The sequence below is a fragment of the Scophthalmus maximus genome, chromosome 20 (genome assembly GCF_022379125.1).
Source record: "Scophthalmus maximus strain ysfricsl-2021 chromosome 20, ASM2237912v1, whole genome shotgun sequence".
NCBI lineage: Eukaryota > Metazoa > Chordata > Actinopteri > Pleuronectiformes > Scophthalmidae > Scophthalmus > Scophthalmus maximus.
The window spans coordinates 16,931,656-17,075,834 of NC_061534.1; the positions used below are offsets into that span (position 1 = coordinate 16,931,656).

Genomic DNA, 144,179 nt, shown 5'->3' on the forward strand with positions numbered 1-144,179 from the left:
AAGGGTCAATTTGGTCACTAATAATGATTACATGTTAAAGGTGCAGTAAGCAATTCTGAAGCATACGGGTTTTCGGCTCAGCCCTGGCTCTCTAAATTGAAAACAAAAAAATGGTGTAGACTGCACCACACTACACTGCAAGTGCAGTTTGTAAACATCACTCGTCGACACCTTAGGACACACGTGCTAGCGGGTTGCGCTGCAACTCCACAATTTTGCGAGTAGTTCTCCCACACCGGCGGTTGGCGGCCTGGCCAGAGCAGTAAAATCACAACAACAACAACAAAGAGAGAGACAAGCGCTCTACAAAATCGCTTACTGCCCCTTTAATTTCAAACAAATCAGGAACAGCCAATGAAATAAAAGGTAGACAGTGTCATTGTGACCTTTCTTTGTTACACTATGCCAGTGATCTGGTGCGGAGATGCTTACCTCCTCCTTGGTGCGAGGACAGAAGAAGTCTTCCTCGTGAACTCCCCGGAGGGCGTAAACTGATGGATGCAGGAGATCTGCGGCCCTCGATGTGTCGCCGTAGTCAGTGGTGTCAGCGACTCTCTTGATGCGCGGCACTGCAAGGTCGGAGCGCACAGACGGGATCCCATAGGTGCGACTATCTGTGTACAAGAGATTGGGGAGGATTTTTATTAGATGGGAGTGAAGGAAATGTAAATAAGTTAAGTTAAGTTATCAGCACTCATAAATATCACATAATTGTTACACATAGTGGGAAAAAACTGATGGTATGTCTGCAACTATGTTTTAGTTTATGAAATTATGACAATATCAGACAGTGATATTAATGAAAGACAGTTGTCATTCTTGTGTCTTTAAGAAGATATTTGCTGTTGCTTGATTTTTCACCTTTGACATTCACCAACTACTGTACGGTGCACATTCTGACTGAAGTCATTCTATGTTGTCAACCACAAATCCTACCACTGGGTTTTAAATGATGAGAAAAATGTCAAATCGTTGACGATACAGATATTTTCATGTCTACAGTCTACATGTTGTATTGTGTGTGGATGTGTATTCTAATGGAATGTACATCATACTTACCACAGCAGATCAGTCATGCTGACTTACTTGAAGTGAGTGGACGATCACTGATTGGCCCGATAAGGGAAGAGGCGATGAAGAAGTGGTCTGGGTCTGCGATGAGTCGCCTCAGGGTCCTGGGAGTCTTCTTGGAGCTGCCTGGCTCTACTGGCTCCAGGTCCTCGGGTTTAATCAAGGCCTGATAGGCAGGACGCTGTTCTGATTGTGACAAATACTTCCTCTCTGCGGTCCGACAAGAGACACAAAATCAGTTCCTGGAAATGAGCCTGCAGGTAGAACCTGCATCACCCTGATGGGCAATAAAATAGAGCTCAGGCTATTGACTCTTTTATTGCCACATAAATCAATTTTGTTGTAGTCCAACTCTAATTCAGTACCTGAGATCTGGGCAGGGGAAGTTAATGAATAGAAGTGTAAATGTAAAGCATAGTGACCCTGAAAAGCATTGAAGGTTAAAATAATCGCACCGTCTTGGAGCAAAATAGCAAATCGATACTTTACAATACATTAAAGGGGCAGTAGGCGATTTTGGAGAAAGCTTGTTTGTCTCTTTGTTGTTGTTATGGTATGCGGGAACAGCGCACTAACCACTAGTTGCAGCGCCACACACATAAAAGTGACAGCTAACGGACGCCGAGGGAATATTAGCAGATTTTTTACAAAACATGTATTGCTTTAGAATCGCTTACAGCCCCTTTAAACTGACCGTTGGTTATGATGCGTTGATCCCTTGGGTCGATGAACATCATGTCCTTCCAGTTGAGGTAGTTGGCAAATTCCAGGAAGTTTATTTGTCCATCCTTGTCTGTGTCACAGCAATCCATCAGGTCGCCCAGCACCGGCCCGCCGACATCCAGCTGGAACTGGCGGCACACCGCCTGCAGGTCCTCTTTGTCAATCCTTCCTTTGCCTTTCTAGTGATTTACGTAAAAAAAATTACATGAAAAGGACTTGTTCTTACTACTATCAGAGATTTATAGACACATTGTTAGTTCATCACATGTGTTGTCACATCATTTGCTTTATCTAAAACGTTGACACTGGCCTTTCTCACAGCAGAGATCCTGACTTAACACCAATAATGGCTGCCAGGGATAAAATAGGAAGCAGGATTTGTTATGATAAGTTACACGAGTCAGGGCTTTGCTCTGCTTTCTTTGATATGAAAAATATACTGTATATGGAAAATCTTGCTACGCTGACTTAACACACACTAAACACTGTATTTTTTCAGGTTACTTTAAATGCAATGAGTTAAATAGTCAGACAAACTGAAAATACACATCCAGAGTATTGCAGTGTCACTCCGCCTGGGGTCATTCCTGTTGTACCTTGTCGTAATGTCGGAATGCCTGCAGCAGGGAGGGGAAGTTTTGGAAATTGACCTTCTTGAGGTGGTGTCGCACGGCGTTGACCAGGCTGCGCTGCGGGTCTGGGCCTCTAGCGTACTGCCCTGGCCCTGTGGAGTGGATTGTTTCTCCAGCCCCTGTGCAAGAAACAGGCAAGATGTGTGTATTTCATTCACATCATATCTTAAATATTCCAGTAAATAACCCAGAAAATACATAATTTCACATAAACTGTACCATATTCATCGAGCGGTGGGAGTAATCCAAAGGTGTGATCTGGCGGCAAATTCAAGGGATTTCTTCTCCTGAAAGAATGAGTTAAATGAGAGGATGAAGTTAAACGTTGGTTAGTAAAATAGAGTCATAGGTCACAAGATTGGTCAGAAGATGTATGACATGCACATACATCCAGTTCGCTTTGTCGCTTTTTGGCTCCAACTTTTCCTTGTTCCCAGATCTTTTCCAAACAGTCTTTGGATTACAAAACCTACAGCATAATAGTATGTGTGCAAGGTCAGGTACAATTGTATTTTCATTTGTATTTAAATGTAGTTTCTTTTGAAATTGGAAAGTGAATGGATAAAATATGTTATGGAAATTTACAGCAAAACACTTTGGTTTGTGCCCGCTTCATATTAACACTCACTTCCTTGACTCCCCGAGCCCGCAGAGACATTTACCAACATTACGTCCATCATTAAAATGAGGTGTGAGCATCCCGAATCTGCTGTCTTTGCTGCAGTGATACCAGTCGTACTTCCTGTCGATCCGCTCACCTGGAGTAGAGCAGACATCACATTTCAAATATGATCAAGGGAACTCAACATACAGAGGGTTGGTAGTAAAAGTGGATGCCTTGTGAATGATGTGGATTTTTAGATTTCCCTTACCAACATAATAGGCATTGTGGCTAAGGACATACGCCTCGTGGCCCACCTGAGCATTCTTCTCCACCTCCACAGCTGTTTTTGGAGGGTTAATAATCTCCCGCGCAGCCCCATCTGGACAACGAGGTAAGTGAAACATAAAAAGAAAAGGAAAGCTCCTCATTTAAGAATAATAAAATAATAGGTACACATATTTAGAACTACCAACACAATTGCAAGGCTGACTGATATTTGCTTGTTGATATTACAGAATTTGTGCCTTACCAGACTTAAATCTATTTTCCACTTTTTTATAACATTGTATCAGCAATTACATAATTTGATGTTTTAATGTTGCACATACCGGTAATTGTTTTAACACCGAATGTCGTTCTGTCATTATACCAGGAAGGGAGTCCCATACGTTGATCATATGACCTGCCCAGAGGTGCTTTGTGACCGGAGGCGTACACGTCGTCACTGAGCTCTTGCAACTTATTTTGCAACGAGGTCTTTAGGGGGGGATTTAACAAGCTTCTGCTCTGTTGGAATTGCACAAAAATAAAGAATTTATACACATATTCTCTTAGCATGACATTCAGTTTTTTTTAAATTTATGTTTGAAATTATGTATGCAAAGTTAGCTTTTGTCACAAAAATACTGTATTTGCATGCACTACATGGTGAAACAAATTCTGACTACACGTCAGTAAAATTGATCCACTAGCTATACCAGCAAGGACACATTCTGGATGAGGAATTAACTAATTAATCAGGACCATCTTAAAATGCCAATAGGTAAAAAAGCTTTTGGTCTTAAAGGGGCAGTTAGTAATCCAATGCACTTTTTGTAAAATTCAGCGAATATTGCCTCACGGTCCGCTAGCTGTCGGTTCAAACTGTGTGTGCAGTTTGTACACCTCACGCCCCCGACACATTAAGAGATGTGTTACAACTCAGAGGTTTTAGCCTCGTGGTTAGCGCGTCCGTCTCCCATACCCAACCTGACCAGTGCAGTAAAAAAATTAGCAAACAATCTTTCTCCAAAATCGCTTACTAACCCTTTAAACTCAGGTAAAGGAATATGTTTAGAGAGCTGGGTTTGTAAAAATTACACTTATTGTAACCTTACCCCTTCTGAGGTGTGTATGTGTGTGTGTGTGTGTGTGTACTGACACTGAAAGCTGATTTGGTTCTAATGCCATGAACAAGAGTGCTGGCGACATCTGGATCATTCCCCTTGCCTGGGTGCACTCTTGTTGCTCCTAGTTCCGGTTGGATGTGATTGCGGAATTTCCTGACAGCCGGTGGGGTGGAGGACTACAAAAAGGAAATGCTGATATGGGTTATGACAGAGAGATATAACAAGCACCTTTGAAATGTACACATCTATCAGATTCTTCAAATCATACTTTCAGTTATGCCAAAGCACCTTGAGATATAACCCAGAGGTAGAATGTAACTAAACACATTTACTCAAGTGCCGCTATCAAAAACAGCACTGAGGTATTTGTACTTCACATCAGTATTTCCATTTTGTATTACTTCATGCTTCTACTCCTTTACATTTCAGAGGGAAATACTTACCCAACAACATGTATTAACTAATAGGAGCTTAAGTAATTTAGCAGATTCTGATTACTCATGCAAAACATAATTGTATCAAAATGATGATGGATTCAATTACGCTGTAGTTATGAGCTGCAGCTGCACACCAACAATAATGTTTAGATATTTTCACATGTGTATATATATATATATTTGCATATATATTTATCTTGTATTAGTATTTCCTTCATATTTTACATTTTAATCTTAAATTTCATCAATGAAAGACTAGCAGAGTCAGAATTCTACTCTACGGTACTCCTGTTTTTACTGTGCATGCGACAATAAAAGACTCCTGCATCAGCAATTATAACCCAATAGTACAATTGAAATTATTCTGAAATGACCCATTTTGCATAAGAACTACTAGCTTTTAGTTTTACTTGAATGCAGGACTTTTAGTTGTACCCTAGCATTTATTTTTTTTATTTATTTATTTATTTGTCAGGGACAATAACAAAAAACATTAACAATAACACAATAACACCATACAGATGTGTTGCATATAAGATTTGTAGCCGAGTCTAATTTGCGACCCCTGCCCCTGGTTAGACTTAGATAATGGTCATAACAAATCATTACCAAATGTACAGTTAAATTAAGCACATAACAAATGGTGCCATTCTCATACATGTGACATGATCATACAAAATGTATAATATTTACATCACGTTACAATAATTATACATGTCTTGTGTGTGTGCATGTGGGTATGTTCCCTTAATCATAACAATATATGTGAATATGCCTAATGTTTTTAGATGTGCCTACACTGTGGGATCAATGATTCCTCATTTCTCCACTATGGTTATTCTTAAACTATTCAAGTGGTCTCACCCTTGCCATTTCTTTTAAGCAGGGATGAGCCATGTCTCCTTCAGGTACAGTCGCGGCTCGCCAGGGGAGGGAAGGGAGGCGGCGCCTCCTCAGAAATTTGAGGGGACCCAAAAAAGATTTTTGTTGTGATGACAATAAAACACCTTTCACTTGGAGATTCTGTGTGTTTTAAGCAAATATAGTGCAAATATAGCGCCTCGACTCCCGTCGTGGCTGACGTTACTGTTTGTCATCAAACCAGCCATCAAAGGGGGCTTGAAACGGCTTTGCCTCCATTGGTGAAAGACAATTACCATATCCAATCAGCATTGCTGTTGACAGGTAGATTTCTGTATCTCTAACATAGGTTGTTGTTGTTGTTTTTTTACGTTGTTGCTGTAGCTGCTAGTGACATGACAGTTCGGATAAATATCCAGGACAAATGAAAAATGAAAAAGATATATATTTCTATACAACTAAAATTGTGTGGAATCTGCCAAGGCGAATGTTTATTCAGATAATTCATTTGAGCATTTCCGCAGAGGGAGTTTGCTAACGCAACGTCAGCTAGCTAGCATTACCTTAAAGTTGACCTACCGTCGGTATGTTTGGTGATGTAGCCATATATCTCAGTTGGTGAGAGTCATTTTCGTCAGTCATGTCCATCTTGAGTTCACATGCAGCAGCAGCAGCAGAGACAATTGTTTGCAGATAAGTGTGTATCTTGTCTCACTGGGAAAATTTTGAACGTTAAAACCAAATGACTTCGGTCAGTCGCCAGCGTTTGCGGACGCTGCTGAGTTGTGCACCTGTTCCAGCTCCGTTGCCAGGCGACGGTCGTCGTCGGTTCAGTTCAGTACACAATAATAGTGTTTGAAAATACTTTTCAGGGTGACTGTAAAAGTATTTGAGCTAAGTGGTGTCTCGGCAAGATATTCATTTCCATATGGGAAAAAAAACCCAAATATGAGCAATAATCCTTGTGGTATTTTTTTATTTGTATTTATTGTTGTTAAATGTATTTTACCGAAATCCCTCTTTTTGGTCTGTATTGCTGACATCAGATTTTTCCTCGTCTTCTTTTGTCTCGAAGTTATTTGGAAAGGCACATACCAGTCGATTGGGAATAAATGCTGGCATGTGATTGGTCCGTCACGCTGATACGTAGGCCGGTTGTCAATGCTGGTCATACGATCTGTCATCATCCTTCGTACAATGCGAAAAGGGAAGTTGAAAGAAGTGGGAGAGGGACATCGCGGAGCCTTAAGAGATCATACGCTACAGCTGCTGGCTGCATACTGGACACACACTGTGAACAGACACTGAAGTGCCGCAAATATTGACCCGGAGACAACATTCACAGGAACTAGCTTCCCCCTTTTTGGCAGGTGAGTTGGTAAAAAAAAAATTCGCGTTAGCTGGCAAGCTAACGACTATCCCGAGGGCTCCTCCCGATGCGGCTACAGCTGAACAACGTTAGCCAGCCCAGTGCCTATTATCTGGCTAGCTAACGTTAGCTAGCCGACACTTGAGGGCCAAGCTAGTTAGCATAGCAACTGAACGTTGTCGGGCTGTCGAATCCGAATGTGTCGTCGCGTTTATATCATGAGCGCAGTGATGTTCAACACAACAAACCCCCGCGAGCCTGTTTCGTCCAGTGTTTGATTAGGTAGGTCGCCGATTTAACGTCACGCAGCTAACGTGAGCTAGCTGTCATTAGCTGTACACACCCAAACCTGCATCATCTCTGTTTTGGCATTCTCGAACGCTGCAAAGACACCAGTTTTACGTATTGCGTGTGAGCATGGCGTCCGAGACGCTAACGCGATTGAAACCAACGTGACACGGGTTCGATTGTGCTTTACCACAGGCAGAGGTTGGTTTTGGGCTAGCCGTTAGCTGCTAACGCTAACAGTCGTTACCCTGCTAATTTCGAGCCAGTCATCAACAACATAAGAGGTTGTTTGTGGTTCTCTGTGTCGTAACGCGATTTGGGCAAAGTTGATGGCGATTCTTTTCGGACTGATACTCTCGAGTCTGCTCTGTGGGTGAAACTGAGACATACGGAGACAATCTGTTGTAAACTGGCGAAGTTGGTAAATGTTGTTACCCACCTTTAGGAAACGCAAATGAACCTCGAAACATGTATTTTCCACGTGTGATGTCCGACCTGCGTCACAGTGTTGCTTCATATAACTTCTAAGTACAAGCAGGAGGTTCGTTGGAGGTGTATTCAGAGACACCACACGCAAAACAACTCTTAGTCATTCGCAGATGAAGAACTTAAAAGTGGCACAGGTTCGAAATCTCGGCAGCTTTGGAATCAGAAGTTCCCATGAACGAAACGTTGTGGTTACTGCGAGGCTGAACATAGCCGCTCGCTTTCTGTCAAACTATTACGTTTTTGGCATACCTGTTCCACTTATTTGCTCAGCGGGTTGTGATGGCAAACACACCACTATTGTTTGGGGAGGAAGGAACGTGTTGCTGGTAATGTGAAACGCGCGATGACTCCATCTAGATTGAGCTATGGTAAATTTCCCTCCATGTTCTATGGTCATGGTTGGATTTTTACTGAGAATTATTCCTAGTACGCAAAGTTTGTCAGTCTGTGCTTGAACGTGTTTGTTTCGCACAGACACATATCATTTCATATCATGAGAAATATATATTATAGTAGGTTTATGCTGTAGATAATGTGCTGGACACCTGGACAACACTTTGCTATGCTGTAATAAATGTATAAAGTTAAGCAGGAGCATTTCCCTATGGAGCTCTGCATATTTTGCATATAACCTGATTATTAAAATAGGATTTGCTTGTACATTTTTTTTCTGTTCTGTGAGCTGTGGTCATGATATTTCCCTTAACCCACACAGAAAATGCTTCTTATCTGAACTCCTCTTATCTTATTTAGCTTTAAGCCATAAGATATGTGTTCCTGTGGCTGTTACCAAATGTTACAGCTAAAAAATGTAAGAAAATCATAATCATCATTGTCAATCATCCTGGGTTCTTGGATCATCATCCAAAAACCCAGCTCAGTTTTGTCTGTTGTACTTATGATTCAATATTTGAAACAATGAGATGTCAAAGTGTATGTTTAAACAGCGGATATGAATTGTTTTTATTCTTGTGACATGACACTTTGCTCTCTGTTCTCTGTCCTGCAAAGGTATTTGCTGAAGTTTTTCACAGTACGTCATTGTCCAGAGGAAGAGAGTGGACAGTGGGACATGGCAAGTAGAGGTGGAGCAACACGACCCAATGGGCCAAATACAGGCAACAAGATTTGTCAGTTCAAACTTGTGCTTTTAGGAGAGTCAGCGGTGGGAAAGTCAAGTCTTGTACTTCGCTTCGTCAAGGGACAGTTTCACGAATTCCAAGAGAGCACAATTGGAGGTATGCATCTTCACAAAATACAATTTTGTGTCTACTTTACTGTGAACACGCCTGCAGTCGGTATAACTGACTGCACTTTACGTTCATGTAATTTTCAGACTTGCAATGAATCACACAAGTGGAAAGCATTGATTATCTCGATCATTATCAGAATGTTATAAAATCTGTCACACGAGTCGTACTTCCTGAACAGTGAAAAGATTAAAAAACATGATAATAAAATCAGCATTTGTGATGTCAGAAACAGGAAATGTTTAGAGCTGCAGCAGTTGATAGATTAGCAATCGATTACTAAATTAATTGCCAGCTATTTTGATAATTGATAAATCGATTCAAGTAGTTTTAATGAAAAAGAAAGTCAAAATTCTCCAATTTCAGCTTCTTTAATATTTTCTGGTTTCTTTGTTCCTCCATGACCGTAAACTAAATATCTTTGGTGTGGACAAAACAAAACATCATCTTGGGGTTTGAGGAAACACGATGGACATTTTTCACCATTTTATGACATTGGACCAAACATCTAATGGATTAATTGAGAAAATAATCAACAGATTAATCGATAATGAAAATAATCATTCATTGCAGCTCTAGAAATGTTACCGAGAGCCGAGTATCATTGGTAGACAATTAGTTCTAACACCCCTAAAGAGCATTGGTGGCAAACTATACTTGATTCAGTGGAGAAAATCCTCACCTAGTGTAAAGGTGAATTCTTTACACCTAGTTCCTGGTTCCTCGCGTCAGGCTTGTGTGATGTTGAACCAGTCAGTTACCATCTGTGTAATCTTACAGTCATTAGCCTGTGGCAATCTTACGCCGACTGGAAATAAAACGATTGGTTCAAATTCCATCTACTCCACTGCAATGTTATTCTCTGAGTCGCCTGAGGCCAAACAATAACACCTGCACACTTGTATAATCTAAAACGGCACTGATCGTGGAAAGTAAATAAGTTCGAACTTGCAAAAACGGGCAAATGTACTTTGAAAAGTTATAACGTAAGTTATTTCTCTAACGTGTTGATATACATAATAAAGTGACACTGAAAAAACATAAATAGAGAATCTGGGTAATTTCATAATTGGAGAGATGCGGTTTGAGGTCAGCGATGGCCTGAAGGTTTACGACCGTTCAATCCACAGACCAGCGGGATAAGTCTGGTTGGGAAAAGTAAATTTATACTTGGCGTTGAGTGAATGTGAATTGGATTCTGTGTATTAAAGGTGACATTATGCTCATATTCATGTTCATACTTTTAATTTGGGTTACCACTTGAAAAGGTTTACATGCTCTAATGTTCAGAGAAGGCACCAGTGTTCTCATACTGCCCATTCCTGCAGCTCTTCTTTTCACCCTCTGTCTAAAACGCCTGGAATTCTTTTAGCTCCCCCCTCCCGATAAATCCCAGTCTGCTCTGATCGAACAACTGGCCAAGTCTTTTGTGATTGGTCAACCGATTTCTAAATGTGTAGGAAATGTCATGCACCTTCACCAGAAAAGTGGAGATTCTCAGATTGCAGGCGGGGTTACCCCAAAAGAGTCCAACTGTGACATCAGAGGGGGAGAGAAATTTGAACCAATGGTTCAGAGCCAGGCTGTAGGGTTTAGCCAGCTCAGAAAAAAAATGAAAGGGGGGTCTTTCTTTCACAGTTTGTGGGCTGGCAGGCTCCACAGATACACACGTTACACACGTGTATGTTCACAAACAGTGAAAAGGTGATTTTTTTTTGCAAAATATGTCACCTTTAACTGAATTTTAAAAAAGAGATATTTGGTATCAGTGAAACAATATTTAAAACAGTGAAAGAGTATTTAAAGAAAAGATGACTTCTACCCCGTCTTATTCTGGATGCCACTCCCAGATTTTGTATGTTCTGTATAAAACATGTTTGCTATTACTAAAACCAAATGTGAAAATGTGGGCCAAGTCAAGCAGATAATCCCCATGCGTGTCTCCAGCATTGGTCTGAAATTATTACCTCGCAGAAACACATCTTTTGCAGCTCACTTTGTTTGCTACAGGCCCATTTGTCACCGGCTCCTCTGCTTTGTGCCCCTGCAGCTGCCTTCCTGACTCAGACGGTATGTTTGGACGACACAACGGTCAAGTTTGAAATCTGGGACACAGCTGGTCAGGAGCGCTACCACAGTCTGGCTCCCATGTACTATAGAGGTGCCCAGGCAGCCATCGTGGTCTATGATATAACAAATGAGGTGAGTCGGATGTCATGGGGTCGACGTTACCGATGCTGCTTTCACCAGCCAACATTGTCAATGAAACGATAGTTCAAGCCAACAACAGAACCTTTTTTAGGTATCATGACAAATTAAGAGATGAGTAATCACTCAACAACACAGTGTTTTGTAGATGACGTGCGTTATAAAGACGTCACTAACCTCACTTGATTCCAAAAAGGTTACACATCCGAACCCTCAAAATTATGTGCTGATAGATTTTTGTTCACCAAGAGGACATATTGGACTTGGAACTGCCACAAAGTCTTTCTACTAAATGGCAAGTGTTCAGTTGTCCTTGTCTTTCAGATTTAAAGATGTTGCATATATCTGTAAATTGCCATGAAGATGGCCACTGATTTAGTTGTACCCAATTTCTAAATTGTAGCTGAAAGTTAGGCGGTCCATCCCAGGAGAACCTAACAGGGAAACGCCTGATTTCTGCGCCATGATTGGTTCATAATAATCATGTCCTAAGAATGATAAAGTCATAGATACTAAAACAACTGCTTCAAAAACAATTTACACAAGTAACTTGGTGCTATTTCTACCTCTTGGACCAGTAACACATTTAGCAGCCAACTGGTTGACAGATGAAAGGCAATGTTTTCAGCTAGTTGATATCTGTGAATTAAATTTCAAAAGACTGTAATTTAATAGCTTGAATATTGGAGGCTACAGATCCTCCTAAAATAAGATTGCCTTTAGTTCACTCCATCGGAACGAACTCCAGTGAGCTGTGAATTTCACGGTTCCCCATTTCACCTCAAAACACGTTTAATGCAACCTAGTACACTCACGCTCATTCAGCTCCACTCAGGTAGTGTTGGACCCGGCCCAACCATTTAGACTAAATAGAATTAGAAATGTCTCATTTATGTCCTGGGTCTGCTCAACATTCTTTATATCCAATAGAAAGGTGTGGGATTTTTTTTTTCCAAGGCAAATAAAATCGTCAGAGCTAAAAAAAACAAGTGTGTTGCCCACATTCTTTCCTCTTCTTTTTTTAATTGTGTGCACTGCATAACTGACAGTGCCTCCATGCTGCTTTTATTGTACCTGAGGACATTTTCATTTGTTTCATATCTCCTCGAACGAGGCTCCTCTTGTCCTCATCTTTTGCATCACATGAAAACTCATTGTTCTCGTTCCCTAACTGAGTCTCTTCATGCTTTGTTTTTTCCAGGAGTCATTTGTACGGGCAAAGAACTGGGTCAAAGAGCTTCAGAGACAAGCCAGTCCAAATATCGTAATAGCCCTGGCCGGTAACAAGGCGGATCTCGCAAACAAGAGAGCACTGGATTTCCAGGTTTGTCTCCTCCGAGCCTTTTTTAAATTAACTGAGGATGTTCACAGAACCAGAAGAATCGTGACACATAAACTGGAAGTTGTCTTGTTGAAGTTGTCAGTGTCCATTGATGGTAACATAAAATATACATTTTATGATTATTATTATTAATGACACGTGATTGACCCACTATACTGTGTTCTTACTTACGATTTCCTTATGTTGGTTTCTCCTTCATAGGACGCCCAGTCGTACGCAGACGATAACAGCTTGCTCTTCATGGAAACGTCAGCAAAGACCTCTATGAACGTGAATGAGATTTTCATGGCCATTGGTAAGTGTTCATGATGTGACTTCCAGGCGATTTCAGTCCTTGTAGCTGCCTTCTGACATGCACTGAAGTCTGGACATTTTCTTTGAACTTTTCCTGCCAGCCCTCTTGTCAAATTTCTGGAAAATGTCCAAGTGAGCCCATGTGAGAATACAGTAGGGAAATCACAGGGAGCAATCGGGCGCTAAACCCAGACGTCACCCCTCTCGCAGGAATGCTCCTGAAATGTTCCTGCGTCTGACCTGGTCAATCTTCTGCTGCGTGGACAGCAAACTCCTCTAAAAGTTAATGTTAGAAAACAGCTTATTTTTCTCGCCTCAAAGTTAATACTCACCTCCCAACACCACAATGTGTGCATGTCATATTAAATATCTTTTCTTCTAATATCTGCCATGACACTTGCTGTATTCCAATTCAGGGAATGCATAATTTTTAAGTCTGCATTTCAATGCCACTCACATAATAATAGGTAAAAAAAAAAAAAAGCTCAGACTGCTTTTGCCTGAATTTGAAAGACTGTGGTTTTTTTTGTCTGTATTATACAGCGTTGGTCTAATTTGGGGAGGATGCTCATGCTCAGTAAAGTCTACAGGAGAGAATGAGTGGGATGAAGCCTTGAAAACGTTGGCTACATTTGCATTATTAAAAGTCTTTACCATAAAGGAATCAACCAAATATTTTGCAAAATATCAACTCAGTGTAAAATGTATAGTTTGAGGAATAACCATTGTGGCCAATACATAGTTTGTCCACTAGAGAGAGCTGCTAGATATATTTTAAACTTTAATTTGTCTTTTCAGTCCATGACTTCGACATGGATTTATCACTTCAGTCTAATCTCAGCCCTAGAGATGAGCATCCACAGGCTGTTCTCCCTCACTGTCCTGTAGAACTGCAACTAATTACGCCACTGGTTGTTTTTAAAGCAATTTTATTTTTGAAATGTAAGGATTTCTTGCTTTTTTTTAAATAAATATTATTTTATTCTTTTAGTATTTTGGACTTAGTAGAAAATAAAACAAAGGGATTTTAAGTGGAGTTATACACAATTTTCTACCATTTTAACGTTATATAGACTAAATGATTTCATCAATGAATCCTGAAAATAATTGGCAGATTGATCGATGATGATAAGCCGTACTCTCTAACTACCATTGTTGCAGCTGTTGTTATGAATACTGGGACCAGGATCAAGTTATGTAGTGTATAAAGTCAGTGTCGTCACTAACCCAATTGTCATGTCATTGCAGCAAAGAAGCTTCCCAAGAACGAGCCTCAAGCCGCTGGGGCCAGCAGCGGGCGGAACAGGGGAGTGGACCTGACAGAGACGGCCCAGCCCACCAGCCGTCCCTGCTGCAGTAACTAACCCAGCTCTTCCTTCTCACCCCCCCTTCCCCGCACACATGTACACACACTCTCTCACACACACCCCTCCACTTTGCTCCCTCTGGACATCGGGCTCCTGGGCTGTCCCGACGTCTGACCTGACCCTCAGCCTCACTCCCCTGGATTAGCTAAAAGACTCTGTATAGCTGCATTTCTAATACCTTTTTTTTTTTTCATTGATGTTCTTTTTTTTCCCCTTTGTTTTTTACTTTTTTTTTTAACGAAGTGTATATCAATATAATGATGCATGTTTCACTACAACGCCTAAAAATCATTTTTGTTTCTTATTAAGTTGGTAGACTAACCCCATGGAGATCCGTGAACATGTCAGTTTCCAAGAGCGATTTGCTGATCAGAAGGTGTCGCCTAATTCGTCATTTCACGGGGTTGACTGGATGCGAATTACGTTGCGTGTAATACTCTTTGTGTGCGGGTTCAGTTTTGCTCACAATCAAAAGAAAGCCAAATTGTTCCCATCGTGAGAAGCCCGACTTCTCAGACTGTTAGTTGTGAGGCAATGATGTGTCGGGACAGTGCCAGGAAAAGAACCCCTCCCCTCCTCACATCCGTTACTCGAGAAGACATCTTCATCCAAAGGCTTCAAATGGAAAAGTGTGGAAAATAAATTTTCGCACTCTGTAGGTATTTGGAAAAGTATACACAAAAAAAGCAATTGGGGAATATTGAAGAAAAGCAGCCGTGATACATCAGGCTTCCAGTTTTGAGCAATCAATCACACATTTTGCCAAAAACACGTGAATCTTCATCTTTAGAGCAGGATGTGCTTGTCACTTTGCCACACATCACACTTGACAACAGTGTCCGTGGTGTGGAAGAGTTTTGGGAAGTGTTGGAACATCAGGAACCAACACCTACAGGTCAAAAATGAAACTGATATGACAAGTTAGTTAAATTCACCTTTGCTATTCATTGAATGCTTTCACGAATCTTTGAGTCCATTCCAGGAAGTCCATGTCAGCCCTGACACTGATCTGGCCTCACATGAAAAAAGATCAACAGGAAACTGTTAAAACATCTGGCGGAGTGACTCAAACACACGACTAAGTTAATCTCCTGTTGTCATTAATCAAACTTGTTTCTGTTGAAGCCAGTAGCCAACCGGGATCAATGTGGACGATCGATGAATTGGGGCGAGGGGTGTTATAGAGTTCAGACGGCACACAAACTGAAAATTGGACTATTATCCACTGTCACAAGTCTTTGAAAAAATATACTCTAATGTTATAGGGTGCAATGTTGCAATATTGTCTTCTTCCTCCTTCCGTACAGCTTGCAGCGCCCATGAGCTCGCCTGGAAATTTATCTAGAGATTCCGAACAATTGTACAGTTCAGTATAAGTCTGCGTTTCTTTTCTTTTTTTTGTTCTTTTTGCTCTATTTCATTCTAGACCTTGTCACAAACTGGTCAAATGTTAAGCAGTGGTGGTATTTTTAGATATATGTAGTGTTATTAACAAAATCCCTATGTGGTGTCTTGTTACTTTTCTCAGAAATGGTCCATGGTTATGTTTGAAAGGAACTTTTATCGCGTTGTTGTTGATCATGTTTTAATTGATGATAACTGCCCTTCGATTTTTTTATGACGGACTGTATTGGACTTGCTAACCTACGACTATAAACAGGTAGCGTAATTAACCTTAACCGGTGGTATCTCTCTTTACAGCTCAATGAATTTTAATAATGTAAAACAGCATTACTAGTGATGGGCTGATCAGTTTTGAGTGTCTGAATTACAACTTAATAAATTCGATGAAGAAGTTTCCTGTGTGCTTTTCTTGCTCTGAATATGTCGGTGGCGTCACGTGTCCGTGAAGCTCTCAAATCAATATTTTCACAAGATTCTGCATTTCATGATGCTGAATATATCACCACCCTCCTCGTTCTCTCTCCAGATGTCACGTGCATCATTTGTCATCAGCATCATGCATCTCTTAAGAGGCTGAACTTAGACACAGCAGTGCTTTGAGCCAAAAGCTAATATTAGCATGTTAATAAGCTCACAGTGACTCGTTACAATGGTTATTGTCCATGATGACATTTATATTTGGTCACATTGGGTGCATGAGTTTAAATTGTATATATATATATATATATACAAATATAACAGAGGGGAACCCTTAGGGACTTCCAGGACTTCAGAGAGGCCCAACATACTGTATCAGCATTTTAAATGTCATATTTAACATTTCAATTAATAATAATTATCTCTTTTAATTCTAACTTTTGGCTGATTTTAAATCAAGGTCTATAGAGTTGTCCAATCAGATTGAGTTGTCTCTACGCAGAAACGATGCTACAGCTCACTCATTGGTTAGGACTTCATGATTGGGACAGAAGTCCGGAGCTGTGTTCAGTAAGTGACGGGTGAATCAGCCAATCATATTTTGCTACCGTAGTATGCGGGACAAAAAACATCGCCCTAAGCCTTCCAGAAGGCCACTGACATGTAGATGGGTCAGTGAGCGCGAAGCGTGAAGGGCACCTTAGTAATGACATTTAAGCCAAAGCATCTGGTGAATAATTTAGAAGTTCTATCTAACGCATATGTACTCACACGAAACCCCATTTTTCAATCTGGGGATTTTAGTAGAGTTTGTGGCAATGCGTTGCTGGCGATGATTGTGTGTGTGTGTGTTTGCTACTAAATATAGGTAAATACACAAACTTATTGTATATACACTAGGGCTGCAAGTAACAATTACTTTCATTGTCGATTATTTTCTCAATTAATCGATTAGCTGTTCTATAAAATGTCATAAAATGGTGAAAAATGTCAATCGTGTTTCCCCAAACCCCAAGATGATGTTTTGTTTTGTCCACACATTTAGTTTACTGTCATAGAGGAGCAAAGAAACCAGAAAATATTCACATCAGAGAATTTTGACTTTCTTCATAAAAACTACTTGAACCGATTAATCAATTATCAAAATAGTTGCCGATTAATTTGGTAGTTGATCACTAATCGATTAACTGTTGCAGCTCTAATATACACACACTACAGCTCTGTTGTCTTCTCCCTTCTCTCTTCCCTCTTGTCTTGGCTGTGCTCCATCCAGACACTTCTCCCACTCACTGGAACTCCTCACAAGAAGAGTTCTCTGAGCTCGAGGCTCGTAGCGTATCTGCAGGAGTGACCTCTCCGTCCCGTCAATTACAATCCTCGTACGACTTGATTAAAAGGCTCGTTCATCCGGCGCCGCCCACACATCACCTGAGGCGAGAGGCAGAAGATGGAGGCGCTTGTGAGAGCAAGGCCACGGCCTGGAAGGAAAAATGAAACCCGAGACGTGCGCAGCTTTTCGATTTTGATCACATCTTCGTCAGCAGAGCGAAAAATGCTCGGGGACAAAAATATGTTCATGTCAGTATGGGTGCTTTGACATTTTGGTTGTTAGTCTGTAAACAAGATGTATTTCAAGTGTTCATGTGCACACTGGGAAAACACTGCACTGAAGTCATGACATGTTAAAGGCTTCCATAACTCAGACTGGGCTCTTCTGTGGCTGAAAGGATTTGTATTCGTTTTCAGCGCTTTCTTTCACTGATGGGCGATTGTTTAGCTTCTGGACCATCACGCTCGCTTGGCAGACTTCCTGAGGTGGAGGGGGAAACTGTGGGTTTCATTCACAAGTGGGATTTCAACTTTTTGAAAAATGTGCCAGAACTGAGAGTGAAATTCATTTTCCCCTCAACAGTTTATTTAAGGATGTCAACACAGTTTTTAAGCGGCCTCGAAGCATTTCGGCACATCGCCTCCTAAATGGAAACCTACTGTGAAGAAGCGAAGACGTATTTCCTGAAGACAGAGCTGCATTTAACACTTTACAGATTAATCAACACTGCTATGAAAAACTGGTTTTAATCGACGGATCAGCTCCAGTTTACACTTGAGATGGAGGAACAACTTGTTGAGGTTAAGAAACTCCTCAGAAGAGGCCAGTTTTCTGCGTCGTCAATCAAAAACACTGAGAAATTTTATTCTGTCATCAACTATGATGGGAATTCCCAGATTTAGTGGCATTCTCCCTTTTTCTTGAGTGTTTTCAAATGTATTTTAAAGATTGCTTCCATGTTCAAAAGGTCCTTGAAATGAGTTCAGTGTCCAAATGTTCATTTTTATTCTATGTATTTCACCTCTTCATAGGCTCTAATATACCTTTTCATGGACGATACTGTACTTTTTACATTCATTCCAAGACACAGACCTGATAAGCTCTATCATAGGATTGTGGTTAACTCGCCTTGGTTTATTAATGAATCAAGACCTTTGAGAAACTTAATTTGGGTTTTATCCAAACCACAAAAGTTCTTTTCTGTTGACGGGCAGATTTTCATTATCAACACACTGTTAGGGTGATGTTCTTGCCTCATGTTCTCACTGGATTTAATTTGGTCTGGTGCGAAAATATCACAAAAATGCGACAGCCTCCACCCATGAGGCCTTTAAAGCTGCGTGAGACAAATACTCCCAAAATATAGGGAAAACATTTTCCACATTGCTCTGTGACCCACATATTGAGCCACGCATACCTGTCTCCATACCAACTTTCGTTTCCAGTTCTTTTATTGGCTGCATTTCACCGTGGCTGCCATGTGAGGGCGGCAGTGCACCGCACTTAATATACCGCAAATAATAGTCCCATCAGCCCGAACATCTCTGACATAAAAGGCTGCGTTTTCATCCACTCTTCATGACACATTGGTTTCATGGCAAATACATGGAAAATTTCAAAAAAGGATAGTGCAGCACTAGAAAGTTCCTACAGGAAAAAAATCTAGTCGCAGTAATACTGTTCACAATTTTAAAGAATTGAGATAGTTTACAAATGAGTGCGAACGCTGCAGAGGACCTGAATGCACAAGTTTTAATCTCTGCATGTAGTGACCGCACACATAAAGCAAAGGCAGGGGGGAAAAAAACTGAAGAAAAGAAGAAAATACACGCGATATTTTGACGTGTTTTCATTAAGCTTTGAAACAAAAGTCTGGTTGTGAACGATTATTGCTGTGGCGTGTTTACACTGCACCTATCACACGGGACTTATAACCACACACAATGCTGTTTGTGCTGTCAGAAAAAAAAAAACCCATTGCAACTTGCAGTGCACCAGAGGCCCTTTCCCTGTATGAAACACAAAGTATTTATGAATGTGGAAGTTTGTGAATTTGTTTTTCACGGAGAACAGCATGACAGTGAACGTGAATGTTTCATGGACATTAATAGCCATCAAGGAAAGACATCGACAATCCACTTCTACCTGTCAATTAATTGGAAATGTCAGCGGCGAGGTGAAAACAACGTGCTGTTTTCTGTAGTGGATGTGTGTCTCAACCAATATGGACATTGGGCGACTGAAACAGTTCAAATTCATCAATTATGTCCAGGACTGTTTCATGGCGAGGCAGAGTGACTTCCTGTATTGTCATTCAAATTTCGGATCTTGTCAATTTCTCTTCTAAACATCCCTCACCCGTACGCTGAGGGAATTGTTTGACATTCACTTATTCCCTTTTCTCGAGTTCAATGAAACAATTACCTGAAATCAGTCACTGTAAGACAAATGATGTACCATTTAAATGGACACTTTTATCCAAAGTACCTTGAGTGTAATGAGAGGCAGATACTGTACATGGTCAGTCAAAGGCTGAACTCTGAAAGCTTTAGTGCAGCTCCCTACCACCTGAACTGACTCAAATAGGCTCAATAACCCTGCGCAGGAGATAAAATCACTCTTTAAGCGTGAGGTTTTTTTTCACACTGCAGCTTCGGGAGGGTTATATTAAGAGATTAGGATCTTCAAGGTCCACCTTGCGTAGCACCAGTGGATTTCAGCCAGTATCTCCAGCTATTTTTTTTCTTTTTCCACATACCTTACCGTCACATGTCCTATATTACGTACATGTCTTATATGTCTTCTACTGGGATGCTTGTTTGGTTCCTTGAGGTGAAATGGTGGAGAATAAGGATTTATACCATTGTTCCAGCTGATATATGAACTAGACATTTGTCATGAAAGCTCTGCTTTTACTTGATCTCCATCCTTGAAATTTACAGCACCTCTGCTATGTGTTCGTATAGTGCTGCTACTGGCTGGACAGTCACACACACACACACACACACACACACACACACACACTGTGTGTTTATAGCTCCGTGGTATTCGTCAGGGTCAAAGCGTCCGTCTCACTTGACTGACATCTGTTACAGCCAATAATTAACGGCTCCATAATTGATGTGCCCATCATTTGGGCAAGGAGATTACAGCGAGGTTAGGTCAGTGTGTAATGCATGCTAATGCGAGGTCACCAAACAACCTCTGCAGCACTTGATACTGTACAATGACCGAGTCGTCCATAAAAGGGGCCAATATTTCACAATTAATCATTGCGGCTTTTCTTACCGTTAACACAGGAAACAATCATTAAAGCACCGGCAGATAGTTTTCAACAACAAAAAAACACAAAGGAAAATTGACTTTAACTATTCATTCTGGTTGGGTAGTTAATGCATCTTTGCAATAGCCATGACAGGTGTATGTAACATATCAAATCATATACTTACACTATACACGTGTGATTGCTGATATCTCTTTAGTTGTCCAGATGTTTGCCTCTTCCCTAAATAAGGGAGAGTGCTAATTTAAAGAAAGCCATGGTTTACTCTGACATTGATGTTTTTGTAGCTCTGATCATTAGTTCTTATAAGTACTGTGAATGGTGAAAAGAAAATATCAACACATCCATACAGGAAGCTTTAAAGACTTCAACCCCACCTTAATGAAATTATCAATCAAATACAGATTTAACTCTCATTTTCTGCATTGTAACACAGCTTAATACTTAAATACAATACAGGGAATTGAAATGATTTATTATTGCCCTCCCTGGAGATAATCTGGCTTTATTTCCTCATATGGATCAAGTCAGACAGTCAAAGCAAGGCAGCTAGAGGCTTATAGTCTAGACAGGCAGGCAGATGAACTGTAAAAATCAAACCATTCAAGCACGACCAGGGAGGTGAACAGAAAACATGAACAGAACCCGAACTGAACACAACAGATGAAGTGACAAGAAGGAATCCGAGCACTGAGACCAACACAGAACACCAGGGAGGCGGGGATCATTGAACACAGGTGAACACATTGGAGCGAGTGACGATCAATCACAGGAGCGGGACGCAAGACAAAGACAGGAAGTGAATCCAGCAAAGACACACAAGGTATTCAGGAATTAATGTTTTCCCACTGTTTTACTATGCGTCTGACACTGGCAATCTCCTGCTGCATGTGAATGTCAAACTCAACCTTGGTAAAAAAAAAACTGAGTCTGTGTCAGAAAACAGCTTTAGTAAACTTTGAGTTGCTGGTAGGCAGGTGTAGTTATTGCCCTATTGTCTTCCCTCTTTGTGCTATGTGCTAGGCTAACAGGTTGCAAGCCGCAGTTATATATTCAACGGACAGACGAGAGAGAAGTATCAGTCTGATAAGCGTATTTCCCAATATGTCATACTGTTCCTTTAACTGACTTGGGACTTTGTTGTTAAGACGGGCCCAGAGCTGGACCCCCCTATGCGCTCGCCACGCTTGGTCTGTCTGTGTTTTGCTCGCCAGACTTTGTGACGGACAAAAGTTGGAGTGAAATCCAAATATTTATTACATTTGATAACCACCGTTCGGGCGACGTGTTGATGTCGAGGTGACGTGGTTCTGGCGAATCAGGACATTTAGAGTTTGACTTTGGTTACGGAGGACCGAGCACAGGAGCAGCCGGGCACGGGAATGAAAAAAAGGACTAAAGAGATTTTAGAGTCAAATGTGTGTCAGAGCATAGAGTGTTCATCCTGAGTCCGGACTTGTGTGTGTGTGTGTGTTTTGTGACAGGGGAAGTTCCCTTGATGATTATCAAACATTGAATTAAAAATGTCGATAAGCAGGACATACTGCAGGGCAATATGGATGCACACCTCTCGGTAAATAATAACCATCAAGTATTCAGACAAGGCATTGTATAAATAGTATTTTACATTTGAAACGTATTTAAGGAAATCGGGGGGAGCCAGTTTAAATGGGCCTGATGAAGCTAATCAAATCTATAATTGATACATTTACAGTTGCTATGCATTCATTTGTCAGTGGAGGAGATGCTTGATAGTCAGTGAATATTGTTCGAACGTCATGTTGTTCTGCATAGATCTGTTTTTTAGACTGATGGATGGAGCAAACCGTTTTAAAGGAAGGAGGATGGTAGTGGGAGCACTGGGGTGTCAGGTGTAACTGTGTGGCAGTGGCAAATGGTTAACATGGCTCATGAGTCAGGTAGCCCTGAGCAGAATTTTGCTTAGGGCCCCAGGGAGGTCAGAACCGGCACTGGACATGCTCACTTGTGATTTGCGAACCACTAACTTACCAATGTCTCACCAAAGTCTACTAATGTATAGTGAGTGGCCAACAAACCACGTCACACCGAGATGAACAGCTAAAGTGCGAGATGGTTTTCCGCGTCAGCTGCCTCCTGTGAGTCACAATAACAGCAGAAGGCCATGGTGTCTATATTCATGAGCACTGTGCTGACTCAGCTGTCAGCCAGGTCCTTGAAATTTTTCTGGATTGCGCTCACGCTGCCCCTGCACCCGTGTTGTTAGCAGAGTCCCAGACTTCTCAAGAGTCGGATGCGAGTTAGTGTCTGACAGTGAGACACTTCACTACCTGCTTAAACTCATCACACTGCATTTAGTGTTGTTGATTAAAAAAAAAATGGATATACAGAAAACGTGGAGCATAAATTCAGTTCTGGATGAAGTCAGTTGATCACTAGCATATCCACAAATTCCCCTTTTGGGGAGCACATATGCATGACTGATATTATGATAAATTACAATACTTGATTAACACTTATTTTGTCAGAAGCGGCTCATTAAATGCAAAACAAAAACCCCAGAGCAAACATGGATTCTGAATGTTCTACTGCTTTGTTTTTCCATAAAAAAAATGAATTTCTTCCCCCCGCCTTGATGTTTAAAAACTACCTGGCCGCTGTCTGAACCCCGTAGGTGATAATGCTAAGGGCCGTTCTGTGGGACTGGATGTTCTCTGAGATAATTCTCATTTTCTGATCTTGAGGGTGCAGTGGACTGGAAATTTGCAGACTTTCTTTTCTTTTTTCTGACCGCACTGCATGGTTTTTGCAGGAGAGGGTGGAGAACGTTACCTCCGGTGAAATCATAGTCCCGACGTGTTGATTGAAGCTGGGAGATTCAATAAACTGTTGCGGCTAAAGTTCTTTTCTGTAAACTGTGTTGAAATTTGTGCTATTGAAGGAAATGTGTCCATTGGAAACCTTCAGGTCGGCAAAGCATTTAAAATTTGAAAAGAAATTGGCCCAATTAAAAATAAAAAATTTAACCAAGTCAAATTAGATCTGCAATTCTTACCACAAATCCAACATGGCGCTGCACACACTGCAACTTAAAGGGCCCATATTATGCTCCAGGCACCTTTTCAGCCTGCCTCCACGTATATTTGGTTATCTAGGGTGTCTGCCAGCCCACGGAAAATGAAAAGGAAACAATGAGTCGTTGATTCGTGGTTTGGGTTGATCGTGCAGACGGTCTGTAAACGAGCCATTCACAGCCCGGGCGTCAAGTGACGTAAGTTGACTCCTGCTACTGGGGCGACCACGCCCCCAACCTGAGCAGCACCTCCCCCCTTGAAGTGCAGAAAAACAGATCGCGTCTACGCCATCATTTTCTCCCCACAAGCGAACGACAACCGCGGCCATGGCCAAGCTAGTCTCGCGGCTACCGGCCAGCGGAGCTCGCGGCTACCGGCCGGGGTATCGTTATCGTTCTATCGCCCAGCCCCTCGTGCTCTGAGTGTAATTATGGAGAACATGTTCGCTGTGCCTCCCGGGTCTCTACGTCGTGTTTGTGCCTTGTCACGTTCGGCTGTTGTCATGGCAGCGCAACGCCGTAGTTGGAGCGAGGCGGGGCTTTGCGGAACACGAAGGGAGGGGGGCGAGGAGTGAGCAGGAAAGCGCTGGAATCGACCATAGTCTCACAGGGCTGTTTATACAGAAAGAGGAGGGTGCAGTGTGGCTTGATCCTTGAGGTGTTTTAACATGGAATGGCAAAGACATGTAGTTCACACACCTGAAAACCAATGTAACTTGTGTAAAAGGGGGCATAATATGGGCCCTTTAAAGAGGCAAGAGACAGCTTGTGTGCCCCTAGTGGTTCCAGGTGGTATTATTGTTTGGTCACAGTCGTAAAGACGCTGCAGTAGCAAGATGCCAGGAAGGACGCAGGCACTTTTCCCTCAGAGCTCCGTAGGAAGTTGTCAACACCACTTTAGATAGAGATAACGGAGGAGAAGACAAAAGTTTGTACACTGAAGCTCCTACTGTGTTTTCGGGCTCCCAGCTGTAAAAATCCCAATTTGACCAAATATCCTTGAGTCAAACATGTGGCAGTATTAATATATAAGGCTGGTTGTGTTACTCGCTGATCTAGTAGAAAGAAAACAAGCCTTTCAACTCCACAGAGTGAATGTCCGTCAGAGATTCACGCTTGTTTTTTATCACCCTACTTCTTTGCCTGCTTTTGTTCCGTTATCGGGATTCTTTTTCTCCTGAGAGATTTAGTTGGGTTGTCAATTTGACTGTTCCACTGACTGCCATTTCTCTCAGTGGGGATAGATACCAGAAAACATTATTCTCTTCCTTGTTTTGGTGACGCCGTTCCTTTGTGCCGCAAATCGAGTCATCATTTTTCCATGAAAACCGCGTTCCGGTGTCCAAAGGAATAACATCGTGAAAGCAAAGGGTTTATATGAAAAAAAAATACTACCCCACAATGGGTGAACGCAATTCCGTTGTGCCAGAAATGGAGTCATCAGTTTACCACAAAGGAATAACATTGTGAAAGCAAAGTTTATATGGAAAAAATATTAGCGCGGATGGTGACGTTTTTCTACCACTTTTACACTGTGCAATCAGTTTTAACATCATAATGACAAAGTCTAAAGGGATAGTTCAGTAAATTTTGAAGTTGGGGTTGTATGAGTTACTTATGCATACTTAATATGTTACGTTATGTACGTTTTACAGAGTTGGAAGGAGAAGTGGAAGTAGTGAAAGTCTGAGTCCCACTGTTGCAGAGGGGACCACCGAAAAACGTCTTTTTCGCCACATTTTAAAAGTCGCCTAAAAATAAAAATATCCGTTCAATTATACGCTAAAGGACGTATTTTTTTCACTGCTTTACTTTGCCGCCAGACAACCGTTTAAGTGTGCCTCGGCCATGTATTACTGCAACAACTCGCGCCATATTAACTATGCATAAGCAACTCATACAACCCCACTTCAAAATCCCTGAACTATCTCTTAAAGACGAAAAGTTGTCTATTTCTGCTATAATGCATCAATACAAGTGATTCCAGTGTGTGTGTGTGTGTGTGTGTGTGTGGGTGTGTGTGGGTGGGCGGGTAGATATTATGCATAGCTGTGTGGACACATTATGCGCTTGTGTGTATCTGTGCGTAGTTAAAAGAAGTCTCCAACCTCTTGCTTTAAACTTATTTTGGTCCTCGGTGAGTCACTTGAAAAGAATTGCAAGGGTGTTGTGAGAGCAGCCGGTGAGCAAACCTTTCAGTGGCTCCCCCTGCAAACAATCCCTCTTTATCTTTCCTTGCCGGAGCCTAAAAGCTCTTTGTGAGAAACACACACACACACAGGACACTGAATCCAGGGCGCCTTCAATGCTGGCGTTCTGTCAAAATCACAAGCGGGAGCATGTTTCAAAACAACCCCTGCCCGGGGGCAAGGCTTTTTTGTAAAGCGCAAAGGTCCAGATGAAGTAAAAATGTCGAAGCCTTAATGGACTGGAATGTTAATTGAGGCATTTTTCACAATGTTGAATCAGACGGACATGGAGACGTGGAACTGAGCTGCCTGGAGCTGCCAGGAATCCCGGGGGGGTTGCTCTGTCAGTGCAGCCCCAATGTCGAGAGTTTTTTCTCACAACGTCTTGCCCGAGAGCTGTGGCCTTCGGGGCTTCTCCTCTCACCCAGCTGTAAATGAAAGACAACTTTAACTAATGAAAAGCGGCTCCTTTCTTCTTACTGTGACAGAGAAGAACAAAATGATGGATCTGACAGAGGGAGTTGGCCAACACTGGCTTTCAGCTAGGCCGTGCCAAGCAGGCAGCCCGCGTTCACCTCCCTGTACACTCGAGCAAATGAGCGCGGTTGCAGACATGAAGACCACGTGGAGGTGAATCCACAGCAACCGCAGATGAAGCAATCTCTTTATTGATTCCAATAACACTCAATGTTGTGTTTCATTTTAAAGGCCACTGCTTAAAACAGCGGACTGTTTAGCATTTCTGCAGAGGTTACGTATAAAAGTTGGGTATCCCGCTGGAAATTTATAAAGTTATCTGTAGCCCAGTCTTTGAAAAACAGATGTCAACATGCTCTTAAATGTTGCTGTGGGCTTGTAACCTCAGCACAGGGGTTGTAACTTTGTTAACACTCATGAATCACTCTGTCAGGCCGTGTGTTATTATTTTTTATTGGTTAAACAGCCAGAGCTTGGTTTGATACACCCATAACCGAGAATATAATAGGTATATGAGGTAATGCTTTCATTCCATTGTCCTCTTGCTACGTTCACTGTGCATGAGAAAATGTCAAATGTGTCAAATGTGTTTTTTGATCACAGGAGCTGAAAACGTCACGAAATTATGGCTCGAGAGCCGTGTCAACAGACCTGCAGGAAAATAATCCTTTTTGTATTTCAGGGACATAATGAGCTGCAGGCTTTGATTTCAGCTTAATCACGTCTGATGATATTGACATACATGTTTTGCCCATGCACTGAAAAATTAATGAAATTTAAAAAAAATATATTATTTTTGCACCAGATTCCGTTTTTCCACATGTCCTAAGCCACAAGAGGTTGTAGACATTCTTCTTGCTCTTGACTTATTCTGTTTGATTATCTTGATCTCACCACTTTTAATTGGGCTTCAATATTAATGTGTTTTGTCCTTTTTGTGTATTTGTCTGTGTTTGTTACTTGTACTGTGTCAGTCTAACTTTTTTCCCCCTAATTATGAATCTCTGTTAAGATCAAAAGAGATCCGGGCTGTAGCTACAAATGTGGACAGTAAGGTCATGTCTTTTGTTTTAGCAACAGGGTGAGCAGGTTGTTGTTTTTTTAAATCATTTATTTATTCTATTAATTGTTCATATTAAATTAATTTTCAAAATATGTTTAGATGTTAAAATTTGACTACTGTTAGTATTAGAATTACAGTAACAAACTAACTAAATACTGTAGATCTAATATAAGAAACCCCCGATGTATGTTTCTTCAATAAAGCTGAAGAATAAAGCTAAAAGAAATCCAGGTGTTTTAGACAGAGGGTGAAAAGAGGAGCTGCAGGAATGACCATTATGGGAACACTAATGCCTTTTCTGAACATTAGAGCACATAAACCTTTTCAAGTGGTAACCCACATAAAAAGTATGAACCTGAGTATGAACATAATGTCACCTTTAATATTTGATCTTTTTTTTTTTGCTTATTTTATTTACAAGCTATCCACTATTATGTTGCTTGACATTTGGTAAAATAAATAAATAAATGCTAAAATACTGTCTGTGTCCTTTGTTCTTACCACGGCCTGAAGACCTTAAATGTGAATGCACAGTTGCTCAAGGCAAAAAAAAAAAATGAAATCAAAATTGAGTGCACACACGGCTCAATGGCGGGAACTCTGTGTGTGGTTTTTCATCATTATTGTATCTATTGTCTGGAAACATGCTTTCAGTTGAGGTTCACTTGGTTTCAGGATCAGTCTGTTCCTTATCCGGAGCCAGAAACCTGAGGTAGCTTGTATCTACATTCCACTGCTCACTCGACTGGACACTCAGCTGCTCACAGCGTTTTTTTCCTGCCGACGGAGAAGGAGTCAGGCTGCGTTTTTCTGTTGATGGCTCCCCAGAACTGCAGATCGAGAGACTCCGCATCCCACCTACAGATGTTTGTGATCTTCGCGCCAGTGGGATTTAACGGAAGCGAGATGGATGAGCAGGGATTCTGCTCGCAGAGCAGGGGCCTGGTCCTCAGGTGGCTTTGAGCGGGAGCTTTGGTGGGATGACGTTCCCCTCATCTGGCCGCACAGACAACTTTCATGTGTCAGGGATTTTGGGGGGAGATGTGCAGCAAGTGAGCGATGGATGAATGAACTTAAGGGGTTCGTGGAAGAGTTCACAGCCTGAACGGCTGAGTTTAACATGTGCCGCATGAGTTATGGTGTTGTGGTGAATTGGGGTTTCTCAAAAATGGCAGAGTTACGGTGCTCAGGTCTGCTTTTGTCAGGGATGTTATTTCCTGGATGGAACAAAGCCATCTGGACTTTAAGCTTTAAGACGTCACGAGTGTATTCATGATGTGTGTTTGCGTGCGTGTGTGCGTGTTCATGCGTGCATTGTGTGTGTAAAGGAGTAATAGATGGGCTGACATTTGTCTTCCCTGTGTATGTATGTATGTATGTTTTTTGGTTTTTTTAAATGAAGCCTCTCCGTATTTTAACCTCAGTATAATCTATCTTTGTCAAATTTATTTTTAAAGAAACAAGTTTGGGTTTTGAACACATGTAGACGTGATGCTCACTGTTTATTCAAATTGTCTCAGGTGCATCAATGTGGTGCAGAATGTGTCAAACTGACTCAGGCACAAGGAGAAATGTCCCAAAAGAGGAAGAGAACGGACTTTTGTTCCACTTCTTATAGCTGAGTCTTAGGTGATCCGATACCAAGTGAAGAGAGCTCAAAGTAAGTCATTTCACACCTGCCCCAACAATTATCAAACATGTTTGATATTTTGAATTTAAAATCTGGATGATTACGTCAGCACTTGTGGAGTGGCACCAATGAGTGAGATGAGACGTGTTGGCAACACTGTCCACTGCTTTATACCAAGCTACTGTACTGGTGCGGAGGGTAGCTGAGTTGGAGGACAGGCTTGTCCATATGGAACTCCCCAACCATTTTCTCATCCGCAATAAATTCTTCTACTTTAATTTCTAATCACCCTTATTAGCATTATTACTGATAGAGCAAGTTGCTGCACCATGCCAGTCTCCATCCTGTTTGTTTTGTCTCACGTCCGAGGGGGGACGTGAGGTTGTGCGTCGCTCCCTTGGAACTATAATTTTAATAATTAAAAAAAAACTCCTGAGTCTGAGCCTGGCTTTAGTGTCAACAAATCACATGAGACGACCAAAACCAACAACTGAACTGATCCTCTGATAAGTAACAGGGTTGCGCCGAGAGACATAACGTACTTCAGGGTTGTTCAATTTCATTTGTTTAAAATAAAAACAATGCACAGTAGTTATGAATGAATCTAGCGTCTGGGCAACACAGTTGCCTCACAGTAATAAGGTTCTGGGTTCAAACCTGCAGGCCAGCACAAACTGTGAGGAGTTTGTTTGTATTGCTCTGTGATTGACTGGCGACACGGCGTCTCTCGCTCAACGTAAGCTGGGATTGGCTCCGCCACCCCAGCGAACCTAAAAAAAGGATCAGCAGCAGAGCTAATAGGTCAATTAATCTGCGTTGTTATTTCAATAGGTCATCTGTCATTCAGAATCAAAGTGGTTTGCCCGATTGTTTTGTTGAATTTGCTGAAATTCAACATATTTCAATACAATATAATACAGGATTCTGTATTACAAACACATATTGATAGAAACAAGGAGCGTGGACGTTCTTCAGTGGAATTCAGTGGAAATGGTGTTGAGCTTGGAAATGTAAATGTGTGTTCTGAATTTTACTTTTGTACTCGAAATGCGATTGTGCCTTTGTGAAACCCCAATGTCGTGATCTGTAGCCAAACCTTGGAAACTGATTGAGAAAGGATACAAATATTAAAATGAGGGTTTACGCCCTTGAGTTCATGGTAAGAGATACGTGTTTTACTTCCTGTATTTCGGGACTTCCATTCACTCGTATTTTCTGAACCTACTTTTGATTTAGTGTTCTGAATTTTTACAAACTTTAACGTCAATATCCTTCTGCATATTATTAAGGGAAATGTTGCACCAGGACTATATGTGACACACAGGGCCAACAGTGTTAACAAATTATGACTCTTTATTTGAAATTGTTCACCTTTTACACACTGACAGTAAATATACACAAGCCTTTGTGGTCCCTTTGGCCTGAGACATGATCAGTGACAATGTGTGCTGGATATTGACTGGCATGGCTTATGGTGGCGCACACGCACGCACACACACACACACACACACACACACACACACACAGAGACACACACACACGGACAAGCACACATGCAGAAGTATGTACTTGCACACACACACATACAGATAATGCAAGGACAAATACTAAAACACACATCACGACACATACTCTAACCATCTAGCACACTCTAGCCATCTAATGTAGACATCAACAGAGGAGGGGCTTAAAGTGCATACAGGAAGAGAGAAGGGCCTTGCTCGCTCTTATGATCAGTAACAGCCTTTTGAATAACGAGCGACGGTATTCCCTCCACTAAAGCGATGATCTTAGTGCCACGCTGTATCTGTACAAAAAGCATATCCCTACCAATTTTATTTCTTTTTTAGCTCAAACTGTGCCTCACATCACATGAAATAATGACACTGCATAGTTCACGGGATTGGTCTTACACATTATTGCGGTACAATGTAGGTCCAAGTCTGCGGTCTGGCTGCAGGATGGATAGTCCAGGTTTTCAGTGGGATTAGAGAAATAAATTCACCACGAGAAAGGGCCCAATGCTTCGCTGTCCTTCAGTTTAGCTTCAAATGCAGGATAATCCGTATGAGGACAAGTGAGCGGTTTGATCTCGGCGTGAAGATGTTCAGTATCCCAGATGCATAGAAGGAGCACAGGTGCTGACACGACTCGTTGGCCTGGCTTGGGTGAAAGCACATATTTCTGTCCTTGACAGGAGGTGGAGCAGCTCCGCCCAGGTCAAACGGGTCAATAAGGGGCAAATAGGACTTGCGGGTGGGAGGTCCTGACAGGCCCAGGGGCCGGGCGGAGCAGTGCAGCAGGGAGGGACTGTGTTTGGAAGAGGGCGGGGGTCGTGGCGTGGTTCGTGACGTGGTTCGCGCGGTGCGTGAAAGAGTTGCTAATGGCTGCTGCCACTGCTGCCAGGTGAGCGGGGATGATCTGGGCGGTCAGAGGTTGACACTGGCGCTCCTTCCCCAAGGTCAATGTGATCTGGTGAAATGAGACAAAATACAATCAATACGATCTATAGATGTACACAAAGTAGATGAAATAATGTCAACACTTGAAAAAGGCCTACACTAAATCGTTATTGCAAGCTCTGCAACTTAAATGACTCTATTGTAAGTTAACATTGTTATTGATAATATAAAAACACAAACTTCAATGGAATAATATTTTGACAATATTTCAATCAGAAACTGGATCAAAGAACAAGTCAAATCTGAGCAAACTTTCAATTAGAAAAACAACTAGTGACTGTTTTCATGATCAATTATTAATTTATGTATCACTTATTTCATCATCATTTGTCAAATCAGCGCAGCACCTCATTTGATGTCGGCTTTAATAGAAAAATTGTTAGTGATTTTTTCTGTTTTTATAATTGAAAATTTAATATTTTTGACTGTTGTTTGAAAAAAAAACAAGCAGAGGAGATGGACCTTTTTAAAATTCTGTAACATTTTACAGTTTCCATATATCATTTATTAATTGTAAAAAGATTATTGGCATTAAAAAAGGAATTCCTACAATCCTGCATTTTTTTTTTTCTCTTGGTATTTGTAAACTTCTCATATACACGTGTCCCTGTTTGTTAACTCAAAAACAGGGCTGCTCTTTGCCAATGCTCTTTATATCTGTTTAGTTGTCATGGTTTTTACAAACAGTTCCTTGTTGCAAAACTGAATCAACAGCTGCAAAATGTGAATCAGTGTTTTCACTTGTCATTTTTATTTTATGACAAACTGGAATAAACGGAAAACGTGGTAACTAAACGCACTGCTGCTGCAGGAAGTTTGCTGAATCTGTTCCTGATCATCTGCAACACAACAGCGCTCTTGTAAACGCCGACCCCTCCCAATACAAATTCATTCTTCAGTTCTTTAATCAATCTACCCACAATTTTGCCATTAAGGCATTTGCAACATCTGAGGTTGCTGTTGCTTCCCGTAGTGAAGGATATTTTGAAAAAAAAGTTCACAAGCAGATAGCGAAAAGCCTACATCCGGTTATTCAGACAACTGCACAGAAGATTTAGCTATTGAAGAGTCAAAGTCTTTTTTATGTGCATGAACATTGAATTGAATAGTGTCAGGTGAACTATTACTCAGAAAGAAAAAAAGAAGGAAGAGGGGTAGGAACAAAAGAGTGCGAGACAAACAGCAGCCAACCTCCACCGACAGCCTAATGGGGTGAAGAGGTCGCCAAAGTTATCTGGCTTAATCTCCTGTATCAGTAATGGAAACCGGATGGCAGCCGTCGTCACGGGTTATCAATCACCGACTCAGGCGTCGTAACCCTATGGGAAGCATTCTTTACTCTCCGCTCATCAGAGAAGCTCTTCTCCGTTAACTCAGTCAATGATGGGTTTCATGAAAAGCCATTTCCCCCACACTGGTAGCCCCCCGCGCGTCGCCGCCGCAAACTGTGGGTGTGATGAATGTTGTTTTCTGTAGAACTAGAAGTCGGGCTCGCCTCTATCTTTCCCACATTTAATTCAACTTGCTAACTTTTTGTAACTCACACGGAATGCAAGGTGAGAAAAACTCAGAAATTTTAACAATGACCACAGGAAAGTATAGTGTTCAATTTATTTCAGTTCACTTCTTCTAATCTGTGCTTTGTCATCTTGCTTTATAATCTGCAGAGCAACTCTAAATTAGTTATAGCTGACATTTACAATCACTTCTAAATGGTATTTGACCCGAGAGATGAGCCTTCATTCGTGCCATTTTTGGTCCTTAAAATACCAAGTCTTCAAATTAAATCACACTGCTACAAGGTTTTTGCCATTTCTAATAAAAGCCAGTGAACAGGTGATCCGCTAATGAAAGTTGACATCGTCATGAAAGTGCCGTCAAGGGGATTGAATGTGACCCAACAAAGGTTTTAGAAGAGATTTTTCTTTTTCCTGATCAAAAACTAAACTTTTAATTTTTAATTTGGGTTATTAGAATAGGTTTACATGCTGTAATGTTCAGTAAACACATCAGTTTTCTCAGACTGTCCATTCTTGCAGCTCCTCTTTCCTAGCCTGGCGTTGCCAGACTAATACTCAAATACGTATTAGTCTGGGGCCTCCCGGTTCTTTTTCGATTTCCAAGAGGCGTTACCAACGGATTCAAACAAATAATGTGAAATCTGCTTAGTGACGCAAAAATGTCAACAGACTATAGCATACAGAGAGGAGATGTCTGTGATGATGATTCCACAATGTCTGTGAATGAGTGTTCGCCGTTTTTGTGGGAGAAATTTGAAGATATCGGGTACTCTTCAGCAAAAAAGCTCGTTCATCAGTGGCAGCATTCGTTGTTTACAAAAGTCGCTTCCATCCGTGTCGTGGTATAGACCCTGCCCACTATCAGATAATCCGTTGTGATTGGTACGGCTAGTTTTCTACCGGGGGAAATCAAGTCCCAATGGAGGGGATCCAGACCGTACTCTGGAAGAGCAAATTGAAATGAGCTGTCAGAATTTGTCTGGGTTTCCAGCCTCTGTCTGATTTTAGCTCCTAGTTCTTTAAAGCCCCCCTCCCAGTGAAGCCCAGTGGCTCTGATTGGCCAGTTGGCCCACTCTGTTGTGATTGGCCAACCGCTTCCAGCGCATGTAGGAAGTTCTCTCGCTCTCGCATTAGCTGGCTTTGTTGGGGGCGTGCCAGACTAGCCACTAGACATGCTTTATGTACTTCCGTAATATGGTGATGTCACATCGGCCGGACTACTGACGACGCTCAGGAGCAGTGTTTTTGTTTCATTGAATAACACACTAGAGGAAAGGGAAAACTTAGACAGCATAATATGTCTCCTTTAAAATAAAATGTTTTCCCTTCCAACAGCAAGAGATGAGAGAAGGATACATATTTGGTTTGGATTTTTAATTTGACTTGGAAATTGCAAATTGAACTCGGGACGTATCTGGAACTGGAGAATGACAATGATATCAGTTTCAGATTTCAACCAATGACTGTCTCACATGGGTTTATATGTCTGTCTCATTATAATAGAGCTGTGATTGTCTTGTGGATATCAGGACTTGTTTTTGCTGATAAGATGACTGAGGCGTTCAGGGACTCACCGGCTGCTTGGTCTGGCCTTTCTGCGGCTTACTGTAGGGGCTGTATTTGGGTTTGGCTGGTTTACCTGCTGCTCGGTCTTTATGACGCCGGCTGCTGATGTGCTGAAAATGAAACGCAGAGGTATCAGTCCTGAGTCACAATACACAGCTCCAATATGCAATTGAATGAACGGGAAGCAAGAAAAGGAAAATCCCCCCATTTCTACCCATGACTTATACATGCCTGAAATACACATTTCATTTTTTTTCTGATCTTGAGAATATATTCATTGTTGGCGTGACTGTGGCTACCGAGACCAGCCAGGAAAGTCAAAGCAGTCACTGTTGTTTCCAGCACAAACATAAAGAAAGCCATGCTGCCAGGGCGAGCGGCAGCGGCAAGAGAGAAGCTGGCTGATCCTCTGGCGAATGCACACGACTATTTTCCACATTCATGATGGTGGACGTTTAGCCGCGGCTTGCTGTGTGACCACGGCAACACAGGAAAAAACAATGCATAAGCTACTGATACTTTTTCGCCAGCAGTATATGTACATGTCATTAAATGACTTGAAGCAACATCACCTGATTACAGTCTGAGTGAATAAACATGTTCATCATTTGTCTAAATTTCTTTACCAATTGTGCCAGATTGTTAACCATTTGCTCTAATTTAACATTAAACAATCCATTGGGGTGATATCATTGGTCATTTTCTGAGGAGCATGAATGTGATAAGAAATCACGTGAGTGTGAGAGATGGTGGTACAAGAGGAAAGACCAGCAGGTCACCAAAACCATACGGTTCCAGCCATCAGTTCTCCAGAGAGCACGTCAGACTACGGAGCTGGTCAAGGGGAAAGTTTGACCAGATAGAGGCATCAGAGGAGGTTGCCAAAAATAAAAGGCCGGGTCGCGTTGAGACTTTCAATATCCCAAAAAGTGGTTTCACGGAAGTCTGAAGCTGCTTTCAGACATGCACTGAAGTCCGGACATTTTCCTGAACTTCTCCAGAGGGGCTGTATGTGGGGATGCAAATGTCTGATACATGATACCCCGGAAATTTTTCCTGCCAGCCCCCAATAAAATTTCCAGAAAATGTCTGAGTCCATCAAATCTCTGGAAGTATCACAACGAGTGAGAGGGCTATCTACCCAGGTGCCCCTTTGCTGAATGTTCCAGAAATGTTCTTGCTTTCTGACATGGACAAACTCCTGCTGCGTTCGCCATATGTGTACGGCAAACTCCGGAGTTTTTGTCCGAAAACAGCTTGATATATTGCATGTTTCAGACTAGATCCAGGCTAGATAAAAATAGAACCAGTGCATTTTTGAATTGTTGTTTTAAAATATATATATTTCAGATTATCTGTGATACTTTAAAGATGCTAGTTTCCTCAGCCTCAGGTTACATGCCATTGCAGTTTAGATAGCTCATCTTTAGAAGAAGTGGGAACCGACAGGGGGTGCAGGACTAAAAATACATCTTGTGTCTCAAGGCGAAAAGTATAACAGCTCTGAAGCCCCCCCTGGTGAAAATGTCTGCAATATTATCACTGGTACAGCACAGACAGCAGTAACCAAACAATGCATTAGTTTCCCATGTTAAATGCAATATGTCATGCTGAGATTGGATGTGGAATAGAATATCATAACGTCTTCTGATGTTAAAAGACCAGAAACAAGTGATGCATCTGAACAAACAAGTAAAAATTCAAGAATCTGTCATGACACATTCAAAAATACTCTGTAACCTCAAGCCAGTAAATAATTCAGCGTGACTACATGTGGAGTGGAGGAAAAGAAGTTCTCAGTGGATTTAACAATCACACTTTTCCTCTGGTTTCAAACTGTAACTGAAATTTGTCATGCTGGACTCTTTTCACACAGAGAATCGCTGCTGTTCAGACGTACACTCGGTAAAAGTCCCAGCATGAAAAATTCATTCGAGGCCTGCGTATATTTTCAGTGAGAAATCTCAAGGTTAGCTCAGACAAAACGGAGTGGTTTTCTAGAATTGTAGTTGAAATTCACCCCACGACAGAATGATCAGTAGCTACAAGAAAAGGAGATCTTTGGCGTTCCCCAAAGCGACAAACCAACACACACTTTCCTCTGCAGTTTTTCAGCCAAGCCACACTGAGAAGAATATCACAAAGATATCAGATCACTCTGAGCTTTCCATGCAAACCTGATTTCCTTAAAATCACGTGAACTAGAAACACTTCTCCTTGTTCGAGGACAGATACAGGAGAAACTCAGTTAACTCAGTTAGCTTAATTATTTTTACTGGAGAAACCTGGTTGCCTGGCCATGCACTGCTTCTGCTTAATGCCATTTCCGCTGTGACAGCGGCGCGGCAGGATGAAAAGACAGATCATTACCAGCTGCGGTGCAGCTTTGTAACCCACCCCTCAAAGAACAAATAAATCTGCTATAATTAACTAGCAGGCGTGAGACAATCATAGTACAACCTCGTCACATTGTAATTAGTAGCATTTAATAAAATGTACTGTGTGAATAAAAGTTATTTATACAAGAATTTGTTTCTCGGTTTCCATCCCTCTCACCTGTTTTAGCTGAGTCTCTGAGTTGACATGCACATCACACGTCTCACAGTAAAACGTTTTGTTCTGCAGGCCCGTCGCTGATTTGACGGGTGCGGCCAGTTTGCTTTTGACTCCCGGCCGGGGGAAGGACTTGATGGAGCCCACTCCGCTCCGGGCATCGAGCATCGTCTTGTGCTTCGTACCTGCGGGTTCAAAGAGGACGCAGCCTGGTTGGTACATGAACTTACCCTACAGATGGCGTTTATGATGTTGTATGTTGGCATATCTGACCTTTTGATCAATGTCAGATATCAATGGACGTCATATGTAGCCATAAAACAATACATGAATCCATTTTCAATTCTTCATATAGCCTGGAACTTAAAGGGGCAGTAAGCGATTCTGAGTCAATACACATTTTGTAAAAATCTGCGAATGTTTCCTCACCATATGTTAGCTGTGACTAAAAAAAAAAAGTGATCCAGGTATTTCGGACGGTTTTATATAGAAAACAAGAAAAATGGTGCAGGCCGCACCACACAACACTGCGAGTGCAGTTAGTAAACATCACTTGTCGACACCTTAACAGTCGTGCTGGCAGGTGATGCAACTCTGCGGTTTTGGCCTGGTGGTTACTGCGACGGCCTCCCATACCGGAGGACCCAGAGCAGTAAATTCATAACAAAAAACAGATAAACATGCTTTCCTCGGAATCGCTTATTGCCCCTTTAAGGACTGGTAGAATGAAATCCAGGAGGCTAATTCTCTGTTTGAAAGTGTCTGCAGAAGTAGCATCTCGGTTTCAACCACTGATGTTAAAGACTGTGGCTTCTCCACTGAAAGAAGGTGAAATATTTCGACGATTACAACATACAACAGATTGTCACGAAAAGACATTGGAGAAAAAGTCAAGAATGAGCTACGACAACGGCTCTGCTGGCTTGTTGTGAACAACACACCCTCTCTTTTGGGTCACACTCTCTCTGCGTTGAACATACTTTATCGATGTGCGTTCACACGGGACCATTTTACTGCCTGGCTAGTGTAACCAATGTTCTGCTGTGCTTTAAATCTGACAAAGATTTCAGCATGGGCTTTCTCTTGTGTGATTTTTTTTCCCCTGTCTGCCATGTTCCTGGTTAATGTCCTTATTGGACTCTGTGCTCAAACCGTCAGTTAAAAATTCTGCATGGCAAAAGCCAGAGGGACATTCCTGTGCACCGAGCACCGACACCGGAATTTGGGGATTAGAAATGTGTGAAAAAGTGGTTCAGACATAATATCTTTGTTTTTGTAAATAAGATTGTCTCACAATACCTGATCAAATTTGAATACAAGGTTCCTTTGAATCCACTCACTAGTCCCCCCAAAAGGAAAAATAAATTGAAATGTGTTTTCCAGGCCTGATAATGATTTATTAAGACAGCCATTGTAACTCAACTATGAAAGAGAAAAGAACACTCCCACACTGCTGCAGGGCCGACTGTGTAGAAACCCAACTGATAACACTCTTCTTCACGAGAAGCAGCGACTCCCAAACCCGTATCACTACTGACGCTTGATAGAAATGACACTACACAGAGTGGAAATAATCATATTGGATGGTGTTGAATGGTGAAAAACACACGTCAACCCAGTCGCTTTTGCCTTCTGTATAATATCTCTGCTGCTACAAATACAGTCAATTGTTGGCACGTGACCCTTACCACTGTTGTGAGCCTCCAGCTGTGACGCTGAGTTGACGGCCACTTTACAGAGCGAACAGTACAGAAGGCGTACAGCTTTCTCCTCCTCCGTTTCCGTATCCGCGTCGGCCTCGGGTTCGGCCTCCGGCTCCAGGTCTGGTTCTGAGGGTGAGTTGAGCTTTGACTGCTTCTCGTCCCCTCCAGCAGCTGAGGTAGACTCTGGGGCTGTTGCTGCCGTGCTGTTCGGGACTATCGGCGAGGCCACGGGCGTCGACACTGGCATTGCGAGGGTTGCCAAAGGTTGTGCCAGTCTGAGGACAGGGGACAGCGGTAAGGGCGCTGCACCATGGAGACCATCTGTAGAGAGGAATACGGGATTTCAGGATCTATCAACAGCGGGCTGTTTTATTTTCCAGATTTTAGAGAGTGATTTCGATGACCCTCCGTCATGATAAAGAAAGTGGAAAAACAAATTCCTGGATCGGCCCATTTATCCGGATCCACCCTTCCACAAAATTGAATGGAAATGGTTTTGATTATCCTGCTAATTAACAAACAAACAATGAAAACATATCTCCTAGGTGGAGGTCATGAAGTATTTTGTAATGAGCTATGAGAGTTGACAGTTGAGATTCAGACAAAACATAAAAAACATAGAAAAAATGACAGTAGCTGAATCACAGAGCAGACACTTTATCTTAATCCAACTCTCACATGAAGTCCTATATTCTGTTCATATGTCGGCGTATGAGTGAGTGATCACTTAAGTTCAAGCCACATCCACAATTCATGTTCCAAAGGGTTTAAAAGTTTTGACGGAAAAAGATTAAAACTAAAGAATGAAAGAAAAGAAAAATACTCAATATATACTTACAATAAAACAAAAAGTAGAAAAAAATAAAACATCACAAAATTACATTTATATTTGCAGACGGGCAGACTCAAAAGTTATGAGACGTCTAATCCACTGTCTGTGTGAGATCACATTAACATGTTATACAAATAGTTGCCGTTTTCTAAAAGGACTGTGTGATATTTTCAGGAAAATTACAGCGGGGGATCAATACATTTGACGCCACGTGTCAGTGTATGGAATACAGAGGACCGCTGCCACATTTAAGAAAATGAAATTTGGCACTGGCGGCACGACCTGATCGATGCCATTGCCTCTGACTTCTCCACACTCCAGTGTCACGAAATGAAGATCAGACAGCCACGAGAGCAAATCAATAGTGAATTATGTCATGCTATTTTTGTGAGCCATTATATATGATCCTTATTTATCCCAGCGGAGGTGTCGGCAGCTGGCGCCGCAAAAGTGCTCCGAGTTACATCGTCGCAGGGTTCCCTTCTGCCAAAGGTTGAAAAAAAACAAAACATCAGAGATTGGAGCAGCATTAATGTTTCAGTTATAACCGGTGGTGAGAGAAGTGCAGACTTCCTTTACAATAAAACCCCCCCAGAAAAATACCTGTTTATTCAACCTGAGTTACTGAATGATATCCAAGGATTTATTGTGCCGACACTTTGGATGAAAGCTTGAGCTAAATGCGTCAAATGCACAGGATGCAATTTTGTGCATTGTGTGGTTATCCAGTGTTTGAGAGCATCCAATTCATCAACATATGAAATGTGTCTGTGGCACCAATCTGCCTGTAGATGCCACTCTCCATCACTTGAACAAAACCCCATGGTGCTTGAACGTAAGGCAGGGACTCACGATTAAGATACTGTGTTCATCTAGAAACTCGAGACTGACGTTTCCAGTTGATTTCGATGCAGAACAAATTAAATTAGTCCGTTCACATTTTAAATTATACGTTGGTTCACCATGGTGTGGTCAGTGAAACCACATCCAGCATCGCTTTTCAGTCAGTCAGTGCTGCTGCTGCTGCTGCTGCAGTTCTTTAAAGTCGTTTACTGTCTGCCCCTGACAGGATGCGTCCATCACACGACCTGGTGACCTTAAGCAAGGGCGCGTATTGATTGCTGTTTCCAGCTCCGACTCAAATGGCTCCTTTCACTGCAAAACAGAAGCAGCTCTACTCAAGGCTCCCTCCAGGTTCCTGCGCTCCTCACCCCCTCTGCTCTGTTGCTTTCACACCAAAAGCACGGGTTTGACACGGAAGGTCGAGCGTTGGTGCTGCGGCATCGTGCACCTCTGACTAATTCACCACCACCTAAATGTTTGTGTGCAGATCTGAAGAGGAACATCTGGAACAGAACAGGACTTTAATGAGTTGTTATACTCATTAACACGACTGGAACATGTATTTAAAGCCTATGGACTCAGGTCGGAAAGTGGAACAGCGACTTCCCTTTTTAGTTGTGCGTAATTTGTGTTATGTTTAATTTGAATCAAGGCGGATTGTGCTGCAGGCAGAAATCCAGAAAATCTACCCAGTTCCCCTATCTTATACTTGATTTAGCAAGAGCACAGTCATCTGAATACAAAACTCTTACGTTAAAAATTTCAATGTTGGTTTGAAAAAAGGTTTGATAGAAGAGGTCACGTCAATGTTTCTAACATGCAATATCCAGGCCAATTAGCAGAAGAACAAGAACTAACCTGTGAACTATTTATGATGCGGCTGACCTTGTCGCTCCTGATGAATAATGTTTATGCCACGAGGAGTGTGGCAGTGACCCATTTGCCCCCCAGCAATTCACCACTAACTACTCCCAGTCCACTCCAGTGTGCCAGGCATCAAAACAGGCTAAAAATCACAGCGATTAACTCACTCGATGTCACCAATGCTCAGCGGCGACCAAAAGGCTGCCACCACACCTGCTTCTCTGGGCGGCCTTCCAATGGCCCATGCAGCCACCGAACTGAGTGTGGGTCCAGACAAGTGCAAGTAAAGGTTCGGTGTTCATGTGAGCCAGCGATTCTGTTCCTGTGCGCTGCCATTTCGCTGCTTTTGGCTGATGTTCTTACCATGAGACAGCAAAAAATAAATGCAACATCAGATAATGTGGTAATCAGACATTGTCTGGTCTTGGATGGGGATTGATTCTTTTCCGCTGCTTTTCAGCCACGGGTGACTTTCTGTGTAGATTGTCTGCCCTGCATTCATTAAGAGCTGGGAGACATAATCTGCCACAATTTCTCTCCCGAGATTGTTTGTCTCTGGCAAAGACGATCCCGAAATTGACCCAATGTTTGGATTGGCAATTACAACAGTATCTCCACAACATACATTGTTTGCAACATCGGTGGAGGAGGGGAACTACCTCCATCACTCAGGAAATTGACATGTTCTCGTTGGGAAATGCTGCCAGGACCTATTAATAAAGAATACTTTCTGCTTGTCTGCTCTGATACCCGGAGAGGGAAGATGGATTCAATTTCATCCGCAACAGAGTGCGGTCCATGATTTGGGACATAATTTAGCACAGACTGGAAGGACAAAAAAGTAGTTAGCTTCCGAAAGCATCCAACAAATCTAATATCGAGCATGCAATTTAATTCTTCACCTGGGAAACATACTGTTTGCTGCCATACTGTTAGCTCAAGGTCTACATACTATATATTAGGGGCTTTCAACTGCATTTTACAGTCTTCGTCAGTGGATGGCATTTACTCGGTTTGCCGAGTCAACAATGCATGTATAAGTGAATCATGTGCAGGTTATGGGCAACTTCACAATGAGGCCAGGATGTTTCATGCAGTCACAGTTCCTTGCTGTATGTTAGCAAAGAGTGTCGATTATAATTTTTTTTGTTAAACTAGAATGTTTCTGTAGAAAAGGGCCTAGCACCCGCAACATTTCGAAAAAAAACACATCCATGTAAATCAATGTAAACTTGATTTTTTTTACATTTCAATTCTATTCCTATTAACATTTAAACCAGTGTCCCAGCTTTTTGGGAATCGCGGTTGTATATTCATACAGAACACATACATATATTAATACACTATATATGTCCACAGGGCTGAACTCAGAGTTAGCGGCAGTTCACAGTTACCAAACTGAGTAACACTAGCATGACAGGGAAAGCAAAAAGAGCATAACGCATCTTAAGAGGGTAACCAGGATATTTTCCAACATGGTATTACTTTAATTCTGTCAATAGTGAGGACTATACAAGTAGGCCTGTTAAGATAATTACGTTATCGACTAATTGTACAATACATGAATATGAACTCAATCAGTTTTTGACCTCAATAACAGCCACTGTGTCTATATAAGAATGAATGTCAACAACAGTCCAGCATGTCTTGCTACTTCTTTCCTCTCATCTGTTCTCGTCGTTTGATTCATCAATTACTGGTTTGGTCTACCAAATGTCAGAAAATAGGGATTTCTCAGTATTTTTCTAAATATATCGTGCAACCAAAAGTAGTTATCGGGACAGGCCTATGTGCAAGTCAGAGCTGCTCCTTGTTAAATCTCTGTTTGCAGAATAATCATGGATGGTCGAAGTGTGAGGTCAATGAGCAATAATCAGCACGAACATGAAATGTTCTGTCTTCATCCGTCCACTAGCTACAGAGCCTGGTTGGCGAGGCCGTCCTGTGTTAAGTCATGCGTGTGTTTGCCCTTGTGTTGGCGTGAGGCCATCTACCATTGTGTCGTTTAACAGCCATTTGCTGTTGGAAGGGCAGGTGATTAAAGTCTACTTTGGCTGGTGCAGGAAGCGCTGCACTCTGGGAAGCCTCCAGTAATCCATATCCCCAGTCAGTGTGACCTAACTGACTCTGCAAGGCCCAGTTAAGAACTCAATCCCCTCTCATTAATGGAGGTAATGACTGTGATCAATCTAAAGTTGGTATGGGCGAGCGAGGCCCAACAGCCAAGCAGGAGGAGGGAGGTTAAAAGGAGAGGAGATGATTATAAACAAGAACAAAGGTAGATTTGGAGGACAGAGGAAATGAGAAGTTAAATGAAAGTGAAACTGGAAAAGAAAGCAAACTTTGAGCCCAAACAACAATGGAACATGAAATGTGGTCGTGAGAGGAGGAGCGACGGGAGGAGCGACGGGAGGAGAGGAGGGGAGGTGGCCGAGGGACGCGAGAGGGCGAGAGGAGAGAGATAACATTAAAAGAGAGTGATCGAGTAAGAAACACAATTCAAGGGGGAGAAATCGAGAGGGTGGGAGTGGTGATGACAACAAAGACGAAGAGAATGAAGAGAGAGGCACATTAGGACAGGTGCTGTGACCCTTCGAGGCAGGACACCGCTTCTTTTCATTCCTCCGTTTGTACCTTGGCCGCCGCCGACTCCCCCCCTGAGATTTGCTGTGACTATGGAGGAGAGACGCTGCTCTGGAACCCTTTCAGAGAATCACAAGGTTCCCCGGAGATCCGACTACATTTTTTTTTTTTGTGAAGCTGGATTAAGTTCTTTAATTAAAAATGATTGGGCCTTATTAGATGCTGTCACAACTTAAAGGACAGAAATCCCTCATGGCTCTTGAGCTCTGTCAAATTTCATTTGACGGCCGTCACCCCCCCCCCCCCCCCCCCAAACCCCCCCCCCCCCCCCCCTTGTCAGTATTCAAAGTGAGTAAATGAGAAAAAGGGTCACGGTTGAATATTCCTCGAGTGGAATATTGATAAGGTGAAAAAAAAAGTGCATTCACAAAGAGCCGTGCATCGACGCTTGCGATCTTTTTTTAAAAATTATTATTTTGGTTGAAGGGAGAGAAAAAAATTACATTATCTCAGATATTTAATAGCAGTAGGAGTCATTGATTTGAATTCACACTGATTCATCTCTTTCCAATTTCCTCCGAGAGCAAATGATCCGCACCTAATTTCTGCTGGGAAGTTTCCGCGGCAACGCATCACCCTCGAAAACCCCCTCAAATGAGAACATTTGCGGCAGCGGCGCAGGTATGGAGCCAATCTAATCACACACTCATCAGGTTTTGCTGCTGCCTCTCGTGTCTGCCTGCGAGGCCTTTTTTTTCCGACCCGGTGCTCGTGTACGGAGACTTGCGCACGCAGGCAGAGGTTTTTCGGGGGGTTTTCTGGGTGAAGGTGGTGGAGGGCGTCAGCTGGGGACCCGAGGAAGGAGACTGTGGCTGAAAAAAAAAAGAAGAGCCTGAGCAAGCCTCCTGCCTCCCTGCAGCCTGCTCCATCGTACAGCTGCTACAGTGCTGGCATCGCTCCCCTGACAATCTGCTCTTTAATAGCTAATATCAGGGTACATTTCCTCAGGCACTGGACTGGAACTGAGAGATGGCAGGCTGTGCTGTGGGCATTTCTCTCTCTCCTTCTTTGCCTTTCTCGCTCTACCTCTACTCTCCTGGGCGGTGGTATAAGGACACACACACACACACACACACACACACACTTGCTTGAACTTGACAGGCAGCCGCTGAGTCATCCCGCTAATCTATATTATCTCGCTGTGTCCAGCTGCTCATCCATCTCAGAACACACACACAAAAGTCCAACGGCGAAGTGGAGAACACTGATGCTCGGAGCATTTTATGAAGTCCACCCTGTGATTACACACTTTCCGCGTCTTTGTCCGACGATGGATTTATTCTTTGCACATCGGCTCAAACCTCTCTGAGCATTTGTGAAATCTAAACGACTACCTTCATTTAAAAAAAGGGATTTTTTTTGGGAAGCGTTCCAGTCGACCAGTTGGACTTTCTTAAAGTAAAAAAATGAAATGAAAATTGTGTTTCCCACACAATAAAATCTGCTAATCTCAATCTTAAGTGTGTATTGTTGAATATGCATTAAAGTCAATATCATTATAATATATTTATATAAGGGAAAGTACTGTACACTGTAACCTTAATTTCAAGATAATTCCCCTTCAGATTTCTAATTCATATTTCCTGACCATTTCATAAAGTTACTTTGTTATTTCATTTGGATCGAATGAGATGAATGAATGAGTTCATCCAACTCATTTAGTTAAAGGGGAATTCCAATAACTTTGCACACCAAATTCGTCATGAGTACTACTGCATGTGAAAATGTAGTATTACAGCTCAAAAGGTTGTTGCATGAAAAATAAATAGCTTGTATAAATAATATTACATTTTTAGTTCTTCTGTAGCAATTTTGATCCTTTACAAAAAAATAAAGTTCATTACGATTGTGACATTGTTATAGAAGTGTAACGCTAAATCCATGGAGCACTACTGAGTTCCTGAAGGAACATGATTTGCATATTCACAAAACTTCCCAGCATGCTCTGCTTGAGAAGTAAAACTCTCCAGAGACCCTCCAACACGAAGAGCTACATCTCTGAGGTCTCTGTGTCAACCGACGAACCGACTCTTCGAACTACAAAATGAAATAAAGTGGAAAACAAGTGGAACTTGTTTTATTGCACTTGTTTTGTCAAGTTCAGTGAATTTAATGAAGTTGGTTTCACCCTGAGAGTAAAACCCCTGAGACGACTGTAAAATTCATTAGTTCAGGTGAATCCTCTAAAGGATCCTTATGTGCATTTCCGCCTGTATTGTTCTTTTTTTCTTTGCTCATTTGAAAAAATAAACTGATTATAATTTCAAAACCCCTCAAAGCTCACACGTGCCCATACATTGTAAAGATAATGCATTTCATCTTCATGTTTCATCTTCTGGCTCTTTGTCATTTTTATTTCCTCTCACGAAAAGAGTAATCATAAAGTCATAACATGGGCTATAAGACTGAAATTCACATTAGGTTGAACGGCAAGGAATTCAATGTTGTCCTAAATCACTCAAAGGTTTAATGTTGTTTAATGAAAATTTAATTTAAATGCCATTTTTTGTCAGAAGGGCGATGCTGTTTTGTTGAGTGTATGGATGTTACCAATACTTGTTGGTCAAATCCTTTAACAATCCCTTCATTGCATCTCCATCTCCTCTGTTTTGGACGTGTGGCATTTCAAACAAGGTATTGCAAAAAAATATGAATGTATAAATATATGAACTTATTAATATGGAGATATGAAAAATATAAATTTGTAAATGATTACACACATATCTCAGGGTGATGGCGCACTCTAAACATGAAGGTGTTCCTGCTTAAATGATTTTACAGTGTATTCCTACAGAATAACAACAAAAACACTCACTGTTATTGACTGCAGACCTCTCATTAGAAAACAGCACTCGCATGACACAATCAGGTGCATTTCACCAAAAGCAGAAATTAGCAATCATGTTATACTGTTCCCAGCGTGGGTTTGTTGTGCTTTGGAAAAGAATTATTTCAGACCCAATCGGGCAAATTTAAAGCCAAGCGACCCCATTGAAAGCCCATCCTGCAGAAGCAATCAGAGCTCTACCTCCCTGTTGTTTCTGTCTCCTCTCACCGCCGCCACTTCTCTTCCCCCGAACACCACTTTTCATTCGTTGCCACTGATATACCGTCAAATACTTCTTCCGTGCAGATAATGCAGCATTTACCCGCCTCGACAATTAATTCTTCTGACATCCGAGTGCATTAATATTCATTACCCAGTGCCACTTGTGACAAAACACCGCCCTCGCACACTGTAGATACGAAAGTGAGATGGTGTATAAATGTGCTCCTGGGTTTTTTTCTCTCGTTTTTTTAATGACACTGAAATGATTAATAGCTACATGTGTGTTTTGTTGACAGCTTGTTGTTTAAGGTGTTTTGAGTTCTCTGCTCGTGTACAATGTGTTTACAATTTTCCCAAGGCCTGCGCGCACGTTAAGTGTCAGGGCTGTGAAGAGTTCATTAAAGATGTGTATCTCAGTGAAGGTACAGTGGGAGGGGGTCAGTGTCTGCATCCCACCTGGACTCTTCAGACTTGTGGTTATAAATATGTATGGGGAAGAACAATGTATAAAGAAGGTGTGAGTCCACACCATATGGATGCAAACGCCCCTCTGCACTTTAACACCCCCATCACACCTGCTTCTTCCTAAAGCAGCTTTAAAATTGGATAAATAAAATCCCTCTCTACTGTCTCACGGTATCATATATTATTTAGAGGGAAGTACAATCAAGGCAATATATACATCACACTAAAACTCAGAAATTGACACGTTTGGTATCTTTGGAAACCTATCTTCTAGAGATTTGATTTGTTGTATTTTCACTGAGCAGCAGGATTTTGCACTGTCATCTTCTCAATTCCAATCCAGCATGCTGGAATACAATGCGCATACAAGACAAGTGTCGCTGTCATAAAACTTCCTGACTGCAGTTATTAATTTTGAAAATATCTGATTTGAAGAACACTCTCAACCTCCCCTTTCTATATACTCCAAAGTTTATCTAAAGTAATATGAGGCTTCCGCCTTCTCAGTCGGACAAATCCAGTGGATATCTTTTAATGTGTTTTTACAGCGACACATTTCCTTTTTTGTGAAACTATCCCTCCACTCTAGCTTTGGGGGAACACATATTTTTGTACTAAAAAGACTGCAACTTTGGAAAATACACACTTAAATCAATTTACACACTCTCTGGAAGCCTCATATTAACTTTAGGTTCATTTGGGAATAATCTTTTTTTATAGAACTGGGACTGCGGATTTGTTTCTCCCCATCACTTAAATTAGAAACCAGTATGAACAGGAGGAATGATTACAACAAGTAAAAATTGTGTTAATGTACATATGGGCACCAGACTATAGCTGTAAGACGAGCTTGAATAAACTGTGAGCCTGCCCTTTACCAAACAAGAAAAATGTACTGCACACATTGGTGTATTGTTGCACATGGTCCATAAAATAATTTAGTGTGAGAAAAAGCCAAAATTAGCTGCCTCATCTTGACCCAGAGCTCTGTGTTAGAACAGTTGCCCAGTTAACTACTTCTTCAGTATATAGACAATATTAAGAAATTGATTTTCCAAAAGGAGAAAAAGACTTTGTGTGAAATAATCCAAATGTTTTTAAACTTTAAACATGCAGCGTTATTTCATCCAGCGTCCTTTCACAACAACAGCATGTTACTTTCAGCCATTATTATATCACAATGTCCCCTTTTAAAATTCTGATCATATTTCAATGTTTATATTTCAGTTCATAGAGACACATTTTATTGCAACATTTCACAAAACAGTGCTGAGTCAGTTATGAGTCTGGCTGTTGCAGATCACTGGCCTCTGCCCCATTCGTCTTGATTGACAGACTTTACAATGACGAGTGTTATAATAACACAAGGATGGAATACAAATTACCTCCAATGAACTATAATATTGAAAGGAAACAGGATGAAATAACAACTTTTGATAATAACCTGAATTTAAAGATTATTATTATATTATTTTACAACTTCTTTGTTTCTCATTGTATTTAGCTATGTGAATATATATTCTAGAGGTGTTATATGTTCACCTAATATTGAAAACGTTTAGTCTCTATATTCGGCTTGGAGTAAGTTAGTTAGTTAGTTGGTTGGTTTATAACTTGCACTGTAACTTTGCTCATAGATCGTTAAATTACCATTATTTAAAATATTACATTCATCACATTATTCTGTTGATCTAGACTGTGCAGTAAATTTCTTACCATCTCTTCTTACAATCTCATATATGCAATATAAGAGAAAATATAATTATCATATAATAGGATATTGTGAAGCTTCTGCCATCCAAAGTCAATTGATCGAGTCATGGATGCTCAAGAGTTAAGTTATATACTTACTGGAGTTGAACTTTAAGAAATATAATTCAATATAAGACAATATAAATAATCTAGGATTTCACAATCACTGTTCCCTGAGACCTGGAAATGTCCAAGATGGCAGCCATGAGGTTGCATGACATCATCTGAAAGCTGAAATCTCTCATACAGTAAATGTCAACAAACCGAAACATTTGTTTTGCAGCTTGGTAAATTTGGGATGTGAGACAAACTGAATAATAGTTCATACCATGACATAAAGAGTAAAATATGACCTGCGTGAGGTGAAATTCACATTTAAAATCTGTGTAAATTTTCGGTTTTCACTCTGAGGAAAAATAGTAGGAGAACATTGTTAATGTTTGTAAAATGTATGGCCAAAATCACTAAACCTTGACATTCCCTACACGGCATGATATGACTACCTGGTTATGCATCCCAACCGTTAAATTGCTGTGTTTCCACCTCAAGCAAACTTCAAGTGTGAATAAGTCGGATTCTGCAAAATGGGTCACGGTCCGCGAGGAGCTCCAGAAATGTGCTCCTAATTTAAACACTTGTGGAACGTTGGAAGAAGACATGGGTAGAGGTAAAATCAATCCGAGAGTGCGGCGGCTCAATGTGTTTCCAATTCCTTTTAAAAAACTTATATTGCTACAGTTGAAGGGGAAGATTTTCATTGGGCCAATTTCATGACATAATAACCGGCAGCTTGAGGAATATCACAGTGGAGGAGACAGGGCTCTTCAGCAGCAGCTTCAGTTGCCAAAGACGTTATCCTCTGCAGAGCCAGTATGCAACACAGCAGATTAAATCGTTTAAAATAATCTGCATCTGGTTCCTGTCAGGTGCTGGAAGTTGCAGTTAGTTTTTGTTTACTCTTTCAACATGTTTTCAAGCAGCAGCTCCACCGAGGATGAGAATCCTTTTTCGGCAGACACCTGGCCGAGATAAGCGGATTTGATCAGCCACCTGGCTGCAACACAATTGAGTATTGAGTTACACAGAGGCAGCATACAAAACTTCACTCCGGCAAAAATGTAATTCAAAATCGGATAACACAAAGACATATATTTAATATGAAAGGAATGAGGCTTGGAGCGCATGGTTATATAAGTTGCAACGTTTTTGGAAAACTGCCATCAAAGTGAAGAATTCAGTTTGTTGCTCAAACCAACCACCGCACAGCATCTCATCCAACTATGTCTAAAGCACTGGAAGGTGTAGTGAAGAGCCCGGCATCGTAGCCCACACCTGACTTCATCACGCTACCTCACTGATCTCTTTTCAAGAACTCAGTGTCTTTTGCGTGTCTTTGTGATCTCACAAATGGGAATAATGTTGCACATTCATACAGTCTCTCCTCAAAGGCGCTCACGGTGTTGCCCTCAGAATTAGACTTCTCCCTCAAGGTCTCTTTTGCTTATAGTACACCCGGCCATTTACCGGAGCTGTGTGCCTGTTCATTTTTAACAATGGTATTAATACATTTTATTCATACATTATTTGTTCCTACACATTTTCCATTTCAAAATTCCATGGATTTTCCAGACTCAAATTTCCTTCTTCTCTGTAGATTTTTCAGATCATATTTGACATCCGAGTACAAATAGCTATTGATGTTTATTAAGTAAATATTATTATATGAGTGAATATTATAAGTTATTTTATATAATATCTACTATTACCATATAAGTAAATATTATTATGCAAATAAATCATTTTAAAATCCAACTGTTAACATTTTACATTCTGACCGTGTGTGCTATTATGTTGTACTTCAAAGTTAGTTGTGATGTGCATGTGCGGATTGATATTGAAATATTGATATTTCCAATTTCCAATGTTCTAGGACTGAATATAAAAGATTGATATTAAAACAGACATTTTGGGTAAATGTGTATTTTATTACCAACAGGGGGCCATCACCAGAATAATCTAAATAATGCCAGGTTGACTTCCACCTGTCATAGTCATGTGAACTATGACTCTTTAGATGCTGTAGTGGCAATGGCAGGTACAGAGTGTGTACAGTAGATATGGCGACGTTTATCAATGACCATGGGATAATGATTCCCTAGACTAGAGAGATTGAGACGGATCATTAGTATTTTAAAATTTTGGATTCACGTGTGTTTAGACTTCAGTCTGGAGACACAAATATTTTTGCATACTCTTTTTTTTTTTCCATACTTATCCAGACCTGGAAATTACTAAAATCTAATAAATCTAAAACCTACATACAGCACTTTTAAAGACAGTCAAAGGCCCTTTACAGTAGCAGCTTTCAGACATTCACGGAACTCCGGACATTGTCCTGAGCTCCGCGAGAACGCAAATGTCCGCCGATTGTTGCTTTGCACATTATCCGGAGATTCTCCTGCCAGCTCCCCCCGAGTATAATCTCAGGAGAATGTCCAGGTGAGCCCATGTGAGAATACAGCTGGATAATCTCCAGAGAATTCACAGCAAGCAAGTGGTCATGTTGATGCCTCCTAAACAAAACCGCTTTCTGCAGCAGCGTTATCCGAAGCCTCACGCTGCTCTACACAGATGCCACAGAAAGCTCCAGATATTATCCTGCTCTTGTGAACACGGCTGACTAAGAAAATCTCCTGCTGTCCGGAGAATGTCTGCAACACGCAATTCTGTGGACATTGTCCAGAGTTCATGTCTGAAAAAAAGCTATTGCTAAAAGATTTCTAGTCATCCTCTCATGTAAATGCATGAGTGACAGAGCCGGTTGTTCTTTAACAGCAGCTTTAAAATGAGTTTGGGCTGCCTTTATAAAGCTGGGGAGGGTGGTAGAGTTCCTGAGGCTGGGGGCCATGATGGACTCCCAGGTGGTAGAGTTTTGGACATACTGTTTAATGAGAACATGATCGTTATGGCATATCAACTTTTATTCTCATCAACCCTTTCGTTCTACTGCTGTACCCCCTGCGTCATTTTCCTGTATTACTTGAGTGGTGCAATTTAATTGAGTGAGGAGAGCCACTCTCTTACTGCTGTGCTGTTGTCTGTCTAAACGTTGCCCTGGATTATCTGACAAGCACTTTGTTTAAAGCATATTGATCCCCTAACTGAGCACCCACGTGTGCATTGCATTAACGCTTGATGGTGAGCATACCTGATCATAACGCCAACCAACAATAGCTGTTCCCCGCTCAGGACACACAATATAGCCAGGCTTCGTGCCAACATACCATGCTAGCTGTCCACCCGATGCTAAGGGGAAGTACACTGGAAATAAACTCCACAACCAGATGAGCACGTACCAGGTTTACCAGATGCCCCTGCCTCCTCTCTCCAGACTCATTCTGACGTTTAATGTCAGGAGCTGTATTTGCACTAACCTGATTTGATTAGCCGGTGGCTGCGCTCCTGGTTGAAAAGTTGAGCTTTTCTCCACTCGTAACACACACACAAGCAAAGCAAAGCAAAGCAACAGAAACGTAATGTCGCTCCATTCAAAGAGTGTGATCTGCGTTTCCATTGAAGCCTCCAACACGTATATGTGAGTGCTGCATAACTCATCCCTCGTGTGTCTGACTGTCCTGTGTGTGCTGAACAAATCTCCCGTCTTTAAAAATTCAATATATGAACACTGAGTCAGCAGCCCGCCATTGGCAGACCAGCCAACAGTGAGACCATCCAACCCCTGAAGTGATTGCATGTTGTGCAGCAAATGCAACAAGCCAAAATGGTGGATTCATTCTTCACTTGAAGGCAGCAGCTACATGAAGGGGAATGTGCTGCAAGCAGGAAAACACCAACCTTTCCTGTCGGTGCCATTGGAGACCTGCGAGATGTTGATACCCTTGGTGATCTCCTGATTGGTGGTTTCCTTGGTGACCACTGAGCCTTTGAGCTTGGTCTTTGGAGCATCCAGGGCTTTTAGTTTCTTGGCATGTTTGGTCCCCTTGTAGTGGGCCAAGGCCTGGCTCTGTGAGGAGAACAAATAACAGGATCAATTTGACACTGGAAAAGCAACTAATCACAGGGCCAGGATGAAATTAAATATGAAGGGAACACAGTCACAGTCAATGAGGCAGACTAATTAGCAGGGGCCAGTTGACGTCTTGCAGTGCAGCAAAAAAAAATTCTATCCCAGTTTTTAGGGGAAAAAATCCTATTATAAAGTGATTTATATACCAAGGTAACATTGTATTTAGAATTAATTGAAATTCATTGTTTTTGGATTCATTAAAAAAAAACCTGATCTTGAAGCAGGTTTCCTTTTATTTTTATAAAAGGCTCTACAATTTTAATGAATGTAATCCAAAATGATTTATTGTACTACAGCAATGAGTTTCTTTAGAAGGCCTTGATGTTGATTCATTCTGTTTCCTTTGGTCTTGCACCTGAATAGCTGTACAGATTTCAAATGTTAGAAGAATGGAAATAACAATACATGGATCTGTGTGATTGAGAAATTTGTGAAACGAGTGATGTTTGCTTTACATAGTGGGCGTCTGATTTAAAGTCTGAACACGTAGTACCACCAAGATTCACCTTCACAACAGATTCATCCAGGCACACGGAAGTGGGACATATGCAAGACTTTGAGCTGCCCTTGTTTACCTCTGCACACTTCCCAGCATCCATTGCCTGTGGCAAGAACGAGGGTATCAGGGGGGATGCAATTGCCTCTTGGAATACATAAATGTGCCAAGCACACATCCCCAGAAGACATTTGCAAGCATTTGGGACAAAGACACCGTTTCAGGTAGTATCTCTGCATTACAATCTAAGCAAAACATTGTTTGTGTGTACTTGAGTAGAGGCCAGATTTTATAAATTGTAATAATGTAAGCACATAACAAAGCTTTCATAGCATCTTGTTAATCAGTTCAATGAATCTAATTTACTGGGTACAATAATGTACAGGAGTATTGGAAAAGTTAATAGAATGAGACAAGTGAAGAGATCTCATTACAAGAGAGGCAGGAAGTTCATCCCTGAGAGTTGGTTACATGAATGAGGGAGAAGTCCGAGAAGAAAAAGTGTGGAAAAGGGATTAAATAGGACAATGCGACATTGCTCGACAATATTTAGAAATTCTATCACATAATTAAGCGCCTAGCTTGAAAGGGAACAAGGCATGTTGTGATTTATGTTGTTTTTATCTATTTTCTGTAAGATGGGCTTATATTGAACTGTGATAAGTGTTTGATTTAACTTTTCAAATAGCCATACTAATGTCAGGGGCTACATCGTGGTTTATGCTAGGTCTCTATTTTTGATATGCTTTCACAAGACTTATATATTGTTTGTTATTGGACATGCACATTTATATTTCTATGTGTGGTTAAAGTGTCATTCAAAATGTGTGTGTATGTTCGTAAGAGCTTATTAATGACATTATCTGTCCTGTAGCTCTCACGGTGTTTTCTGAATGAAGGATATGAAGGAGAGGAAAGTGAATATGTTCAAATTAAGGCTCATGGTTGAACATAAATAAATGCTTCTGGAAACACCAGTACGTTTCACTATTGTCTGCTGGGGTTCGCTACAGTCGGACAAGGCTGTTAATGTAAGCTTTGCTTAGGCGTTGAATTGAAAAAAATAGAATATGTGTTGTCAGATTGATATCTCGCTTCAGTGCTTACATATTTTCTGAACCAAATGCTGAAACTATTTTATATTATTTATCTATTATATTTTACACATGGAAATGTTTCTGTGGCACTCCTTCCCCACATAAACTTCACTTTGTAAATTTTTCTGCCCAGTTTATGTTTTAGTTTCATGTTGGAATATATCCCAAGTCCTGTCATTTTTAACTTATGCAGTTCATTTAATGGAAAGAGCAGAATCCGTTTTATACACAAACTGGGATACTGCATGTTAATCTTCTTTCTGAAGCTTCACTAATCAATTCCCTACATTAATGATGGAATACTACTACTGCTACTACTACTAATAATAATAATATTAATAATAGTTAAAAGTCTATTTGTACACAGTGCTTCACCGACCTTAAAAACAGAAAATATACGCAATGCAATTACAATGGATAAAATCTTCGCAAGATAGTGAATAAGCAATATAACAAACAAACGTCTAGTTAAAAAACATTTTGTTAAAATGTGTTTCTTAAAAACTGAGGTAGCTGTTTGATCGACAAACGCCTGTTGTTGTGAAGCCATCATAGTCAAAGCCCCTTTATCTCAAGTGTTGCCCAAATTATTATTGTGAGACGTTACTTGCCGTGACAAATCCATTGAAACTCTATAGTTCCCCTCGAGTGGAAAAACAAAGTGAATCAACGTGTCTTTGTACAATGGTCAGGAAGCTTGGTGTCGTATAATCACGGGACTAGCTAGCCAGCTGAGCTAGTGCCAGTCAGTCCCAATGGCTCATGGAGATTATTCTCCTTAATACATCTCCTTTTTTATCCACCATTGTACATCATTTTGTTCAACAAAAGATTTCCTGAGGACTGAAAACAAAGCTCTCAAAGCTAATAACCTTGCTAGTGGGCAATGAACTCAACAAAACAAAGTAAATTCAAGTTTCAGACAGCACTGTATAGATGGAAATAAACACTGTTTACACAAGGAAATAAAATCAGTTCAGTAAACAGTTATGTGCTGTGAATGAAGTTGTAGAGAAGATTTTATTAAATCAGATAGGATGTGAAAAAGTTTTTTTCAGAAAAAAACTCTAAAAATCCCAAATTATTAGCATAATGTAAACCTTTTGTTTGAAGTTTCAACCAAGGACAGACAGCTATTTCCAGAAATCTAGAAACCCAACATGGATAATCCTGTTTGAATTACAATTTCACACTGGCTATTGTTGAGCTAAGGGGAAGAAGGAGGAGGACATTTCAGTATCACAACAAGAGTGGGGATTGGATATGGTCAGGCTAACTGAGAACAGACCAAAAACTCAACAGAGGAAAGTTTGAAAGTGTTACAGTTCATGCTCTAAAAAATAATTACTTAAATATTCAAATAAAAAGTATCTACAAATGCCAACAATGGTATAATGGGAGGAAAAACCAACTATATTTTTTTGTGGAATAGTTCAGTCCATTTTTCTCATCTGTGAATATAATCAGTTAATTTGTGGAGTCCCTTTTATTTGTGCTATTGAGTTTATGTCCCAGTAAGTCTTTAGGGCCCATTTTTGCAGCGTATATACTTAAATATGAATGAAAGTCACCAGTTAAACTGATTCCACAGGGTTATTCACCTTAAAATGAGTTGCAGGTCGTAGTTGTTACAACAACGTCACTCCTACAAATATGCAAAAACCCACGCCCTCACAGTCTTGTGGATAAGCTACGAACCCAGCACCACATTCTCGCTAATAGCAAAGAGTCTTGTCTTTGTTTTAACTCATAACCCCCGGTGTGGCAGCCTCTGTGTCTTTGTTTATCCCATAACACCCCCAGTGGCAGTCTCAATGTCTCGGGGGGGAGGGGGGCAAGATCAGGTATCATGGGAAGGAGCCACATCTCAGTATACTTTGTCAAATGTGGTCTTGTGTCTCAACAAATTAAATAAACATTATTTTTCAAACCCGTTCCTCTCGCAACAGTATGCATGGCCTAGTCATTGCTGGTTGAATACATCCATGTATTTTTTTTCAATGAAGTTTCTTCAAAAATACATGATTCATGGACAGATTTTTGCTGTTGGAGTTCAAGCATGGATTCCTGGTCTAAGAATAAAAGTTTGATGCAAACTACAAAGTCCTGTGATACATTATTATGTTCTTTCAAAATCAATTTTTTTAATCTGTAGTATTCTGAGGAGTCATGAGAAGATTCATTGGGGAAACAATGTATAGCTACTCGAATTAGTTTTTCTTATTGGATTTATTTTCTAATCGTTGCCCTTTTTCATAAAATATTGTTTTACCTCTTTGGGTCACTTTATTGATAAAACCATTATGGACCCATAATAGAGGCTTATACCCAGGATGTATTTTTGGTGGAACTGCAAATTAGATTAAATGAAACACTTTTTGGTAATGAAATTCACCAAAATTGTTAGGAGTCACTGATTTAACCTCTAGCCATGTAGTATTTGTTATAGGACCATCAAATATATTTATGTACTTTCTTAGTTAAATGTTTTGGAGTAAAAAGTACAATATTTCCATTGGAATTGTGGATTAGAGGTAAATGTCATATAACAGGAAAATACTTGAGCAAGCACATCAGAATTGATGTGCTGTATCTTCCAATGATGAACAAAATCAAATGTCAAGTAAAGTACGGCAGACAGTTTTATTATCAAAGATGTGTAATATGCAGTTCAGAGTTAAAATCTACAAAATATATGAACAGAAGGACAAAAGAGTAGAAACAAAAATTACAATGGGGGTGAGATGAGAAAACAAATCAAATGAAGTCGAACATAATTGTCTCTCTTTCCACCAGCTCCTGTGAACCTCAGACCTTGTTAGAAATATTTTAAATGATGCTACCCTTTTTGACACAAATCTGACAAAACATGACTGATGAGAAAATCATGGCCAAAATCATCAAGATGGCAAATGCAAACGCAGTCCCCATGAGTGACTCTGATACTCTGTCCAACCACGTCATCAGGTACCTCATGCACGGCGTTGAGTATATCACACGTCCGTCAAAAACCGTGCAGTTTGTGGAGATGTCTGCGCAGTTACAGGAGTTGGGCACCACCGTTGAGTTTCCCCAGTCAAGGGGTCCATCAAAGAGTCCACAGCAGGAGCCGTTTCTTTCCAGCTGCTGAAACGACTCCTGAACGTCCTTCGGTTGCTTGCTCAGTGGAAGCAGCTCCTTCAGGTGCTCCTTCACCACCTCCTGGGCAGTCGCTGTTCTTGATATGGCTCCCAATACACCCACAGCCAACATCATGAGAAACACTGAAAGCAGGCCCATGACGAAAAGCACCAGCAGGCACCGGTCCTCTCTGATCGCTCCACAGCAGCCCAGGAAGCCCAAAATCATAGTCATGGCGCCAACAAATACCAGGAGGTTAATTGCTGGGAGAACTTCATCGGTGATCTGGTAGTCTGCTTTGTTGCTCCTGGTGTGTATGGATAAACCAAGAATAATCAGTCCACCCAGGAAAAATAAAAAGTTGTAGGTAAAAAGCAGGTATTTGATGATCTTGTTGACTACCATTGTTCAACCCCGGGGTCAAGCTGGAGCTACTGGCCACTAGACCACTGGGTGCTTAAATTAAAGGAGACTGGGTGGCTGGGAACTATTGATCCACCCACTTATCAGGGGTTACATTCAGTAGCACAATGAAAACTGACCTTAGGGGGCGAGAGGAGTTGCTCGGTCAGTTTTTAATGTTATCCAGTGATACCAACTCCGCATGCTGTCTTTAGGAGGGAAAATATTCCTCACACATGAAGAACAATAAGGCAACACAGTCCATACAGATTACTCCTTGTCTGACTTGAACTTTGGTTATACTTATTTTAGGTCCCACAGAATAACAAAATATTTCTTTAGTTATGTCCCACTGGGGTCATTTAACGTAATGAGAGGGAGTTTTTATTCATTTATTTATTTTTAATTATACGACACAAAAAATAATGCAAAAAGATCAATGTTATTACTACATTGACATATCCCTGTGTTAACCTCCCAAAGTTAAAACAGTACATGGAAAACAATTTGGTTCTTTTTCCTGTTTTTATTTAAAAAACAGTGGCATTTAAATCATTTGGTAGTTATGTACAGGACTGACAAAAAATAAACTCAGTGAAAGCATAAAATCATATTTTAACTCAATAAAATGTTTTCATGGCAGTTTTCTGTCATGGAAATGTTTGTCAAGAGGACAACATTTTCCAATAGCTGAACGACTCAAATGGTTCCAATTGATTCATTACATAAAATAGTATGGAAGTGATAACCATGTATCATATATGGGTAATGATTGGACAAATATTTGTACCTTTTGTTAGCCAAAAAAGTCAAGAAATGTCACCTACATTTCACTACAACCTACATTGTCACATACGTTTTTATCTCAACTAACAGAAATATTAATAGACTGAAATAAAAAAACAGTGCATCACAAAAGTCAACAACTAAGGATGCAAAAGAAATAGGTAATTAAATTACCTATTTCGATATTAACCTCTTCATATATTCCTTGAGCTGTTTTAGCAGCGTTACATTGCTGCTCTAATCACGTTGGATTCATGATCTTCTGATTATTCTCCTCTTATTTTACTTAATTTATTAGAAGTCTGACTTATGTGATGTCGGTGCTGCCACCTTGGCCAGGACAAGAGGAGACAAATATCCTTTCCAAGATGAATTTAGGATATTTTTGCACCAGTGCTCATGTACTAGGTGAATTATGCAATAAACTCAAGCAGTATATTGTTTGTGTTAGCAAGTGAAAGTTCCTGAACGATCATCAGTAATTTCTATCTCAGAGAAGGGACATTTTTGGCAAAGTTAAAGTTTAACCTTGGTTCCTCATGGTGGTTGTTCATGTTCTCTAGTTCCTAAAAATGGTTTCTGGCTAGAAAATACATTTAAATGAGATGCAAGATTAAAATATCTTCATGTACATTATCTTGTAAGAAAAACCACGAAGAAGGAACAGGTTAAATTTACAAAAGACTATGAGTGAAATAAATAAATAAAGGAAGCACTTTAAATCCATTGGATGTGGACAGGTAATAAAGTTGTGCCCTGTTTAGAGGGAGCAGATTAAACCAATGTCCATTGACTCACTCAACAGATTACAGACTAAAGTCCAGTTTATGATCTCAACTCGTGAGCATGCAGAAACATTGTTAAATCTTTTTTTCTAATAAAGGAAAACGTTTCTCTTGCAGATCTCAGGATACTGAGTCTATTTACAAACCGACGTTCTGCTCTCCCACAGAACAGAATGGATTAGTATTTAACAGAAAGCTACAGGCAAGTCTTGCTTCCTGCTCTGCGTCATCGCTCAGTCCAACCTGCAGTTTTACATTATAATAAACCATCACTGGAGGAAATATCTGCCGTAGCTGCGGCTTGTATAAAACAAAAAATAAAAAAGAATTATACACCCTCAGAGTATTTCAAACGACCCATCCAGCACAGCACTACCTGCTGATTGACAGGTAAATGCAGGCTCTATCTCTCTAAGGAAGCATTCGAATCAACAGCTGATCAACAGTTAACACATACAAAGATGGATTTCTCCGTGTAAATCACAATAACCCCATGATGAGTTATCACCATAAATTTCCTTGTTAGAAATTGATTGATTACTCTTGTAATGAAAGAGTGATGGCACTGCTATTCAGGGACGCCACAGATTCAACAACACAGAGCCGTAGCATTGTATTTTCTTTTTAGTTTTTTTTTTACATTGCCTCCGAACGTTATGGAAATGAGGTACGAGGGAAAACAAAACCCATCTGCTAGTCCACCGGCTCCATTTAGCACGCTATTATTAATGCAATACATTTCATTAGCTTGAATGGGGGTGAACTGTGTGCCAGTTTGTAATCTTCATCTCCTTGTGTGTTATCTGTTTTGACGACACAATTTATATCAACCAAATATTGTGTAGTGACGACAAAGATAAAGAGAAGAGATACCACCATGAACAAGTCACCATGAGCTTGGGTTTAGAGATGTGCAAAGAGGCTCCAAGAGTGCATACCCTAATTACAATGAAAAGAGGCTCTCACATCTTCAGCACAACTCAAGGCAGAGCACCCAGACAGATCGGTCCTCAAACTGTCCCTTTGACTATGTTAAGTGGGTTTTAATCTTGCAAAAAAAACAATGGAGAATTGAGCACATCTCAACGACCGAATTTGGCAGTGACCGTTGATGTCTGTGGCCCATTCAAATTCAGGTCCCTGAGGCAGAGTACTCCATCACCACCCGCTGTGACGTGATCATATCCCCTCAAATCAAACGTCTCTGTCTCTTCCGTGATGAGGCGCGAAGAGGGCAATCTCTTCCACCAGGTGTTCCCTAGAGTCTGACAAGTCTCCCAGCAATGAGGAAACTGGCCGAAGAGAAACTCACCACTCATCAAATATCATATCACTCACAGTAACCATAGTTTCAGTTTTAGTAGTAGAGCAGTTGGTCTATTGTTACTGGCTCCCAGTATCAATGCATGTTATTTAAATATACATTAGGAACAACTGGCCAACCAAGTTTGCTTGCTCCTGATTCAACACTCTTGTGGATAACTATGACCTGGATAAATGAGAATCTCCACAGATCTTTCAATATACAGAAGTTTTTGTGGATATTCAAAAACATGATGCATGACACATTTGGTAATAAGACCACTTTCGTGGGGCTTGAGAAGCTTGTCACTTTGTGCTTCTATAATACCAACATGGGCATCTTTACTTTAGCTTCTTTGATACCAGGAATTGAAATAAATTACCTTTACATATTAAATGAGAAGAAGTTCAAACTATGGAGGAGGAAGAATATGATACTTGATGAAATCTATATGTTTCACTTTGAAGTTGATGGCTTTGTCAGGTGTTATCCCTGCCAAGGAGGTTATGTTTTCACCCCTGTGTGTGTGTTTGTTGGTTGGTTGTTTGTTTGTTCTTCAGCAGGATTTCACCAAAACAACAAAACAGATTTCCACAAAACCTGGTGGAAGGAAGTGACAAGAACAAGAACTCATTACAACTAGCAGATTTTAATGTGGTTTCATTGGGGAACTATTGGGCCTCGGCGGAGGTGTGTACTGTACGGATTTTTTAACTGTATCTCCAGCCAAGTTTGGGGTTAGTAAGCGGGTAGGGGATGCTTGAAACTCATGTTTATCACTTTTAAAAGTTGAATTGTACATTGCTGACAGTACAGCTGAAGTGCCCTTTCCCACCAAACCACCGATTAAAAATTCCTGGTGTCAGAACAAAATATGACATTTTTAGAGTTATCTATCCAAAGAGATTAAGAAGGAATGATGATTAAAGATCCTACAAGTTCTGTCAAGTTCAAGTCAGGTGAAGCTCCTGAAGGCAAAAGTCAGACAAAAGATCTGCACACCACACGGATACCCCCGACAGATTAAATTTAACAGTGCAGCATTTCAGTCTGACAGAGAACTGTGTCGGGCCCTGACAAAATTATTCATATTGACACATAAACAACTGTTATGTTGCCATCATCCTGAATGTCTTTTTTTAAAGAGTGGGCGCATGACAGACCAAACAATGAAACCGCAGTTTGTAGATTGTTCGAAGAAAAAACCCAAAAATAACCAGAGAAAGACAAACACTCAACACATTTGGATGACAAACTGTATTTCTCCTCTTATGACCCTGTCACACTTTTCAATCCACACATCACCATTGTGGAACAGTAAATTACAGAGAACAACATGATGCAGTCCAGCAAAAATTACATTTCAAACACAAATCTTCTTGAGATATAGTGTAAAACCACAATAGACTAAAGGATAATTTGGTGCCTGATTTAATCAGAAGTAGAATAAACTGCCATTTATTAAACAAATATATTAATAAAAGTAATATATTGAGTTTTTTGTATAACATTGTTGTTCAGAGAAGGTGTAATGGATGTGTCTGTCTCTCTCGTCTGGAACAACATCTTATCCCATGATGCATCTGACTTTACGAAGCTATTATTAGCTAATGTTATTTCCCCCACACCTGTTAATCCATTAGACAAATCACAGTGACACAGTAATGTCAAAATTACAGCTAACCATGTTATTTCTATCAATCTTTTGTCTGATTCTCAGAACTGAATATAAGGTCAGTATTTCAGATCGTGCCTGGAGTTACATCCTCCTGTGCATCGCCCATGTTCTGTCCCCCCCCCAGCAACAGTAGGAATTAAATTATATGCTCCACAGCCTGTTGCTAATGGAGGAAGGATTTTAATGTCTCTTCTCAAACATATCTATATTCCTCTTACATCTCAATTTGCTGTATGTTCATTTGCATACACTTTCCTTTATCAGGTGGAGTTTTATTATAATAATATATGTTAACAAAATATAGCTATAGCATGACCTAAGAGTTGGAATCAGTGTTCGGTAAGCTCATTCATGACTTCAACCGTTTGAATTTATTCTTTAGCAACATGTTTGCGGCTGCCTACAATTTTAAAACCTTGATTAATCTGATTGAATATTAATTTACAAGTCAGGCTACCAGATTAGTATTGAAAGTTCTTCACACTCTTCATAAAACTTCTACATTGTCTGTCCAATTCACTGCCCTGTAGCGCAGAAGCTGCACATACACATTATAACTATCATTACATTAATGAACAGTTTTGTTTTCAATCAATTTGTTTTGTTGACTAATGAACAGACTCTTGCATTTGTAATATTAATTTTCCCTAGCAGAAAAACAAAACAAACAAATAAACAAAAACAAAAAAAATAGAGCACTAGAAGCTGTTTTGCCTATTTGATACATTTTTATGTACTCACATGAATGTTGCACTTTTTGGGTAATATCTTCATTGTTGAATATTAATTGCTTTGGACAAAAGCAACAGCTACATGAATGTAATGTTATGTAATGTAACATAGCTCGCACACATTGACAAACTAGTCTACAGCTTCACAGAACCAACATAAAGCACAGGGCTCTCTGCGTTGTTTGGTTATCATGTTTATCATGATCACAATCCATGTGTCCCAAATCAGTGCTACTCATTATCTCTAAACAGGTTTTAGTATGGAGTGTGTTTATACTGGAAAAGTGACGAGAAAAAAAAACAAGCATCCGCAGAGCAGACAAGACAGACTAAAAAAAGGACTGGTTTTGGTTGTGCTGCTAATGTGCACTTTTCACCTTTGATGCAATGCACAAAGGAGATGGATGAAATGCTCCACGCAGGGAAAACAGTATAAATTATAGGTGGTGGTGAAACAAAATCTTGAAAAACAAATTAATAACAAAGTAATTAATCTGAACAAAGACTTGCTGTTTAATTTTTTAAACAGTATACTTCAACAATTAATGTGTAGTATTTACTGTACAGAATTATTACATATTAAATATTTGTGGTAGCACACAAAATATTTGCACTAGCATTAGCACTGACCAAAAGAATGCATAAAAATGACATTAATCTTGGTCAAAATCAAAATTTTGGACAAACTTAAATGACAGCACTACAGAAAAAGTCAAGGGATCACCAAGTCAGCAGGTTTAATCCTCTGTGGGGCATGAATATCTATACAAAATATCATGGCTAGCCAACGGTTTTTGAGATATTTCAGCTGCTTTCAGACATGCACTGAAGTCCGGATATCTTTCCTGAACTTCTCTGCAGGGGCTTTATGTGAAAATGTAAATGTCCGCATATGAAGGTCTGGACTTCATATGCGGACATTTTCCTGCCACCTCCCTACTAAAATTTCGGGAGGATGTCCCACGTGAAATTACAACAAGATCTTAGTTGAAATCACAGCTGGGGGGGGGGGGGGGGGGGGGGGTGTGTCGATGCTAAACAACAACTCTGCTTCCTGCAGCTCTACTCAGACGCCACAGATTTACCTGCTCGTGTGAACGCGTCGGGCTTTGACAATCTTACATGTTAGTCGCATGTGAACGGCAAACTCCGGAGAATGTGCGGATGCAATTCTGCAGACATTTTTGCACAGTTCATGTCTGAATTTTTTTTCACTACTCTAACAAAAAAAAAATCCTTTTGAGGTTGTAATGTTGTTGGGGTGTACAGGAGGACTTGTGACTTCTGAACTTTGAACTCTTGACTCATCCTCAGATGAAAACTTGCTCACCTGTGAGTTGAACCTCAGCTGGCAAACGCTGCAAGAGACATGCTTCCTCTTGGCGGTGGGAGGGAGGCCGAGGGTGTGATGGAGGACGGCTTTCTGCACCGGGTCCATCTGGAGGAGGGAGAGAGGCCAATTAAAACAGCGCTCACACTGACCCATAAATCAGCTTCACTCCTCCCTCACTCGCTGGGCTGTAAAGACGAAACAGGTTGCCTGCTACTTTAAAAAAATAAAATAAAGCCAAACATCCATCTTTTGCTGGTGATTATAGGTCAGACATTAACACAGACTACCAAGAATTAATTCCCCATGTGCTTACTGGTGGTGTACAGCAGCCTTTTAACACAGCAATATTACTGTAATGGTTGTAGGCAAAATCCCACCAGTGGTATTGTGTCTTTTCATTACAAAGTCCCCAGAAGAAAGTAAAACTAAATTGATTTAGCCTAACATTGTCTGTGTCCACAACCTGATGTAGCTTCTGCCGACAAGTCTTCTGTTTTAACATTTTGACAGCTTTATATACGTATATAGGGCTACCGTAATATCCAATATTGACAATAACCATCATGTTTACGTTTGTTCGTTAATCTATTTTTTAAGTTGTAGTTTTGAGCATAATTAATTTGCCAAAAGTCATTTTCAGTCAGACACTCACTAGCAACTAGCAATGTTGAAGATGAAATTGAGCAATCATTTAGTTAAAACCTGATATTGTGACAACCCTAATATAAATGCAAGGTTGTGCATGTGCATATCCTCTTTGTCATATGCACCTTTAGGACGAACTAGGAGTGTTCGTGCTGAGGAATTCCGCTGCACGCAGCCTGTATGCTTGCTGCGATCAGCCCTCTGAGCGGTGACACAGCTTTGAGGAATGAGCAAACACATCTGCCTCCCTGGGAAAAGACTCAATAGACACCACTTGGCTGTGGAAGTTGGAAAGGTGGAAAGCACCATGTGGAGGATTAATCCACACAAAGATGCTCTGATGTTGTTTTCTGTGGACACCGTTCAGCTTAACGAAGCCCGTTTTCATTTTTCTGGGTTTTAGAAGAAGCCTATGAATGTGCAGAGTTAGAAATAGTGTTTTGAGATATTAACAAGAGGAACAAAAACAGACATTTAAAAAAACTGGTCTTTATTCAGATATGATACACATCTGTCTTAAATGAGGAATAGTTTTCACAATCACGACTGACATGGTAATTCTGATTATTTGATTGATTTTTCTCAGGAGTAATCCTCCGTTTGAATGTTTAAATTGTGCTTTACTTTAGTAAATACAATATAATCTAAATGGACCAATTTAATAATTAGACTTATAAGATTATTAGGTACAATTGTGTTTAGTTATTGTTGAAACTGTGTCAGAGAGAAGTTGATTTAATTCTCGGGTCAGTAATAAAGGTGTTTCTGGGCTCATTGTGAGCCACACTGGCCTCAGGCAGGAGGTAAAAATAAGGCAAAAGGACTGAAGCAGGGAGGGAAGTAATCAGGTACAGGTGACAGCAATGGATGGACTGCTGCAGCAGCTTGGCAACAAAGACAATCCCATATTGACTGGCTGAAAACAGGTCTCTGTGTTTACACTGGGGGTGCATCCTTAACTGCATCCACGTTTCCCTGTCTTGCGTTTTTCCCTTGCATTCCTCCCACGGAAGACGTGAGGAGAGATTCAAGGAGAAGATGTGAAGAGAGAGGACAAGAGAAATGAAATGTTTTTCAAAAACGAAAACGTCCCATCCTCTGAACTGTCATCTGCAGTGACGTCTGTTTCTGATGATGCCAGCGCAACGGAATCAGCTGTCACTGACTTTTGATGGCTTAAAACAGCTTACTGTATTCATACTGTGCCGCTTAGATCAGTCAAACCACTGTGTAAGTGGACCTTAATGCTCACAGACTTAAAGTTTATTGATTGATATTTGCTTTGCAGATTCATTAGCTTACAATTCAGGTTGCAATTAGAATCTCTTCTAATTCGTGGTAATGATTTGTTAGCCCAAATTTGTGGAAAGTGGGAAAAAAAAGGTTCCACTTAAACTGTAATTTCTGGGGGGAAAAGTAAAAGATATAAAACAAATTTCTCTAATGCAGTTTAATTTATTGATTAAATGTAGTGTAATATGCAATTTCAGATCCAGGCAAATTAGCTGCAGTGTTCAATTACATGTTGACATATTTCCAATAAAAGGGTTTGCCGATGTGATAAAGGACATCAGAAACCCAGTCATGACGCTTCAGGCTGACCCCGTGTAACAACTTGGACAAAGTATGACCTGGCTCAGAGGAATGAATAGTGGAAGACTGTGTTCATAAAACAATAAAGACAAACGGACAAGAGCGGAGAGCAGCGAGAGACCGAGTTTAAAAATCTGACAAGGGGAAAACTGGAACTAAAGCTCAGTTAATGCAGGCTGAACACAAACATACTGTCAAAGAGATATATAGAACCAGGTTCCAGTGAGGAAACATGACATGGGTCTGAAGATGAGAGAAGAGAAGATGAAGCCCTGGACTGAGAGACTCTGGCACATGTAATGAGGTTGAGAAGAAGAAGGGGGCACTGAATGAAAAGCTAAAACGGGTTCTGACTAAGAGGATGAGTCATGGTTCAGGTTCAGACAAAGAAGCTAAGACACATGTAGGCTCAAGCACAAAATAAGTTTAAGGCTGAGACTCCAAAGTTTAGGTTTAGACGCTGGGACAGATTTGGGCTCAGAAAGTGATACCGGTTCAGGTTTTGACAAAGGAGAAAAGTTCAGGCTCAGAAACATGAACTCGGGATCAGACACAGAAACAGTTTGAGTCAAATTCAAGCTGAGAAACAAAGATGTGTTCAAAATCAGGGCCAGTATTCTGTATCAGAACTTGTTGGTATTTAAATTGTTTTTAAAAAACCCTTCCCCAAATCCAACACCATATGGGTTCACTCCTCCATTAATGAATTCAACTATTCTGTGTACAAAATTTTAAATATTTAATGTCTAGAGGTGATTGGAATGGATTGCTGGAGTTACACTATGTGCTCTCAATATGGTTTCACATCATATTTAATAAAAAGCTTGTTGTCATTGGTTTTAAAAAAAGGGAAGCACACTAATATTCCTCTTAGTTTACTTAGGTATAGATATTGTTTGAGTGTGCAGTGATTCACAAATATATAAGTATTTATTTAAATGCTCCGGTATGTTTTTCTACTGTCTTTTATCACTCCCGTCTTTTCACCATAGGTCTGAAGTAAAATATGATGTATCCATTATGTTTAAAAGGTTCAGTTTTCAGAGATTGGCTCCAGTGAATAATTTCTAGCAAAATTAACGCACTTGGCTCTATAATCCAAATAAAACTTTATTCTCGCGGCAAAGTAACAGTGGAAGTTGAGCTGTCTGTGAAAGGAGGCAGTCTCACATGAATCACAGAGTGTTTATGTTTACAGCAACGCACTGTATCACTAAGTAGTCCTTGGTGGGTGATTTCAGGCACTTATGAACGGGTTCTCACCATAAAAGAGTTTGAGGAATGACATTGTTTTTCAGCACTGCAGCAAATTCATTGGGGTACTCCTGATGGGAATATCTGGGAAACCCAGACAAAGAGCTAATCTGCTGGGGACGATTATTATCTGGGGTTAACACAACCAAGGTATGGTCCATCTGGTGATCAAAATGACATGATCTGCCCAAAATTACGACACAGATGCCAACCGCTCATGTTTTGAGATGATTCATTCTCAAAGTATCCATCAGCAAAATACAAACTGTATGTTGTAAGAGAAAGCAAAAAAACAGGACATCAGTTCCAAACCATAGGAAAAAGGGCATCTGGGAATCTATCCTTCACCATCTGACTGCGACTTCATCCTGTTGACCACTGAAGTGGCCCTGAGAGCTTGAGCCTTTGGCATCTTCTTTTTCTGTTGTTTCCTCAAACCCAGGAAGTGTCCGACTCTCTTTTGCGTGGGTTTTGGGATCAGGGAGAGCATTCATCAGTTCCATACCTTTGGCGGTCCTCTTTGCATGAAGTTCTGACACTCTCCAGTTCTTCTCGGAGAATCTATGTTTTCTCCCTCTCCACCTGGAGCTCCTCCGCCATCTTTTGTCTGAGGGCAACCCGCTCATCCCTCAGGTTTTGCCACCAGAGCTGCTCTTGTGACACTCTTTCTTTTAGAGACTTGACTGCCATGTCAAGCTCACGTCGACGGTCAGCAGCCCACTCCATCAATATGACGATATCCTCCTCAGGTCTTTGGCTGTCCTCTTGGTGCAAAGTTCTGACACACTCCAGTTCTTCTTAGAGAATCACATTTTCCCCCTCTCCACCTGGAGCTCCTCTGCCGTCCTTTGTCTAAGGAGTGTCATGTTCATCCCTCAGGTTTAGCAGCAAGAGCCGGTCTTTTGACACTGTCAATGTCCTTGAGAGTCTTGATGTCCTATAGTCTAGAAGCTGAAGATTGTCAGCTCGCTGCCTCACTGTGAGGATTTCCGCTTCAGCCCTTTGTCTGTGCTCTTGGCATGAGGTTCTTAACACTCTTCAGTTCTTCTTGGAGAATCTGCTTGTTCTCCTTCTCTATCTGCTTGTTCTCCTTCTCTGCCTGGAGCTCCTCTGCCATCTTTTGACTGAGGGCGTCCAGTTAATCCCTCAGTTTTTGCAGCAAGCGCTGGTCTTTCACATCATCTGTGTTAGAATCGACTTCCATGATGTCATGATTTCATTCCTTTGACTGTCCTCTTGGTTGGAAGCTCTGCTGCTCTTAAGTTCTGCTTGGAGATTCAGTTTTTTCTCCCTCTCTACCTGCAGCTGCTCTGTCATCTTCTGGCGCAGGTGTCCCCCTCAGCTGTCGGGTTTTGGTCCAAGAGAAGGTTCTGTGACACCTGTTCTCTGCGAGACTGAATTTCCTTGTCAAGCTCACACTTACACTTCATTGGTCTGCTGTGTGTCTGTCATGTAGTCGGTTACCCTAACACTACCGCAGAACATCATACCAAGAGCTCAGACAAAGTGTGTTCTGGCTGATGTTTTGCTGACGGTTTTTCCTCCACAGCTTCTGGGTGGCAGTCATTGTGCTCTCTTTAGAAATGTCTTTGTTCCAACCTCAGACCTCTTTTGGATTTTCTTTTTTAGGGGCAAGGTGGAATTAAGTTTAAAAGTAACATTGATGTGTAAAGCGGTTAGTTACTTAGCAGATATCTGATCTGATAGCGTTCTCTTCCTCACAGGGGTTTGGCACTTGCTGAATAGATACGATTTGAAGAGAATCAAGAGTTTAGTAAATGGAATGATTTAATGATTTAACTGGAGAGCTGCCGTCTAATATGCATTAGAGAGGTGATGATGTCACCATGGTCTGCCTTTTAAGTCTTGAGTCCTCTGAAGTTAGTTTCATCTTGATGATTCTGTTTCTTCTTCTACTGATTTTCTTTTGCTTGTTTACATTCAAAATTTGAGATTCAAATGTAAACACGGGTGCTGCCCCACTCTCAACATTGAAAACAGATTTAGAACCTGTTATTGATCTCCAATTGATTCACAGGCTGAAAACAATTTCATACTGCAGCAGTGTATTTATGAAGGACGAATGCAGTGCCTGATCAAATCCTGTCCATGTGAATAAGCGGCGGCCTCTGCACATTGAAAACATGAATTTCAATTTCCTTATATATATATATATATATATATACACACACACTTACAATATCTTGTGCACCTGGCTACAAGCCAAGTTTCCCACTGAGATAATGAACTTTCACAATGAAATTTATTGAATATATGAAATAACTGCAGTACTGTGAAAAAATGTATTAGATCGATGCTACAGCTGCATTAAATCAATTTTTTTCCATAGATATCAGGATTATTCACAGTCGCAAAAATACTTGTTTTGGGCATGTGATTTTCGAGCAAAGGCCTGAAAAAGGGCCTAGGGAGTAGGATGTTAATTATACATTATTTGAGTTACAGTGCACTCATTTTGCTGACACTTTTTGTCCAAGTGTTTTTCGACACATATCGAGGTAGGCAGGTAGCATTAAGGGCTCACACTGGAGTTAAGCCATGCCCTTCTTCCACAGTCAGCGGTGTAACCCACTGAGCTATACCAGCTGCTCAACCAATTGGTTAGCTTTGTTTGGCTCCCAATGTACTTCAGAAGAAATTTAATTCAGTGGCAGCATGAATGCACTCAGGGTCAACTGACAGGTTCAAACAACCACATGCACAAGTTGGATACTCTTATGTTAAAAAATCTCAAAACCGCATGAATATTTGTAGTTATCCTGACATGACACCTTAATGTACAGGAAGAAGAGAGTATATATGCTAATAAAAGCTTTTAGAGCTTTGGCAGTTCGACCTTTCACACCCACACCGGTTGGAAAAAAATGAGGTACATTATCAGCTTTTAACAGAAAACACATTTACAGAGAATGTTTCAGTAAAATAAACGGCCTGAGCAGAGCTGAGCATTTTAAAGTGGATGAAGTCAGGAAGAGAACTCTAGAATATCAGAGGTGCTGCTATCAGATACCAGAGTTCATATCACTTTCATATTAACCACATCTGTTCTTTGTTTTACTGATTCATATGCTATGCACAATCAGCATTACGAAACACTTTGCGCCAAATGTGTAGGCAATGTCAAGGAGGCAGAGGCAAATGATGTTCACTTCTTCAAGTGCGATGCACTCGGTAATACGCAGTGAAATGTGCAGCCTGGCAAAGATGCAGCCTTTCACCCTGAAAACACTCAAAGATTTGCATGATGTTAGCCGAGCGGGGGCTCTCCGCTGCCTTTTGGCCTGACGGGCTTTGTTGCTGAGTTGGAAAGAGACGACGAGTGTTATGCAACGGTCTGCTTTTCTACTGTAAATCTCACCCAAGTTTTTTGGAAGCGAGAGGAGGATGACACATGGGGTTGGCCATGCAGGCTCGCTGGCAGGGGTAGCACTACAGCAGAGAACCAGACACACTGCAGCCTGCTGGGAAACTGGGGCCTGAGCTCTGGAAAGCTCACGCCAGTTAAAAAACATCTGGGCCACGGGAGAATGGATGACCTCTTGCTAGAAACACGCATTGGGCTCAGCAACATGTTATTTCTCCCTCACTCTGTTGCGAATGCTGTGAAATGAATCCATAGTGATGGGACCACAAGAAATGACACCATTCTCCAAAATGATCAGAAGACATATTAGTACTTATTCGTGGAAACATCATTAATCACTGGGTCTAAAGTGCTGAAAGAGGGACTGAAAACCCTCCGCCTGAATTTATTCCACTGTGCTATTCGTGGCTGCTAATTTACCCACAATTCAGCGCCAAAATTCCACCACCTCCTGTGCATCTTTAAGAAAATCCCCCTGTCATGTAGCATTTCACTCCCCCCCCTGCACTGAAACACGATGTGTTCAGGCCTCGTCTGCAGAGAGCAGCTGCGGCGCCAGGGACGTGTTATTCCCCGAGCTCTGCTGCCATCAGCCACCCACTGAGTCACACACTCTACATGGGCCGAGCTTGCCAGGGACGGAAATGTTGCCGGGGCAAATGTACCGCGACACACATATCATTCACACGCAAACACACAATACCTACACCCACACGCGCCAAAGCACATCATACGTGCCCATTTTTAGGCCTGCAGTGTCTCAGGCTGCAGCACATTTCAGTGTCATCTTTCAAATCAGTTCCTAAGGCTGTGATATGCAATTTTTCTTCCCCCCTGAGTCGGTCGAGCTCCGGCACCAACACTTGTCAATCATCCTGATGAGCTGTCTGCTGAGAAACCGAAACCGTAAAGCCGCCGCACACAATCAGTTTGCTGTGCTGCTGAGCAGGTCTTGTACTCACGTAAACAGCGGAAACAGAATCAAAAAAACACATTTCTGGTAAATAATGAGGGTTTAAGATCTTATGGACAGACTCAACGACACAGGCTAATGTATGATCAATACTTTAATGTAGCAAAATGCTGCCATTGAATAGCTTCCAGTGTCTCTACCTGTCTACTTCTTAGAGAAGTTCTTTATTTTTGTTTATCTCACTATTCACAATTTACTTTTTTTTTAACTTTTCTTAAGATTCGCCTCCTTTTTTATAAGACATAAGAGGCTTTATTATTTAAAAAAAATGTTGGTAGCTCTTAGAGACACCAGCAGCAATATTAAGTACATTATAAGAAAGAAAAATCAAGAACATTTACAAAATTAAAAGAATAAATATATGTATTTAAATGTTTTAAGAGATATATACAACATGTACAACATGTGATGGTACCACCAGCGCAGTGTAAACAATAAAACAACCATAATTTTTTCTTACCATTTAATAATGAATTGTATTATTGAAAACGTAAATCAACACATGAAGTAGAGAAGGCAAATCTATTTCTTGTGTCCCCCCGCTTTGTGTCTGTCTCCTTTCACTCGTCTCTGGGTTCTTAGATTCCCACTGTCGTGTCTTCGTCAGGGCGAGACGTCAGCAGCGTGTCGACAGCGAGGGAGAATAAGCAGGTCATTTGCCGGACACTATCTGACAGCCCACAGAAGGCGCGTCTGTCTCAGAGCTCAGCAGGGCAGCCGCCGCTGACTCTCCCTCACTCTGCATTGCTGGATAATGTGACAGGACAGGACCGCAGTGGGTTAAGATGGTCGAGTCGAGGCCGGCTGACGTTTACAGCAGGCGACTGATCAAAAGGGACACAAACACACCCTGAGTTCTCTCGCGCACAAGGCTTCACATGCCAAACCCTCTGTGATGTGGGTCTGAGTGTGACAGGAGCAGTTGGTGTCAAACGAAATAAGCTGGATCTTAAATACACAGCGAAGCATCAAATAATCAATTATGTGACATTTTGGTTTAATTCGTCCGTCTGACCAAGCTTTAAGGAGATTACAATCGCTCTGAAGGAGCAGGAAATTCCACGTTTGCTGCCCTAGTGCATGAAAGGACCAAACCGCTGGGGGCCGATTAATCAATTAATCAGTACCATTCATGGGATTCATTGTTTGATTTGTTGGAACGAACACACCCAGTGACTTTAGGTTATTTATTTACCACTTAGATCAGTTTAAGAGATCATTCATTTTGAGGCACAAGTTTGCGCGATATTGACTCAGCAACAGTCAATCAATGAATCAAATAGTAGTCGATTCCTAAATAAATCGGCAACTATTTTGATAATAGATTAATTGATTCAATTCGTTTTTATGAAAAAGAAAGTCAAAATTCTCTGATTTCAGCCTCTTAAATGTGAATATTTTCTGGTTTCTTTGCTTCTCCGTGACAGTAAACAATTAATGGATAAAACAATCGCGGATTAATTGATAATGAAAATAATCGTTCGTTGCAGCCCTACACTAGACATATAAGATGAATGAAAACAGTTAACACGTGAACATGCCCTCCTAAAGAGTTATTGACGCGTGGATCCTGCTTCATCATTTAACACACAAGCTTTTCCACACTATCAACACTTTCACTATGCATGTGATTCAACATACATATTTGATGTGGTCAAACAAATTACACCCAGGGGCTTGGAGCTGTAAATCTGCTCTCTATGAATAAAACTGAAGGCAAACAATTCTGCTTTCTCAAACAGAAAAAAACAGAAACAAGTCCTCACACTTAAAAATGGGCAGAAATCCATCTACTGTTTAGATGAAGCCACTAAAACTGTTTCACTAAGGAGACTGAAGGATTGATAACAAGAAACCAGTGTTTCCCGCCGGAACCTGAAGGCTAAATAGTATTGCAGGACATTACGTTATCTCCTTTTGAGAGGCAGTTTTGCCCGATTTTTCAATGTTACTTTACACAGAGACACGGAGTAGTATACTACAACGCAATGAGCCTCAGCCACCTTTGCTGTGGAGAGGGAATTTTAAACGCTTGACTGTTGCAGTTGTGGGGGAAAAACAATGGTGGCTGAAGCGTTAATCCACAATTTATTAGTTACTTAAAATTGTAGCGGGCAACTTTAAGACATCAACCTCAAAGTTAAGCTTCACAGTTTTATGTCCGTGACTTTTTCGCAATAAGACTGACATTTTCTAACATGGTTGTTCATATTGAATTGATGATTAAAAAACCCCATGTGGATCAAAGTCATAGAAGTGAATCTCACATAACTTTGCCTATGGGAATTTTATTTTGGGACTTATACAGGGCACAATAAATAACTTTCATTCACACTTTTATCCAAAGTGAATAAGTGCATTTAATGTCAGAGGGGACAAATGACCTTTTACATTTTTTTGGTCATATTTAGAATTAATGAGATGCGGGGGAAAAAGGCAGGAAATAATGAGCCAAAGCTCATAAATATACTTCCACAATTAGGTCATTTATTTGCAGCAGTGGCTCTAACGGAGGCTTTATAATGCTATGTGTTGTAAAGGTGGATGTTATACTACTCTGAGTGTAGATTCCTCCAGAGAGAACATCCAACAGACGCCATAATGTATTATATAGAATGTATATGCTATATTTACAATATGTGCAAGACTGAGCCACACATTTTTTACACTGCGTCTTCTCTGCTCTTGGTCCCCAAGGTACCGAGGAATTTATAGTCTGTAAAAGGCCACAAGCTATTTTAAATATACATTCAGGTCCATCAAAACACATATAAGAGAGTGAATGATGGGACAATGAGGTCTATTTGCTCTATTCCCAGTCAGCCTCGCTTAGCATTAACTAAAGTGGGATGAATGATCTGTCAGATGTAATTCTCCCCTCTATGTGTCTCCCAATTACCTCTGCCACCTGACCCAGTCCGTTAGTTCATCATCAGCCGATGCCGTAGATTGTTGCCACAGTGGGAAGGACTTCAAGAAATTAGCAAGTCAAATCTGCGGGGCGAGGATTCACTGACTTAAAATGAGCGTGAACAGGCTTCCAGGTGTTAATAAAAACGTACACACACACACACACACACACACATACACACACACACTTTGACACAAGATGAAGGTGTGTGACCACCAATATCCACAACTGCGAGATTCCGAAAGTAAAAGCCAAACGTTAAGTCTCCAAAGCCAGTGTGCAAAATTCTTAGGGAGACCTGAACCAGTCAAAACATAATATTATCGGACAAGTTTAAAATACAACTTAATACATCAATAATAATTAATTGAAACGTCAAGCTAGGATTTTCCTTCCTAATTACACCTGAAACTTTACCATTACTCGATGGACACACCCACCTGATTATATATGCGAAAGGGGAAAAAATTTAATGTAGGAAAATAAAAAGTTAAGCAAAGAAGGAAAGAAAAGGGAAAATAACTGAACCTGTCATTCAACTTATCAACTGATTGGTGATTGGTTCTTTTCTTTAACTAATTTCGATAAAAGGGAAAAAAATGTCTGACATTTTTCCTGTAATTAGTACCAACGCCACAAGTCACTCCTTCCAGGAAACCTTCAAGGAAGTATTGTACAGTAGATAAATGAAGCGTTACTGTAAGATCTTGTGAGCATTTTACTCCCTGTTATGTGTTCAATCAAATCAAGCTGTATCTAACTGGTAAGTTATTTGCATATAATGGAACCTGTTGTCTTAACAGAGGCCCTCCCAGTGTAAGACACTGGCACACAAGTCACTAGTTGTAGGATTATTCAGCTAACCTTACGGTGGTGTGAATCCGCGCTAGTTATGTTCATGCGTACGCGTGCGTTAAAAGCCCTGTGATGCTGGAGCCAACTACGCTCTGCTGTCATGCCCATGAGGAATCGGACCTCAGCCTGCTGCTCCTCGCGTCTCCTGGTGTTTTCGTCCGCGCCACTCCCTGCCCGCCTGCCGGCTCGGTTTAAGTTTAAGTCGCATTAAAGCTTGTTACCAACCGTCCGCCTACGTCTGCGTCTGCATTTTGGGAGTCCACTTTCTAAAACGAAAACATAACAAGTAACGGAGGATTTGCCTCTTTTGGGCGGGATTTGTGTACATTTCATGTTCACCTTGCTCTAAGTTATTACTATAGCACTCATAAATGCATCAGAACCATTTTTGTGTCTTTGGGTTTTGATGTGTACTTTTATTTTTAATGTTTCTCAGTTTAAGTATCTGTTTCTGTTTTTAAATGAAATGTGGAAAACAACTCGTATGCTCAGTGTATGGAAGTGACAATAAATCAGATTCTTATACTGCTCCATACAATACGCTGTATTTAATTGGACGTGATATTCTTACGTGTGTAGTAATGAGCAGTGTAATGGGTATAATGGCTCTAACAGACACATATACACATATAGTTGACAGAAGGCAAAAGAGAGGAGAGGTGCTGAGATGTTGAGTGCTTCACGGAACAGGAAAAGCCACACTGCACTTTGAATTTAATTCCTACATTCTGCTTATAATTCCAAACCCTTCTTCCATTTTCTAATGGCTTCGACTGGGTTTCTCAAAAGATCTACTTGATCCTCCTCAAAATTCTTTCGTTTACATTTACTCGGGCTTTTATCCACAGCGACTTATAAGCTTCAATACAGTTGGAGACCTTGAAGTAAATACTAAGAGCTAAATCTGTTCTTGCTTCTCGAAGCCTTTGGGGAATAGTCTGTTTCCACTGGATGATTATACTTGTTTATCTGCTCTTTCCTTTGGGTGGAGGTTTTTAAGACTGAGCGAAATGTCTAAGACTTTAAGGTAACTGTATTCAGCTTTTGTGTTTCTCTTTATTCCTCAAGTGCAATTAGTTAACGGGGAATAATGGAGAGCCACGACCGAGCTGAAGCTTCTTCATATTTTCTTTTTTAAAGCAAGGTTGCTCAGTGAAAGGAATGACCCTGAGAATGAAGGTGAGGGGAAATTTGGAAATGAAAAGAAAGGCAGCGCATGGGGTCAAATGGATGTTTTTATTGTGAGCAAGGTTAAGTATTGCACTATTATTCGCTCTCCGTCTCCTTATTATATTCCTTCTTTGTCTTTATTTCACCGTGAACAAGTTCTCCACCCCCACACAACCTTCTTCCCGCTCCAGACATCACTTCTCGTTCGACTCCTTATATTCATTTATTTCTCCATTTTTCTCTCACCCAGACTCTCTTTTTTGTGGACCAGGTATGAATGTTCCCTCTACATTTCCCAGTTGCTCTTCACCGCTGACCCCTCTCACACCACCGGGGCCCCATTGGGATGAAATATTGAACTGGGAAAACTCCCTCAAGGCGTTTGGCAGCCTCACCTTCTGTTCCCTTTCCAGAAAAGATGAAAGAATGTGCACCAGGTCCTCCTGTAACCTTAAAACCTCCTATTCAACCCCAACTAACTAACTACTAATTCCCAATGAGTGGATGTCAAGCATCGGCTACTCTTCCTGGTGTCTACACAAAACTAAAAACAACAAAAACATGACATTAGACATTTACTTCCAAAACAAACAACATTGATATTAAAATCTGAAAACTATTACGAAGACATCTCTCAATACCACTATGGCTTTTAAGAACAAACACATGAGTATCATCTGTAAAGGTGCAGATTCAGGAGGGATTACAGTGCAAACAGCCAATCAGAATATTCTAGCACAAAAGTCGCAAAACTGTACATCAACATAACTGGAGCTGTGCCACCTACCGAAAAGCCAGACTCCACCCACACGTTTTGATTGACGGGTGACCTCAGAGAGGAAGTTATGACAAAAGCACAGCATTAACAGTGAACCGCCCGAATACTTCTGCACATTTGCTCGAAAAATGAATGCGTTCAGCTTAACAAGCTTTGGAAAAGTGCAACGTTAAAGAACTCTGAAAATCTTTGTGCATATAAAGCACCGGCCATTGGCGCAGTTTAACCCAAGCGGATGGGGTTCGATTGTGTTTTTGCAAAATTCTCTCACTGGCTAATTTCTAATCCATCATTCTATCAAGCTGCTTCATCTACGCCCACAGGATGGAGAGGAGTGTCTCGCTCATGACAGGGTTCAATAAAAACGAAGATTAAACGATTTATCTTCTCATAATATTCCGCCATGAATATCAAACAAGGCTGATACCGTGGTAATGAGACGAGAGCCTGAGGTGCACGGCCATCTATTGGATTTCCAAAATCAATGTTCTCGGATGAAATGCATGAGCCACCTGCTAGCACTGAAACTTAACAATGCAAAGAATGCAACGTATTCCCTGTAACTTTCCCCACAGGCCCCTTGGGGCTCCACGTTTCTGATCCTGCTTTCACTTATGTTGCTATTCTTTAGCTTCACCTAATGTAAAGCTTGCCGTGCAAGCACGCTCTTCATCAACGCTCCCTGCTTCTCATTTATCCATTTGTACATATTAACACATATTTTCTACAACAGCCAAACGCTGTACTGCTAAATATGCACCACTCACACTCATGAGCTGCCTTTAGGGGGGCCTCCATTGTGGTTTTGTGCTCTCCCTAAACTGCACCACAGTGACACTTATTGCATTTTTCTCCACACACATTTTCCCAGGCAAAGCAGGAATTTAAACCACCAACTCTCAGCCCAGTTCCTTCAACGGCGAGGTGGCTGCCATCGCCTTACGAGGGCTTTGCGGCATGGATGATTTACGGCTGACCCTCGTTTGAGATCTCTTGTCACACAGGGGACATATTAATGCAAGATCATGGGGAGAAAATACAACTCATGCGAAAAAATACATATGAGAAAGCTTTACAGACGGGGGAGGCATGACTGCAGACAAACAGGGTGTGTGCGAAGACCTCAGACCACAAACACGTGGCTCTGTCAGCCCCAGGCCTTCTCATCAAAATTGTGATTTAGTCCTCGGAGTCCGTAACTCTTGTAAATCCCCAGGTCAACTTAGTCTCTGCGCAAAAAGACACTGTGGAACTCTCCCTCTGGGGCTGGTGTGATTTTCATTACGGAAACAATGGTGATGCAGGTGCAAACTGCTTGCACTCGTGCTCCAGCTGGTTCTGGTTTGACAGTGAAACATGGAAAAACCATGAGGCCTGCGCTCACGCACGCACGCACACTACAGGAGATTACGGAGGGATGGATGTCGGAGATGGAGCATGTTCGGCTCTGGGAAACCTAGCAGCGGTGGTCATTAAGGGTAATAACACTCGATTTACCAGGGTTCATATGTTTGCAATGAGCGGGTTGTTACAGTTTCATTGATATAAACATTTCATGGGGGCAGAAGCAATCTCAGGTTGAGTTAAACCTCAGTGGGCAAGGACAAACCACAAGTTTTCTGGCTAAGCAACACCAGACTCAGGCCTCCAGTGAAACAGGCTGCGAACATGAGATAGGAAGGGGATAAACACTGTAGTAAGACCCACAAATACACACACACACACACACACATCTGTTTTTTGCCTGTGAGAGGTCACAATCGACATTCTTCCCAAGGTCAAATGACTCGCAGGTAGTCACAGGTATTTCTCGCCTCCGGCACTGATCACCGACAGTGATGGAAACATGACACCCCTTCGGGCACACAAATCTCCGCCTCTTTTCCGGCACGATGCTCTGACGTAGGTCATGGGGAATGCGCAGGCTCGTTGCCTTGTGTCATCCCACAAATTCCATCCGTTTTTATTCAAAAAGCAGTTTGAAGATTGAAAGTCTGGAAGGCTGTGTGCACGTGAACCTTTTTAAGTAAAGCCTAGTGTATCTGAAATATATCTGATACTATTCAGGTCGATTCATTTTACTTCCACCCCCAGAATTGCCCCAAACTCTGACTCTGAGCATCATCACCTCGATCGCGCTTTGTCAGCATCGCGGTAATCTGTTCAACATTTTCCGGCCTCGCGTGCAACAACTGAAAGGACAGCGTTTCTAACAGACGCCGACTCCAGCGGCTCAGTTTTAAAGCAGCGCAATGACGTGACACATTCAATGAGCCTCAAACCTCGTACCTATGATCGAGCTCCAACGCTTTCATCACTGTTTACAAAAACCCAGCGACTCTCTGTGACCACAGCCCTCTTATGAACCGAAATCTGAAACACATTCTCAAATAGAGTAGTATTATCTGTTTTAAGATGACCAGATGGGCAGTTAAAGTTGACATATTTTTGTTATCAGCTCAAAGAACCCCAAAGCACAGGGCAACACCATCAAATAAGCAAGAAACAGATTGCTCAACTCTTTCATTTCCCGCTTACAACCAAGCCTCTGATGTGCAGGGGAGTGCGCCGAAACACAGGAGGGAAACAAATATATATCACTGTCCTTCTATTCACACCCCGGCGTTCATCAGTTATCACACGCCGGTTGACATTTCACTTAAGTCAAACACCCAGAGGAGCTTTGAGAGTTGTTAGCCTAACTGCAGCGCGCCGTCCCGGCAGGTTATTCAGACAATAAAGAGACACTTGGACTACGGCATCAGCTCGGCTTCGCCTGAAAAGCTGGCACTAAGCACCCGCGTAAAAAATAATCTCAAGCTCCCTGCTATTATCTCTGCATTCCACGGGAGAGGGAGCAGTGCGCTGGCAGCTATCCAGAGAGTGAAATATTATCGTGGGAGAACACATCAAGACGAGCTCGGCCAACATGAGGCCTCCACTCAGTTCGGGGGGTTAAAAAGCCCCAGAGCACGAGCTAAATGATAAGGGCCGCCGCGCTGCGCATTAGACAGACACTCGCTCCGCTCCACTCCACTCCAGCAGGTGTGACCCTGTGGAGGGAAGGCAGCTGGCACCGCGGTGGTCCCGCTCGCTCTCCGGCTTTGATCGTTCCCCGTCGTTTGTTTTGTGGGGCTTGCATGCTTCCCCCCCGGGAATACAATTTATAGAGTCCATTATACGTTTATGGGACACGTGTAAATCAAATAGCAGCCATGACTCACCCTTTGTTCTTCTCTTTTTATCATCATGCAGAGCATGCTTTGAGCACTCCTTTGTTATTTTAAAGTCAATAATTAAAAAGGAGAGGGTGAAGCTATAGAATGAGAACCACAGCTTCCCCCAATGTTTATTTTTTAAGTGTGAATTTCTGTTTCAATTTTAGATACGATTTTACGTTATTGTTGGATTTATCTCATAATTGTTTAGTGCCACAAGTCAGAACTCTGAAAAATTAAGCACATACAGCATATGTTTATTAGCAGCTTAGTGGGTTACACTGCTGACTTTGGTACATAAGGTCGGGAGGTTCGATTCCCGGTCCTGGTCAGGGCATGGCTAAATTCAGTGTGGACCCTTAAAGCTACCTGCCTACCTCTGATACGAATGAAAAACTGAAAAAATAATTGTAAATCGCCTAGGACAAAAGCATCAGCCATATGCATTATTGTAATGTGTATAGTGAAGGCAATAGGAGATTTTTTTGATAGTCTTGTAAGTTCAAATACAACGAATTTGCAATATCACATCTGTTAGGGACAGGTCTTTTACACAGATATAGATCAATTCATAGTAATGTGATGAGAAAGGGTTGTTAAATGAGGTATTTGGGCAGTTGACCAAGACGTAGAAACTGAACATATCACTAAAATATTCATAACATGCATTTTCTTCATTGCAGAATTAAACCTTTTATGGTTATGTTTGGCCGCTCACTGCACTTTGTTAAGGTTAAGAAAATATCGCAGTCTGGTTTTATGGGTTAGGGTTAGGGTTAGTGACAGTGACTCAAAACCCAACGTGTTTTCTTGACATTTAACTGCAATACGCCTGTCGTCCATTACCGGAGATGTCCCATGCTCCAGTGCAGTGCAAATGTTTCACTTCTTCATACTTCTTCTGATGTTTTTCCACCACAATTTTAACTGGGAAAACAATTTATTTATATATGAACATGGATTTCAAGAAGGTAGGGTTGCACATTAGCAATAATATGGATTTGTGTTTCTGGTAACCAGAAAATTGATTTACAATACTTTATCCTCTTCTTCTGACTATTTATTTATTTATGTCTCTTTACATTCACCAACTAATCACAGACTTTGCCGGACAGGAGGCATGCAGTGGATTCATTGCTTAAAAAAAAAAGAACTGCATGCTGGTGATAAGTGGGTTTTCCCTTTTCACATTACACATATACATTCAATCTGATGTTATTATTGATATATCGATTAGTACAGCTTAAATTCATGAGATGTATTTTTTGTCAGTTTGATACAGTGCCATCTCAGTCTCTATCTAAATGACTACATGAATACTGATGAGCATCAGCTTCCGTCACTGTGGAGAAGAATCAAAGCAGTTAACTCAGAATGGCTTGTTGCCATAGTTGCTGAATTCGACCCCCAAAAAACTGATTTAAACTGTTAAATGTGCTTTTATTTCTTTTTCATTTTCTGATAGATTGTTTCTTGCCCAAGATGCATCATGGGAGCTGTAGTTGACATTTCTCCTTACATTTATTTTGAATGTACACAGCCTTCTGCTTGGACAGATTTTTTTCAACACTTGGTCATCAGGATGCTACGTCCGTTGCTCACTGAGAAGGCGACGGAGGTATGGGTACAGGCTTTTGTCAGCTCACGCCGGGACTACTGTAACTCCCTCCTAGCTGGTCTGCCGGCATGCGCCATCCGACCTCTGCAGCAGATCCAGAATGCAGCGGTCCGGCCGGTCTTCAACCTACCCAAGTTCTCCCACACTACACCAATCCTCCACACCCTGCACTGGCTCCTGGCAGTCTCTCTCGAATCTGATTCAAGGCACTGGTACTCGCCTATACCGTGGTGCTGTGAATGGCTCAGGCCCTCCCTACATCCAGAAACATGGTCAAAGCTTACACCCCAGCTTATCCACTCCGCTCTGTTACTGCCAAACGGCTTGCTGACTCCCTCACTGCGAGGGGTGGGCAGCCACCGCTCAACTAAATCCCGTCAGTTTGCTGTTCTGGTTCCATGATGGTGGAACGAGCGCCCCATTGACATCAGGACAGCAGAAACCCGGCAAACTTCCCGTCGCAGACCTGTTAGTCCATGGATCATTGAAACAGAAAGAAAAAAATTGGATACATTTTTATGTAGGCCTACTCACATGATTCTTACACTTTTTAAATCTTATCTCTCGCCATTTGACTATTATTGATTATTACTCTTCATGGAAATAGCTTTGTGGCTCGCTTTACTGGAAGATGTGCCCATTCTCAATGCCGCATACAAACCTAGAAATATTGCCTATGGTAGTAGCAGCGGATGAGCTCACCAAAGCTGAACTGCTGAACCCTGCAGTTCAAAAGAACTCCTCTGACTTTATTAGTCACTGTTTTTTGTACTGTGTCGAGGAGCACATTTCCATCACAGCCATTGATGCTAACATTGACTTAGCAAGGCTGGGTACACATCGAAATGGACCGTGATGCTGTCTTGGGCGCAGACCGAGGCCCGCGTGTCACTGCTGCTGCAGGACCACAAAGCAATTTCCCAGCGTGCAGATCTGCGCGCGGAATCAATAAATCACATTCCTGATTACTCTGCAGGGGGAGATGGAGTTTGTATTGTTCCTCCAAGACCAATGTAGGCTCCGGGCAAGATACATCTTATTTTCAGGGCCAAAAAAAGACAACCCAAACACACACAAGCACCTCCTTGACTCGGCCCACCACTCAGTTGTCCCCCTTCCTCTCACTTCTCTCTTTCATTACACTCCAAAACTCACACATTCCTGATAAGCCCCCCCTTTTTTTCCTCTTCTATGGTATGCTCTATTTGTTTCATGGTGGCAATTTCAATAATTCCTCTGCGACAGAATCAATTGAAAGTTGAAGACCAATCCCAAAGTTCTTCAAAGCTCACTCTCTATTTATTATGCCCAGAATTGGCCGCCCCGCTGCAAAGTAACCGCGTGCCCTCCTCAACACATCCATGTGTCTAGACTGAAGGTGTTCTCTCTTAAAACAGGCCAACAGCAACAAATCCTGACACAAATGTTTTAAACGGCAAATCAAGGTTGTCTGGGAAAAAAATTGATAATTCCAATCTTGTTGAAAAGTTCCACGATTTAGCTAAAGTGAACGGATTAAACTTCTCTTTTCATGACTGAAAAATCCTGCAATTTCCCAACAGCCATGAGAGGAGGCGATGAAACGTGACATTTTGATTCGTCATTGTTATCGCCTTTATCTAGCGGCTCTAAATTCAAATTCTGACCCTGGAGTGCAACAAACCAAACACTGAATCTCTGCCTTGATTATAAAAAAACCAAAACAGATTAGGAACGTGATAATGGACAGAGCCAAGAACTCTGATTGCCCCGCGTATGTTTTGATTAATTTCATCTAAATATGTCATTGAAATATTTATCATTCAGGACAGTGCTGTTGAGTATTTGGCCGACTGGACCAGATTCTGAGAGAGGTCGGGGTGTAGATGGAGTTTTCTATGATTTACATATACATGCTAATGTCTGGAATGTCAATTATAAAGCCAAACATTTGACTTGGAGAAAAACATAATGAAATGTGTCCATGAATTAATAAATGTGGTATAAACAAACAGTGTAAGTTTTAAGGTTATGATCAATGTCATCAACCTGAGCTGCTTGGATTCAGTTTAATCTTGAATGATTCTGGATGGACAGATGAATGTGGATAAAAATCAGATTTTGCACCCTTAACCCTCGAACTGCATTTTGTCATATTTGTTTTCTTTGACATTGACATGTTAAAATGTTATCATCACTTAACATCCTCTTCTATTATGTCGTATGTTCTCAACATTAATTCTTTATTCAAAACCACAGATCAAAAAATATAAAAGTGCGATTGGCAGTTTCTTGCACAGATATAAATAATCCAAGAATACAGACAATTATTTGTGTGTATGATTTATTATTTAAGAATTTCTTTTTTTTGTTTGTTTGGTTGTTTGGTGTTTTTCTCTGTGACACCAACTGGGCTCTGCCCTTTGTGGCAAATGCCATGATGCCACATTAAATAAAATACTAATACCAGAAAGTAGTCCTGGATATTAATGCACAACTGTGTGTGTGAGAGAGAGAGAGATAAGACAAACAAGCTTTCCTTTCCCTCCAGCTAAGGGCTTTCTGATTATGTCAGTCAGACTTTGGAAGTATATTATCATGTCCTGCAGGTGTGGACACGCACACACTTTCACAGTTTTCGGTTTCCCTTTGGACTACTTTTTTTCTCTTTTTTAAACCACACATCCTGTAATGTGAGCGTTTCAGGGCTGCAGTGTGTTCTGACCGCTGCAGTGCATCAATGGAAGAACTGTCATCATCATCTATAGGATCATATTTTGGGTTTTTGTTTCCAATAAAGGGAGCATGAATGTTTATTAAGCCCAGGAGTCACGTACGCAAATCTGACCTCAACTGAGAAAGCGTGTGCGTTCGGTGGAAGTACAGATGGAAACTAGCTTCAGCCTGATCTGTAAATCACGACGTCTGCTGCACTCAGTCGTACAGCTGCTTGGGTTCTGTGAACAGTTATACTCAGATCTGCAACTTCTAATAAACTGCATGGGTGAAGCCATATCGCTCATAGGTGGAGGTGGAAAGCTATTTACACACTTTGCTTCACAACATGTTTTAATATTTCCATTTATGCAGCTTTAGACGAAGACTCCACTGCATGTCAGAGGGAAACATTGTAGTTTTTTACTCCATGAACTCATAAAATATCACTATTAGCTCTACTGTGTTTTCCTTTCTACTTCATCTTATCTGCCCGTCTTTGTATCCTTATTAGCCTCTTCTCTTACATACGACCTTCTTTCCCTCCATCCCTCCTCATTTCCGACTGATCAGAAAAAGAAAAAACATACAGGCTTTCTGCGTGAGAAGTGTAACTTGAGGTACAATTTCCTGCCCTTGCTTATTTTTACTCTAATAACAATGTGAATCCGGTATTTGACATTTCAGTTCTTCCTGCACTGTTTGTGTAGAACATCAAATCCCAAGCCTGTGAGCCACTGCTGTGTGACATCTAAAAAAAAAAACCAGGCCTTCGAGCTGGCAAACCGGCTCCTCCGTTGCCACCTTTGAAACCAAACTTACTCGGGTGTTGAAAGTGCCGCGAACGCTTGTGTAGGCAGCTCAATGCCTGCGCGAATGTAGAAGAGTAACTTGTGCATGAACTCTTTTATAAAGCTCCTGGTATCAACTGCACCGCTCTCTGCTCGAGATAAAGGAGCTCTTAGGAAAGTTTGAGAGCAAAAAAGGGAACGAGGGGAAACGAAAAGGTTGAAAGAGCGAGTGAGTGAGAGTGTGTGTGTGTGTGTGTGTGTGTGTGTGACAGAGGGAGAGGTGATTACTTTGTGTTCGTCTCGTATCAGCTTTCCTTCATTCGGGGGGCTTCCAAGTGTATTACTCATTACCTGCAGACAAGTCTGTTAAATACAGATTAGATGGGGAGAGAAAAGCGACGCAGTATTCCTGAACTTTCTCATGAAAGTGCTCTTGCGTATAAACAATCTCTCTTCCCATGGGTTATCCCTATAGGCTTATCTCAGTGGTGTCCCTGCTCTTTTTCCCTTCAAGTTTTTTTTTTTCTTCCGCTTTTCCAGCTGTGCGCCATATTTCACGCTCTCGTTCCAGATTTTAAATTGAGCTATCCCCGTAATTCAAAAGAAGACACTGCACAAAAAGAAAAAAAAACCCCTTTCAGGCTTTTATCAGTCTGGGTTTTTCTTTTTTTCCTGGAGTCATCGTGTTTTTTTTGATGGCCTCGCTGATTCGATATGCGCGCGGCCACATATTTCCTCATAATTACTCTCTGCTTTCAAAAAGCCAATCAATAGATCCATACAAGTGTACACATGAGTCCAGGTACAGTAAGTGCACATCGGGTGAGTGCTCCATTTAAAAGGTACTGCTTCGCTGGTTGCAAATCCAATAAGGTCTATGTAGCCACATTCTAGTGATGCCGTCCAGAACGCTGTTAACACCAGTTATAGAAACTGGAGAAATAGCCAATTAAAGAGTTCATCCCGGAAATGTGACCACTTTATTGAAAAAGAAATGAGCGCTAAAATAGTCATTTCAACGTTTAATCTTAAAATAACCATAAAGAAATGTTATAACAACAATTTTCACATTTAAGTTAGTTTATAAACTCTGTCCTTACACCCTCAATTCACAGTGAGATTTACAGATTTATAATAATAATAATAATATATTGGATTTATAGAGCGCTTTTCAAGAACCCAAAGCGCTGATTTATTCAGATTTACAGATGAGAAATTCAATTTATTCCATACTGATTTGTTTTTGTTACCTTCTGCTTGGGAACAACAACAATAATAATAATTGCAGCCTGCATTATGTTCCCAGGCAGTGTTTGAGAGGTGCTACATTTCTGTACCAAGGGAGGCGTTCAGGGTGACTGGTAAACAGACAAAAGACAGAACTTGTCCCCAGAGACCCGCGTGGTTACGTGTTAGGTCATAAGTTAATTATGCTTTGGTTTCTCTGAGGAAAAATTGTATTTAGGGAACATAACTGTTGTGGTTTCATGTGCCAGTTACCTTTAGAATTGGAATAATTAACTGTGACTTGGCCCCAATTACTGAGAAAATGGGAATGTCACTGAAAGCAAAGCTGATCTCAAACCAAAAAGTTTTGAGTTGAGAGGTTGTATGTTGTGCGTCTCTGTGGACAGACTTCATGCTCATGACCTGCTGTGGATTGATTCTCTTAACAAATGGCCACTGTCTTTATTTCCCTATGATTTGTACAAAATTCTGTAGCTTTGTTTTTGTTTTTTAACCAAGGAAATGCAACAGAAATATTTGGAAAGTTATAGCGTGTTCACACCAAACGTGCATTGGATATATTGTGCGTTGAGATTACATACTACGTCAATGCAGAGAAAATGCGAAATGCAAAGTTCACATCATTTGCTTCACTTGCTCGAGGTTCCATTGTATTTTAAAATATGAAATAATTCCTTCGGCACGTTTCAAAGAGAAGTGTTGCCAAATGATTTGCTCTTCTTTGTGACATTTCTTCAGTTCTGCTCATGGAGAGCTAACATATAACAGTAACTCTACATGTTCCAAACAGCCAATAATGCACCATCGACGATGTTTTGCAAATTTCACTTTCATTCTTTTCAGAATTCCTAACAGAAAAAATGCACCATTGATGTAAAAATATATTCAACGCAGGAACACTCACCGCATATGTTTAAATCAATTTGTGTCATTTTCAAATTAGCCTTTAAAGACCAATGGCAAGACGAATAGACGACAAAATCCCAAATTCTCGGCTTGGAATATTTTCACATCAAAACCATTCATACCGACAAAGACGCAAAGTTGTGACAGTTGCAAACACCTTGTCTATAAAGTGATGAATGTCCGCCACCTCACTCGACAAAATAGGTCAGTTGTGTAGTCTAAACTACAACAGCGCACATCGATTGGTTGACTCTTTTATTCGTGGTGCGAAAGCTCTACGCCTCTACACATAACGAAGACAACAGTTTGAAAAAAATGTATTGCTGTGCGAATTACTCGCACGACAAAACGCCCCCAAGCGCGTGAAGACCTTCAGACAGCGCCATTGTGTACAACATTCAACATTTTCTATGGTAACCTATGTTTCTGTGTTTGAGTTAAAAAAGAAACAGATGTGAATGTGAACAAGGGGATGGATTGTACTCGGCAGCCAAATTCCTCGACGAGAAATAACCTGCTCTCACTTTATGAGTTTTGGTCTCAGAGCCTAAAGACAGAGCTGTCAGTAAATCACCAAGACATCGTTGAATATCTGCAAACCTAATGCACCATTACGCATTTTTTTCCATCAATGCTTGTCGGCATTTTTGCATTACTAAAAGAAATTGTGCTTGCAAATATAGAAATGCACTGCAGCTGCCAGAAACCACTGCACATTTCATCCACAGATTCACCTCTTTAGTATCTACGACATCAATCATTTCATATTCAAAGTTCTGCATAAAAGCTTTAAAAACATCACTGAGATGTTTCATGGGCAGTTATTCGAGAGCATTTTATAAAAAGACGTCTGAGGCGAGACAAAAGGTCCGACCTCGCCAACTCAAAGCTGAAAACTAGTTGTCGGATCTTTGAGGAAGTATAACAACTTTAAATGAAGGTGTCTACAAGCAAAGAGATCAGATACAGATGATATAACACTTTGAAAATGACTTTCATATCTCCAGCTCAAAACGCTGGTGTCCTTCAGAATGACAGCATCAGAAAGCCAGCGAGCAGATCACGTGGCCAATGAGAAGATGAGGACGAGACGTACCGTGCTGAATCCTGGGAAGAGGCTGACGGCCGAGGCTGTCTCCAGTGGAAACGGGAGAAACTGCTTCATGCCCAGTGAGGTCTGGACGGCGGGCAGGGTGGGACGCAGCAGGGCCGGCAAGAGGCCATTTTGACATGCGTTACCTGAATGAGGCAGAGCAAAGGCAACACGTTGAACTGCAGTGAATCTTCAGAGTTTGTGCGTGTGTGTTCAATCTGTGTCCCAATGTCCATTTGTACTGTGCAACATCTCATTTGGAGCACAAAGGTCACAGACATTCCTGACTTTTGCGGCTCGTAGAGCAGCTTGTAATGCCGCTGATTGCATGTAAGCCCCCCAATATCTCCATTTTATGTGGTTGTAATGGACCACAGTGTAGGATTGAGGAGGATTTATTAGCAGAAAAAGGGAAAACAATATTATAGTTCTGTTTTCATTAGTATATAATCACCTGAAATTAAGAATCATTGTGGTTTCTATACCTGTGAATTAGTTCTTCATATATACATATATCGGGAGCAGGTCCCCTTTATGGAGTTTACCGTGTTGCACGGCCATGTTTCTACAGTAGCCCAGAAAGGACAAACTAAATACAGCTTCTAAAGAAGGTGAGGAGTGTTCAGTTGGTTGTGATCTGTAACGTCACTTCTAGATGCCACTAACTCCTATAGAACACACGGGTCCTTTAATAATTTAACTCTGGGGGGAAAAAACAACAACCTTTTTTTTGAACGTTTGAACACATCTCGGATGATTGAAACCAAGGAAATGTTGTTGAAAGGCCACAAAAAATGCCGGTAAGTGGACCTTGAGTGGAGATTTTTTTTGTCACACATACTGATCCTGACATCAAGAATGAAGATTTATGCTCAATAGATAAATAAATACGAGTTTTTTTATTGTCTCATTGCACTTCAGTGCAACACAGAATATTTAATATTTTATTATTACTCACAATTAACAATCTCTAATTTCGGTGGATTACATTTGAATGCAGGTCTTTTAGTTGTAATGGAATATTTTTTAATGGCATCTGCACCACCACCGGTGGTTAAGATTTTGACCTCCATTATGGCAAATGGGCTCAGGGATTTTACATGTCGTTCACCGACTGCTGGCTTGGGATTCTTGCAAATGAAATGTCTTCTTGTAATCACAATCAGGGTGTGGTGAGAACGAGGTGTGTGCATGCAGATGACCACTGATGCTGCGATGATGTTTATTCCCTCCAAAACAGATGTACTCATCCTGAAAACTGCCGTCACAAATAGCTGATGTGGAATGACTGCAGCAGGCACAGTGTTGCTTATGAGATGATTCAATGGCAGGAGAAGCCTGGCCCACACATTTCTGGGGAAAACAAAAGTAAATATTTCATTTTTATTGTCATGTGAGTGCGCCACGCCAGCAGAGCGCTTTATAAACCACCAATTGGAAACAGCACACGGCTGATTTCAACAAGGCGGGATCAAACCCCCCCCCCCAAAAAAACCATCACAGTCTTCCAAAACATTAGGAATTAAAGAAGCCATTTTGTAAAAGCTATAATGAGAACCAGAGGGATGTTTTTATATATTTTTTTATCGCTGTTTTTTAACAACAGGGGAAATCGGGGCCAGCGTGACTCTGACTCTGAAGTGCTGGCAGATACAGCAATCATATCAAACCACCGTCTTGAGGAAAATAAAATCATAGTTTGCCACGTTTCGGTCCCCAGGAAGTGGTAAGGGGTAAATAAACGCAAAAGTCATAAAGACAGGAAGGGAAAAAAGGAAAAACCACAGACAGTTCCCCCTTCTCTCAGTCCGTCTTCTGTCTTCCCTCTCCAGTCGCCGGAGCGCTGCCATCTGTTGGAAAAAGAACACACGCCGTCTCTCATGTGGAGGCACGTCCTGGTCCCAACTTTTACAAAGCATGTCCTTCTGTGGGGGGAATCATCCAGCCGTGCCATCTCTCGACGTGCCGGCCTGACGTCAGCCCACAGGCATGCCTCACCTCGCGTCCAGCCAAATCCACCATTCAGCGCGCCGACGTGCACAGTCAAAACAGCCTCGCGTGAACACACCAGGGCTGACGTGCGGGATTAGTCTGCAGCCAAATGGGGAGTGACACTCACTGAAATGTGAGTTTGTTCGATAAGGTCGCAATTAGTTTGCTGATTGATGGGAGATGAAATCTGACGTGTCACCGCGGCCGACGTCTGTGAGTTTTTCTGCTCTGCAACAGCTCACACAGATAATTTGTTCCACCGCTGAACAAGAAATCTCATTGAAGCCTTTTTTCCCTATTGACGTTTGGTAGAAAGAAGCATCTGATCCCTCGCTGGAGAAAAATAGTCATATGATTAATACTCCATTAGAAATAGGCAGAAGTGGACCTTTTGACCGTGTTTGTAATTCAATCGTTCCTATTATTTATGTATTCCAAGCCACATTTTTTATGTCACAGCTGGTAGTAGAGTAAAATGAAAATATGTCAGTGAGAAAATGTATTAAGTTTCTTTCCATCTAAAGCTTATCGGTTGTCGCCTTTTTGACCTCACATGTCCAAAGTGTAAGTGAAGATGAATTTATGTATCACTCTTCAGTTTCTTCTCAATAATGAGGCATGAAAACATAAAACATGCAAGACAATAACAAAGCTGTGTTGCTCAGTGATGCTCTCAGCGAAATGTTAACATCCTCCTGCTCAACGTGCCCATAAACCACAGCACTGGACAAATTAAAAATTTAACTCGACGCTGCTGCTAGATGGAGAGTGAAATGAAACAAATTTCACAGCAATCGATTTGAATCCTTGTTGCTATTTTCGCCCCAGACCGGGCAAAAAATCGCCTGGGCAAAAAATATGGGCCTAACAACGAGCGTCCACTGCTATCCCTAATGTAGAGCCGTATTCTTGCTTTCCCTAACTAGCCACGAGTCTTCTGCTTATACTGGACTAGGGCAGAAACTAACGATTATTTTCATCATCGATTAATCTGTTGATTATTTTCTCAAATCATCAATTAGTTGTTTGGTCAATAAAATGGTGAAAAATGTCGATCGTGATGATGTTTGTGCACACACCAAATATGTTTAGTTAACTGTCATAGAGCGAAGAACACCAGAAAATATTAACTAATAATAACTAATTCATTTATTCAAGAACGTGAAATCAGAGAATTTTTACCCATTTTCCCATTAAAACCACTTGAACGATGATCAAAATAGTTGGCGATTAATTTTGTTGCAGCTCTATACTGGATTGAACCTCCTCTGGCCTTTAACCCTTCCTAAACACGCACACTGTCTGCGGTGTAAAAGGGGTCAATTGAACTTGTTTCGTTCCCTGTGGATGACGCAGCAATCGTAATCTAGCCAACATGCTCCAACAACAAAAGCACATTCCAGCCCGCAGCAGAGGTTAGTGTTTCAACTCTCCTCAGCCTGATTGTCTGTCGGCTAAAGTAGAAAATATAAAGCAGAGCAGTTAAAGTGAGCTAAACTGTTGAGTTAAAACCTGAGCAACACACTGGCTCTGACACTGAAGATACCCAGAAAAAAAACTATCTACAGCAGGCTCTGGCAGGAGAGAACAGATGGCATCTGTAATTATCATTTTAGAAGTGTCAATATTTGACTTGAGTTTAGCTGAAAAAAAAAAAATCATTCGAAATTTAAGTTAATATTTGAGTTTGGTCGACAGCTTCACCAGCAGAGCGTGGGGCCCAGGTGGACTGAGCGGCTCGCCGCCGAAGCCTGCGTCTCCTTTGCATCTCGAGTTGCTCGGGAGAGTCACTCCACAGTGAAAGGTCAGCTGGTGAGAGTCATTAAAACAACTGAGAGAGCGGCCCCGGAGCTGAGCAGAACAAAAAGAGGGGGGGGGGGAAAGAATCCACGGTGCTTTTTCAGCCTGGTAAAAACTGCAAATCTATACTATATCTTTTTTTTTCTTCTGTCAGGGGCATTTAAACAAAAGCAAGTGAAATGAGCCAAATCCAAGTAAACGGACTATACAAGGTCATTTGGATGAAAAGCCTGGTTGTGTCGCTGCGATCTGGTGAATGGAGTCTCGTAGCTGCACGACGAGCTTCCCACAATGAGCTCATCGCGCAGTCGCCGGCAGCGTGTAGTATGTGGCGGCTGGACGTGTGATTTGGAAGTGTTTTGAGCTTATGAAATGTTGGTCTATGTAAACTTTAACCGCAGATTTATTTTTCGTCCCCGTTTTATTTCCGGCCACGCCGAAAGCCGCACAGACGGATTGCTTTCTGTCTGCGTCTCCCGATGAGCGGCAAACATTAAAACCAACTAACGCTACACATTCAACTTTAAAACATAAATCATGAAATCGGATGTGATTACAGGATCGACCTCTGAAAAAAAAAGTATCAGCCGTTTGGCCCCAATTAACCCCCCGCCCCCATCTCCACGTGCATTGTTTGCAGCATTCCTGTGGTAGAGTGGACGTCTCGCTGCATGGCAATAGCTACACATTCATGACACGATGAACTGAGATTGGAAATAAACACATTTTTTTAAGACGGGGCCTCAAAATCAGGTGATAAAGCTGCTTAAATCAATACTTTTTTAAAATTAGCAACAGCTGGAAATTGTTGTGTTTTATATGAAAGTTGAAAGGTGAAGGTTGTTGTGATTAACCCTGGGAAAACAATCACCCCACTCAGCATCTGGTTTCAACTAAACCAGGTCCCCCCCCAAAAACAGGCTTTTGTTCATTCTAAGCAAGTAGCGGATTAAATCAGACGTGAAATAAACGATTGAATATTGCACTTACATTCGTCATGTCACCACACACACGACTCCAGATGAATGTTGATTTGCTCCAGTTGTGGAAATCGTTTGCTAAAACATTAGCCACACCATAAGACTGTAACATGTTAAACGTGTCTCTTTTCCAAGAGGCAAAAAAAAAACAAAAAAACATCCAATTATTGCAGCTTGAAATATCTTCTCATGTCAGTGTGTATTAGGCCTTAGCTTCTACTTATTTTTACTAAACTAAATTTGAATTAATCAAATTAGCACGAGCCAGTTGACACGCATTGAACCCCGGGGCTTTCGGAGATGCTTTTATTTAATTTTTTTTTGGCCCGCTTCGCCGAGAGGTGTAATGAATGAATCTCGGACGAGATGTGACTTCTGGAAACATTTGAATCAGATCCGAATTGATGAAAGTTTTCGCACACTGGCTTTTGTTTATCCATTCTCTTTAAAGGGAAGTGTTTGATGATGCGGCACGTACAGTACGGGATGTTAAGAGCAGCTCCCTGCACGCGGGACGTACGTCTCGTGACGTGCTTCAAGACTCCCACCGTCCTCTGCACTGCCCTTCCTGGAAGATTCACTTATCTGGGCTCAGGGGTTTTTTACTCCCGCAGCAGTGTGTCGAGAGAGCGAGAGAGTAAAAATGATGTCTGGAGGACGCCGACTGGCATTAATAATTAATCATCTAGTGCCGCTCTCCTCCACCTTCCGCCTCCTCTTAGCGTCTTGAACCCGGGCTGCTGCTCCTCTGCTCATCCCGATACGATCTGGCCAGAGAAGCTGAGAGTCCGCGAAGCCGGAGAGCCTCGAAAATGAAATGATCCCTCTCGCACAGCCATCCGTTTCCCCTCGGCAAATAATGAATCCAATTTTCGACATAAATCAGAATTCCGCTGAAAGCCGTCCGCGTGCCGATGACGCGATTAACACCTTTGTATGTTCCCGGAGTTTGCTGATTGTGTTCTGTTACCCTCTGAGATCACAGGATAAAATCCGTTCACCCCTATTAAAAATGTACAAGGTGAATAAAAGCATTCTTATTTTTGAAAAAGCCGCACTTGCACAGATTCTTTTCCTGTTAACCTTTGCGGGATTAGCTCTGTATTCTCATGAAATGCCATTGACCTCATCGGCGCGTGGCGTACAGCGCGCGTCCGGGCCCCCGAGCTACGCTGCCTCCACACCCCTGCGCATTGGCATACTGTATCTGTCGCTGCTGTCGTGAGTGTGGCTCACAAAGAAACGCAGCTGTTTCTGAACGCCGTCCAACAATCACTATCCCGCGCGCTCCGCGCGAAGTGATCCGAGGCGAACCGAGAAAGACCCGCGCACGCGCTGCAGAGCGCCGAGCGCAAGGACAGACGCGCAGGATGGATTTTCTCGGGGGCCCTTTTTCGACTCAACAACACTAATGGCTTGGTGGACTGCACCACGCACTCAAGGCCTATTAGCCTGCTACGTTGCGGCTCTTTCGCAGCCTGGTTTCGATGCATGTCGACGGCTTTTAATGCAAGAGGTTTGTTTTCATTTCTTTCTCCTTCTTTTTTTTTTTTTTTAATCATTTGGTCATCTTGTTTCAAAGAGGTTAAAGAGTCTAACTGGCTCTTTTCATGATATGTCACCTGCTATAAATCATTTGAACGGAAAAACATGTTCCAGTTAAACAGCAGCAATGCAGAGCTGGCGAACAAGCAGCGTTATTAATCTTTAAACAGATACCATCTATTTTCTCTGTGCAGTGCAGCAGCGCACTCAGGGCTGCATTTGTAAATTCTGAAATGATGCACGTCCTGTACACAAACAGTGACCCTCTTGTTTGTTTGTTTTTAACACTGAGCAGTGGAGATAAGCTGCTTCGCTGTATTTCATCTAAGAAAAACACAGAGAAAACGAGCATCGCCAGCCACAGGATCCCCCTCGGAACTGTTCTCCGGTTGAAGGCCGGGGCATGCGTCTCCCCTCTCGCTCCTCTCACGACTTTGGGTTAAACTGGGGCCGAATACAAAATCCATCCATCCTACACCAGACCTGCACCGTTCTTTCCTCCTTGCCTCGCAGTGGTTTCACACCTGACCCCGACATCGGCGGTGACTCTCAAAGAGCTGAAGCTGTCCCCGCACCTGACATCTTATTCGTTCATAAGCTCCCATTCTTCCTTTTCCCTTCCTCTTTTTTCTCCCCCTCGCCCTCCTCCGCGAATGTCATGACAGCAGAAAAGCCGTCTCGCTTTTACAAGCCACGGTCTGTAACTTCACATCGCTTTAATCCCCGGGATGAAAAAAAAAGAGACTTTCATTTAACAAATCGCCCCCTCAGAACTCCGGATCCCTGCGTAATTATTCCTCCAGTGTGACTGTAAGCCAGCCGTGAGAAGAGCACTTGACGAGAAGCCGCTCGCGCATTAAGTCTTCCTAAGCCTCCTCCAGTCTCCTCTACAAGAACTAATAGCAGGAGGCTTCCTTTATTTTCTCAAAATATCCTCTACACAAAATATCGAGCGGGGTTCGAGGCCGGACGCTCCCATCTTATTTGGATTTCAACTGACAGCCAGCTGGTCAAAGAGCCAGAATCAAATCCAGAACTTGGACTCTCAGCAACTGTTCCACCTGGGAATTAAACTAGCAAATCCAGAATGTGAGCAGAGGGGAGAAGGGGGGTTGTGACCTGGTGAGCAGGTTCATTCAACACTTTTAGGATCCCACAGTGTGCAACTTCACACACTCTCCTCTTCATTTTCTGCTGGAGCAGCAACAAGGTCTCCTATCTATCTTTTTTTTAGTTTCCCGAACAAGTGACAGGCAGGCTGGAACACATTCACCTTTGGAAGGGGGGGGGGGGGGGGGGCTGTGCACTTACACTCTGCATTTGATTGTGATAAAGCGTGCATGCGCGCACACACACACACACACACACGATAAAGAGGACTCCTAGGTGTGTAACTTCACACTCTCTTCCTTTAATGGAAACCAGCGCTTCTTCTGTTCATGCTTTTAGTATGAAGAACAAGTAAGAACACAAACATTCACCCTCAGATGAAGGGGTCTGCGCACACACACACACACACACACACACACAAGGATGAGAATATGCATGTAACCACTATGCAAATACTAACTCACCAAAGAACATGCTGCTGTCCATTGCTTCCTCAGGCTCGGGGGTCTGCTGTATTTCCTCTCTGGTGCCCTGCCAGTGTGTGTGTGTCCATGGACGGCAGCCTGGGCATGTCTCATGCACTCCTCAGGGGTGTGTGCGTCTGTGCATGTGTGTTCAATCCGACAGCAGCGTCAGTGGCCAGTCTGCTGCGCTGTACTCTGCACGTCGCCTCTGTCTGTGGACCTCCGTAGCTGCCTCTCTCCCTCTCTCTCCTCCCTTGCCGCTCTCGTCCCCTCCCCTCCTCTCTAGTGCTTCCCTTCCCTCCCTCCTCCGCGTCCTCTCAGGCCCCTCCACACACTGGATTCCCTCGCTTCTGTCCTTTCTCTCTGAGGTATCCATCTGCATTCTCTAGCAACAGCCTCTTCTCTGCTGCTCTCTCCCTCTCTATAGGTGTCTCATTTTTGTTTAACGTGTCAACCAAGCTCCTCTCTCTCTGTCTCTCTCTCTCACATACACACACACACATGCATGCACACATTTCTTGCTTTCCCGCACTGTCTCTCTTTTATTTGATCTTACTCCCCTTTCCCTGCTTCCATATCTATCTCTTCTCTTTTGTCTTTATTCTGACTGTTCCCCCACTCTCCCTTGGTCCTGTCTCTTCCACATCTCTCTGTTTCCACCTCTGTATATATCTTTGCAGTGTTTTTTTCCCCCTTTCTGTTTCATTCCTCATTCTTGACTTGCCCCTTTCTGTGTCTTATTGTTTTCGTCCTTGCACTCAGCATGTTCATTGGCACATAAAAAGAAAAAAAGAAGAGAAATTCCTGAGGGGAATCAGGTTATTTTGCAAATTAGGCGAAGCACGCAGGAAGTTGGAAGAGGCACAAACAGAGCAAATGGGAGAGTGACTATGGAGCTCACATAAACCATACTCCAAATGAATGCTAATGTTGCCAGGTGCCCGCCAGATGTGTAAATAGGACGGTGTTGGCGAGCACGGTCGCCATAACGATTTGTGAAAATATGCCTTTCAGCTTGTTTTGTTGCTCCCAAGTGGCCAGAGTACATTTGATGCAGACAGAGGTGTCTTCTGTCGACAACAAAATAAATCCTATTAAATCAAAGATGGAAGATCCTTCACACGCGCCAACTGGAGTGCGGCTCAGCAGCGAAGTGCTCAGTGCTGCCACCGGTGGCCGAAGTACAGGAGATTACTGTTTTAAATGCCGGCATTACAATATATATACAGTAATAGTAACGTCACTAACACCGATCACACAGCCTCTTATACAAGTCCTCCAGCTGGAAATCGAGAAAGCGTCATCTGTGGTTTGACACAGATTGTCCTGACACTGATAAAACCCCTATTTTTTTTTCCTTTGGAATAATTCATTCTCTTTGCTTTCATAATTTACCACCTTCAATTTAGATTCCTAATATTACATATTTAGTAGGCTGCATTTTCAACCCTGCTAATAAATCTTGTGAATGAGCATTTTGAGGAGATGGCTGTGTGGCCCTTTGGTAAATTGTTTACTGTGTCTAACTGTTATTTAACCTTTATTTAATTGGATTGATAACCCACAACAAATTATTTACAATGGCAGTTAAAAAATAGGTTTATCATCCAACGTTTTCCCCACACCTCAATAATTCTGTTGTAACCACAGGTGATTTCCTTTTAGAGTTTTAGGTGCTGCTTCGTGATGCTTGGTTTTTGTGTGTCGGGCATTTGGACTGATGGCACGCAGAGCGCAGAATAAGTTTGTCCTTCAATTTTTACAGTCACTTGTAAAACCGCCTAACTCAGTAGTACAGAGGCTACTTTGCACATTGGTTTCAAATTCAGCCAGATTTGGAATCAGATCATTTTCAAAACGAGTATAAATCACGCATGTCAATGATCGTTCCCTTCATCCCGCTGCTCCGCTGTCGCAGCGATACCTCTCCCTATCTGAGCTCTTTTCTCCAGGAGAAACACAGCAGGGTAATCAGGTTTCTCTAATCGCCCTCCCCAATTATGAAAAAGCAGGTTTCCTTTTTACATGACGTTAAAGAAATCAGATTACTGCAGAAAGCTGATAGTAACACAGTTACGTAAGTGCTTGTGAGTGCACTGATTGATTCTCTCTTTTTTTCGGTCTGTCTTCTTTTACACGTTCTTTTTCACACACTCAACTGTCTTTTGTTGCATTTCACTCCCGTCTGTCTTGTTTTTTTTCACTCAGTCTCTCTCTCTATCTTTTCTTTCTTTTCGTGCTTTTTTTTCTCTCTGGTGGTTGGTCGTAATCAGTCTCAACATGAGCAGATATCAGGCTGCTGCCGCTGCCTCCTTCTGTCCCCCCCCCCACACACACACACACGCACACACACACACGATGTTTAGAAATCTAAAACAGGCACAAAATGTACGTCTGCTATATACACACACGCTTCACGCTCAGTGACTTCAGTGGACATTAAATTGACTTACATTTATTTCCTAGAAATGTACTCTCAGTAAACTTCACCATTACCTAAACTCCACCTTAACATTTAATGATGTACATAGATGTACATTATGGCGACGGGATTTTTGTGCTTTTGGAATTTTCTGTATTTTAAGTGCAGAACTCAGGAGCAAGGAGAACGTTCAGAATATTTATTGTACAACTTGCAAGAATGAATGAAATGATGCTGTCGGGCAGACTGGGATATAATGCCGAGATCAGATTGAGTTAAACTGCGAAAACTGGCGCCAACAGATCAACAGAGCAGTGAATGCAGGCATGCAAACAGTTCCCAGTTTCCAAATTTCCAACAACAGCAAAGCTGGAGGTGGCAGAGCAGAGCAGAGCAGCAGGCAGTCGGACGGTGGACCTCAGTTTCAGAGGTGCGGGCTCAGAGAACAAACAGACTACAGACTCATCAAAATGCAAAGGCAGAGAGCAGTGGCTCCACCGAAGAGAGAGACTGGAGGATCTGGTTCGAAGAACCAGGGTTTGTTTGCCGCATCAGGCTTGTTGAGTTGATTGGAAGATGACTCTCAGGTGTGTGTGTGTGTGTGTGTGTGTGTGTGTGTGTGTGTGTGTGTGTGAGAGGTTTGCACGAAGCAAGCAAGACACACACGCGCGAACAGGAACAAAGTTAATCCGAGGACAAACGACGCACTTGAGTGAAAACACAGGAAATGATCAGGGAAGTGGGAGAGGTGGACCGCATCCTATCATTATGTCCCAACTAGAAAAGGAAGTCCCCATAAATGAGCTGGCAATAAGATTCATGTCCCCGCAACATGAGAAATACCTTGACACACTGATAAACAACTGCTCAATAAACTATGCACCAAAAACATATGCACACAAGAATGAACTGATGTTATTGCCATGAATGTTGCTGCCTCCCACTGGATGTTATTGCCATGAATGTTGCTGCCTCCCACTGGATGTTATTGCCATGAATGTTGCTGCCTCCCACTGGATGTTATTGCCGTGAATGTTGCTGCCTCCCACTGGATGTTATTGCCATGAATGTTGCTGCCTCCCACTGGATGTTATTGCCATGAATGTTGCTGCCTCCCACTGGATGTTATTGCCGTGAATGTTGCTGCCTCCCACTGGATGTTATTGCCATGAATGTTGCTGCCTCCCACTGGATGTTATTGCCATGAATGCCAGTGTAGAGTCACCAAAATCAACTCACACATAATTAATAACACATTCCCCCAAAATTATCTCAAAGCATTTTTTCCAAAACAAAAGTTGAAGTGTGACCGAGGGAAGTTCACCTTTGTATGAGGTGATTTTGGTGACCTTACACTGCACAGGACTTGAAGTTATTAAATATGATTTCAAATAAAAATCCCCCGAAATGATCATAAAACATGCTTTTCCAAAATAAGAATTGTAGTTTGATCAAGGGACCTTTATCTTTGTGTTTTAACAACGTTTCGTTTGTTAGTTATTAAACCAGAAAGTCTGAATCTGTATATCTGAATATCTTTCCAACTTTACCAGACTCTAAACCCCCATGAGTCTTTCCATACGTAACTGGACATAGTCACTGGCTGCATTTCTGTCAGAATTGTTCGCTGATGATTCTAAATAATTTGCAATATCTCCAACAACACTTTCCATAACGTTAACTGATACAGGGTTAAGTAGAACTGAGTATCAACTACTTTCTTTTAGCAAAGCGTCCGGGTTCTACTTAGTACTGCTCAACTGTTTCCGGTCCGGTTCAACAATGGCGCTGTTTCGTTAGCTGATCGGTAACGAAGTGTCTTCTGCATGCCTTCCTGTGAGAGGTGACAGAGAAATGATCCTGACGTATGTTTACCAGCCATCGTCCTCTCAGCTTTGGATGGTTCGGAAACCCATGCCAACTTAGTACGCCATTAAATTTGGGACACAGCAGTACTCTTGAGTACTTCATTTGTTTTGAAAATGTCCCATTTTGGACATTTTCCTGCGTTCACTCGTGAAAAAACTTTGAATAAAGAGTGAGTAAACACAGTAGCGGTAAACAGACCTGAAACACACGAGCAGCATTATTTTGAAACGGAAGTACGTCTCGAAGCCTAGTGCATGTAGTCCATACTGAGCTAAAGGCAGCTTCGTCGTACTGGCCAAATCAAGATAGAAGTAGTAGATGATCACACTGCTTTAACCAATCCGGAGTTAAGCCTACCTACCATTTATACACAGACACAGAAATAAATAAATGTAGAAGTGTAGCAGTTCAGAAAGAAATAAATGTAAATATGAATAAATAAATGTAGAAATAGAGAAATGCCCTTTTTCATCGCAAACGGTATGCATGTAGATTTATTTGTGTATTTTAATTATTTATTTTTGCTTTTATTTATTCATACTTTTTTTGTCCTTCATACCCACCTGATGTCATTGCCATGAATGTGGGCTGTGTGGGTCTTTTGTTAGCTGCCCTTTCAATTCTTTCCCCCTTTTTCCCCTCTCTATTTTCTGGTCGAAGTCGAGGCTCATAACATTTCCCTGTTCACTCATAAAGACTCAAAGGTCATATTTACACCTGCTATCTGGATACATTGTCCAGATAATGACGCCTCATCCACAGGCATTTGTAGTCACACCAGCTATAAATGAGCATTCACTTTGCCTCCACTTTGCCCATATAAGGATCAGATCTCATTAGTCAGACACGGCCTGTCATACCTGTCTAAAAATCAAGGGTGATGCAACAGCAGCCATTCATTTTTGGATCACGTGCAAGTGGTAACGCTTGCAAGCCGCCACTGCTGCTGGCACTTGTTGCTTGAGGAAGCAACACATGACGTTATTGCCATGAATGTTGCTGCCTCCCACTTGATGTCATTGCCATGAATGTTGCTGCCTCCCACTTGATGTTATTGCCATGAATGTTGCTGCCTCCCACTTGATGTCATTGCCATGAATGTTGCTGCCTCCCACTTGATGTCATTGCCATGAATGTTGCTGCCTCCCACTTGATGTCATTGCCATGAATGTTGCTGCCTCCCACTTGATGTTATTGCCATGAATGCCAGTGTAGAGTCACCAAAATCAACTCACAAATAATGAATCACACCATCCCCCACAATTATTTCAAACCGTGTTTTCAAAAAATAAAAGTTGTAGTCCGCACCAAGGGATGTTCACCTTTGTGTGAGGTGATTTTGGTGACTTTACACTGTACAGGACTTGCAGGGTGGATGCTCTTTCATCAAGAGTGCAAAAGTGCGCTCGCCCTGTACGGATAACATTCACAGCTGTTTGAAAAACAGGCCGTTCACTTATCACTTTTCCAGTACATTTTTTTTTCAAACAAGCAAACAAGAGCTCTGCACAACTCACAGATCTATCAGCATATTAACTCAATGTCCAAATTGATGCCAATATATGTATGTTTACTGATATTTTTTTACTGATATTTTGAAAAAAATAAAAGAGATGGAATGCTAGATGGAGCTGCCGCGTTTTTATGTAGTCCATCTTCGTAAATTTGTAGTTTCACCACGGCAGACGCACGTCAATAACATCCGCCGTCGCATGATGACGTTGTATAGTAAAAGTCGAGTCGGATTCTCGGAGTACCGCTGTCAGCAAATTCACCCATCGACTGTGTATAAAAATGGAAGTAGCCTCCGATTCAGGAGAGTTAAGCCAATGCATGTTTGCCTGAAACCTGCATTATCTGGAATCACCAGCAGAGGGCGACTCCGCTGGTTGCAAAAAGAAGTCAGTTTCTGTCGAAGTTAATGAGAAAATGGCTCTACTTCTCTCTTGATTTATAATGTCAGTAAACATTTTCCTGAGGAGTTTGTGTTTCTGTCTGTAGTTTCAAGTCTTACAGCATGATGTTCAATTTGTAAATTGTGATTCATTTCGAGTAAAATAGACGATACAGCTCCGTATACATTTGGATATGGATACAGCGTTATTGACAGCTGGAACTGTCCAATCGGTGCATGGTTACAGGTGCAGGTGGACGTGCAGTGGACAAGCTCTGTCAGACCGCACGACCCGCTCCTATGTCTGTTTCCTAAGAACCCAAGATGACGCTGGTCAAAATGATAAACTCGAGGCTTCAAAATGACAGTTCCCAAACCAACAGGTGACGTCACAGTAGGTTGACACTTGCTCTTCTTCCCCTTTTGTGGTATTAACTTCATTTGACATCTGTTTCATCACCCCAATTTATCCACCATCAGTAATGTGGAGCGAGACAGACGCCTCCGAATGCCGGTAATGTGATGCTAAATTTAGTTGCAAACTTGTAATTAGACCTAGCAGTGCTAACCAAACGCAAAGAAGAATGCGTTATATTGCCACCATTGTTGTTGTTGTTTGTGGTGCATGTTCATTACACAAAGCACCAGTGGGCATGTGCAGTGTAAGCTGTGACATCATCGTTTCCCAACCGCTCCGTTTAACATGTACACACATCTACTCAGAACCCAGTCTTTTTCTAAATCTGCACCTTAGAAGGCGTTTAAAAATAAATAAATCTCAGTTTTAAAATGCCCTTTGCATGTGGATGAGAGACCCAAACGTAGAGGAAACTTTTTGTTTTGCAAAAAGTCTGCAATATTGTCGACATGGTGGAAGAGACACAATCATTTGTTTAAATGTCACTTTGAGATCTGCTCGCAAATCGCTCTTCATCATCCTGATCCGATCATTAAGATAGCATTTACACCTTGCATTAACATGCTTTTCATTAACCAGGCAGGATTTATTCAGACACATCTTAAATTAATACCAGTGTATATGGAGTTGAAGTGGCAGTGACTCATGAGCCTGAAGCCTGCTGGCATGTTTAGCGTTGAGCCAGTAATCTAAATCGGCTCTCATTGTGCTGGTATTTTCTACAGTAGCACTACAGGCGCACAACGACAAAATGAATTTCTCAGGCAATGTGTTTGCTTCCATCATGTATCTTATTCAAGTCCTGTTAGCTTGTTAAAAGTGATATCACAGAGAATCGGAGAGCAGCCGACTGCGAGCATCAGCTCTATTTCCAGCTTTGCTTGAAGAAAGTATGTTTACATCATTGATGATGAATAGAACCAACTTGTTGTCAGTCCTGCGTGTCGGAGGGCATCATTTGCATAAAGTTTAAATCTCTCTCACCTTCTCCAGGCTCGTGCCACTGAGCAAGCTTTATGACATGAGATGCGGTAGATGGTTCCAGGTCTTTATTCCTAGGTTCAGTTCACATGAAGAGCATCTTGTCATGTTCGAGTCCTTTGAATGCGATGCTAAGAAGGGAGAAGCAGAAAACGTTCCTGCAGCCTCATAGTTTTTTATTTAAATTGCTCCTACAATTTACTCTTAATTGATATATATTTTTCTTTTTTAAAAGAATTGTATGCCTTTATTTGACAGGGACGGTGAAGACAGACAGGAAATTTTGTCTCCATGTTGCCCGTGGAAAAAACATACTGACAAAGGAAAGCGATGCATGTGTATAACTGTACATGTGTGCAATAAACATATTTGTGCACCTTAGCTGGTGTCAACAGAGTTTTAACTGATCCCAAGGGTCTGAGCAGGAACATCCCTGTGTGTGATCATCCCTGCTACGATGTGTGTTTGTGTGGGTCAGGATTCCCACATGGGCTTAACCTCCATCTGGGTTTTGGCCCCCTCTCCCACACAGACACACACAGACACACACACACACACACACACACACTTTGTCTGATTGGCTCACTGTAACGCTGCTGCTGAAGGTCAGACAGAATTGACCGCTCCCGAGCTCCAGCCGTCGCTATCGACTGCAGATGAGACGATTTCTTGATCAAAGCAATGTCTGACTCCCCCCGACACGCCAACCCCAGACACACACACACACACACACACACACACACACAGACACACTCTGAGAAATCTGTACACACAGCCAGTCAGTTAGTGACATCACCAGCGGTCTCCCATCTCCAGTAAAGAAACAAAATAAATAAACAAACAAACAAATACAGAATGGAATGAAATAAATGTCCTCGAGTGCTGCGTGAGATTACTCTCCACTATCATCTCCTTCAGGCTCCTGCACCGCAGCCATTTTGCAAAGCGCAGATGTTTTCAATTAATCCTGAATTCCCATTCCCCCCGTCCACCCCCCCATCCCTCACCTCCTCCTCCCCCACTGAGCCCGGTTCCAGTAAATAAGTTTATTCTATATCTGAAATGGCAGCTCTCCCTTTGCTCTATACTCCTTCGTCTTCATCCTCCCCTCCCTTCCATCTTCCAATTCCTTTATCCGGGTTCCCCCTACCTAGTCGTCCTCAGCCGCGCGCCGGCTGTGGCGAATGTGTTTTTTAACCTTGACTTGCAGGTGTCAGTGGCAGAATGGAGCATTATTTGTCACCATAAATAGCGTTTAAGCAGCGGCGGCAGCCCTGCAGGAAAAGCCCCGGTGAGCCGCATGCGAGTGCAGCCCGGGATACTTCATTAATCTTGCTGTCACTTCCATGACGCTTTTCATTAGTTATAGGGCTATCTGATCAACAGGCAGACTTTCGACTTTTCAGAAGCCGTCCACCAGCTGCCGAGGGAGGAAGAAAAAGTCGGAGCTTTGTGAAGGGACAGAGTGAAGAGAGAAATGAGAATTGGAGAATCAAAGGAGGACTTCTGATTGGTTTGGCCTCGGACAAATCGAAGTCTTGTGGGCGGTTGACCCATGTGGCGCCACCAAGAAACCGTCTTACCCTTAAACAGAAACGTCATGTGATACACAGGTTTGTAAACTTTTAATTCTTTATAATTAGTGCCTGAGTCACTGAAAAAATTACAATAGGACCTATGGAATCATAAAAGTTCTTATTATTATTTGTATTATTATTATTATGCAAAGTCATCACTCATTTGAGGCACTAAACGTGCTCGAAAGGTTGTTAAAATTTGCAAGCCAAAATGAGTCGATAGAGCCCCTTACCACATTTAACCCAACTTTGATGTATATTTCAGATTAATGATTTTTCCGTAAATAGCAATATAACTGTTATTTATTATAGTTTATTTGGATTAACCTTCTATTTAATCCACCAACCAATTCTGTAATTTCCCTTCTATTCTGTAGTTTACCGCTGTGCGACACACACCTGTGCTGGATTCAAATTGCTTTCACATTTCTTACTGCTGTTGATTTACATTAAAGCATTAAATTGTAAAACAGAAAACAATTGTGCATTTCATCCTTTTTTGAGGGGGGGGGGTCACAGTTAGCTATTAGATGAAGGACAACAGACGACAAGCTGCGTATTTTATATCTGCATGATTTTGCTTGGCTGTGCTGGAAACGGATACAACAGTTTGTTATTCTGTTGTATTTTTTGAAAAACAATCTTCTAAAAATCTATGCAATTCTCTATCTTATTTACTTAATCCACACAAATGTCCAAAAAACAAAAAAAGGATCTAAAAGTGCATTTGAGGACAAGACAATTTGTATCCAGGTGAATACAGAGATCTTATTTCCATGCAGCAGATTTACAGTGAATATTTGCCCCAGCTTGTCCACACTGACAAGTCGGTGTAATGCAAGATGTTGTAATACTCTGTAACATCTATTACCAACTCTTGAGAAACCGAAATGTCATGACAACGGAGAGTTGGGGGAAAAAAAGAAAATATTGAGCTGCAGCGTTTCGCTTTTATGTGCCTGGGACCACGGTACGATTATGAGTCATTCACGGAGAGAAATATCTGGTCGACAGCAGATGGGAGAGCTCTGGCCCATGTCGGCTCGACCACAGGCTGTTTCTAAGTAGACCCGAGTTTTACGCTGATGACCGATGTCTGTGATGGAAGGTTTATAAGCTGCGCTGCTACATGAAACTACTTCATGTCAAATGTGGCTTGTGTGTAACCCACCTACATGTGCGCCGAAGGCATTGTGGCGAGCGTCCCTCCCGCTAAGCCCTCGGGGATTGAATCTGGTTTCCCACCATTTCCTCTCCATGTGTTTTACATCAGCGGGTGCATAGCGAACAGGAGATAACCGCCGCCGTACCTGCAGGGAAGAACTTAGGCTTAACATAGTGGTTGGAAGAGCTTTTATTCTGAAATCTGATATATACCATCTAAAACAAGTGGCAGTACTTTGAACCAAACCTGGCATGCGAGCAAAGCACATAACTGTTTCCAGCTATGAGTCATTCAAAGACCTCTGCGGAGAACAATTTTAGTTTTGAGGATGTCATTAATGACATACAGCCGGAGATATTGACAGGAGGTATGAGCCTATTTCTTCTCCGTTCAGTTCAGGCTTGCACAGAAAGCGGCCGCCTGCAGCAGTTAAGAAATAAAATGACACATAAAGCCACTGCAGTAACACTTCCAGTTGCTGTTAGATTGAAAATGGAATAGAAATGGGGTTTCAGGTAATCAGGCTGAAAATGCTGCGGCTGCATACCCTGAAACGCTCGACCGCTTGCCAAACTGTTGATCCGTCTCCCTTCCTGGGTTTTTTTGTTGTTGTCTTTTTTCGCCGTAGAGTTTCTGAGCAGAGAGGATCAAAGCGTCCTTGCAGTACTTTTCAACATCCAACCCCCCGCTTTCAACCAATGAAGTAATTGGAAACAGACAGTGAAGTTATGGCACCCCGGATGATACTGTGATTGTAAGCAGGGAGGTTTCAGAGCAGAACAAGAAACCAAAGGAACAGTGACTGCAACGTAGTGTCAATGAGGTCAACTGCTGAACAGTCTTTCTCTGATACCTGATTTAAACGCGCTGGTCTGAGGGAAAAAAAGGAAAAGAAGAAAGAAGAGAAAAGTACAGAGCAACAGGCACGTTGCGACTTTAGTGTTGACACAACAGGAGACCGACGTTCTGCGTTTCTTCCTCTACATGTCAGTGACATTCTCTCATCTTAAATAAGAGATCATTTTGGCAGTATAAAATCTTGATCTATGTTTCATATTGATGACACAGTGAGACATATGATATTGTTACCTTCTACTTTGCTTCGTTTATTTCAGCAAGTGATGTAAAACCGTACTTGGGGGTTAGGGGGCTTAAAACCCCCAAAGGGCCTGTGGTCAGGTTTAGGCTACGAAAACATATTAGTCAAAGTTGGGGAAAGATGGTGGTTTTGATTGAACGTTAAAACGCCGTGTGTCGTGCCATTGTTGACTTTTTCAGTGTTTTGATATATTTCATTTCCCTAACCGTGGCAAAATGCTTTGAGCTGAACCCCGGGGTTGAACCTGGCCATATAAGATTGCCAAGAAAGAGTTTCCCTTCTTCAGAAAAATGCATTTGCATGCATTTTTTACGAGAGAACATTTTTACTTGTTTACTTTCAGTGCATGTTTGGATCCAGTTTATAGTGTATAGAAAGCCACGGCATTTACGCTAAGCAATTCAACTTGAAGAATGGATCAACAACGGAAAAGTGTTTTTTGCTGTGGTGGTGGTTTGAGTTTCCGCTGGAATCCGCAGTTATCTGTTGTGACGGAGCCAATTTTTCCATGTAGTCTTTCAAACAAAGAGGAATTGAGCACTTAATCTTCAAAACACACGATTATTCCTTTTAGACCTGACTTTTAGGATTGCACGTCTCCTGGCTCTAATCGTCATCGTGAACACACCACGTGTATGCAGTTCACACCTTTGCATGAGCTTTGTCAGACCAGTTTATATCAGTCTGACAGCAATGTCAGTACAATGTGTCAATATGAGCCATGTATCCGCCAGCTGTGATGCCGAACTGTGAGACGATTTCACGTTTCCCCCTCCCGTAACTCGGCAAAGAATCTCATCCTCGGTGCACATTTCATTTGTCCATTTAATTCAATTACATCAGGACGAATGACGCAGTGTCTGCAGTGGTGGAACGGCCTGCAAGGAGTTAAATCATTGGAGAAGGCGCTCTGAATACATAAATGAAGAAAGAGGAACTGAGGCACTCTTCCCTCCGTTTCAGCTGAATGGCTTCATCAGACTGTGGGAGACTTCAAATATACCGGATGTTTTGTAGGTGAATCCTTAATTTTATGGCCTAATCTGCACTTAATATTTCTTACCATGGAGTATATGGGCTGCCCTGCCATGAAATACACTTAGTAGTATACAGTAAGTATAAAGAAACTATTAGGCTTCATAAAAATCCCTATTAGAAACTGTCTGCAACCTTTATTTTGTGGAATTACAATAGATCAGGAAGTTAACCTTGATCCTGAAACGTCACACTGGCCAAGCAGCAAACATCAGGGAAGTCATGCTCCAGCAATGAAACCAATTCCAGATTTACTCTGCAGCTTGGCTGTTGTGATTCCTTCCACCTCTATTTCCCTCTCTCTTTTCAATCTCGCCGTCCCTCTTTCTTTCCACTTTATCTGTCTTTACAGCTTGTAAAGCCGAACAGCCAGAAAGAGACGAGCCGAGGTATTGATCTCAGAATAGGAGGAGGGAGGGGGGGGGGGGGGGGGGGGGGGGGGGGGGGGGGGTTGTTGCGGTTTAACAAACACAAATTGGCGTCAAAACCTCATCGCTTTACTAAAAGACAAGTTCGCCTCTGATAAATGTTTTTACCGCCGCTCAAAGAGATCTGGCGGAGGAGAAGAGATTAACCAAAGTGCTCAGACAATAGGCATCGAAGTTAGGAGATTATTAAAAAGGGAAGAGCTTCGTGAGCTCAACACAGCTGAGATCTAAATATCAGCTGGCTGTTTTTTTATAATCTTGGACTATATTACTCTGTGTTTAGACATGCAAGAGTGTAATGTAGAAACAGCTCAGTGCAAGCCTTTGAATGTGAAGTCACTCGGAGTCAGGGAAGGAAAAACAAGGGCTCCGCCATTTCTGTGAAAACATGGGAAGTCTGGTGGACACTGGAATGATGTGATGTAAGACAACAGGCGTCCAAAATTAATTTTGTTCGTCTGCACTTCAACCGCCAGCTCTTGTCACTCCCCATACAGTGGGGATTTTTTTTTCACTCTCCACTCTGCCTTTGACACGAGAGCTGAGAAAGAAAAAAAAAAACGACAGTTGAACCTCTACCTCTGCCAAACTCTACACGCAAGGCTCCCAATTTTAACAGCGTCTAATTGGATACTGATGTGTTTCTGACGACCTCTTCCCTCATGCAGTCTCTTTTAAAGGCCATCACCGGTGCTAAATCAGGAAAGGAGCAACATGTACGGGGGATGGCGGCTATCTAAACATCTGTTTTTACAAGGAACAGAAAAAGTAAACTGTGGCTTTTGCAGCACAGTGTGCAGTTTGTGACCCTTGGAGACGCGAGCAGAAAATGATTACAAGCAAGGACATTGACACATACCGTTACGTTAATTAAGACAAAGTGCAGACCTATCGAATTGGAAGAGATCTTCTTTGTGGCTGTGCATGAGGAAATATTACTGGCTGGCTGCGCAGGCCAATCATCTGCCTCTGGTTATCTTGAAAGCTGAGGAGGTATTAGCGCTGGAATGTCATTAGCTACACACCAGAAGCGTCTTTTACGAGGGCCCGTGACAAACTGCGTAGATGTCGTGACATCGCCGCGTGAAGCCTGACGGCATAAACATTCTGAGCATCGTCCATCTACTTTATCCTGCTTGATCTGTGACTGGGAGTCTTTCCCCTGTTGTCGTTGGCCATCTCAGCGCTTAATTAAACCTGCCAGGAACGGGGCGTTTCATAGGGAATAAATCAGAGAGCTCGCTGAGTAACACACAGACCCGTGGCAATAAAGCCGATCTGGTGCGGTCGTATCGATTGCAGCCTTTGCGCGGCTCAACCGAGCCTGCAGGATGTCGGGTCAATGCGGATCTGATTTGCATCAACGTCTCAGAAAAGTGAGTTGGAAGTCCCTCCCCCCCTTCCCGAAATCTCCACATGCACACTTGCTGAGGCTGCTGAGTGTGTATTCGAGGTCATTAAGGAGGTTAGAAGAAATGACAGCTAAGACAAACTTCAGCTTGTTTGTCGGGATGCTTGATTGTTTTTAATGTCAGTAGGCATCTCGCCAAAAGCACAACTTATCCCTATTCATGTTTTTATTTTTTGACAAAGCTGTTTAAAATGATCTCTAATGAACTCAGCATTAGTTCATTACTGTGTAACAGACATTAAGAGAAACAGGCTCTGTTTAAATATTTCATCCCAATGTGTTTTTCATCCCAAATAGTCTTTCATATCTTCTTCATTTATCTGTTGCAATGTTCCCTTCCGCTTGTTTTAAATATGAAACAATCACTTTAAAGTATAATTTTATGAACAGTTGCTCACTCTTATTAGCAGAAATGGAATGAGGGTATGTTATTAGAGCTATAGCATTATAAACACAATGATATCCTCATCCCTAACAATTCTTAAGGGAGTAATGTCAGACTTATTTTCTCGGAAAAAGTGGTCCATTTTTCAGACTGTGGAAATCTCAGTGCGGAACCGAAACCGTGTGGATACTTGCTTCACAAGTCGTGCAGATTTTCAAAGGATCAATTTTCCTATCAGATCTGTCTTCGTTCGTTTTTTCGAGAAGCGAGAGTTTCCCCGACATGAGGTATGCGCAGGCCTGAGTAAGCACTTCACTGCCTATACAAGCATGTCACACATCCACTCGCAGTGCTTAGAATGCATTTGTGATCCGATCCAAAAACTTTCTTGGCCAGTCAACAAAGGCTGCTTCTGTAAACCATCCGAGAAAATGTTTGCCGAATTTTCCAGCGCCGCTGGATTAGTGAGCCGAGAGGAGAGAAGAGGAGCAGCAGGACGGCGCTGCGGCGTACTGAGCGAATGTTTCAATGAGACCTTTATTTAATGAGTTGCTCCAAAAATGGACACGTATAACAGTTTACATTACATTCGTTTTGCTGAAGCTTTTGTACAAAGGGTAATTTCAATAATGGGTTACATATCAGAGGTAGGTAGCATCAAGGGCCTAAAACACTGAGTTATTCAGTTAGCCATGTCCTGACTGGGAAACGAACACCCATACCCTGTACCAAAGTCAGCGATGCAACCGACTAAGCTATACTCTTATTTTTCTGACAGTACCAAGTGGCCAAGCATGTTATTTTATTTACAACGAATACGAGGCCTTTGGTAATTGTGTGATGAAAAATAGTTTCTGCAATCCAAATTTTCTCGAATAATTGCTGTTTTGCTGTCTAATTAGTAATTAACAGGCTCAAATGACTAGTTTATTGTCAAATAATAAATCATTTCCCTCCACCTCTGTTCTCTCACACACACACACACACACACACATACTCTTTCATATTTTTCTCCCATCGGGCTTCGATCATAAATTTAACACAGTGTATAACTCAATAAAAGACATAACCTCGAAGTTATTTACAGGGAGCTTCCAACTACTATCATCGGGGCCCATAATGCACGGAAAGAATGTGCACCTTGTCACTAGATGACACCCAAATCCTAATAAATCCCACTGCTGCCACTGCACCACAAGATAAATGGAAACCTCCTCCATCCGAATCACCCCCCCCCCCCTCACTGTCCACCAGCAGTCACTGTCAAGGTTACCTGGAGCGATGCACTTAGTGAGGGATCAGCACTCTTTATTTTCCATCATCATAGTCCTGATCCTCGTGCAGCTGGAGTCGAAGACGTCCTCCTGTCTGAAGGAGGGGGGATCATTCGCACGACGTCTGGCTGACAGCTGAGGGAAACTGACTCCGCTGCCCTGGAGGAATCACACATGAAAGAAAATTCATCATTTATTCATGCTAGAGTTTAATTAAAATCATGCCAGAGGTTAAAAACAGACAGTTTAAAAAAACAAACAAAGAATGAAATGAATTTTTCACGTCTCTCTGTAGTCCACACTCATGTCACGGAGAATCCCTGGCTTTTCAATCTCTGCTTTTTCATTTTTATTTTCCATTGTTTGTTTTCTATTGTGGACTAAATATTTAAAATTAAGGAGGTGACAATAAATCTGCCCTTTCACTTTCATTCGTTTTTCATTCCCTCGTCACGCTCTATAACTCTCACACAGATTGGAGTTTTCGGTATACAAACACAGCTGCATTGGGAGCAGAAATAATCATATTGGTTGGTTAAACCTCAACACGCAGAGTCAACAAACCAGTATTTTTCAGAGCCGGAGAAAGAAAAATTGTCAAGCGCGGAACATTGATTCAAACCAAAATATGAGGAGTAAACACTAGGTTTGGGTGATAAGCTGGTATCAGAGCATTGATTTTGCTTTACTGTTCTCGAGTCATCCTCTAAAATATTTCTGGTTTTGATAAATTTCCCGCAAATACTCCACTGGATGTGCTCTTGATTCTGTTAATACTGTGTTTAACGTCTTCATACATGGACAACATCAAACATGTACTGTATGCCGATGCATATGATCTCTGTCTACAATTTATTGTCGCGTCAAAGGTGCAGAAAGTGTAATCTGGGCTCCCCTAGTGGCAGAAATAATATTGTTGCACTGTCGGAGGAGATGCAGGTTTTTTTTCCGTAGGACTCTCCTGCAAAATCTTGGTCATATGTATATATAAAAATATAAATTTGAAATCATGATCCATATTTTATCGTCAGTTTTCCAGTCAACACTAGCAGTGCAAGTCAGCGAATTATTTAAGATAAGGGATTGTTTCTGTTAGTGAGGATTGTACAAAAGGACTGCATGTCTGACACTTCTACGTCTGAGCTGATTCAGCTTCCAGCTTCGCTCCAGGTGTGTCTATTAAAACACGGATGGCGACGACTTCTCTCTTTCTCAGGCCTTCAGCAGTCTTCAGCACAGCACAGAACATGGGCAGCAGGTGAATGGGGTTTACATCGAATGGAATGAACGTGAACGTGAACGTGCCTGAGTGCACGTGGTTCTGGGAACAGAAATGCAGAAAAGGCACATGGATCACTACCATGAAATGAACGTATAACTTATACAATCTAAAACAATAAATGCACAAACGGTACACATATTATTGAAGACTCTATATACATATATTCTGCCTATATATATATATATATATTTATGAGGACATCAACTCAACCACTTATACAGGTACTTCACCAGCTGAACGGCAAAAGAGGCAGGGCTGCAGAATAAATAGTGTGCTCTCAAGCGAATCATGCAGGACCTAGCCAAGCATGCTAACTAATTAACTACGAGGAACCAACTTAATCACGAAGTAATGAACAACTTACAGGTCTCAAGGACGCACGCACAAACAGTATCAGGTGTCTGCCTCTGTCTCTCACTCTCAAGCTTTTCTCCGCGCCCCTCGTTTACTCTGTCCACGGCCCCTCCCTTCTCTGCGCTCTCCCCGTGTCTGCGCGTTCCCGCGCCGGGTGTTCCGCGGGCGGGCGCGCGCGCGCTCTCTAAACTTTCATGAGCACTCCCTCGGATGCCGCTCATTTGACAGCCTTTGTTGTACCGTTTCGCTAACACAGCTACAATATAGTAACCATGGGTTAACCCACCATGACGCCACCCATTGGTTTGTGAACTGATTTTCAAAAACCAGGAGTTTAGCATTTTGACCAGTGCCATCTTGTTTTTTTTATAATTAGAAGTAACCATATTTGGAGGAGTGGGGGGTGTGGCCTGACTGAGAGCTTGTCCACATGCACCCATTGGACAGAGCTAGCAGTCAATCACACTGTATCCATGCCCCGATGTATACTGTGCTTTATCATCAATATTACTCTAAATGGGACCATAATTTACTAAATGAACATCACGCTATATTGAAGCCTTAGAGCCAACTAGAGATTGAACCATAAGCTCTTCAGGAAAATGTTTACTGACATTATATATCAACTTAGAAGTAGAGTCATTTTCTCATAGGCTTCTATAGAAAGTAACTTCTTTTGCAACCAGTGGAGTCGCCCTCTGCTGGTCCTTGGAGAGAATGCAGGTTTTGAAAACACCACCGCAATGGCTTCACTTTCCGGGAGCTATGGTTGTAGGCAGACAACACGGCCGCAAGAGATCGCAACGTGACTGGTTGTACAGTAGATTCATATTTCCATTTCCTCTGACATTGGCTGATATCTAAATGTGGGGGAAAACAAAGAAAGAGAGGTACCTGTGTTGATGTTATAAAGATGTAGTGATTTTTTGGGTTTTGAAACCAATATATTCTTCATTGTGATAGGTTATAAAAGAGTTGTCAGTTTGATGTTCACTTGAGCCTGCAACGTTAACGGACCCTGACCCTAACCCGCAACATTTTGCTTTTAACATGTAAAATCAAAGAAAGTACATGAGATGCTATGTCGTTTGTCCGCCATCTTTAGAATTCCAGGAGACGTGACAATATGCATGCACAAGAGGTGAACCAATGACAACTTCATTCTTATCCTGTTGTTGGTACTGTGTTGTCGGCCTCAGACTTACCTTTTTTCCAGACCCAGAGTCTATGTCCATTTTTAAATACAGTTTATGTAGTAGTTTTCCTTTAAAGACATGAAAGATGATTTGACTCCATGAAATATGTTTGCAGAATTTCAGCACAGAGTCTGCAGTCGATTTTGTTTTGATGAAAGTACCAGAAATGACTGCTGTGTTTTGGATTCTTTCCTAAATGATCACCTTTTGTTTAGAGCTATTTTGAAATCCTTTCTATTCAACACTGCAGATACCAAAAAGAAATAATGCAAGATTGCATTTGAAGCAGGGGGTCTACACAGAGTTGTCAACAAGAAAGACAAATGTTCATAATTAGTACTACACTGTTGTGGACATGTGCCTCTGATGCATCTACACAGACTAGAAATGGACCTCAAGGAGTGTGATAGCTCCGTGTTGTCTTGTCATTTGATGAGCCTGAAGTGAAATAACAAGTATGTCGTTTATCTTCTTTCCCTTGAACACCAACACGCGCCATTATCTGGGACTGCACTACGAACTGATTCAGATGTAACTTAGATCTAACTGTGAAACACTCATTTTCTGCCTGTGCAATTTCAATATCTTATATGTGCGATCCTGGTAAGAGTGAATATATTCTGTTCACACTTGTGTTAACACTGTATATATTCTTTCTTTTTATGTATATATTGCATGCTTACTTATTAATGACTTTGTTTCTTTTTATTCACTATTCCCTTTGCTGCTGTAACGTGGCAAATTTACCCATAGTCAAAACGAATGAAGGATTATCTTATCTTTCCTTATCTTAAATTATTATCTTAACTTATCTTAACACAGCTGCTTATGTTGTTTTGTTATGCTGCAATGGTTTCATTCCCTTAAAATGTGTCTGTTAACTTAACAGTTTCATGGTGGAATAAATTTACAGCTGAGAATACAATGGTTTATGATTCTGTGGTACTTTTCCCAGCAAAACTACAATTGGCTGTTAACTATGAGAAAATCTGACGAGTTCTCACCACAAACTTCAGCAAAGGTAAAGTCTTTCACTGCTGGCTCTGTCACGGTCACGACCAGCCTCGCCTTACTCAGGACCATTCATAAACCACACTCCAATTAGGAACAGCACAGCAAAGTAATGAGGGCGAAAACAAGTTAGCAGCAGTAAAACTTTCAGTTGTCCAAGAGACGTTACAGTTTATGGTTAACGTTGGCCTGGCCAACACAACATCTAAGTGAACGGTACACCATGCTAATATGCACATGTTATTACTCAAGCATTATTGTTCAGAAAATTTAAATGTCCTAAGTGTTCAGAGCAAATTACTTTAATTCCCCAATGTGCCGACATCTGAATTCATGGAAGCAATACTTTTGCTACAGAGAGGATTGATGGAAAAGTTCATTTTGTGCAACAACAAATACTTAAACCTGTTCGAGCTGGAGCTACCTGTGAACAATGTTTATACACTTTATATGCTGTTAGGTAGTTTATGATGCATTGTTTGACATTTTGAAAAATATGCTTATTTGCTTTGTTGGCAGAGGTGAGAGAAACAATGCCACTCTCATATCTGCTCAGTACAGGCAGTTAGCTTACCTTAGCACAAACACTGGAAACGGTGAAACAACCTGCTTTGTTCAATGCTAAAAAGCTCAGCAGTTGTCACAGAAGTGCGGTGGAGTAGAAGTATAAAAGCAGTAAAGCAAAGTACAATCTCAACATTGTACTTAATGTATACAGCACCTAAATGAATTAGTTAGTTTCCACAAAGATTTTCCGAGAACCATAAATATTCGCTGGTCTTGGTGATTCATTTTGCACAACAGGATTTATTCTGTGCTGGCATAATTATAATTATGAAGATACAGATTACAGATTGACTTTGCTGCAACAAGGACAAAAACAAAAGTGGGAAAATTCTCAACCTGCAGAACTTTATGCCTTTTCTTTTTACATCACAATAATTTCATTCGCATTTAAAAACATTGTTAGGTCAGAGTAAATGACAAGTGGAGTACAACAATTCATTTCACAGAGTGAAACTGGCACCAGGGAACAATGTTGCAGCTACATGTGTCTTCATCTTGTTCTTGCCAATTAATCCACATTAACTCTCTAACAACAAAATAGACCCGACACACAAGTCACGGCTCTTCTTTAACCGGTATCGAGAGGATTTTTTTTTATCTATGAACGTAATTATCTGTTCATCTCATATGCATTCATGTGGTAAAGCAATAAGCAGCCTTCAGCAGGTGAAGCAGATGTCTCTGCATCTTTGAGTAAGCGTTCGAAAAAACCTTCACATTTCAACCATTTCCCCAGTTTCACCTTTGAGGCTCAGACCCCCGCAAAACTTCAAAACACTTCTCACGCGGTTGCAGCCGCAGGCAAGAGTCCAGCTGAGCAGCGAGCCATTGATGAAGAGATGGGGGGGCAAAAACGATTAAATGAAATAGAATGGAACTCTGTACAGGCGAGGATATTAAATGAAGAAACTGTATATGTAAAAGACGAAGCCTTATTTGTTGTTGTGGTGGCGTATCATTGGTACAAAACGCTGGGCGGCATAGAGGAGCCCCACTGCTTGTTGCTATCACATAATCAGAGCAAGTGCAGGCAGACGGGAACAGAGAGAAATCAGAGGGATGATGTACCGAGGTGACTTTGGAGAGACGTGACGCCTGAGCGAGCCTGCCACCGACGTCAAGGTGAGACGAAAAAAACACTGGCACAGCACCGCACTTCTTCTTTTTTTTAAAGATCTCATTTCCAGACGACCCCCTTTTTCGCTTTGATGAGATCTGCGCTTGCCGGCGGGGCCAAAGCAAGACAGCATCTTATTTCACCCTGCTGTAAAGTGATGAACACAGCATTTCCCTGAAGCCTTATCTGCAGCGACACGGTAACACGCAGCGCGCCCCACTCCACTCCGATATCTGCGAACATATCACCAGAGAGATGTGACAGCGCTGGTGGACTCGGCTCAACTCAGCCGTTACGCCTCACACACGGGGTAATGTGTTAAAACACTGCCGCTGCCGGTGTGTTGATTCCTCGCTGCTCAATCAGATGAACGTGTCATCTGAAACCTGATAGATGAGTTGTACTCTCGTATGAATCATGCAACAGCGCCAATGTGTTTCCATTTTTACAGACTGGAGGCCTGGTAACCCCTCACCTGACAAATACAAGCTGATAACAGAGAGCCTCGTTCATTTATCATCCGAGGGAAAGCGGGGGGAAAAAAACTGATATTCTTCCACATTTGCAGATTGCAAATCCTTATGGAAAGATCACTTAACCGCAGAGGCACATCTGTAATAATTTAAATGAAAACTTAGCGGTGCAGTCAACAAGTTTCAAGCTTGGTTTATTTTTACATCACCAAAAGCAGATGTAGAAGTCAACTTTAAGATCCTTCCAGATTTTAAATTCTTTCTCTTTGACAAAGTGTTGTCAGGCATACACTGAGAGGAGGGAGAAAGAGAAAAACAAAAAGAGAACATCAACGCCGTTCTTAGTTCATTCCTTAACAGATATAATCCGTTCTGGGAGTTGTATCACATTTCCCTGATAGGGATAATCTCAGAAAACATCTTCCGGGCGTTTGTTTCGAGCAATTATTTATCCGGGGAGCGTTATCCGAGCACAGCGTTCCCCACTGTTCACCCGTTTACCTCCGTCCCCAGTTTCCCAGCAGCGCCAACAGTCTGCCTTTTTGCTGCTCACTGAGCAGCTCTGCTGGAGCTCTTATGAGGACGCTGCTTGTCGAGGGAGCGGGAAGCATTATTAATTTATTTTCCCCAAACCACTTTTTCCCAGACAGTCCGGGAACTGGTGACTCTCCGATCACAAGCCCCATCTCCAACCTCTGCAGAGGGCCGGTCGCTCCATGTGGGCACGGAATCGGATTTAGCATAAAATAGCTCTTAAATATTTTTAGCTCACCGTGCATTTGTGGAAAACCAACTCTCCCCGTCCAGTATCCCCTCCCTCGATGCGAACCTCAGGCCATATACGCACAGTATAAAGACTTCTTTGTGATAGGTTTTAAAAGCTAAAGTAAAATTTGCAGAAGCCGGGAACCACACCTGCATTTGTTGATACAATATATTTAGCAGCTAGATATCAAAGTCGTTATTTCAGGATCATTAACGTCATCGGATGATGATGATGATGATGATGATGATGATGGTTTAATTATACATGAGAACTGCTGTGATAGTGGAGGCTGTTGTTTAACATTGCCAGCACTGCAGTGATAAAGTTCCAATTAATTTTTTTTTTCCTCTGCAAAGCTCCAGAGAACTGGAGCAAACAACGCTGCCTTTCTGGCCCAGATTTTGTGGGAGACAAAAGACGGCAACAACAGGCTCATTTCACCGCTTTGCTTCAGCGCTGGCACACGGTGTAGACATGTTGCATTGCCCCGCTGAGCTGGATATTGAAAAGACAATACAGAGAAGTAGACAGCCCAATCCATTACGGGGCCTCTAGGATTACATTCTCCTCGGATACAGTGGAGCCCTGCGAGACCCAATACACTGTGCTCCTGGAGATGGAAACAATTTGGCACAGGTTGGCTAATTTTCTGTACTCACTGACAGCAAAGATGGTGTAAGACTTAGAAGAAGAAGAAAAAAGGGTCTCACTGAGGGATTTTTGCGACTTAAATTTATTGGACATAACTCAAGGGTGATGCCCCCCCCCCCCCCACACACACACACACATACACACCCCCACCAGCACCTCTGCCGTGACATCGTAGACTCGAAACATCTGGACGTATAACCTCTAGCACGGCTGATGGGCCCGCTTTAACCTCAAGTCTTTCTTGCGCTGACTTAGTTCTGAAGGCTTAGTGTCAGCGGATTGAGCGACTGAAGCAAGAGCTGCACGAGAGCTTGTTCAGCTTTTCAGCCACAGAGAGAAAATTGGGGAGAGAGATAAAAAAAAAAAAACAGAATTTGGCAACAGATGGCCTCCCTTGAGAAAGGGTGAAGGGTGTGATTCAAATTAAAACAAACTGAATTATATTGTGTTTTTTCTCTCTCCAGTTGTGGCCTCGTGACAGAGGTGAAAAATGATAAGTGCAGTGGAAAAAAGAGCCGTGTTGTCCATTTTACTTTTTAAATGTATTATGCTGTGGTATTCGGGGGTGAAGACAACGTTATAAGGAGCAGACTGGGGTCGTCACAGCAGCTGTTTTGATTTGATGACATCAGCGCAAAGAAGTGCGGTGGTCCGGAGTCGTGACGTGCGTCCACATACTCAGGAAAACCACCAATCTGCACCCCTGCAGCCGAGCGAAGCCCCATGCATTACTTATGCTATCTACAAGAACAGAATAGCATGGGAACCCCTTAACATGCTCACAGTGACAAAGCTAAAACGCTGATGTTTTACAAGGAACGTTAACCACGGTCACTATCTTATTTTAGCGCGTTGCTCAGCTCCATTATCCATTTACCGCTGTATCCTTTAAGGGTCGTGGGGGGGCTGGAGCCAATCCCAGCTGACATCGGGGCGAGAGGCGGGGTTCACTCTGGACACGTCGCCAGCTCAACACAGGGCCAACATACAGAGACAAACAACCATTCACACTCACATTTACATCCAACAAAGAGATTATGTTTATGCCATTTATTGTTGTTATGTTATGTCCATTTATTTGTTTGTTTGTCAGCAAGACTACACAAACAAATTCCCCACGGATTACCTCAAAAACTTGGTGGAAGGATTGGGACATGGGCCAAGAAAGAACGCATTCAATCTTTGTAGCATATCCAGACAAAGGGGCGGATCCAGGAATTTTTCATCACATTGCAAGATTCTGCAATTTTTGACATTTTCACCAGTCAGGCATATTTAGAGTACTGGTATCTGTGTGCTGGCCATTCGTGTCTGTTCCAAATGACAAGCCAACCAATGGTTGATGGGACATTTTAGTCACAACCACTAATGGCGGCTTAAGAGAAAAAGACAAGGGATCACCAAGAATGATTTAGACATATCCTGTGGAAACCACAAATGTCTGTATGGAATTTTGTGCCAGTCAATCCAGTGTTATTTTACTTGATCAGTGAAAACTTTGATCTCCTGATGACGCTATTCAGGGGACCGTCAAAGTCGTAAGGATTCATCTCCTGGGCACCACGAATGTCTGTATGAAGGTTGGTACCAATCCATCCAGCGTTATTTTACTGGATCGTGAAAGTTGTTAAAATCCATCTCCAGGGCACCATAAAAGTCTGTAGCAAGCTTCACAGCAATCCATCCAATAGTGCAAAAGTGGTCGGCCCACAAACTGACATTACCATCTCCGTTTTATCGTTTTTTATTTACACAAAAACTTCTTAGTTTCTTCCAAATGAAGTTATTTTCACTGGCTCACCAGGCACAATGTAAAAATCCACACACTAATTCTTTCAGTCATTCTTCATCCAACCACCATGTTTTGGTGTTGTTTTATGGTTTTTAATTGGTCACCACTGTTTTCTGCTTTCCTAAATGGTTATTTTAACATAACCGAAGGTGCCCCCAACTGTCATGGAGCATTTAACACTCAAATAACACGAATCATGCTCAAAGTATTTACAGATACGGAGCATAGCAAATTTACTTCATGCCTAAAAATATTCCATGCACGTAAAAATGTTCCCATCAGGACAGGGTTTTGTGGCAGAGACGAGGAGCGAAATGGAGGTTTCTGACTCCGAAAGAATGGGGTTTTTTTCTGGCAGTTACATTTTCTGCATTTGCTGTCTCACATTTAAAGTTGCGCTGACTGATGTTTGACCACCCCAGCACAGAGAGTCGCTCCCAAAACAAATGTCTCTAGTTTTTTATGGCTAACGTGTTGCCAAGCCTTTCCCTCCTTGCACGGAGAGCAACGTGAGCATCCCTCTGGACCGTCTTGCCACCTGTTGAATGTTAGTCCAGCAATCACTGGTGTTGACGTAGCTCTGGGTTGTAAATATCTGGGGCTTGGGGTTTCCACAATTCCCATATCATTCTGGGAATACATCTGTGGTTTAACGAGAAAAATCAGTGGATATAAAACTGGACCGACTCAGCAACAGAAAACAGAGAGCTAAAATCTAGCACCCTTTTATAGGAAATTGAACCTTTCATTAAGGTGTTATTATCAAAACTTGGACAAAATGGAGTTTTCATTTATCTTAACACATTGCTTCAGTAGCTTGAATGTTTCACTTCCTGTTGTTTCCATTGCCTAAAATTAACTGTCAGCTAATAAACACATAGTAAACAGAGGAAAACGGCAGCTCCAGCGCACATCATTATCTCTTCTAGTAGAGGTCATAGAAGAATGTAATGTTTGTATTATTCCATCTGTGTTTAGACTTTATATTATTTCCACATTAATTGTACGACAGAGTGTTGCAAAGTTGTATGGACTTCAGCATGAACTAATCCACCTTTTAAACCTGCACATGGTAATTATTTTCATAACATATTAATGTTCTGCATCTCCCCCAACAAACCTCATGTCATCAGAGAGGGAGAAAGAAAATGTGACACATAAAAGGAATTTCCTGTCAACCTCGTGAAAGCAGCGTGACTCCAGTTTAGCATTCCTTTAAAATTGGAGATTTGAACTACTTAACCCCATCAGACGCATGAAGCCGCAAGACAAATATACTGTTTGATTCCAATAATTCAATCATCTTCTACGCTCTTCCAAAGTATGAAGAAGTATCACACGGCGGGGGTGGAATTAAACTGGAATTAAACCTCGACTTTAAAATAAACTGTGACCAGTCGGTGAAACGGGATGAAAGATTTTCATCGTCACAGTGCTGGCAGTTTCCTTTGATTAAAACCCAGATCTTGTATTTTTTGTGTGTGTTTCTGAGCAGTCAGCACATGAACAACTTTGTCCCAAATTTGAGATAAAAGGTGACATGAAAACCCCACGCAGGTTTCTGCACAGGATAGAAATAAAATGGTTTGTTTTTATTATTTGATTATTTGAATAATAAAGCTCTTATACGAAACTTCATAGGACACCAACTGTGCTTGTGGTGAAAAGTGTGTAAATGTGGCGGCGCATCACGCTGTGTGCTGGGAAGCCAATGTGGAGAAATGGTGGCGGTGGCGGTTGTGGTTGGCGGTCGTCTGTGTTTCTAACCAGCACTCCTTTCACCAAAGCACCAAGCTTGTCAAAATGACAGCTCCATCGACACCACACTAGTGACACATTGAACCAAGGCGAGGAATAGCTCAGACTGAGAGAAAAAAAAAAACAGGCTGCGCCAGTTGTCCTTTGTCAGCAGTGCCATTACAATTCAGAGGAAAATAACAGGGTGAGAGACTTCTGAGCAATTACTTCTGTGTGCGGCTGCAACTGCAAGAGGGGTGCAGGCGATAACCTGATCTAAATCTGTACAATCCAACAGCTCCATTCAATTATTGTCATTTAAAAAAGTTTTATTAAAAGTTCATGTCTCTTATACAAAACCATGAACAATTACGTCAGTATGAATGCATCTAAATTCCCCCACTGTAAATCTTTCTGTCCATTTGTGGATCGAGTGTATGTCACATATTTTTGCTTGAGTTCCAGCTGACTCGGGCCACAGGTTATTTGTCATCCCTCATTTCTACTCTGATCCCACTGCTCTCCGAGGCTCAGGCCATTTCAAGCCTTCGCCATCACCCTTTTTGTAATTAATAACAGGCTTCTTTCTGGGGATTTCTACTCATTTGTTTTTCTTTCTTCCCCCCGTAACCATCCAGCTGTGTCTGCACGAGTACCACAATAATTGTTTTTTTGGCCGACGCTGCTGCAGACTAGCAAAGAAACGCACATAATTTCAGTTTGCGAGAGAGGAAGAAAGAGGGAGGATCGAGTTGCTGCTGCAGGTCCGTGCCAGTGGGCAGGGGAGGATTGCTCTGCTGCTTTGCTGGCCCAACACGGACCTCAGATGATGTAATTTCCTATAGAAATAATTGGTCTTGATAGGAAACAGGAGGGCTTTGATGTTCTCTTCATCCAAAAATATGAAACTAATTATTATTTGGGATCAAATAGTTGCTTGTCGGAAAATGCAAAAGGGATATTGCTTTCTGCAGGGATGAATTCTCTGTTATTGTTCACTTATCTCTGCTGCCTGTTACTCAGAAACAAGGTTTTCATCAGGAGGGAGGCATTAATCAGAAACGAAATAGATCTCTGGGAACACCAGGAGCAAGAACACATTAGGTGCATGTGCTGTGTTTTGCCCGGGAAGCCTTCCAACACATGTAAACTAGCACTTTAGTTCTCTGCACACAGCATGTGGTGCTCAGTTGTGTCCAAGCCTCTTAACCAGTGTTTAGTTCACATGAGGGAAAATACGGAAGGTTGGAAAATTACAACTACGTCGAAGCGCACTTGAGTCAAATCACTTAAGGCCATCAGGTAATGAAGGACAAGGTCACTGGGAATGATTTACAGTATGAACCAATTTTCCGCTGACCTGAGGTTTGCACCGTGTTGGAATGACGCCTCAAGTGGGAAGAGGTTAAACACTGGAGACTTCAAATCCTTTGGAGCCTGAACAGGCCAGCGCTGAAAATGTCATATTCAGATTCAGAGCTGAAATGTGAAGGCTACTGTCTGTCAGCCCCCCCTGAAGTCCAGAGATCAAGAAACAGCAAACAGAGTGAAGGCACGGCTGGGTAGAACTTTACACATTCGGCCAACAGTAAATAAAGATTTTGGGTCTGGTGTTCTGTTGTTGGTTTCAACAGCTGTTTTCAGACACGAACTCCGGAAACGGTTCAGAAAATGGCGACCAGGCATTTTCCCCGGTGTGCCGTTCACATCTGAAGAACGCAGCAGGAGATTGTCTGAGTCGGAACAGCAGGAACATTTCTGGAACATTCTGTGGCGTCCGGGTAGAGCCTGCCGGAGGCATGACATGACGACTGTTCCTCCTGCAGAAAGCAGAGTTTTTGTGTACAGTCATTGACGCGACCACTTGCTCGTGAATACTCCGGAGATTTTCTTACAGTATACTGTATGTGGTCATTCGGGTCCAGGAAAAGTTCCGGAGCAACATTTGCGCTCTCACATACAGCCCGTCCAGAAACCTCCAGGGAAATGTCCGTACTTCAGTGCGCGTCCCAAAGCAGCTAATGGACTTATCCAGGAGCCTTCGTCAGGATTGGCAATAATTGAGACATTTTTACCAACCATAGAGCATGTGGGTTGTAAGATTTATATTTGTGTATTAAGGGGGAAACGGTGTAGTTGAGTAGAGCTGATGCACAAAGCCACCAGTTTTCAGTGCGAGTGCAGAAACTAGCGAGCTAACATGACATGAATTATCTGGACCTTTTTGGTAACTGAGCAAAGCATTTCTGCCGTGCTGGTGCTGTATTCATTGTGTTTACTAGTACTGCACCCTGACAGAACACACGCTACCACAGGCTGGCCGTCTTGTCTGGACGGTCCGAGTCCAAACCTCCCCATTTCACTCCCTGATAAACTGACAACCTGTTCCACTCAACGACAGCAGCTCCACACTCCCATCACAACCATCAGTGGCAATCTGGGGTTCGGTGTCTTGCCCAAGGACCCTTTGACATTTAGACTGGAGGAGCCGAAAATTGAACCATTGAACTGATCTGTGGATGACCCGCTCTACCTCCCTAGCCAACTGTTTTACCTTATTGTTGACACCTTTTAAAATAGTTGTCGCTCTTAAATCCAGTACAACCGCTATGAATTTAATTCGTCATTGGCGAATAAAACTACCAATGTTTAATTTTGTAAATATTTATTTAGGGTATCATTTTAATTGTTGGCCATTGAATAATGTTACGTAAACCAGCTCTGACATAAAATCCAGCCTAGATTTCATGCAATAGCTAAACAGCATGAGAGGAATTCAAGCCTTCCATCGAATAAAAACGCTGTTGATCATCAGTGTCAAGAGGTCGGTTCTGAGGTTCCCACAGCTCTGAACGCACCACAGCACAAAAACAAATGTCAGCAGCTACACAATCACGAAGCAGCCTGCAGCAGACTTCTCAAATCAAAATAACGAGTGAAAGCGTTGAGAAACAAAAGCCCTGGTAGGGAACATCATTATGCATAAATAAAGAAGGGAAGGGGAAACAGAGGATTCTTCGTGCTACAGCACAGATGATTAGCAGCACTGGGGGAAAACAGAAAAGAGACAAACGTGATGACGCAAATATACAGACTTCAATACTGGCACTTAGTGTTCGAGCTACATAAATTGCATAAATTGCTCACCATTGGAAGCCTGACAAGCTCCAGAAGTGATTCTTTCACTCAATTATTTGATTGACAGATTAATTGATTGACGGAGTTGTAATTGGCAATTCCTCCCATTTTCCATTTCTCAAGCAAAAATTCCACACATTTGCAGATAACAGCTTCTCAAATATGATTATTTGCTTCTTTTCTTCAGTTAATATCAAAATATAGTTAAAGGTACCATGATTCTATTATCCACGTCTTTTGTTTCAATATTGCCTCTTAAAAATGTATGTGATGTGCAGTAAATGTCAGTTGTTGTATTAACAGTATTTCAATATGAACTATCCTAATCCATTTTGATGCCACAAAACTTTGTGAAGAGAAAAATATTTGTTAAAATAGGGATAATGAAAATAAAAAAAAGCCAAACACAGACTGACACAGAGAGAAGGTGGCTAATCAGCGGGTGGAGTTTTGTTTGTGGGGGTTGGACTGAAGGGTGTGTACATTCACCATCAACTCTGCTCACTGCCGGACAACCCATGCGTCTCCCCCTGCGGGTGAGGTTCAACTACTATAACCTTTACAGATATTTTTGGACACTGTGCGCTGGCAGATTGGAACAGTGTGACCTTGTCTTCAGTAGAAGTGGAGTGGCTTGCTGGAAGGGCCAGTTGAGGTGTATATGGCAACGAATCAGGAGCCTCCACCCTGATGGGTTTATCACTCTCTCCGGTGTCACCCTATTTCATTTCCACCTTAACTCTGACCTTCATTGAACAATGGATCCTGCTGACTTAAAGGTTCCTCTGTCCTTTCTGCATGGATGATGGACGCCCCAGCTGTCCTCTTTCACCTAGCGCGAGCACTGCAGTGAGGCAGATATCTGTATCGGGGGGGCGGAGACCCACACCACCGCCAATGAGATCAGTCACCGCCACAGTCTTCCCCTTCTTTTCCGGGAAGTGACTGCAGCCTTTTTAATTATTGACGCTGTTGAATAATGTCTTTCTCTGTCTTTATCTGAGTTTATCCAAACCAATGATCTTTATCTGAAGGTTGAGTAATGTCAGAGTCAATGGGATGTGGCAGGACATCAATAGGCGGTTTTCGTCATTGTCATTGGATGTTTAGGCTAAATGAATAACAATGAAGATGAGACACGTAGTGAGCTAAACACGCAGGGTGAAATGACAAAGCATCGATGTCTCCAATCATCTAAGCATTTATGTGCTGGACTGGAAAACTATAATCAAATGACAATGTGTACTGTTTGTCCCAAGGAAGAAGCCGTAGAAATTTAGCAACCACTTCTCTAGCTTTTTATCCCCTTTTAGTCCGTGTTTTTGGTTTGATGGTGTGTTCGCATCGAATGCGACCCAAATTTTTTGCGCGAGTAGATTACACACAAAGTCAATGCAAAGACACAGCTACACATGAATTCCACATCCTTGAGTCAGGTGACGCAAATGTCAAAAGTAGCGCGAAGACGAGAATATTTGCGAGACGCGTTGACCCGATAACCAATTAGCATTGAGAATCCTCCCTCCGCCACTGTTGTCAGACATCCTGTCATTATGTCAGAAATGAAGGATCACTTTTGTCGCTGTGTGTTGGCAGCCAGACCAGGTTGCTTTGCATCATGAGCGGGTGAAGAAATAGGGGGCTTGGTAGAAAGAGAACGAGGAAGTTGGAAACTACCGATTTGTGTGGCTTTCCCATTCATTCCTGTCTGCCTTGTTTTCACGCAACAGTTCATGTTTAACTGTGTTTGTGTGTGTGTGTGTGTGTGTTAGTCTGCGTGTGTTTGTTCAGATGAGGTTTGTCGGAGAATGTGAATGGAAGAACGGGCAAATATTCTTGCAAATGATGCAAATCGGCGAGTAAAGCGACATGAAAATTCGCATCGGGTCCTTTATGAACGCACCATTCCAGCTACTTTACTATATAGTTCAACAATAGCACTCTGTCAAACATGAAGCCATTTTCAGCTTAGAAAGTCAGGTAAACCATTTACCTGTCCAGCACTAAATGAGAGACAGATCCAGCTAGCCAGTTGGTGGGGACCAAAACAGAGCTAAAAGAGAAAGTCGTGTAGAGATGCTTACCACCAGCTGTGTTAAGGCTACAGTGATGAATGGAACTTGATTTATCTTTTAACATATCAGAAAAGGTCGTCTAAGGCGAAAGGAAGTTGGCGCAGGCGGGAAAACATTATTGCTTGTTTGTGTAAATTTACATGAGCAGGGACCAAAAAGTCATTTTTATGAGTGCATCAGCTCAGGTCGACAGCGTGGAACTCAGTTTCACGTAAACCAGACCTACTTGACTCCGCTGAACGGTTGAAAACTTGTGATTTATAAAGATTTTGTAGGTGCATTATCAACCCAAAATGAGAGTCATTCTTCAAATTGACAAGACAAGAAAGCTCCTCGCTCTCCCTTTCGTCCAGCTCAGAAGGAATGTTGACAAGAAAAAGAGCAATGCCTGTGTCTCGTAACGCACAGCACATTCCTGAGCTGTCAGCACACCACGAGCACTGACACACACATAAACAAATCATTAGGCCGCAGCGACGGATGCGCGAGTACACACAGTCGAGTGCAAAATCGTATATATTATCACTGCAGAACAGTTATTGTCTGCATTCATATTTTCCAGCCAGTCTGTCATGGAAACGTGTTTTCATTTTCTCAGTCTGGAAAGATTAAATCAGATGAAATTAAAATGTAAACATTTAATTATACAAAATACAGCCATAATAAATAAATCTCAACTCTCTTGCGCGCGAGGGATACCAAACAGGCAACGGCAACTCCCAGTGGGTGACGTGACTCACGGCACGATCATTTGATTTTGAATGGGCATTTATGAGGATGAAAACAATAAAAGACTCGGAGATTTCCCAGAGGCTGGAGCTATTATCCATTAGATTCAGTAGATTCTGCTCTTTGATACTGGCAATGCCCCGAGACAGTGAGAGGGAGGCAGCGAGCCTGCGATTCCATCTCAGGGCTCATGACTAATCTCTGACAATGATCTGTTCTTTATAAGGATTACATAATGTGCCATCATTAGTCATGTTCCATGAGCCATATGTTGAGCTAATTGACAATAATGGCAACAATCAGACTGAAGTGGAAAACCTGTGGAAAGTAGCACACAGACCAGACCAGATGGTTTTGTTTTGCCTCTGTTTGTGGTTTCTTTCTCCTCCTCAGAAAAAAAAAGGAAAATCCCATTGACTGTCTGTTTGTTCTTCACTTCAGACAGACAGTTATGGCACCTCTGGGCACCACGGGCTCATCCAGGCATCAAATTCAGCTCAGGACCTTTTGCATCATGACGCAGCCGCCTCTCTGTGACTCCCTTCTAGTTTCCATTGTCCGATGAGGCAGAGATGTTTAAATTATCAGTCACTACTGGGAAATAACTGCAGAAACAGCCCCGATAGGAACTGTACACAGTGAGGTCTGCAGATCATACTGAGTAATTCATATTCTTACAAACAGTCGCTCTGGTGTTGAGCTATACACGCAACGTTTGATACTTTAAGCAGAGCAAATGCAGCGGTGCGACTGTGAGTCTTTTTCAATTGTGTATGGGAAAATGAATCGAAAAAAGGGTTTCCTGAAATAACTGCAGTTATTTAGCCCTTTTCCCCTCTTATTTTAAGGAGGAGCTTTGTCTGTCCTAACATGTTCACATTTAACACAAGTTTTTCTCTGAAAGTTTTTGAATAGCCTTTGAATTTTTTGACCAGCACCAAAAGGCAGAGTAACGATGTTGATGTGAGACTTTTCATTTTGTTTTGTCCTGGTTAAAAGCCTGACAGCTCTCATTCATTCTACTGTAGTTGAGGCTAGACAGATTTGTTCAACATGTGACAATATAAGCACATTATGTATAACATCATCATTTGATGCATGGAAACATGGGTGAACTTCTTCCCGTCACAGTTTTTGAAGATAAATTATGAAAGCTGATTCTTTTTTCTATAGATACAATATTCCTGAGCTAAATAAACAGCTCTCTGATCATCAATAGGTCAAGATTTTCAGAACCAGGATTAAGCCAAAAACACAGAGTTTTTTTCGCTGCATACACAGAACCGACAGCTAGCGGACCGCAAGGAAATATTTGCACATTATTACTAAACATGCATTGCTTTGGAATCGCTTACTGCCCCTTTACATTTTTTAAATCCTTATGTGAATAATTGTTATTTGAAATCAATAAATCGGGGGAAAAAAATCCACTTGGGGTTTTCATGATTAGTCAAAACAACAATTTTTTTTCCCCGTTGTTGTAAAATGCACATCAGCATTGTCCTGGAGCACATCTCAGATCTGAGGACTGCAGCATGAAGATGAAGGAGAAATTTGAACGATGGAGGTAAAAGCAAATTTGGGAAGATGAACCTTCCCTGAGGGAAAGGCCTCCCTCCACCCGACCATCCCTCACGATGCACAGATGAATGTGTCCAGCTGGTTGCAGGGCACTCAGCATCCTATCTGTTTTGATCATCAGATTCCTGACAGCACCACTGATTGTAGATCACAGAGCATTGTTTGCTGCTCGAGTACCTCCTCTTCCTCCACCACCACCAACACTCTTGATTTGCCTTGCTTGCAGATTTTCCCCCCATATACAGCACTTTGTTGGATGGCATCCATCTCCTGATGAATGGGGAGGACCTTTGGCCCCCCGTGGCAGCACAGGAAAACACACGGAAGCCATGAAAGCTGAGCGAGGCTACAGGCTAAAACTGGCATGTAATAATTCACTGCCGCCATCCCACACACTCCCCCCAAAAAATGCATTGCATAGAAAGAAATATGCATGATAGTTATCGGCAACTCTACAAAAACAGCTGTTTTACATTTTAAACATTCACTACCTTAAAATAAAATAACTAAACGTGACAAATGAAAAGAACCCTTAAGTCACCCTGGTCACTTTTCCAGTCTTTTTTGCCCGGGGGCTATAAAAAAATAATCCTGGGTCATTATGTCCTTAAAATGTGCCAAGCTAGGAAAGCTATGTCACATTTACCCAACTCACACAATGAGGAGCTGACCTGCAGTCAGAGCATTACAGCGGTGTGGCCTCGTGCTTCAGTCTGGCTCCGGCACAGCGGGTCAGGAGGAAGTGCTTGTTCGGTCGAACATGCTTTCCATCACCTCAGCTAGTTACAGCCTATACGAGCATGACCCATGTGGAATCCACATGCGTGGCCAGCGTTACCCTGAAGGGGTTCATCTTGGTCATGGCCAGGCTGTCGTGCTTCATTGGCGTGAAGCCTTCGATAGAGCACCCCTCGGCGTTTTCGCGGCGGAGCTGCCGGCGAGCTCTTTTTTCGGGACGTCTGAGGGGTGTTAGGGTGACTTCAGGCTGCGGAGCCAAGCGTTTGTGTTCGTCGCGTGTTCTGTTTTCTTCGCTTTTAGAGAATCTCCAAAGAAAACTGAAAGATTTCCAGGTGGCGGGTTTATTGTTTTGGTAGGCTATACACTCATGCCTAAAAATTCAGATTTACAGTATTTGGATGCCATGTTTCCTTGCAGTGACTCTTTATTTGGCACTGGGAAAAACTGTTTGCTTTTACACCTCGTAGCCTCGCGGCGCTACAGCTCGTCGGACGAGCTCATGCACAGCGGAATCGACTAATTGGGTGGAAATGTGTTGACATTTCACCAACACGTCTCTCTAGAAGTCCACCAGCAGCGCGAGGTGAATCCAATCAGTTGTTCGGACGATGTAGACATGAATAGGAAAATCCTCCACCAGATACACACTGTCCTCCTGCTCCAAAAGCTAATGGCTCATTTGGAGAGCGTCTTCTACCTCTGCCCGGTGCTGCATGAAAAAGTCCTGTGAACGCTCCGACATCTCTGTTTGTTTTTGTACAGACACGACACCAGCACGAACTCAACCCCGACAATCAGAGCTGACCCGATATGGGCTGCGTTGCCGCTCATTTCATATTCACACATCTGGGCAACTCTGTCTGCCTCAAAAGAGTCATCTACCCGCTGTACTCCATGTTGACAACGAGACAGCATGCTCACAGGCTACAGGCTACATCCACTTTTTTTTTGTCTTACTTTAATCTTTATTTGGTTTTTGTGCACATAACCAAACATTTTGTTAAATCGAGATTCTTACAATCTTAGATAAAAAAGGAAACGAAAAACAAGAAAACAATCAATAACAAACTGTCGTGGCTACAGGTTCCCACCATCAAAGTACAAATCCATTATCTTGGAATCTATACATCAGTTAGGTCGAAAACTATTTCCACTGCCATAATTCATCCATTTTTTCCATTTATGAATGAAAACATTTTCTCTCACTCTTAACTGTTAAGTCATGTTTTCCATTGTGTAAATCTCTTCTATAATTTCCAACCATTGTATTATAGTAGGGGGTTCAGTCTTGTGCCAGTTTCTTGTAAGTGCTTATTTACTTGTGATAAATAGTATCTTGGCTGAATATCTATCATTACCCATGACACGATCATTTATATTTCCGAAGTACATGACTTTACATTCATTAGGTTTTGCATATCCCAGAACATCCTTAATTGTAACATGCACATTTCCCCAAAACGTGAGGCTACATCCAATTTACTGCATTCCTTTTCGTTTTAAATCAGTTCACTGTTTCTTCGTTTACGCCTGCCGTCCACACTACTCCGGAGATTTTGAGCGCCTAAAACAGAGAAGTTTGGAAACCCTGCCGTCTCCATTTTGGTTTGAAAACTCCGGGGACTGAACGTTGTAGACTGGACGGGAGAAAACAGAGACGTTTGGAAACTATAACAACTACCAGCAGTCAGGCCCATATCCAGAATTTTAGCAAGACCGTGGTCCAAATTTTTTTTTATCCCCCTGATCTAATTATGCGCATTTTATGACGTTTGGAGAGCAACTGTTGTATAACAGTAGCTTCAAAACCACGTCAGTGGGCAGTAGCATGAATGACTAACGATAGCGGGGACAATGATAGAAGAGAGCAGTGGTTAGACCCCTCTAGGGGGGTCCAGGGGCATGCTCGGAGTTAAATCCATCAATCTGGTTAACTTTGATAGCAATTTAGGAGGCTAGATCTATGAAGCACTATGCTCTTATAAACTCCCCCCACATACAACTACAAAGGAAAATTGGCTTCTTTTGAAAATATCCTTCTTTGCGACAGCACAGAACAATTAAATAAAATGAACAATTAATTAAAATGAACATTAATATTTAGCTATATACCTGCATGACTTTTGAGGAAAAGTAGAAATTTGCGTAAAATTATGAACAGAGAATTTCCTAATATTTTTAAAGACCATAATTCAATCTGTATTAGGATTTTCATTTCATTTTCACTATCATACATATGTTTTGTGTTCTTCAGACACATATATATATATATATATAGTATATATAAAACAAATGTATGTATAAGGGCAGCAGAGAGGCTACTCTCCACTGCTGGAGACATCTTCTACTAATCCTGCTAATCATTCAAGAAATCAGTCTGTCAGTCATATCTGAACAACTGTTCATCCTACCAGTGTTGTTTATCGACCAAGAAAGTACAGTGTTGAATTTGGACACATGTTCCGTTCAGTATTGATACATTTTAGAGATGGGACTCGTCAATGTCAGATATGTTGTCAATACTCAACAGCGTGTTCAGGGTTCTGAACCGAACTTTGATTAAACAGGTGAACAGCTGCAGCAGCGTGGCGCCAGTCACCGCTGCTCAATTCATGCAGGTCACTTTTTGCCGTTTCAAAAAGAAAAGGGCACCCGGCCACACCGCGGGCCAAAAATACATGTTGAGAATGGGCTCTACACTGGTAACTTTAATGAGAACACTGCGGAGCTCACGTACAACGTGAGGTAGAGCCTCAAAGCCCCGAATTTCATTCACACTTTCAGGGTCTTTACCAGGGAGACCACGGGCATGCCTACAACGCATGCCTTTTTTCACTTTCGGTTTCATGGACACAAAAGATGAATACCTCCGTCTTAAATACGGCCATGCCAGCGGTGAAGGCAAAACATTGCAAACACATGCTGTCAGTAAGCGTTTTCTTCGTCAGCCCATGGAAAGTTAATCCCTCGTCTTAATTTTCATTATTTTTCATTTCTCGTTGGTGGTATTTTCTGTAAGCTACTGCCGAGAAGACAATCGGCTTCCTGTTTACACCGGCTCATGCTTGCCCAGTGTGCCTGAATGGGTCACGTGATTTACCTTTTTTTCGGCCTGTTAGTAGACTGGGATTAAACTGGTACGAAAAGATAGTAGCATGGATGTAGCCTCAGTGTAAGCCTGTAGTGAGTTAATTGAAAAGCAAAAGACATCCCCTCCAAAGTTACAGTGTGTTGAGATTTGTAATTCCCTCCGATAACAGAGGAAATCTTGTACAACAAAGATTTGACACTTGATATGCCTCGTGTTAGCTTTCAACGTGCCAATGAATTTTAATGAGGATTGTGGATTAAGTCTCTTGCGATAAAATCATACTTCAGAAGAGGATCGGCTGTATGGAGAGGAGGACCAAATTACAATGTCGAATAATGCTTTCAATGTGTATATTGTTGCAGGCTTGGGAAGAAATGTGAAGCCATCCTGAAACTCATTCCTGAAGTGTAGCAGCAAATTCCTGCCTTGATAATGGAAAGAGCCTAAGTACTCAAAGGTGTTCACTCCAGCCGTAATGATGGTTTTAAATAAATAAAAAATCTATGGAAAAATGTAAACAAAACAAAAGGCCTTTTTTTTAAGTGATCACTTGAAAATGAACTTCACACCACTTTATTTTTTTTAATGAACAGTTGGAAACCCTCACGCCCTTGGCTTCTCCCACGTGGATGAATCCCTGACCATTGTCTAGGGGATGTATGCAGAGGTAGAGAACGACAACATTTCTTCTACAGCTGCGTAGAGGGTTGTTGTTCTGGATAGCGTTCCCTTGTTCCAATTGAGGGGCCCGAGGATTGAGGGGCTTCATAGCTGCACACGTTGTATTCCCCGTCAAACATCCCATTTTTGAGTTTCTGTGCATTCGCACAATATCCCCAAGATGGTTCCCATTCAGGGAACAATGTGTGTATTCCCAATATTTAAATTGGGAGGTTATGTTTTCATAGGCTTTTTTTTTTATAAAAACAAAGTTTTTTGTGGAAAAAAACTCCTTGCAGGAGGTATGCGCCCTTCTAGTTGGAAATAAAACCTAGATAAGGTATTTTGTAAATATGGTTCATATTTGTATATGCTGCAGATCCTTGGCCTTTAGGAAAATGAAAGCATTTAATGAATACATTTGGAATAAAATAATCATTGTTGGATGCCTAGTATTAAACTGTCAGTTTTGTAGTATTTCCACCAGCTGGCTGATACTGTTGCCGTTGGAAAATTCTTCTAAACTCCAACTTGCAACCTCTGTACCAACTCAGCTGCTCATTCACAGTCCGTACAATATGATGTAAACACAGGTAGAAAAGTTTTTCTTCATGTCATTTTCTTCACAGCAAACTGTCCTTGGATGGTCTGATAGGTCCTTCAAATCCAATTTGTTGTTATTATGTGTTTCTGAGAATGGCCCCCAGGCGTTATTCAAATGAGGACGGTGGAGAACCGTCTCATCCCGTAGGTTCAAACGGAGAAGTCGGCGGAGAACCTGGAACTGATCTCCAAACGTGGTGGAAATACTGTATATTGATGGTATCTGTGTGTGTTGCTGTTGGGAGTGGTCATGTACAGGGGTGGGAGAGGAGGGGAGAGTCGGGCTGATGGTGGCGTTCATTACACGCACCGGTGCCCACACACATAACCCTGGTTCAGACACACACACACACACACACACACACACACACACACACACACACACACACACACACACACACACACACACACACACACACACACACACACACACACACACACACACACACACACACACACACACACACACACACACACACACACACACACACACACATACGTGCAGGCTGAGAGGACCAACCCCTATGATTCACCTTCCTTCTTCTCTCACAGACAAACACATTCACCTCTCTTTCATGAAACTGCACATCAACATCTGTAACATCAGTCCTGAACTCAAAGGTCACCACTCAGACCAATGTTCCCACACCAAAAAAAGAAATTGGAAAGCAGTTACCTCTCTCAGTTGCTTTTAGCAGCTTGTAAAAACTTTGGAACCACACACACACCTATGACTCCATTACTATAAAACTTACAGAGAGACGGCTCTGGTGGTTTTGTCTTTCTCCTATTAAAATCCATGAAAGCAAACAAAACCGTCGTAAATGGACTCAAGTGCATGAAGTCCACTAAAAGGGAGTAAATGGTGGAGGAACTAGCTTTATCACATGTAAGATTGTTGATATGAGACATGAGAAGAAAAAAATATCAGAAAAATATGAAATATATAATTTATCACATTGAATATTGAAAATACAAAATGATTTACATTTAAAAAAAACTTGATTTCACAATGTTGTATGTATCAGTATTTGTTCTTATTATTAGGGCCAATGCCTTTAAATCAGTTAAAGGTTGAAATCCGCATAATACTAAGTCAAATATCTGAGTGAAGATGCTGTTTTAAGCTTACTTTTTTAGAGATTATTCTGTACCATAAATGATGGGGGGAAAAGTTAAAATAAATACATGTCAATTAGATATCTGAAGGTGCAGGGGGTTTTGTCGGTTTCCATCACAGCTCGGCTCCGTGTCATTACAACAGATTCAGGTCATGGAACTTGACAAATGATTGGCTGTGTCCTGGTGACCCACCGGCCCAATCAGCACAGGACATGCGGATGAAATTGCGGGGCAGATAATGTTGCTGATCATTAATTACCTTCCCTTCTATCAATATCTAATTATACCGGCTGTCTGGCTGAGCGCGAAGGAAGATGAACGTCATACTGGAAGTCTTTGTATCGACGATACAGCCACCAAGCCGTGATGCTGCCGCTCTTAAAGCAGCCATTTTCCAGACGGGTCATCTCTGCCCCGAGCTGTGCCGGATTTAATTTAAGCTGTTTAATCAGAGGTTATTTTATTCTCAGGATGCAAAGTGAATTGCAATTAATTTCCATTAACTACCTGGCAGGAAAGATAAAACAGCAGTGTGGGAATGAGAACCACTGCCTTCAAATGAGGCCTCTCACTCACACCTCACTCAGCGCTCTGTCCATATCAAGTGAATTGATAATGGATTTATCATAACAACTTGACACAAAATGAGATTCTGTTTGGCGCTGCTGCAGCTCAAAGGATTTCAAATGAAAAATATACAGATGTTTCTTGAGAGGACAGCAGATTTTCACCTGGACGGCATTTGCCCGTCCATGTTTGTTTCCTGCTACAAGAAGATAATGAGTACAGAGAAAAAGGTCATTTATTTACCCCATAATATCTTCCATAATAGAAAGTACAAGTCAAAGTGCTGCAGAGGAATACATGTATATAATTCTGAAACATTTCCTGTTAATTGTATTTGTTTGGTGTTTTATGTGTTGTTTTTGTGCGTGTGTTTACACAAGCGTAAGTGCGTGATTTAAAATTCATCCATGTCATTTCAACCATACAGAATTTCCAGAAATATGACCAAAATATGACCAGTGGCCCTGGTGAGAGGTAAAACAAACAAAGGGTTGCGATGTAAAAAAGGTATTTCTTGTGGCCATAGTACATTTCTAGACATACATGTACATTGTTCTGTTAAATGTTAAATAATAGAGGAAGATGGACACGGAGAAGACAACTGATGTGATTCCCTCAGTGGCATCCATTAATCTATTCGTTGCTGTTCCATTGTTTTTAACAAGTGCTCCTTCAAATCATCTCCACAGAGTCAGTGGACTGCTGGCCACTTGTTTTTAACTTAGGGGAGAAAAAAAAAAGAAGAAGAGATATTTATTGGTTATGTACTATCTCAGGAAAAACAACTCCTTTTATATTACATCAATAAAACCGCTGAGGAGGAATGTGCCGCGAGACAAAAGTTTGGACCTGTAACAAAAACACCATTAAGGTTTTAATCAGCGCGCAGTAGGCAGAGGCAGTGCATTAGCGGAGGTATGAAGCACAGAGCAGGCTGGTAATTTTGGCAGTTGGATCATTGTTGCATTAATGTGTTCCCCTCAAGAGGACAGTGCAGCTGTCCTTGAGTAAAGCACTTAAATGCTATTGCCTCAGTAAACACTCGGCTGCCGAGCGGTCGAACACGGGAATGGACTGCGGATGGATTGGCCTGCTGTCCGTGTGGTGGAGGTGAAAGTCAAAGCTAAAGCACGAAGCAGCATTTAATAATGTGCAATGCACGGCAATGCACGAATAGGCAACGGGAGGGAAAAGATCACTTCACATCGGCAAGTTTCTCAGTATAGTCGGGGAGGGGGGGGGAGGGGGGAATAAACTGAAAAGGTTTAAAAACAGCAATTGTGAAGGAGGCGGTGAAGGAGTTTACTGTACAAACAAACAAACGTATTATTTAAAATCATATTAAACTCGGCGTTTCAACATTTTGCAGTGCCATTTTGGTCTCAGCTGGGAGACTGCCAGGGTAGCCGAGGAGGAAAAACACATTCTTTCTTTCAATTACTTTACCCACGGGATTTCATTGTTACAGCCATAAGATTTATGTTCATGTTGGACCTCGTGATTTACATCCAGCGCCAAACATTCAGAGTCAATCCAGGAAGTGCCGTGTCCTTTATTTGGTGCGTTGGACGTCCAGCTCCAGGTTCCACTGTTATTTTGCCGCAGGAAAAAACAAACGAGTCTGGATATTGCAAAGTTCCCAGTGTAAGGTGTTGGACGCCTCCCAGGCCTCAAGACTGCCGGGCACACGAGCACGAAGTGCAGGTAGCAAGCCGATAGAATATGAAGTCGGTTGTTTTTATTTAACTCACTCTGATAGTTGTGTGTGCTTTTACAGTCTTTAGGAGACAGGTTTGGCCAGCCACCATGCTGTGGGCTGCTTGTAAACCATTGTAATTAGTCCCATATAAGTACTGTAGCTACTCCGGCTCTGGCATCTCAATTGTTTCTCTTGAATGGCCTTTCTCCTGCTTTTATACGTTTTCGTTGAATCACGGAGTCTAGGTGTCTTTTGAGCGGCTGTCAGACGATGCACTGACGTAGCCGACATTGTCCTGAACTTCTCCACATGGGGGCCGCATACGAGAACGCAAATGTCCGCAACTGTCGCTCTGGAAATTTGCCGGAACTTCTCCTGCCAGCCCCCCGGGTCAAATGTCCGAATGAGCCCGTGAGAATGCAGCAGGCGCTATCGTCATGTTTTGCGTCCTCCTGCACGCTCTGCCCTGACGCCACAGAACGATCGACCCCATCATATTACAAATGGGCAGACAAGTATTGTCTGGCATGCCCCCAACATGAGCCAGGTAAAGCGAGAGTCAAACAAGGAGACAGGATTCAGTATTTCAGAGGCTGGAAAGCTGCAGGAATGGACAGTCTGAGGAAAACCTTTTCAAGTAATAACCCAAATTACTGATGCATGCAACTTTTTAAGTTTGACAAGTGCAGCCCAGGTGACGTGAAATATCAGAGCAGGACAACAACCGTCAGGTTTTTGTGCTGTTTCCTTGCAGTCAGAGACTGTTTTTTTTTACACTTTTGCACCAGGATTCAATCAGCGTAAAAGGCAGAAATCCATCCCAGACGAAACGGAGACAGCAACTCCTCCTCTGACAGCAGCCGCGATAAAACCAGCGTGCCATGCTGCCAAAAACTGATTTTAAATAAAACTTGCAGCGTCCTCGTCCTCCTTGGCTCTCAGCGGACGCTTTCGTGCAGCCCGCTCAAGGTGGGGATGCCCCGCCTTTATTCGGCCTTCGCCGCTCTGTGGAAAAGGGACGAACAAAGGATCGGGGGCGCATTGCTGCTCCACCTCCTACGCTGGTGGCGGAGGAAGTCGCAGAGCCCAGTCAGTCACGGGATGCTGACACCGTTGTGTAAAAACAAGTACGGGCGGCATATCGTGGTGTTCTCTTCTCTAGCAGGATCACTTTAGAAAAAAAAGAGCTTCATCATCTTGTTCCCTCCCTGTGCTCCTTTCTTGGAAGTCCAGCGGCTGCAGGTGGATGGGGGAGGGTTGAGTGGAAAGACAAGAGCATGGAAAAAAACAGAGAAAAAGACAAATCACATTTCCTCAACATTTCTGCCAGAGAAGCTTAATGATACGAGTGGATTCTGAGACTTGTCAAACCGGTCGTCCAGCAGCACCTGTGAATCGGATCAGAGGAGGCATGAAGAGAGAGAGAGAGAGAGAGAGAGAAAAATGCATAAAACCCTCAGGTCCCTGCAGGTCAATTATCGTCAGCAAATACAGATTATTTCACGGACGACTTCTGGCAACGATAATCAATTCTCCCAGCTGTCAGCAGGAGCTACTCTGAATTATTGAGAAGACCAGAAAGCGGCCCTTTTCTTTTTTTAAGAAAGTGGAGAAACGGTTTGTCATTTCTTGCATTGTTCAAACTTGTTACGCTGCCACGTCAAACTATTCTCCCATCTGCATGAAGCAGTCGTTGAATCTTCCAGGGAGGCAAAGGGGGAGGAATCCCGTGTTGATATTCATGTGAGCTGCTGTTATTTTCGTTGTGGAGGCCTTGTGAGGACACATTTGCCCAGATCTGTACAAGCAACGTTAAGGTAACTATAATAAGATTGACTTAATTGACTCCCGTGGGGGAAACTGGGTCATGGTGACAGCGAAGAACAGGGTGGGAAAGGGAAATGAACGAAAAGGCAATTGAGGGTATAAATATATATGAGGCTCTCTGATGCTTCTAAAAGTTTCCCATTTAAAAAGGAACCTCACAATGATCTGACGTCTGACAGGCTGCAGTTTAAAACATTTACAGAAAAAGGGAGAAAGACAATTTTAAGGATGCCATTATGAGGAAGACAATTCATACAGATAACCTCTATTGAGTCTATGAATGTTTACTGTGCATAGACTAGACAGGATGATATGTATTTATACCCAAACAAACATAACAAACTGACATTATTTTAAATTCACGGTTCAGACCTTCTACTCCATTTATACACACACACAAGTGTGAAAAGAAAGCAAACCAGAGCAGAGTAAACAGCCATTCACCTCTAATATCAAAAATATCAAGGCCGGGATTATTACGATGATTATTTTCATTATTTATTTCCAAAAAAAAAACAAAAAACCTCCCGATAAAAAAATCTTTGTAAAATTTCAGGGACAAAGGTGGAGGGAGTGTGTCCCTGTTGCAAGAGCTGCAGAACCTCCAGGGGACCGGAGTGGCATCACCGGCCAATGGCGCGGGCGTGTTTGGTTCCTGTTTCCTACAAGAATTCACTGCTGGTCTCTTTTTACTCTGACCACAATGTTCCCCCCCGACCACAGTCATTTCAGCACGTAAACCAAACCACAATCACACCATGATAACCACTGTGGTGGCAGATGTTTGCTCCATGTGACGGGTGTGGAAATCATTGGTGCAGTGGCTCATGTCAAGGAACAGGTGATTAGCTCTTTTATTTCCAATCTAATTTCTTTTTTTCTTTTACTACATTGTAAAATACTAATTTGTTATGCTTGAAAACTTGTCCCTGTGGTTGCCAGGGAACCTTTGCAGAAACTCCAGGGTCAGGCCTGAATTAAAATCTGGGGAAATCTTTTCACCCCCCCCCAAAAAAAGTCCCTGCTTATTGAAAGTAAAGGAACCTTTAGGATATTCGGAACTTGCCTAATTTGTCAAGTCCTCGAGCATTTTATTTCAGCCGGTTAATTCATCTCTGCAAACACTCGTAAAATCAGCCTCCTACTTTGATTTTGAATCAACAGCAGCACAATTTCGTTATTCA

General features: G+C 41.8%; 4 protein-coding genes across 11 annotated transcripts in view; 1 reads left to right on the forward strand and 3 right to left on the reverse strand.

Annotated features, from left to right (window-relative positions):
* Positions 1–6,877, reverse strand: part of efhb (EF-hand domain family, member B) — a 9,938-nt gene extending 3,061 nt beyond the window's left edge. The window contains exons 1-12 of one of the 7 annotated variants that reach the window (XM_047329342.1): positions 6,508–6,877; positions 6,296–6,364; positions 4,451–4,594; positions 3,639–3,811; positions 3,299–3,409; positions 3,055–3,184; positions 2,815–2,895; positions 2,646–2,713; positions 2,391–2,545; positions 1,766–1,973; positions 1,087–1,281; positions 433–614 (exon numbers count right to left, since the gene is read on the reverse strand). In XM_047329342.1, the coding sequence (XP_047185298.1) occupies positions 433–614; positions 1,087–1,281; positions 1,766–1,973; positions 2,391–2,545; positions 2,646–2,713; positions 2,815–2,895; positions 3,055–3,184; positions 3,299–3,409; positions 3,639–3,811; positions 4,451–4,509 (1,362 nt within the window). In that variant the 5' untranslated portion in view covers positions 4,510–4,594; positions 6,296–6,364; positions 6,508–6,877. Of the gene's footprint in view, positions 1–432; positions 615–1,086; positions 1,282–1,765; positions 1,974–2,390; positions 2,546–2,645; positions 2,714–2,814; positions 2,896–3,054; positions 3,185–3,298; positions 3,410–3,638; positions 3,817–4,450; positions 4,595–5,719 lie in introns of those variants that run through there. The other 6 variants (XM_035608589.2, XM_035608591.2, XM_035608588.2 and 3 more) reach the window with 6 other exon arrangements.
* Positions 6,878–6,917: 40 nt separating this feature from the next.
* On the forward strand, positions 6,918–16,121 carry rab5ab (RAB5A, member RAS oncogene family, b). Its single transcript, XM_035608595.2, has 6 exons — positions 6,918–7,086; positions 8,874–9,100; positions 11,163–11,314; positions 12,522–12,644; positions 12,864–12,957; positions 14,205–16,121. The coding sequence occupies exons 2-6, from the start codon at positions 8,935–8,937 to the stop codon at positions 14,318–14,320; spliced, it is 651 nt and encodes a 216-aa protein (XP_035464488.1). The 5' UTR covers positions 6,918–7,086; positions 8,874–8,934; the 3' UTR covers positions 14,321–16,121.
* A 14,382-nt stretch (positions 16,122–30,503) lies between these two features.
* Positions 30,504–98,513, reverse strand: znf385d (zinc finger protein 385D). Of its 2 annotated transcripts, XM_035608774.2 has the most exons (9): positions 98,262–98,512; positions 92,160–92,220; positions 90,374–91,723; positions 65,236–65,343; positions 53,276–53,444; positions 38,958–39,293; positions 37,273–37,454; positions 34,725–34,826; positions 30,504–31,640 (listed from the first exon to the last, which is right to left on the reverse strand). In XM_035608774.2, exons 3-9 carry the CDS (start codon positions 90,440–90,442, stop codon positions 31,398–31,400), a joined length of 1,209 nt encoding a protein of 402 aa, XP_035464667.1. In that variant the 5' UTR covers positions 90,443–91,723; positions 92,160–92,220; positions 98,262–98,512; the 3' UTR covers positions 30,504–31,397. The 2 variants fall into 2 exon arrangements, with proteins under 2 accessions (XP_035464667.1, XP_035464666.1); XM_035608773.2 differs by lacking the exon at positions 92,160–92,220 and having other exon boundaries at positions 90,374–90,516; positions 98,262–98,513.
* On the reverse strand, positions 57,730–64,911 carry LOC124849741 (tetraspanin-8-like). Its single transcript, XM_047329571.1, has one exon. The coding sequence runs from the start codon at positions 58,623–58,625 to the stop codon at positions 57,930–57,932; it is 696 nt and encodes a 231-aa protein (XP_047185527.1). The 5' UTR covers positions 58,626–64,911; the 3' UTR covers positions 57,730–57,929.
* Positions 98,514–144,179: the final 45,666 nt, after the last annotated feature.

Bases quoted from the DNA above. Each gene is read 5' to 3' on its own strand.
- LOC124849741 (XM_047329571.1), bottom strand. From the start codon at position 58,625: ATGGTAGTCAACAAGATCATCAAATACCTGCTTTTTACCTACAACTTT.
- znf385d (XM_035608773.2), bottom strand. From the start codon at position 98,283: ATGGACAGCAGCATGTTCTTTG. The intron at 90,517-98,261 runs GTGAGTTAGTAT...TGCCTCATTCAG, and splicing joins GGACAGCAGCATGTTCTTTG to GTAACGCATGTCAAAATGGC. The intron at 53,445-65,235 runs GTGAGCAAGTTT...TTCTCCTCACAG, and splicing joins AGCTGAGGTTCAACTCACAG to AGCCAGGCCTTGGCCCACTA.
- rab5ab (XM_035608595.2), top strand. From the start codon at position 8,935: ATGGCAAGTAGAGGTGGAGCAACACGACCCAATGGGCCAAATACAGGC. The intron at 11,315-12,521 runs GTGAGTCGGATG...TGTTTTTTCCAG, and splicing joins TCTATGATATAACAAATGAG to GAGTCATTTGTACGGGCAAA. The intron at 12,958-14,204 runs GTAAGTGTTCAT...ATGTCATTGCAG, and splicing joins TGAGATTTTCATGGCCATTG to CAAAGAAGCTTCCCAAGAAC.